This window comes from Anopheles bellator, chromosome 1 (genome assembly GCF_943735745.2).
Source record: "Anopheles bellator chromosome 1, idAnoBellAS_SP24_06.2, whole genome shotgun sequence".
Lineage (NCBI taxonomy): Eukaryota > Metazoa > Arthropoda > Insecta > Diptera > Culicidae > Anopheles > Anopheles bellator.
In genome coordinates, this window is record NC_071285.1 from 25,134,255 (window position 1) to 25,257,887 (window position 123,633).

General features: G+C 48.2%; 6 protein-coding genes across 7 annotated transcripts; 3 read left to right on the forward strand and 3 right to left on the reverse strand.

The window, feature by feature from the left end:
- Positions 1-19,804: 19,804 nt before the first annotated feature.
- On the forward strand, positions 19,805-20,626 carry LOC131207065 (thioredoxin, mitochondrial). Its single transcript, XM_058199677.1, has 3 exons — positions 19,805-20,068; positions 20,131-20,212; positions 20,272-20,626. Exons 1-3 carry the CDS (start codon positions 19,899-19,901, stop codon positions 20,434-20,436), a joined length of 417 nt encoding a protein of 138 aa, XP_058055660.1. The 5' UTR covers positions 19,805-19,898; the 3' UTR covers positions 20,437-20,626.
- A 9-nt stretch (positions 20,627-20,635) lies between these two features.
- LOC131207054 (uncharacterized protein C7orf50 homolog) lies at positions 20,636-21,381 on the reverse strand. Its single transcript, XM_058199666.1, has 2 exons — positions 21,253-21,381; positions 20,636-21,190 (listed from the first exon to the last, which is right to left on the reverse strand). Exons 1-2 carry the CDS (start codon positions 21,329-21,331, stop codon positions 20,673-20,675), a joined length of 597 nt encoding a protein of 198 aa, XP_058055649.1. The 5' UTR covers positions 21,332-21,381; the 3' UTR covers positions 20,636-20,672.
- Positions 21,382-22,265: 884 nt separating this feature from the next.
- Positions 22,266-26,671, forward strand: LOC131206366 (E3 ubiquitin-protein ligase MARCHF6). Of its 2 annotated transcripts, XM_058198896.1 has the most exons (5): positions 22,266-23,248; positions 23,363-23,395; positions 23,558-24,265; positions 24,338-24,532; positions 24,740-26,671. In XM_058198896.1, the coding sequence occupies exons 1-5, from the start codon at positions 22,643-22,645 to the stop codon at positions 26,078-26,080; spliced, it is 2,883 nt and encodes a 960-aa protein (XP_058054879.1). In that variant the 5' UTR covers positions 22,266-22,642; the 3' UTR covers positions 26,081-26,671. The 2 variants fall into 2 exon arrangements, with proteins under 2 accessions (XP_058054879.1, XP_058054878.1); XM_058198895.1 differs by having other exon boundaries at positions 22,266-24,265.
- Positions 26,672-33,960: 7,289 nt separating this feature from the next.
- On the forward strand, positions 33,961-37,528 carry LOC131216170 (calcium/manganese antiporter SLC30A10). Its single transcript, XM_058210588.1, has 5 exons — positions 33,961-34,234; positions 35,724-36,363; positions 36,443-36,568; positions 36,625-36,803; positions 36,877-37,528. The coding sequence occupies exons 1-5, from the start codon at positions 34,046-34,048 to the stop codon at positions 37,378-37,380; spliced, it is 1,638 nt and encodes a 545-aa protein (XP_058066571.1). The 5' UTR covers positions 33,961-34,045; the 3' UTR covers positions 37,381-37,528.
- A 252-nt stretch (positions 37,529-37,780) lies between these two features.
- LOC131206225 (26S proteasome regulatory subunit 6A-B-like) lies at positions 37,781-39,276 on the reverse strand. Its single transcript, XM_058198691.1, has one exon. It carries the CDS (start codon positions 39,179-39,181, stop codon positions 37,892-37,894), a length of 1,290 nt encoding a protein of 429 aa, XP_058054674.1. The 5' UTR covers positions 39,182-39,276; the 3' UTR covers positions 37,781-37,891.
- A 22,135-nt stretch (positions 39,277-61,411) lies between these two features.
- Positions 61,412-77,120, reverse strand: LOC131216279 (somatomedin-B and thrombospondin type-1 domain-containing protein). Its single transcript, XM_058210730.1, has 4 exons — positions 76,684-77,120; positions 66,088-66,282; positions 62,575-62,695; positions 61,412-61,764 (listed from the first exon to the last, which is right to left on the reverse strand). The coding sequence occupies exons 1-4, from the start codon at positions 76,940-76,942 to the stop codon at positions 61,428-61,430; spliced, it is 912 nt and encodes a 303-aa protein (XP_058066713.1). The 5' UTR covers positions 76,943-77,120; the 3' UTR covers positions 61,412-61,427.
- Positions 77,121-123,633: the final 46,513 nt, after the last annotated feature.

The following is a 123,633-nucleotide window of genomic DNA, read 5'->3' on the forward strand; positions in this document are numbered from 1 at the left end:
TTTTGCACTGATGAGCTACATTTTATGATACATTGTTTTATTGCCACTTCCAAAGCAAGCCGATGCGACGAATACCGGCTTACAGGATCTCCTAGGATTTATCACTCTTAGGTCTGCAGGTGCACTTGTTAGCATCGTTGCAGTAGCCAGCCCTTTTACCAGCCAGATTGCAAAGAGCAGAGCAGTGGTTATGGGCCATTCCGTCGGTGGAGGTGCAGTTCAGGCTGCTGATTCCGAACTGCCCCTGAACCACGGCGAACATACCCAGCAGCACTGCCAACAGACACACGACGTCGAATTTCATTTTTGTGGTACAGTTTGGGCACTTTATTGCTTTTCTGTAGACAGGCGCTGGACCTCGATCGAGTGCGAGTTGTCACGATGTCGTTTAGCAACTAACTACACGTGTCGATTTCCAAATCGGTATATTAATACCGCCGGCCTGTAAGTGTCGCGGCAACAGTTGTTTAAACAACCGCTCGCCGCATTCGAGGTTGACACATTGAACCAATATCTGAACCACACCGCTAACGATTTTTACCACAAATTGGGATTTTCACGAGAATTGGGGAATTCTCTACCCAATACAGCCCAATAGAAACAAGTACAAGCAACAAACAAGCTCAGCTATTAATTGCGAATGTTTATCCAAGTGTTACGTTCTCTTGAATGACGTACTATTTCGACGCCATATTCGTCATCGTCATTCGTTTTTAGTTAATTATTGCTTGAATATGCAACAAAATAGGATGCTTGTTGCGAATACATACACTGATTCGATTCGATTCGATACCATGCAATATTTGAGATTTTATGCCACGATTATGATTATGATTTTTATTTTTATTTACATTTTAACAGTTCTCAACGCTCTGTTGGTCCGGGGCGAAGATAATTGTTTGTACATACAATTTGACATTAAAATATCTCTGCTCTATCGCCACAGTTGCGGATGGAGTATAACTCATACATTTCGTGTAAGCGACAGACGTAAAACAAACACAAAACGGCGACTCAGCAGTTTAGGAGTTTGTTACTGTAGATGTTACCCTTGTTCAGTTTTTATCTCTATTATTACATTTATCATGACGGTTGTTAGAAGTTCTGTCCCTTTAGCTTCTTGCTTTCCATTGCCTTTGCAGTGCAACTTTGCCACGGTTTAGCAGTGGGTGAGGATTTCGTAGAAAATCAACCACAAACTAATTCCTGGGAAATAACTAGACAGAATCGTCAAAGCTATATTATGAATTTATTTGATCAGCTTTTTGCTTATAAAGCGATTGGCAAAAAGAAGAAGGTCACCTTTTTGTAAACACTTCCCATACAGAGCACTTTGACCTAGGTTACGAAATGGATCATCGTGGAGGTTGTTGTATATTTTGAGGAAACGGTCTATCATTTCTGTATAATTTGATAAAACCCCTTTAGAGCATTATATCGCTTTAACTGAAATTTTTCTGAGGAAAACAAATAAACTATGCGCGATCCTCGGCTCGGTCTCATTGATATCTGAGACGCTTCGGATATTCACTCGGAAAACGAAACCATCAGCGCACAGGGCAATTCAGTGGAAATGAAAACATAACCCAAAATATATTCATCGAATACCGTGCCTTGAATATCAGTCAGCCTGATCGCAAAACCTTCTCTACACGGGCTACCCGAAATCAATGGACATTTTTTAAGGTCACAAAGCCACGACAAACTGATCCTCGACCAACCCGCGCACTGTCGTCGTCGTCGGATTATGTTCCGGTTAATTTCCGCGATGCCAAACCGAAACCGGAGACCGGTTCGTCAGCGGGCTCCGGAGAGCTCCGGCGCGAGATAAACGCTGTGCCGCGGCTGCGTTGGAGACGTAGGCGAAGTATTTTGTAACTTTTATGTTGCATTTCTCCGCCTCGGGCCATATCATGCATAACCGAGTCGATCGGTGGTAGAGCGAACTGTGTGCGTCTCAGGGGCCTCCAGGATCGTTCGAACGATCTCGCATGCGCGGGCGCGCGCGCGCGTATATGAAGATCGTGTCGAGCCACGAGGAAGTGTCAGTTAAAGGGTCAATCGTGGTCCCGTGGTTCCCAGAGCGGTGTCTTTGCGACGGGACGCAGTAAATTTGATATGTGGGGGCTTTTGTTTCACGAAATCTTTTTGGCCAAAAGAAGGACCAACCGCCGCAGCCATGTTGGGAACCGTGGCTCGTGGGGTGGTTCATCGAAAGAGAGAGTTGAGTTTACAGTTGCTTATTATTCTTATTGCAACCAGCATCCAGGCCGGCGGCTATATTATGCGAATGCTGTGCGTCCTCGACCGTATGGGCGGGGAAGAGTATTTCGATCATTCAGATCGTGTCTGATGGTTGCGAAATCTGTAAGTCAACAACGTTGGGCGTGTGCGACGCATCAATACCACTGGGCCCGTAATTATCGACCCCTGCAAAACGTGCAATTAGGATTGCAATTGTCGTTGTGGTTGCGCAAGAGATTGCGATAAATGTGATTACGACTGGATAAATGCAAAAATTATACAAAAAAAAGGAAAAAATATATAGCGAAGCTCCTTTTTTATTCAATGTTGAAACCTATCAACGCAACGCGTGTTATGATTAAGCAAAGGTAAAGCACAAAGTAAAAATAGTTTCTATTCGATTAAAAAACATGCCGGCTAAGCTGTAAAAATAACATTTACAGGGAAAGTTGAATATTAGAATTCGATAGAGCAATGATTATTGGAACAATAAATGAACGCATCGCATCAAATCAACAATTTCGTGTTGTAGTCTTTCAATGCGTAACTCATTCGTCATTTCGAGCTGCTGCTGTCACACGACCATTGCCGGATCCACTGATTACGTTATCAACCTGGAAGTCATCAACGAAATGCCACGAGAAGAAGGACTATGAAAAGGCATGAAGTTGCGAAGGACCGAGCGGCGGTCGAACGGCCGTACCTTATGCTTCGTTCTTCTACACTTGGCTCGGTAAAGAAAGACGTTAAACCTGTCAACTTTAAGTGCAGAAAAGAAGATGGAAAAAAACCACAAAACACAACAAACAAATACGCAACGCACGCGGAACTGGGCGGCTGCCACTTTTGACGGCTGCGCGCGGTGAGTGAAATCGAAAGTTACGCCCAAGTCCAGCGCGGCGCGCGAGCCGCCAACGGGCTCCGTAAACGGCTGCCCGAAACCGGTAGGAACCCAAGGGTCCATAAATCAATAATCGGTAATATCGAGATCGGCGGCGCCGTATCACACGTGTCTGGGGCGAACCTTTCCGGCCTTTCTCCGCCGCAAAGAATTCCCGCAAAAAGGCGATCCAACAGGGACGACCACACGGACCGGCGGCCCGAGAAAGCATTCGACGGAGCTCCGCCGCCGCACACGGTGATTACAAATTCTTTCTTTGATTTCGTAATCCTCAAATCGAAATCCTTCGTTCCGGCGACGACGGAAATTGATCGGATCGCGAAACGCTCGCGTGGTGTGCCCTCAAACCACAAGCCTGCGGAGCCGACGATGATAGTGAAAGGAACGCCGCATGGTCAAGCTAAGGATCTGGCTGGGCTCCCGGCCCGGCCACCTTGGCAGCCATTAGATACGCGCGAAGAGGCACACCAGCAACGAGGACGACGGTGGTGACGGCGGGCATGCTTTCAATGGCCGTTTGGCGAGCGTCCAAAAACAGAAAGTCGTTATGACAACACTTTCTTCGCGGCCTGACTGTCTGACCACGACCGGGCAGGGCACTCCGGAACTTCGTTTCTTGGTCGCCCCAGACATCCCAGACGGAGGACTTCGTTTTTATGCTGCCTTTTTGGGGGACATTTCTTTTCAAACTCTCCTCCTCGCCTCTCATCGTAATCGGCGGTCGGCAATTCATAAAAATAGTGTTTATTGACATTGTTGCAGGTCAAACAACGCCACGGCAAGCGTCGGAACATAACAAACACAACGCCAGCCCACATCGGCTCGTCATGCCTTCGAACTGGCCAAATGGGTGCGCATGTTAGCATAAACATCGTACGGTCCCAAAGGTTCAGCCCCATGACGAGCGCCAGCTCTTGGCTGCCTTGGAGGAAGCTGTTCGTCAGTCGTCACCACACAACGGCTTATAAGGTCTGCACCGAGGACGGGCAGATAATTTCTTTTTTATGTAAAGCAGATTGCAATGAACGCCCTTCTCTGTGGCCGCTAGCTTCCGGTTTGACGTCAGCGTTCTTGGAGGTCAACTTGGCTTACCGGGCGATTGTGCGATGAAGATTGTCGAAAAGAAGGTAATTTTATTGCCCGCCCTTGCTGAGCCCATGGTGAGAGACGTCTACATCCGGCAAATGGCATGGTTCCGCATCCGAAGGGACGCGGATTCCATTGCTCCATAAAAATTGCAATTAACAGTGCCATTAGCTCAATGGCAAGGGCAGACCTACTCGTGTTGGGAAGGTGTCGCCCGTTCGGATGGGACGACCGATTTGAAGACCTTTCCAGGAGGGCAATAATGTATGAAGTTGGTGAAAATATCCGGGCGTGTAACTTTCCTTTTTCCGCTTAGGTCACCTAGTTCACGTGCTTTGGTTTATCTCTCTCACTTGCTCCGACGCTCGGAAAAATGGCAAACGGATGCATGGGCATAATAATTGCTATCGGACTTGGAGTAGACCTCTCAAATATCTATCTGGTGCCCCTATCGGTAACAGCAATCACGGTCGGAGTCTTGTGGCTTCTTTTACGACTCTGAACTCCGTCCGCTGCTAATGGAGTTGACCCGGGTACCGCTACTTACCTGTAACGAGAGAGAGAGAGCAAAAGGATCATAGATTAGGAACAGGAAGCTTCTGGGGTGCCGGTGCCTACCGTACATGGGTGGGCAGTAAAGTTTTTTTTTCACATGTTCGACCCTTCGTAGGGTTCGATATACGTTCCTCTGGCCTGCATGGAACGCAGACTGCAGACCTGAAGATATGGCTGTGCATTTATCGATAGAGTATGCAGGTGGAACGCGACTGGGCGAAATATGAAAATGTGAAGTCCAGTCCTCTTAGAATCAAATTTTAGCTTACTGAAAAAGGGCTCAAAACACAAACGAAGTACTAAGATAAGGAAAAATATGTTGAAACCCCCCAAATAAATTGAAATACGAAGCAATAGCAATATACAATACTCGACCAAACTGTGAATCGCAAGGCGTCTCGCCTGTTGGATGGCCGAGTATCATTTCGTAGAAAAAATCATTTCTAAGCTAGAAACATCAACTTCTGCCAACCATCAATATCGTGACACGAAAGCGTAATTGAAGAAGATAGAAATATTTAAATGCCCAATAAAGCTTCAGCGTTCCTTGGCGTTTGGAGATAAAAATCGTTCTTCATTAATTTTCGAACCGCGAATTTTAGCTCCCAATCCTGCGGCCAGCGCAACTCCACAACTCTCATCCACAGGATGATTTTGGGTTCACCTTCGATTAAACTTAATTTATGATTGATACTAAATTACTTTTGACATCCAATCCAATTAACGACCGCATTCAGTGCCGGCGCACGAAGGAGAGCGAAATCCGCACACAAATCACTGCGAAGCGCAACCGATCGCAACCAACCGCGCAGCTGCTGGGCAACGTGTTAATCGTTTAGGCTTGGATTCGAAAATCGCCCGTTCCATCCGGCCAGGCCGGGCTGGAAACGGGCTGTATGAGGTGGACGAGAGATGATAAATGTTTGATGAGCATGAAACTGCACCGAAAGAGGAGCCACCCGAAACGTCCAGATCGCATCGCCGGCGGCAAGATGGCGGGTATATGAAAGGGTTGTGATAAAATGCGCAATCGCACGCCCCAGTGGACATAACTTTATTGAATTTCTTTAATTATTCCCAAAATAGAATGTTCACAAAAATTAACATGATTTGAAAAGTAGGGAGACAACGACAAAAGAGTTAACGCACACATTGCCTTCCTGTAGAGGCCAAAATTAATTGATATATGCAAACATTTATGGACTGTGTTGCGTCATGGACCAACTATTAAACAGCTAAGAGCTAGCTCAAATTTATTGTATAATCTATTAAATTAAATCTATAAAGCCGGCGACTTTCTACCTGCAGATTGGTTCTTAATAATTACGTCAGCAAACCCGACCACAGAGACTTGAACGCTGCAAAACATTGTGGTACAGCCATCGAGGAAACCTTCGTTTGAAGATCAGCAAAGGCTCACCTTTAGCCGTTCAGCTTATGGAGGGTCTCGCGGAAGTTAACCAAAGCCAGTGCCTTCCATCCGTCTTCCAAGTCTTCCGTTGGTCCGCTGCCTTTGGGACGAGTGTATTCGTCAGTGATACGACGCTACGCGCTCATTACCCACATGGTGACTGGTTTTAGAGTCTAAAAGTTTCTCCTAATTACGAGGCGAGTTCCATAAAACCTTCACCTTCCGCGCCGACAGTCGAGTTAAAACAACGAGTGACAGTAATTGTGTCCTTCTTCAGCGTCGAGAAAATTGCGTTACGCAACGGACCGGCATCAGGTTAGGGCGTACCAGGTAAGTGCTCCACGGCGGCGAACAGGAGTCCAGTAAGGTGGCCAACGGGTGTGACACGCTCACGGGAGCTGCTATTTTCGCTTGCGTAACGATACGTGCGGTCCATTAATTAAACACTGTCATAATTGCGCTAACGAAATGAAACCGGCAAGCCATTCGGTGCACATGGCCTTGGATCGCCTGGAGCGCGGCAGTATCACGATGTGATAGAGAATCGGGAACCTGTGGCAAACCTGTGTGAGCCGACAGCCAATGGCGAGATCGGCGCCTGCGCTCCAAAGACACGAGACCCGCGCCGGTCGAAGTGTAAATTACATGAAATCTAACCGGCGTTAGCATCGATGCTGGCGAAAGCTCCATGATGTATGGTGGCGCATCTGTTGCTTGCACCGCGAGCCACGCCGTTTATGTTGCGCCCCGCGCAGTGGGTGGGATTATGGTGTCGATGGTGCCGACAGGTATGCGATAATACCGATGCTGCCACTGATTCGATCGCTGTGGCCGCGGCTATCGTAGCAAGTGCATCGGAATGCGATACTCGAAAGTAGCTCCTCGCGCCACGGATCGATTGCCGATTGGGTTGTAGCTTGATCAGTTTATTAGACTTATCGCAGTGCGTTACAGCGAGCTTTACAGGTACGCGAAGGTGTAAATTTTTCATCAATTTCCATACATCACTATACTTGCATCGCTGATTCATTCAGTTCACTTCGTTTCACTTCCAGCCAGTTACAGCAATACAGGTCACAGTCATATTTGTTCATTTTGTCGCGAATGTGGCTCTCTCTTTATTTAGATAACCTCTCGCATTCATGAAATAAAAACGTGTGTCGATCCACTGCTGATCATACTCATGTGAACTATTTTTCAAAATTTACCATCATCCGTCTCGCAGCAATGACCAATCGATTTCGTAGCAAAAGTCGACGTCAGTCGAACCCTGGCAAATGTAGTTAGTTTCACCTTAAATACAAAGTTTTATGTTGGTTCCTATTCTAATAATAATAAATTCATAAACATACCCTTTTTGGAAATAATAACACATTCTGAGAGAGTTGATTTAATCACTCCATTTTGATTGGCTAAGCATTTTAGTTTCAATTTAAGCCAATTAAATTTTTCCAATTTAGTTTCAATTATTTAAGATTTAACATATGACCAATGATATATAAAATTATTATGCAATTATTTCTTATTATAATATTCACCACATTTCAACTGCAAAACGACGATATCGAACGATCAAATAATGACTGACACGCATATGCAATCGTTGCGAGCAAACACGTTTCTCCAGCAAAACATGAAATAAGCTAATGGCCAGGCGATTCCCTCTATCACCCGGAGCCCGTCGGAGTGTGTCGTGGTATCGCGAGAAATCGAACATTAAATGACTCACTTTAGCCACAAGCCTATCAAAATAGTGGCGCACATTTTCACCCACCGCCTCGGTGACGCATACTTTTGCGCCAACGCCTTACAAACCACTCTGCAGCCACCTCCCCCCTACGAGCTTTCGCCCATCGCTGCCCTTCCGCCGGCTGGCGCGGCACCCAACTTCAATTATCGGTAATTGATCATTGTTCGCCGCGGACCTGGATTGGAAACGCATCATTTGTTCAATTAGTCGCCGTTACCGCGAACTGGAAAAGCCTGCGCCTGCGCCTGCGACTGGCGGGCCCTCGCAGCCGTCCTTCCCTCACGCAAGAAGCGGCCGGTTTTTGTCGCGAGCTCACCTGCGCCCTGCGTCCTGCGGAAGAAAGTTGCGCCGTTTGATCCGAACCGATCGGTCCCGGGGGTTGCAACGCAAGCGCAGCTCGACCGGCGGCCGGTCAAAAACACGCGCGCCCCGAGCGTCGTAAAACCGCCATTCCTTTCTCCGTCATATTAGGTTGTTTACTGGTTTCTCCGAAACGTCACTCGAAAAAGACGCCACACACGCCGCCACCTATCGCTCTGCCCGGAAGCCCCCGAAAAGTAATGGGAATCCCCGAGCGAAGGCCACAGCGGTTCCTCGAGTTCCATAGCACCACGAAACACACAGTCACGGAAGGGCATTCGCGGGTTCATTGTGCAACGCTCAACGACGTATAGTAACCCGCGCTGCGGCCCGGGCTGGATGTGCATTTTCGCGCCATTTAGACGCCGACTTTCTCAACCGCCGAGTGTCGCCCACGAGGTTGGCGGAATTAAATTTAAATTTGGATTTCGTTTCGAACCTCGACGTTTGTCGCCCATAAATTGCCCAACACATTCTTGGCATACCGCCGTATGGCGGCTTGCATCATTGTGTGCAAATTGCATTGTGTGCCGTCGCCGTGGCCGCCATCGGGTTTGCCACACGACGACGATGATTATGGTGACGATAGTGATGACGCAGATGAGGCATCACGGTGTAATGTGAAAGAACTGGCGAACGATTTAGAGAGCACACGCGCCGCAAGCATTTTGTGCCACGAAAAGGGAACCAGGAGTTACGTTCTTATTCTATCACGAAAACGCAGCTCGTTAAGCGGAGCAGCTATTTTGCAACCCTATCTAACACTTAACAATTCTTCTAGTTTTGCTCTTGCTTCATGTAAACCAAAATTGAAGCTTCTTCGTCCGTTCTAATCTCACCAAGTTGACTGAGTTACCCGTTCATTGAATTTTATTTTATTATTCTGCCATGTCTTACTTCGGATAATCCCTGTCAGTTTTCCCAGTTCATTGAACAGTTCTCACCGTCCGTAAAAATACATTCTTACGGTACAAGGGCATTTTAGCATTTTGTCTCTGTTGCTGCAGGCCAAGACCGCTCGGCAGTTATAATTCCCGGATAAGATCCGGTTTATCACAGCAGAGGGCCAAAGAATACGAAGTAGGAGTATTAAGGACCCCCCGTAGACCGCCTTCGCTAAACAAAACAGTATTTGGTAAACAACACCAGTCCAGAGAACCAGAACATTTCAAATATTATCTTTGGACGCAACCAACTCCTCCGGGTCCTACTGTTTTTTACTAGACATAAAAGAACGGATCGGACCCATAAATAAATTAACACTCCGACCGAGCACCAACAGCAGCCCTACCAAAAACAACGCAGAGCATACGTGAGGGTGACGTACTATATAGCTGACCGGAAGTTCGATCTCGTCGGTCTGGAAACAGATAGAAGTCGCCAAGGGCAAATTTGTTCACTACCGTGGATGCTCCAACAATTGGAAGTTTAGTTCCACCAGGATCATGGTGATAGATCCAAGTCTCATCCATAATGATGAGTCAACTAAAAAAATTCTATCCTTTCGAAAACGCTCTGAATGTTGCCGACTAAATAACATTCGAATGTGTTTTTTCCATTTTTAACCCATTTTGCACACAGCTTTCGGAAACCCAATACTCCAGTCACAATATTGCTTACACTACCCAATGAGATGCCAAGGGCTTCTACTAAATCTTTTTCAGTCACTCATCGATGTTCCAACACGATATCCTGTATTTCTCCTACGATTTTAGGCATTGCTACTGTTTTTGGACGTCCTTCACCTGGATCGTCTCCAAGGCTTGTACGTTTAAATTCGGCAACCCATGTTTTTATTCTATTGATAAATGGAAGGTGAAGAGTCCTTACACATTTTCAACATTTGTTCATAATTTTTTTTTGCTTCTAAACCTTAAAAGGCTAGTAGCAACGCCCTTTAATGTTAAACCGCAAAACTTATTGAACATCTCATTAGTCTGACGAAGGTAAATTATCTGCGCTCTACCGATTAACCAACTACAGTGCAAAACTAAAAAATTTAAATACTGTCCAGTAAACACGTTTGATGAATGATATTGTTATAGGTATTGTAATGTTTATTCAAATCAAATTGAATGTTGATTGCGCGGTGTTTTACATTCATAACCTTTTCGACAATGGCTGACACGCAACCACGCTTGCCGTTCTACTTTCGATACTTCCGCCCGAAAGCCACTGTGCTCCATTTGTGAGACCCGGTGCCGTTTCCTGCCAGACATGTTTCTCGGTCGTCGCATCTATTTTACTATCCGACCAGCATCCATCAATCAAATACGCTGCTGCTCCACACGCAAAGCCGCAGGTGAAGCCAACTTATTAGACGGTCACTTCTTGCCCCAAGTTTTCGTTTGTTTCCTGCATACCATTCCAATACGCATGGCGCTCTATTTATACTTCGCTCGAAGCGTTGTTTTCTATTTGTGTCCCTGTTTAATAATAACCGTCCCGTGCAACGTCACTGGCCATTAGTAAATCAGCCCCGATCAGTCCGATTACCGCGGCAGCACTGGGTTCGCTTTGGTTTTACACTTTCGATTTACAGATCGTTGCTAGTGCCGGCTTCGAGCAATAACTTTTCCACCGATCTGGCCTGAGCTGCCAGCCGCAAAATGGTTAAGGGCAAGCTGACCGATGGGCACCGCGTATGGCGCGTAAACTATCTTCAGTCGGCCTAGGCGCAAGCCGTGCGTTGATTAACATTTGCCGTATGGCGGAAACATTAATTCCCCAGAATTTCAACCATGTCCGAATGGATGTTCTGGACCATCCAACCTACCGGTAGATCAAATCTGGATATGTGCCAGCGTTTCGTTCGCCCGAATCAATTGTACCGTTGAAGTCGGTGGAGATCTCGCTAATCGCAGCCGCGAAACAGTTATTCGCCGATCTCCCATTAACTACGGTCAACCCGTCCCGGCAACTCGAGTTGCTGGAGGAGTTTTCTGATGGTCTTTCTCAGTGTTTCGGAGCCGGAGGAGCCCTGGGAGGCCGAGCTGCACGACAGATGTGGATGCAAATTATATTTATAGTTCCGGAAACATCGCACATCAGACGCAGCGCAACAAAGGTTTAGTGTGGCATCACCTCCACAGTTTCTAGCGGACCTCCCAGAACGAGGCGACCCGCAGGGGACCTGGCTGTGAGGTTGGCCTTATAAATGGTCGCCAGCCGACTGGACGACGGCCTTCATTAGTACGATAAATTTATTAATTGCTCACATCGTAAATTAATGCACAAAATCAACGGTCAGCAATCGTGAAGAACTAGATGGCCGCATGTCTGGCAACGGGTTGAACGGAAGGTCGAGTGGCAGAGAAGAGTGGTTCAAGTGGTTCGGTTATTCAGCGGTTTTTACGAGCGTAACTATTTTCAGCATTTTAAGCACTAAGCCCAAGACGTGATAGTAACATGAAAACTGGCGCTGTTCTGCAAATAAAGGGTAATACATAAACGTACGAATGTAAATATTATTTTTATTATTTTTCCGTTTCAGTTGATACAATAACCCTTATAAAAATGTAGAACCTTTCCAAAACCTAAAAACGAATGTTTAAAAACCAACAGTTGCCTAAAGTTACCAGTGTGAAGGAAAACTTAGAACATACACTTTCGATGTATTACGATTAACTTAACTTTTAAGCCTTCACATTCAAATGATGCTAAAAGATCAAAAGATTGAGTAAGTCTACATCATTGTGGTTATTTCTCGCTTCTGGGCAAGGAAGATGGGCTGCGAGTAATAAACTGTTCGATTAGAACAAAATAGAGGCACAAAATATATTTATGTAAAGCTTATGCAAGTAGTTTCAAATCTCTTCGAATAGCCTACGAATACCATAAAGCAATAACGTTGAAAGCCTTCTTATGAGTTATTAAATGTCTTTCCGTGAACCTAGTCATAATTTCAGAAAACGCATACACGCCAAGGTTTTATTTTAGGAATAAATTTACCTGTCGAAGTGTTCGATTAGCTTCTGGACACTTGCTCCGCCTGCACCTCGAACTCGCCGACAAAGATCTAGGGCTCGTGCCGGCAGTCAAAGGGGTGCCCCAGGACCACGGAAACCTGTTCCGCCCCAAACAGCACCGGTTGTCGAATCTGAACAAACAATCCAATTATCGAGGGATTACGCGGTGGGCAGCAGCCCGCTCGGGGCAGACCTGCCAGAGCAATTAAGTTTATTATTGTGCCGCCGGGGCCTTCGTTCTGGGGAACCAGAGATTCCGACCTAAGAAGCCCAGGGACCTGTTTTCCAATTTCGATTTCATTCCAAGCCACCGGCCGACTGGAACTGGTCTAGTTCTGGCCGCGTCAGGCGCTTATTATGCTTTCCGTTTTACTTTCGTCCAGCGAACGAAACCGTTCGATCGGCCGGGGCTACCGGCTTATGCTCTGTGGCATCTTTCATCGGGCCGAAATAGTGAGCAGAGTAATTCGTTCTGCTGCCAAAAGGCAAGAAGCTGCGCATTCGTTACATTTTATTCTCTCTTTTCACGCCGACCAAACCCATAATTTGGAGCACGAAATAAAGAAGATTATGTTCCGGGGAGTCGCAACATTCTAACCGAAGACGATCGCCGATAGACACCGGAATGCCGCACGCCGGTTCTTCAGGATTAGAATTGCCGGCAGAAGATGTTCGATTCGAAATCGTGCCCAGAACGTGATTCACATTTAATCACCCGGCCACACGTTTACCCCCTTTTGTACCAGGCATCACAAATGGAGTGAGAAAATTATAGACCGCAGATGACGGGGATGATCGTAAAAATCGCATGTTAGTATTTCGATTGTAAACGTAAAAAGGCGCAAAAAGAAAATATTTGCCTTGTATGGTGCGTTTCCTATTTAACCTGCTGGAATGGAAAACACAACACTGGGCAGATTGTGAAAAATGTTCATTCATATCTTATCAACCGCGAACAGCAGCGTCTCCTCTTGGAGAATTCGGGATGTTTTCGCGAACTATTCTTCTCGAATCAAGCCAACAGCGACCGAAGACCGGCAAATAACATTTTTCCAACAACACAACACAACAAAACTGCCCTAATTTAACTTTTTAATTTCGTCCCCGGCTCGTGTTCTGACCATCTGACCCAGAAAGTACCGTTGGAAACATATTATACGGCCCGTGTAAAGGGTGCGACTTAACGTTATCGATGGACTTTTAATTCGTAAATCTAACACAATCTAGCACGCGTTTTGCTGTATGGCAGAGGCCAGATGGTAAAACGATCAACATGCCGACCAGCAACCCATCATACTACATGGCCTCATGACACAAGGTGCCGATGAACGAAACTTCAATTAATCCAGGAAGAAGTTGCCAGGAGTGTGTGTTTGGCAAAATGTACTTTATTTTGTGTCTTAATTTTTGATTGAAAAAATAAACTACATGTGTTTTCAACAGGCCCTCTCATTTCTAACCCACGTAGTTCTTCGATACGGTAACAAAATACCTACGCCTGTGATTTATGCCTTTCACCGTTTCGGGCTTTTTTGGCGTCATCGTGTTCCGTTTCACTTCCCTCACCCATTCTTCTTTGTGGTCTCGGAATCTTAAAAAAAGGTTCTCCGCTAATTAGTCCTGAAATCGTTATCCAACGCACGCCGAGCCGATATGGAACGGCGTAAAGTGCCACCGAAACGCGTGGAACCCTTACGGGCCATTCGATGGGCTCACAGATCCCAGATGCTTCACAGTCACCGAAAAGAGCTTAGTCACCGACAGATACTAACGTGTGTTTTTGCTGTCTTAGCCAAAAGTACGATTCGATCGGCATCACATCCCGTAAATCACTTCCTCCATCGGATGGAGGCCGAAGACCGTAGCGTAGACAAACCGGGCATCGACGACGGACCCAATGGTAGCCCACGGTGTTTTGTGGGTGACAAAATCTTATGTTCACTCCCGACTCGACTATGCTGCGCAGGCCTAGTTTTACATAACTACCTTGCCATGTCGTGGGTGTGTGGGCGGGTGGGCGTCATTAGCGGAACGAAACGCCTGATAGCGGAGAGCACCATCAGATGGAAGGCATAACTTTCTAACGTTCAGTTTTCCGGTGTGAAACTCTGGAGCACCCCGACCGAAAGCACTCCTCGATCAATGATCGATCCGTGATCGATCGATCAATGTAGGCAACGATCTCGGCAGAAAATGTTGCTAAACTGTGCGTTTTTCACGTGTGTTATGCTCGTTTTGTCAACGGAACTGCATAAAGGATAATCTAAACAATAAACTGTATCATTCACTACTTTCCATAAATGAGAGATTACCAAAATATGTAATGGGCGACGAGTTACTTTGAAAATAATTCAAATGATTTTTTCTTTAGACTAAATTTAAGCCTTAATAAATTATTTTGTAAGTACGTTAAGAACGGCATTCAGTTTTACTTTCTCGTCAACTTATTTTATCTCACTTTTTTGTAGTAAATATAAATATAATAATAATACAACATCAAAGGTTGAAATTCATTTAAAGGAATTTGATCCTATGTTCGTTCTAAATCCCGATCGTCACATATGGGTGAAAACATAATCCAACTTAACGGTGTTTTAGTATGCATTTTTTAATGGGCCATCTTCAACCGCTGATAATTTCCATAAATCAATAACAATATTACCGTTTTTAATATCAGATACTATCTGTTTGTTACAGGTACCATGATTCAAATTTACAATTTAGATTTACACACTAAAGATTACCCCCATTAAATACATCCTTGGACGGATGGAGGAGCAACATTACAACAAACCTACGCGAAATGCAACAAAGAAAGTTCAGCATGACACGACACGATTGCAAATATGATAAGAATGTGAAAATGAAGCATAAAAGTTAATCTATAAAAGTGCTCACATTCCTAGCTTCTATCTCCTATCAGATTATCATAGACCAACATTTCAGGAAGCTGCAACTCAATCGAAAGGTCTTACACTCTCTACAATACATCCGGCCGCGGTCAACATGCTTTCACGTAAATTTTCCAGTAAGCCGCTTACATTGTACCGTCATCACGTTCTGCGGTGGACTTGGATTGAGCATTGAGAACAATAGACACGTAGCGAACATGAATAAATATGAATAACCCGGCACAAATAGCTCATTTTTAGCCGTTGGCCGCTGGGTACCCATATCCCAGTGTTCATTTGTTTCAATACTCCATAAAACACCACAGTGTCGCGTTTCCGTGCGTCTTCAAACGGTTCGTAATCCGAAATCGGTCGCGAGTGTTAGTGAGTTTCTTAACATTCATCCTATCCGTTGGCGCGCTTGGATTCGTTGTTTCCATCTGTTCGCCCTTTTCCCTATTTCTAACAATGGTCACATCTAGTCAATTCCGATGGTCCGATCTCTCGCCCCATGGAACGTGCGCGAATGGCTCGCGCAACTGGAATGCTAATTTGTAAACCGTTTTCTGGTGCCTGGTGTTCTTATCAGCCGCCGTACGGCGGCCATTGTCGACCGAAAAAGGGTCACCAACCGTCACTTGGATGCGGCTCCACAAGGGGATTGACCATGGCGGTAGTACGAAGCCACCACCAGCGGCGGTTGGGTCTTTACCGATGCGAACCACGCGTGAATTTTTCACCATCTTCGGCCGACCAGAATTTGTAATTCGTACCAACAACAAACCCCCGACGTCTCCGTGGTCCCCGGCTCCGCCAACACTTGGCGCGTCACGTTAGCCGTTTATTTATGACAATTAGTGCGCCGGCTAGGTTATGGGGGGGCCAGTTCGTTGAAAGCGGAGCATGGACTCACCGGCCGGATGCTATCGCGCAGCCGTTTGTCACTTTGAGAGATCCTCGGGAGATCTCAACATCCATTGACACCTCTCAATCTGCCGGCCAAAGAGGGGAACCATGGCATGACCCATTACCCGGAAGCATCTTAAGTGATGGTCTAATGGTCAGCAGCCACTCCGTTGTGCATTTAATTTATGAAACCAAACAACGAATCGCTTTGGCGGAGTGATCGGGAATGGATACCATAGTGGCTATGTGAAGATATTTTCTGAAACACTTCAATTATCCTCATCAATCTAAATAAAATGAAAATGTAGACTCAAATATTGAGTGACTAAAGATAGACTTAGAGACAACACATAGCCGCAATCAGTTGATAATGTAAAGGGATCTTATCAGCTTATTGGACATCAAGCAATTCTGCAAACACTCAACACCCGTAGCGTAGTGCGTTCGTAGCGTAGTGATAACATGATTATTCCATTTTCAGTAAGTATTCTATTTTCGCTGTTGTTGAAGGAAGATCTTTGCAGGTTGAAACTCAAGCTTGAGAAAAGCAGAAGAGAAGAATGAACTGCAGCCAGTTGCGCTACTCACATTTCAGGTTAATACCATACGGCCACGACGATAATAAAGATGTTCAACGAGTTCGAAGAACCGATACGAAACACGACCGACGGCTGCAATTTCCTGCACTACTTAATGACGAGGGGTTTTTGTCATCGACGGAGGAAAATACACTGCACCACACCCACTCATTTCATTTTCACTCACGCAAAACTCTTCACAAAACCACTAACAACACATTGAGCCAAACTTGACTATAGACACGACACATTTTCATCATTTCCCTACTCACTTCACAAGGTGCACTTTAGCTTTTGCGCACTATAACGAATGGCACCGTGAAAACATTCCCGATACGGTACAGATTTCGGATTCACTTCACTACAGACGAACACGCAATAAATGACGGTAAAGGCCATGTTCACTTGGGCATTAATAAAAACTGATCCTCTGCGTTGCTGCCACGCGCAGAGTGTCGTGCGAAAGGAATTTAACCTATTTAATAGTTGAGACCGTAAGGAAAACAAAATTCCCCACACAATCGTGGGGATCACTCTTCACCATTTCCAAATGCAATTTCGACGTGCCAGGAAAGAGGTTTTCTTACGGTTCGAAAAAAAAATACCTATCAGATGAAACCACCGTATGCGTGCGAGGTGGAACGGAAGAAAAACTCCGTATGACAACAGAAAGTGCTCAGTGTACGTCGCCAACGGTAAGAAGTTTGTGGTTTTAAAATTAGAATTACCATCGGACGGAAACAACAATACGCTCCGAGCGGGCGTACATTGAACGGTCGATGTGTAAGAAAACGCAAGATTCAACCGCAGGGTCCGTGGTTCGACTGAAAATTTGACACGCCAGATGGCCAGACACGATTAAGGTACCTCCGACCGATTATCACCGACCTCGGGGGTTATGAATTGACCTCAAATAGAGCCCTCCCCGTCCTGATGTGGCGGAGTTTTCTACGATTATCACTCTCACTCGAACTCGTAGTACTCCCGGGCACAAATGACACTCCGCGCACGGGGCGAAACGCGATGGAAAACGCGGAAAATAGACGTGTGCGCGGCCGTTGCGTAGGACACTCGCCGCGCAATCGGTCGATTGGGTTGCTTCTCTGCAACTGTGGCTCTCGCGACAAACGCGCGCCGATGCGGTGAAGACACCTCGAAACGCCGAGATGAAATTTTCCTCACAGAAAAACTAGAACAGCCCACCCTCCGAGGAGCCCCCATACACGTTCCTGTGAGATAGGCGTTGGCTCCCGGAAAATCCGACCCGTTCACCGTTCGTTACCCGAATTCGTTGAGCTGCTTGATCGCTCTCTCCCTTCGTTACGATCGGAAAATCTCCAACGCGGGGAAGATTCACGGGAAAACTTGGCCGAGTCTAGGGGCAGAGAGCGTAAGAATGCGCCGCCGGAGCTGCCACACGGTACACCTTGGTATGGAAACAATCAATTAGAAGGTTGGGATTAGGGTGAAAAACAAACAACTTGGCGCATCGGAAAATTCTTCACTCAAGGGAAAATGGACTCCTTTTCACTCTCGCTCGCTTGCTCTCGCGGGAGCGCGAGAGCGGCTCGGACGAATGTGGGAAAACAGGTACATCATCGATGTCGAAAGATATATTTTTAAAATCCAGACAGCCAGTACCGAAGACACAGTCGTGAAGGCGTCAGTGATCGCCTCGAAGACAAGATCATCCACTTGACTTGCAGAACGCAGTCTTTGATCGCTTTTCGTGGCGAAAATTGGTTGCTTCCCGTGCCATTTCACTGTGCATGGAATGTAATTTATGTTCTGCGACGTTTCTACACCAAGATCTTTTAAATGAGTAGTCATCTTCTCCGCTTGCGGAGTTTTAGCTCGGCTTTTGGGAGTAGATCGCATTTTCTCAGTTCTCGTGGTCCCCATTTTCTTCTGCGCATCAGCAATGATCCGGTGATCATCGAGTCGGTCTCTGACGCACAACCGTCCGGCCGGCCGACCGGCGGATGCGGTGCGGCATACAAAACATGCGAAACAACAACGTCCATTTCGCCAACGCAGTTTAAAATTTACGAAGGTCTGTTGGACTTGAAATAATAGTCAATTCAGGATCAGCTGTTACGGTTGGGCGAGGCGCCAGCAAGCGTTTAATTGATGTTGTTGTTTTGTTGTAAATCACACACGTGCACTTTATGGCTTTCGTAAATGCATTAGGAGTAAGAAGATAGAGCAGAACTTTGCCAAACCCAATTCGGCAAGAATCATCATCCAGCTTACATTCAATTAATGCATGCTATGCGGGCGATTCCGAAATACCTGTTTGGTGTTGTTCTATAACTTTCTGTAATTACTTTTAGTAAACGTACTAAAAGTAATAGTAATACTAGTACGTACCTTTTGGTGGCCAATCAGATCCACAGGACTTCTCCCGAGGAGCCACGAGCTTTCGAAAGGTCGGCTGGTCGACTATGCAGGCACAGAAACGGACGATTGTCGACAAAAGTAGTCCAGACGGACACCGAAACGGACACTCTAAAGATCACCATTCTGACAAAGTTTATTTTATGTTTGTATCTCTGCGAAACATTATACGCAGTAAGCGAGATGAGATGAGATGAGATGAGATGAGATGAGATTATATGAGATGAGAAGAGATGAGATTATATGAGATGAGAAGAGATGAGATGAGATGAGATTAGATGATATGAGATGAGATGAGATAGCAACAAAATCGGAAAAACAGAAAATATATTCAGAAATTAATCTATTCCTCCTTTATTTCTATTTTCTTGGACCAAAAACACGAATGTAAGCACCTTTGACATTTCGTTTTTATATTTTTCACGAAGCGTAAACGATTTGGCATTACAAATAAATGTTACGCTAGTTTTTACGCCTCGTGTGGCTCCAGCTTTAGGATAATAGAATAATATGAACTTTTTACACTCATTATTTTGATGACGGAATGTTAGAAACAAGAATATTGTGGTGTGGTTCCACTGATTCCCCAACAAGCTTGAAAATCATAAGTCGTATTGTTTTAGTGTAGTTTGCCCAACAAAATGCCCAGCATTTGTTTTGTAATTCAAAGCACAGCGAAAAAGTTTTAACCTACCGCCGTGGCAACTACTGTCAGTCATAGCTGTCAACAGAGGGAAACCTTTCAGTTTCATAACAGTTCGGTATCACTTTCGTGCTCTTCCATCGCGCATTTCTTACAACAAATCGTTTCCCCACTGTAAAGTTGTGTTTTCGATCGTCCCAGACACATCATGGCCTTTCTGCAAAAACTTCTAGCCCTTCGAGTGCCGCTATCCGTCAACGTTCGCTCCATAAGTACCGGTGTTCCACGGTTGGAAATCTTCAAAATCCAGTCCCCGCAAGAGTTCGACGAGAAAGTTCGCAACAGCAAGGAACCGGTGATAGTGGATTTTTTCGCAACGTAATATACCACGGTCACAGGTCATCTGAATGGTACTAACGTTTGTTTTTTTCCCCTTGAAGGTGGTGTGCTCCGTGTCGAATGCTCACTCCTCGCATCGAAACCGTTATTGGCGAAAGCGCAGGCAAAGTGAAACTGGCCAAGGTACAGTATTGTTAAGTTCATCCAGAGCGACCGTCTGTTTTGATAAGCAATCTTCATAGGTTGATATCGACGAGCACACAGATCTGGCTTTGGACTATGAGGTCGCTTCGGTGCCCGTGTTGCTAGCGATCCGCAACGGTCAGGTTGAGCAGCGGCTGGTCGGGTTGCAGGACACGGATAAGCTAAGGACGTGGGTCCAAAATGTGGTAGGAAAGCCGAAGTGATCCAGTACGAAAAGTACCATTGTAACTGTTGTGTAGGCATATTTCAACATCGATCAGATGGATTTCGTTAAGTGCGTAAAATGCTTGCGGAGGCCTCCGAAAAGTGGTAAAGCCAGCAAATGTGTCAAGTGTGTTAATTAGAAAGTATAGTTCCATGGAATGGAATAAAAACGTTTCAAACATTCAATTTATCGTGCGGGTTGCGCCGTTTTTAACATTTATTTACATCTTCTGTTTCATCCCAGCGACTGCAAAAGTTCTCTCGCCCGCTTGTACTTGCTGCTGGCGTGCAAGGAATCATCATTATTTTCCTCCGCTGCAGCATCCAGTGTTTGTATCGCTGTTTCGGCGGTCTTTATCAAAATGGTCCGGCTGACCCCTCTGGCCGCACTCACGTATTCCAGTGCAATCGGCCACGTTTCTGCATCTATATGGCTTTCGTCAAGAATATGCCTTTGAATGATGATTTGCTTCAACTTTTGAAACTTCCATTTTTCCCGCTGGGCACTCCAGCAATTCAAATATTCTCGAATGTCAGTTCGCTCCTTCTGCAGGTCCTTCGATTTCTTCAGTGCCTCTTCGCGCTTCCTACGTTTTTTCGCTCGTTTTCCCTCTTGTCTTTTAAGCACGATGCCCGGCACCTGATCGGATGTTGTACCTCCTACTATGCTATCGTCGACGATGTGCTTCTTGACCTTCTTTTTCGGGATTTCATCGCCGTTTTCAGACACTCCTGCCGTTGGTTTACGTTTTCCTGCAAAAGCATAAACCGGTAATGTTCCGCAGGCGTTCCATAAAACTGCATTTTGGGCATACCTGGAAGTTTCGAGAGAACGGCTTCGTCTGGTTCCTTGTCCTTGTTTATTGAATCTTTACTTTTATCCTTCCTTCCCATGTTTTCCCCTTCAACAACGCGTATTTTCTTCACAATAGAGCAGCATGCGATATTTATTTGCGATGCCTTTGTTTATGTTTTCGATGAAAGCCTCTGACAGTTGACAGTTGCGAATCGACGCAAAGCGTAGCAGCAACGCTTCGCGTCGCGGCGAAATAGCTGCTTCTGTGATTAATTTTTAAGAAAATCCAAGGCGTTCGATGCGTGATTTGATTTCAATACCTTTGAAAATTATTATTCCACTACATCACAAACAAATAATGACACACCCTTACAGCACCAGCACCGGGCCAAAAACAACGAACGTCAGTGTATGTAGAGATCCTTAAGAACGAGAAAGTGTGTTGAAATGTCGTCCGAACTATGCGTATTATGCTTTTTGACACTTGTAACCAAATCGTCTCACGAAAAACGATACACAGATCCGCGAGATAGATACCTGGATTACCTAAGCAAACCAAAGTTGTACTCAAGTACCGTTGACTAGAATATAATATTTTAGGTCCTTCTATATTGTTATTTAAATGTGTTTTATATTTTCACGAGATCTAATTAACAACCTTGTTTGTGTCAAGAAGAATCAGGTTTGCCATGAATGAATTGCTATAGCTAGAGCGGAAGCGTAGCAACAAGAAAATTTGTTCGCTCGTTCCATGCGCAGGATCTCTACTCGACGATAGCTGACATTACACTCCATTTTGCAACCAGGTGACAGCGAAAAAAACGCAGAGCGATAATAACTAAGGCTCTGCAATATTTCGGATCGTTGTCCCCGTAAAAAACTCTTTAGACGTGTTCCAAAAAATACGGTTTCTTTTCGATGCACTACGCAATCGAATCGATAATTCGAGCATAGAGAAAGTAGTGGATCGGTAGATCAACAAAGCAATCTTCGACCGCATTCAGTGTCATCGAGGTCGGGGTCGCCGTCTACACGAATCCGTCGGCTGTTAGGAAGTGGCGCGGTTAAAAAAGAGGCGAAACGCAATTCCTTCGTTCCCCCTCTGCAGGCTCGACCGAATACTAGTTTCGCCGTGATTGCCGCGAGTGTGGTGTAAAAGCAAGCCGTTCGAAGGTCAGATCAACCGTTTAGAAAATCAGGTGTTTTAATCAAAGAGCAAAGGTTTCACGGTCCGTAGACTCGAGGACAGGGCCTGTTTCTTTCGTGCCAGAACAATGCTGGTAGTGTTTCGGGTGGGTTCGTGTTGTAGCAAGCGAGCGTCTACCGGACCACAGTGAGTACCTTTGATCAACTGGATCGCGTAATCCCTGGAAAGACGCACTGGAACAGAGTACAAAACAGCTGAAACGATGGAGGGCGACATCTGCCGGGTGTGCCGCTGCGAGGCGCAGTCCGATCGTCCCCTCTTTCACCCGTGCATCTGTACCGGAAGCATCAAGTGGATCCACCAGGACTGCCTGATGCAGTGGATGCGTTACTCACGCAAGGAGTACTGCGAGCTGTGCGGTCACAGGTTCTCGTTCACGCCGATCTACTCGCCCGATATGCCACGCGTACTCCCGCTCAAGTACGTGGCCAAAGGTCTGCTCAGCTCGGTCGGCACGGCCGTGCAGTACTGGATACACTACACTCTCGTTGCTCTGGCATGGCTCGGAGTGGTTCCTCTGACGGCGTACCGTACTTATCGGTTCCTGTTTTCCGGCTCGATCGAAATGGTGCTTACGCTCCCGATCGACATGTTTTCTACCGAAAATATTACCATCGACGTGTTTCGCGGATGTTTCGTGGTAACCTGCACCCTATTCACCTTCATCGGATTGGTGTGGCTCCGAGAGCAGATAATTCACGGCGGCGGGCCCGAGTGGTTGGAACGGGACGATCCCCCGCCCGCGGAAGGCGGCGCTGCTGGAGTTCCCAATGCTGCAGGACAGGGAAACCAGGCTGCAGGAAACGGAGTGGACGGTGAGCATGGCGTGGCTGGTCCAGGAGGTGCCGATGCTGCAGCTGGCGCACCGGGGGCAGCAGTCCCCGGCGCCAACAATAACAACAATGATGATAATAACAATGAGGAAGAGCACAATAACAACAACAATAACAACTTTGTTGATAATAATCTGCTCAACCGCTTGCAAGACAGACCGCCACAGCCACCGCAAGAACAACCAGTCCTAGCGGCGGTCAATGATGAACCCCAACGCCATCGAGGTCGAATCGTCAACTTTCCGGAAGTTCCGCCCGATAACGTGCCAATTGATCCGGCAGAGCCACCACCACCGGCGGCGGATGGTGATCAGCCAGCAGATGCTGGTGGCATCAACGAACCGGAAGCGGCCGCCGACGAAGCCAACTGGAACCCGATGGAGTGGGAACGAGCTGCAGAAGAGCTAACTTGGGAGCGGCTACTCGGCCTCGACGGCTCGATGGTGTTTTTAGAACACGTTTTTTGGGTCGTTTCTCTCAACACCGCATTCATCGTGATCTTCGCCTTCTGCCCGTATTCCATCGGAAACTTTCTCATCTCCTTTCTTGGCATCATAACGCCCGGCAAACCGTTGATGCACTTCCACGGTCTTCTCACGACATTGCTTGGGTACTGCGTGATCGGCATTACATTGGTGAAGCTTCACGCCATCGCCCGCTTTCTGCGTTGGCGTCGTCAACGGCGCATCCTAGGCCTTTGCTACATAGTCGTGAAGGTGTCCTTGCTGTCGGTGGTCGAAATTGGCGTGCTGCCGCTCGTTTGCGGTTGGTGGTTGGATATATGTTCACTGCCGATGTTTGACGCTACGCTCAAGGATCGGAAAGCAAGCTTCCGGGCTGCTCCCGGCACGTCCCTTTTCATTCACTGGATGTTCGGGATGGTTTATGTGTATTACTTCGCGTCCTTCATCGTGCTCCTGCGGGAAGTGCTTCGCCCTGGTGTCCTGTGGTTCCTGCGCAACCTAAACGATCCCGACTTCAGTCCTATTCAGGTAAGATGCGCTATTTATATTTGAGCTAACGTAGTGAGAAATTAAACTACAATGTCCTCCATATCCTCACAGGAAATGATTCACCTTTCCATACTGCGCCACACACGCCGATTGATCTCGTCGGCAATCATCTTCGGATCGGCCGTGCTGCTAATGCTCTGGGCACCAATTCAAATCCTGAAATCGTTTTGGTCCACATTCCTACCGTACACGCTTTCGGGCGATGCTGAAGTGAACGAACTGAGCCTTCAGCTGTTGCTGCTGCAGGTAACATTATTCCTGGCTTGAATTATTCCTTGAAAAATTAAAGGGAAAGATAGCTTGTGGATTTGGGGTACTTTCAAGATTTTGGCTGGCTGTCTTTGTAGTAATAGCTAAACACTAACTAGCAACTAGAAAATTCAAGCATCTTACTACTGCTCTGTCCCTTAAATTTCAATTTTTTACAAATTATATTTTTGCTTTACTCTACAGTTTGTGTTGCCGGGTTTCTTCGAACAATCGCATACACGTATCTGGTTGAAGGGTTTGGTTCGGATCTGGTGCAACGTTGTGGCCCGCTTACTTGGCATAAAGAGTTATCTGCTAGGGGTTGAAGTACGCCTTAACGAAGACGATCCTGCGGCAGCACGCCAGCAACAACCAGAAGTCGGTGCGGGTCTAGCAGCAGCTCACCAAGCCATCATGCAACGTGACGTACCGATCGGGTTTCAGCCTTACGATCGCCCTCCATTTTTCGCAATCCGTCTCGTTGGCCTGCTCGTGCTTATGGGCATCAGCCTCGCAATCGGCTCTCTAGCCGTACTCACGATTCCGGTGTGGATTGGTCGCTATGGTTTGGCCCTCGGATCCGTCGGTTCCTCGAACATTACACCATCCGCCAATGCACCATCCTCAAGTGGAAATGGTGGTTCAGAACCCTCCGCAAGGCCGCACGAGCTCTATACGGCAGCCATCGGTACGTATCTCTGTTGGTTACTATCGCGCGGCATTGCGATCGCCGTAAATCTGTTCCCGCAGGGTCGGGAGGCCGTTCTTGCGCGCATCAAACACTGGATGTCGGTGGCCACCTCGTACGCGATGGCCGCTATCGTGTTCGTGCACATGCTGGGCGTGATACCGCTCATGTTTGGTCTGCTGCTCGAGCTGGTGGTTGTGATACCTTTGCGTGTGCCGCGGGACCAAACCCCAGTCCTGTTCCTCTGGCAAGATTGGGCACTAGGCGTACTCTACACGAAAATCGCTTGCGCCTTGACCCTCATGGGTCCCGATTGGACGCTCAAGCGGGCCATCGAACAGGCATACCGGGACGGGTTGCGTGATATGAATCTGCGCTTCATCATTCGCGAGCTGGGTGTACCGGTGATCACGTGTTTTGGTCTCGCACTTGCCGTGCCGTATGTGATCGGTCACTCGTTCCTACCACTCTTCTTTACCAACCCGATGACGCGCGCACTGTTTGCTCGCGAGATTTATCCGTTCTTCCTGCTAGTCGCGTTCGTCATTGGCATTATCGTGTTACAGGTTCGCCAATTCAAGAACCTATACGTAGCCATAAAAAATGACAAGTATCTGGTAGGCCAGCGATTAGTAAACTACGATCACCAGCGTAAAAAACGGCGTGCATCTGGCTCAACCAGCGGCGGCGAGGAAAATTCTGCCGGTCCCTCCGCACCAGTGGCATCATCGTCGACGGCAGACCAGCAACAGCCGCCCGATGAAGATAGAGATGCCGAAAGAACCACACTGGGAGACGTGGCAGATGCTACCCGCAGCGCGCACTCGAATATAACGCTGCAGCAAGCTGTACAATAGTAGAACAATCATATTTTTGGATGTTATGAGATATTTTTTTAAATTAAACTAGATGATAATAGATTGGCAATGTTTTTCTTTTCTTTTCGACATTTTGTAATATTTTCATTCTGAAAGTTCTTCCATATGCTTTTGAATAGCTTTCTGTTTGTCCTCGCAAAAATAACAGTACAGCGCACCGTGAATCTTACATAACAACACGTCAACGAATCCTCGCCTGTCCCTTTCTTATTAGATTTAGATATTCTTTATCTGCCGTTTTGTGATAAAAGCAATAGAGACAAAGGCCAATCAGGTAAGAAGCGCTGGGGTTGCAAGTTAGCTTTCGTTTGGTAAAACTCGCTGAGGTTATTTGAAGCTCTAGAATTGCCCGAATAACAGTTTGTGTTTCCCTCAGTTGTGCTCATTTCTAAATTGTAAATGGTTTTGTATGGCGAGTAATTTTACCTATTTCTTTTCTTAGTTTGAACACTAACGCAAAGAAATGGAGAACAAGTGAGTGAAGCAAACAAGCGGAATGTGAAAATACTTGCTTGCGAAATGGCATAAAACAATGAATTTAGATAAAATCTGTAATATATCACTGAATAAATTGATACAAAGCCTATCAGAACCTAATGTGTTTCCCGTCATGTCTCAACGAGCGACTATGTCCGTTCTTGTGTCCGACACCTTTGCAAATATATGCTGTCAATATATGCTTTGGTTTATCTCGTGGCTGCTTGGGATGACTTATCAGACAAATATCTGATTGAATCAGGGATAAATAAACATAAATAAAATTGATTATTGTTAAGAAAATTAAGAAAATTGAAAAATTAAGAAAATTGAAAAATTAAGAAAATTAAGAAAATTGAAAAATTAAGAAAATTAAGAAAATTTAGAATCGAACATTTTTCTTATGATGAAATTGAAATGTTTCACCTAAAAGCGAGCGTAGCGGGGACACAGAAAAAGTGTTGAAATAATTCAGGTTTGAATGACCCCGAGCTATGCAATTTCAGAGCATGGTTGAAACGCTTCGCTGAACGCATCAAAAATGATTTTTAAATTCCCGGTTTTCGATTTCGGATTGTTATTTATTGTTCACTGCTACTTTCAACTGCTTAATCAGACACGTTTGGTTCAATTACATTGAAGTGGTGGTATTGAGTGGTGTGGTATTGAGTTGGTCTATTGTTCTTTTCTTTACACTAAACTAGATAAACTGAACCAGGCCAAGGGTTGCTTGTAAATTGATATTTTTGAGCTAAATCAAAGCTTCATTTCGTGTTTCGAAGGGTATATAGAAAAAATACATTTCAGCTGTAAAATGTGACGTGGTTGTGGCTCTGCATCGTTCAGAATCGGAGAACCGGTAATAAAATTAATGCTCAAGCAGGTTGGAAAAGAGTAATGACGTCAAAAAACTTTGCCAGTGCGTCGCGAGGGCAAGTTTCGGCACGTATTTGAAGAAAGTTGAGCTTATGTCGTTTAGGAACCTGGACGGGTCCGTTCAAGGTCGATTAATCACGCTTTAGAAAATCGCCTTTATCAACCCGCACCGCCCGCAAGGACGCACAGCATCCCGGTATCTCGGTCCTGTTATCGGAGCCGTGAGTAATGCACCGCGTGTGCGCGAACAGAGTACCTGTTAACGAGCCGCGATCGTGCTTTCGATCGCCGGTTGAAGCATGAAGTGCATGACAAAGTGAGCAATGCTATCAGTACCGCTGCCGGGTAGTAGATTGCGCCGTCCGCTAATGCTAAGCCTGATAGAGACATTACCGATGCTGGGCCTTGCCAAACCGATCTGGAACCGAATTGATGACGCTACACAAGGTACCTAACCAGCCGTGGTTCAATTGTGTTACGAGGATCTCCGTGTCGCACTAACGCACACCAAGCCACGTGGAAGATCGTGGGAAGGGTGGGAACGAAGGATCCGGACTTAACGCAGGATGTGCAGGATATGCGCAAGTCAGTCGCCAGTGTGCCGTCGTGTGGAACTCGAGGCTCTTTCGTTTGGCTTTTGGTTTAAAAAACTTGTTTCATATTTTGTGTTACTGTCGAACGGTATCGCATAATCCGGAAGCTGAATTTGATTTTTTTTCCCTCAGGTAAGTGAATGTGCTCCATGTTTTGTATGAAGCTAAGCAGAGTGTGATTGGCCATATTTTGTATGAAACCTAAACGTGCGAACCTAAACGCATCGAGCGGTTGTGGCCTTATTGATGCAATTGTGTTGCGGTGGTCATAGTCATCACCAAACATACAACCGAGCCACATCCGGTGGCTTTCGATGCTGGGAGGCGTTCTCATGGACCCCCCGAATTAAAGCATTATGCTGCGCGCATATCGTGTGTTCTGGTGGTGGAAACGCTATCAGCTGTTGATTACAAAATAACAGTCGATGTGTTGGTGTGATTATTTGTGGTCGCGTGGAGATGTGTTCGTCGTTGCGTCCTTCTGTGTACGATTTGAATGCCGGGGCCGCCACGAAAAGCGTAAAAGTCATTCGCTGTGAAGTGTAAAACTATTGTGTGCGCTGAAGAGCCGGAAATGGTAAAATCCCAAAATCCCAAACAGTGGCCTTTTCAAACTGTAAGTTCGGATTCGTCGGATGAAATATTCCAAATTTTCCACAGTGCCAGACAAACAGATTTCGAGTGGCACCAACGAGACGTAATGCCACTCAACCAACCAGTTCGCGCGATTAGATTAGATCGTATCGATCACTGGCCTGGGGGGATAGACATCGAGACCGGCACCCACACCCCCCACCCGGCCGGCCCGGCGGGGTGTTGTATGTGCGGGAGCCGCGACCGAATATCGCGTCTCGCGCAATTTAGCGGTTCGCGTTCGGCAGTTCGCGTTCAACAAGTGGCCGAAGCGGATCGTTCCGCGATCCGACGTTTGGCTTTGGGCTGTGCCGTGATCGTTCTCCATCACCGGTTGTTCCGCGCGTTGTGCGTTCGAAGCCGGAAAGCCACCAATCTGGTGCCGGTTTAACAGCGCCTGGCGTCCCGCAGTTTTCCGCCGTTCGCCGAGGGGGGCCAAATTAGAGCGCGTGGTCATAGAGGAAGAAAAGAAGTGCTGTTTTCGGTGTCGAAATCTATTCTTGGAAGCGTCTCGAGCGGTTTCCCAAGTAATCACCGTTGTCGCCCGCCCTAGTCCGAGGGTGTCCCCGAGGCGACACACTGCCGTCGGAGTGCCTTAGTGTCCAGAAAAACCGATAGGTGATTATTGATTGATAATCATACGAAGAACCACAAGAAATAAGAAGCTTAAAAGTGCAAAAACCTCAGCCTCATAACTGTGGGTTGGCGACTAGAAGTCTTCCACATTCTACACGCGGCCCCATCACCCTCGACTCGATGTGGTGGGAAAAAATAGGCCACAATCTGTTGTGGCCAATGTGCGAGTGTTTGTGCGGTGCGGTTTTCACGGTGTTCCGTTCTATTGTTTATCGCTCGCTAGATTAGGGGGCAAATATCGCGCACCTAAACACTCCGCTATCGGATCGCGATGTTGGGGTCGGAACCGGAACACGTGGCCCCGGCTGGCGACCATTATTTCGCTCTACTAACCACAGCATCACGGCCACCGATGCCTGGACCTTGGGGTCATCGTGACCAGAGAAGTGTCGGGTTCGGGTTCGCGCGGCTTCATGATGGAACCGGCAAAACCGCAATCTAATCGTGCTACTTGAATTGTGTCCTCTATTGCGCTATCCCGGTGGTTCTTATCTCACCACCACCAATCGGAGTCGGTTTATGTCGGCTCTCGCACCTGATCGTCTGCCTATCAACAGGTTGTGTTGGAGTGTGTCAATAAATCATTTGGATGGTAATTGGGCGGCCCGTTGAATCAGATATTCCCCGGCAGGCTCGCTTCCAAACAGCCTAATTAGCAATTATGCTCTGTCCCCCGGGAGCATTTGTGTGCTACCGTTTTGATGTCTAGCCTCAAGAAAAATAGTCCTGCCTGTAGCTCGAGTGTCACATGGGAATCAGGAATCGGCAATGGGAGCAGGAGTCAACCAAACTTCGTCTGCTGCCTGTCTTTCGCCTACCGATTCGAACTGAGACTGAATCAAAACCCTAATAGATGAGGCAAACAGTCGGATAACCCCTGCGCGCGGCCTCATCGAGAACGGGCCAGGGACATCGAAAGAAGCGCAGGACGTGTAAACAAACGCCTTCTACGGACCGGCCGCCGTCTTCACCTTGACCTCGTCCGCGGGTGGCATACAAATTCGTGGGTGTTTGTGGCACACCCACCCGACGATTGGTAGTGGTGAACATGATAGCCGGTCGTATGGTCATTGACACTGGGCCGAACATTTTCGGCAGACAGACGACACCGTTTGAATGCACAAATATGCAGCAACCTTGACGAAATTGGGGCCACCTCGTGGACACCTTCGTTTGCGGCACCTGGTACTATCGAGCATTCGAGGGCACTGGAAGGGTGGATCGATCCACCACCATCCGGTTTGGGCGAGATTTGAGCGATCGAGGTCATGAAGCTGTCGCATCTCCATATACATCGGGGTGTTCGGATCGCAACAAAAGAAGAACTGCTCCGTGCGACTGTGACCATCTTTCTCACAGAATGGCCCCGCCAGAAGTAGAACCACTGAAGGAAGCTGGCAACTCAGTCGGCCGACTCAGTTGGCCCAGTTATCAAACGAAAAAGCCGAATTCCCGCGGTCAGCAAAGCGAAGCAAGCGAAGCAACTGACCGCCGAATTACCATTTCAAACAAACGGCGGACGTCGGCGGATGTCGGCTGTGTGTCCCATTCCAATTAGTGTGTCTTTAAAAGAACTCAACCACAGCCCCCAAAACCGTTCCGTGGATTGTTGGTGCGCATTGTGCGCAAATATTGTTCCAGTTTTCGTGTGCCTGTGGGTTGCCTGCATTGCACGTGTCATCGGGGTACGGATTCCGTGACACCTTCGCGCGCGCAACGAATTACCGAACGGACTGGACTGATGGATGGACTTTTTTGGTGCAATGCAATGGTCGGTTCGGTAGCGAGGAATCGATTGGAGCTGATCGGTTCGATTAGGGTCGGCTGATGTAATGCCCGGGACTGGGACAAGGTTTGCCGCGGTGGCCATCGCTTGCCTCTTGGTTTCGGTCGCGTGCAATGAATTCCACTCCGTACGTGGGCGCTTCATCATGGCCACTACTTTCATTTGAATGAAATGGCTCCCGTTGAGTGGGGGACCAGTGTGGACATTAAAACTTCAAAGATTTCTTCCTATAACGGCCAACTGTGGTGCCTGAGTGTGGTGCCACTTAATTCGTGGCTGAAGCTGCAACTTCCTGTCTAGACCGTGAGAGCTGCTTCAGCGGTCCACCGATTCTTCTGGTTTCCTCGTTAGCATTGAATTGATTGTAGTTAAGCAATTCTCCACATCTGCTTCACGGTGTACCCGGGCCGGGTATAAAGTATGGTAATCACTAACGGAGTGGTTCCGAGTGCCACTAAGGCATTTAAGCTCTGCGGCAAACAGTGCGCACGGTCCCCGGAATTGCGTGCCAATTGTCAGTCGAAGCCACTACCCCGGCGGTAACCCGAGTGATAAGAGCGCCAGAGACGGTTTATGGTTCATCATAAATTTAATCTAGCTTAAGGAACGGAATGGGAACGCTGTTGGGTCCCCGAAGGCCAAAGAGGTTGTCCCTTACCGCTAACATCTTCCAGATAGGAGACTAAAAATAAGGGAACTATTTTGGTACACTCAGCTACCATCATCCCATGGAAACCCTTCCAAAATCCTTGTCACACGTTATTAATTATGGAAATATTATGGAGTCCGTTCGGTACAACCAGCACTTTAAAAAGGGATCGAATGTTGTTGAGAGGTCGCTTCCTTCCCGTGCTCGCCTTCTTGCATTTCACCCGTCCCCCGTAACTTATTGAGACCGCTTCGTCGTCGTGGCTCAGTGAGCATGTCGCACACGATTAGCGAAAGTGGATTGCACTTACGGGCTGGGAAACGACCGGGAACTTCCATCCAGCTTTCGAGTCCACCCGGTCGCCACTCTGGCCCGTGGCTCTTAACTTCTCGGTCCCGCCAGTATTCAAATGGGCACAATGCCACCACACGGCAGAGTGCATTTATCCAATTGTTGAGCATTGTGCGCCTATTGCGACTAATGGCGGACGGATCATACAATTGCGCGGCATGCATTCTGCTGGTCGATAACGCGATAACGAATGCTATCGGCCGCGGCTCACGTGGTCACAAGATTTCGCGGAATAAGGTCTGTTGTAAGATCCGCTATTCTCGATCCTTAATCCTTGCACCGTGTGACGGAACCGGTTTGTCCGGCGACCGATTTCTGTGAAATGCAATTAAAATGTGCGTGTTGTGGCCCCCCGCCTGCGGTTCCATAAGGGTTGAATCATTCTGCCTTTGGACAGATTTATGCGCTCCTGCAGGGCAAGAATTTTTCGCCGAATTTTAAATTCATTTGATTTATGTAAGATTCGCAATGGGCTTTTCGGGACCGCGGCGTCCGTGAAGTCCGAGGGCCCAATAAAAGAGGGAAGTGTGTGTTGCGGGATCAGAATTATTGTTCAAAATGAAATAATGATGCTGCTGCGTGAATAAAAGTTGATTGTGGCGTGTTTGGCTTCCATTTTGGTAACGGTGGTGGCAATGTGAGGGAAAAAGATGTGCACTTAAGCGTTAAATTTTGTGGTGTGGTGGTTTCTGTGGGCTGTTGGAGTTAGTAACGGTGGGTGGTTACCGTGTGGGGTTGACCCAACAGTTCGTAGTAGATAATTGTCAGCTGAGCGCACCAAAAGCACCAAATTCCCTGCCCTGTCACGATATTTTGTAGACAGGTTTTTCGTCGTGCAGAGCTGCCGCTGTTCTGGTGAAGTGCAATAAAAATTTCGGAAAAGCAACAGGGACACCACCATACTAAGGGACGATCAAAATATGATGATCCACTCGTGTGACTTCACAAATCTCACTTGGAGCTGTCGAAAAACCACACACAATGGATATACTTGAATAGTGAAAATAGATTTACAACCTTTAGAGCCAATGGAAGGTTTAAAACTTTAGTATACCAGTCCGTTCAATAAGTTCGTAGCCTCCATAATAAGAAAAAACACATTTTTATGATTTGAAATTCACTTTATTATTCAATATAGCCTGAACCCATGAACATCAACACACTTGTTCCAAGGAAATTCCAATTTATAAATTCCATCCCTGAAGTGAAAAACTGGAAAGGCTTCGAAACACGCTTTTGTTGCTGTTATGACGTCATCATTTGATGAACAACACTTTTCACGCATGATTGTTTTGGGTCTGAAAACAGATGGAATTTGTTAGGGGACAAAACAGTTCGAACTTTAATTCACGAACTTTGGTCATTTTCAAAATGTTCTTGTGACAAGGTGCAAAAAAACGTCATATTATGACGTCATCATTTGATGGAAAACGCTGTTGTTGATATGGATCGTCTTGAAAGCTAGTACGACCACGTTTCAACTCAGAAACCCTCCTTTTTATTTTCTAATTGAAGGCGAAGAGTCCTTATACACTTTCAACATTCGTTAATAAATTTCCTTTGCTTTTAAACCATCCAAAAATAAAATGCAATCACTTTTCCATTGTAAAAAATACTGTAACACGTTGATACTAAATGACTTGTGTAAAAATTAAATTAATTGACCGATTGAAATGAAACTTCCTATACGTTCACATGAAGAGTGTACAAATTAGGCTCGTAGCAGTGTTCTTTGTTATCGAAGCTACGAACTTTTTGAACACACTAGTAATAAGCTCCTTTGAACATGAGTAAAATAATCAAATAGAAACATTGAAAAATTAGCATACGTTTATCTTCCGTTTGCAGGTCCCATGAAGCAGGTGAACCGGTGGGCAACAGGTGAAGCCAACAGTGATTCGTCTTGGTGTCATACAACCCGTCAACAACCCTAGATCCCCAGGATGCCGATGAAGGAATGGATCTACCAACTGCAACCGGTGCAGCTTTACATAGTCCTCGCCCTCTCGACTGTGTACTTCGCGGTGCAGCTTTTCGTGAGCCACATTTCGCACTCGCTGGTGCTGCTCGTTAACTCCTATCACATGATGTGCAACATCATTGCCCTCACCGGCTGCATTCTCACCATAAAGGTATGCAGCGTAAAGCATCGGTTTGATTTGCTTTAATTGTAGCGACTCGTGTTAACGTTCGTTCCCCATCCGTTATCACCACGTTTGAACGGCGCGGGAGACAGAAGTATGATGATTAGCAGCTACGATGATTAGATTTGCTTAGTGGGGCATTATTTATGAGGTTCGCTTCTTCCGACGAAGCCAGCCGGGTGGCATTTAGCTTCGTGGCTTACCTTGCCCCGACCCCCGCCGTATGATCGTGGCATCGCGGCGGAGGTGTACTCGTTTCAAATCAGCTCATAATTCAAGTGCGCGGTAACGCCTCTGAGCGGGACCGCAGCGCCCGTACGATGGCGCTTCAAGATAAAGACCCCCGGCATCGGTGTCGAGCATTTATGGGCCCTGACTTTCGCTTTCATGCCTCGCGCTGTGTTGTAGGTTGGCCACCACCCGCAACACCATCGAAGAGTAATTGCAAGGTACGCGAAGAGGCACCGTTTTGCATCCACAGCTGGAATGGCATTTGAGCGTAGTTTTCCGTAGCGCATCGTTATTTCTAAATTGCCGCGGCCACTGAACGTCGGATATGCAACCTGCCGCCAACGCGGCTGCGTAAGCTAAGTAGAACGTGGCCACACGAGGCTAGCTCTTCATTAGCCCGAATTCAAGCCGCACGTTATCACTCACCCAGAAGGTTCAACGTTCGTGTAGTCTCTTCGGTGGCACCCAATTAATGTGTACCATTGGCTTTCTACCTCGTTATCCGTGGGTAATTAGGGTGGCTTGTAAAGGTTTACACTTTTGTTTGCCCATTGTCCCTATCACCGGTTTGTTGAACAATGCGGTGGGTTAATGAGTAGTAAAGTTGTAAAAGAGTGGAACGAATATTTGTGAAAATTTTTATTGCAGGTGCTACTTTCGTCAAAAAAGTAGAAGAAATTAATAAAAGATGTCATGAGAATTGTGGCTCACAGTTCGATAATCGTACATTACTTTTTTTTAAATGTAAAAAATGTAAAAAAGGTACAAATGTGTTAATATTAAGAATGGTTTGAATTTAAATTTTCAAAACAGTTACTTGCATATTCGTTGGTGTATCCACCGTGTTTTGTGATAATTATCTTTAGTTTGCATAGTTATTATCGTAACACGGCTAGTGCCGACTTTGTGCCCATAATCAACCTGTTACCATACAGCAACATTGAACTTCTATCGCATAATCGCACCGTTTCTCTTATAACTGGCCAGGGAAGTCCGGTGATCGATTATCGTTCACGTTCGTGCTATCGATTCGATTGTGGATAGTTACAGATTGTCCCCGGCAATTCCTTTCCAGGCCAAACAATAAAAAATGGGCGACGCCCCGAATTGAACCGCGATTACAAAATTAATTATCCATTATAACAGCGGTTCCCATATGGAGATAATGGGCGGCACATGCCGATCCAGCGTGATATGGGTTCAGGGCTAATGTTTTGTTTTGCGCTCTTGCTTGTCTCGCTCGCAGAAAAGTGCCAAGCACACGGCCCAAGACTGTGGACAACCCTTGCAACAAGATGCCCGGTCCGTCTCGCAACAGCTAACCGATCCGGAAGTGAGTGGCGGGGCCGGCGGCAAGCTCACGGAGGTTCCACTTGCCCTGGGCACACCGGAGGGCAGCAGCGAAAGTACGGATGTGGCCCTGGACATCAAGCGCAACGTGAAGGCGAAAGCCCGCGCGGTGCGGGAGACCAGCCTGAAGAACACTTTCGGCTGGACCCGTATCGATATCCTGACGATGCTCGTCGTTTGCATCTTCATGGCGTCGTTCTGCTTTTCGGCCGTCGTCGAAGCGCTGCAAACCCTGTTCCACATGTCGCACCACGGCGATGCGATGCACTTTGCGGGCGAAATCCTGGTGCTCGCCTCGCTCGGGCTGATCCTCAACGGTATTTGCTATCTGTTGATCGGCGGGTACACGTATCACCAGGGCAGCTTCCTGTACATCACGTCGAGCGGGAACGTCATCATTGACCACTCCATCAGCGGGGACGGTGTGCGGAAGGGCAATCGGCGTCTGTCCGGCTCGAGACACCACGACGCACCGTTGCATCTGCGGAGCAAGTCGAAACGCGAGAGTGTCCGAGAGCTGATGCGTGACATTTGCAGTAAGTCTGTGGCCGGATATCCTCGCCGTATGCACTACAAGGTGTTCTTCTATTTCTATTGCCCTCCACGCGGCACTAGGTACGGTGATCGTGATCGTCTGCTCGCTGATCGTGTACTACACCACCGAAGAGACGTCGAAGTTTGTGGATCCCGCGCTAGCGATCGTGTCCTGCGTGATTCTGATCACCCTGAGCTACCCGTATAGTGAGTAAAAAGCTTTGTCCAAAATGACCATTTAACACATAGACTACCGTCTACAGTGAAAGAATCGGGGATGATACTGCTTCAGACCATCCCCGACACGATCGATATAGAAATCTTCAAACGATCGCTGTTGGACGGGTTCAAGGATATTGACTCTGTGCACGATCTGCACATCTGGCAGCTGAGCCGGAACCAGTACGTCTCGACGGTGCACATCATATTTGAAAGCCCAAAGGTCAGGCGTTAGAAGACGCTTCCGCTGTAACTAACTCCTCTGTTCTAACGCGCCCTGCCCCTTTCTTTGACAGGTATTCCACACTCTCCAAGACGATGTGATCGCATTCTTCCACGAGCAGGGCATCTACCAGGTGACGATCCAGCCGGAATTTAAAACTATGAGTGAAAGCCGCGCACTGGGCCAGGTTGGCCCGACCGAGAGTTGCCTGATCCAGTGTCGTACCGTAGCGCAGTGTGCTAGTCGCCAGTGTTGCGATACGATCACGGGACAGGAAGATGGAGCAGCGAAAGCACCGCTACTCACGGAAGTGATCACGGAACCCGGCAGCACGCAGGGCGGCTGTGAGAAGATTCCAATGACTCCTATGGAGCCGCCGAGTGGCCAGCAGTGTTTGGAGGAAGTCGCAGTGATTGGCGATGATCAGCAAGGCGGGAGTGACGGGGTTCCAGCGGAGGTACTTTCTAGTTCGCGGTCCGACCCAGTAGTGGGTAACTCGGAGGAGAAAGACTCACCTACAGTACAAACGGGTCCAGCTAAGACTGATTGTGAACAGCCCGAACCAAACGGTTCCTGAGGGAAGGTATTTTCTTGTCGACGAGCAAAATCTGCTGTCCTCGCCAATGTTCCGCAGCTATACAGGGAGACGTGGCCTGTGCTTTGATTTCACCTCCTTAGCCGAAGGTGTTGCCATATTGCTTATATCGTATACAACGCGAGAGAAAGAAAACAGTTCGTGTGCTGGACGTGAACTAGCATTTTATTGTGTTAAGAATAAAACCCAACAGTTTACTAGCGATACGCCGTGCTTTATTTTATATTTTTTTATTTATTACAATCATTCAAACAAAGGACAGACCACGAGAAGAAAGATATGAAGCGCTGAAAACCTACCCTCTGTTTCTCATTATCAAGTACGGATCGAAAAGAGTACTATCAGCAAGGGTTGATCGACGAATGAGCAGAGCCAGCAGACGTGTACCGATGGTTATTTATTGATCATAAATTAACGAAAAGCAAAAAAAACTAGTTTCACAGCAGTTCAAACTAAACTTCTCTTTCGACCATGTGTGTCGGGTCTGCGTGTCCTACGCGAAATAGTTCAAATTGGCCTTCTTTTTCGACTGCACCTCCATGATGGCGTCCATAAAGTCCTCGTGGGTGAGGGCCGTGGCCCCTCGTCGCAGGGCGATCATGCCGGCCTCGACACACACCGCCTTACACTGGGCCCCGTTAAAATCGTCCGTCGAGCGTGCCAGCTCCTCGAAGTTAACGTCGGGACTAACGTTCATTTTGCGCGAATGAATCTGCATCACCCGGGCTCGGGCCTCCTCGTTCGGGTGTGGGAATTCAATTTTCCTATCCAAGCGCCCGGACCGCAGCAGGGCCGGATCCAGGATGTCAACCCGGTTGGTCGCCGCAATAACTTTGATGTCGGCCGACGAGCTGAACCCATCGAGCTGGTTCAGCAGCTCCAGCATCGTTCGCTGCACCTCGCGGTCGCCCGCCTTTTCCGAATCGAAGCGCTTCGTACCGATAGCGTCCAGCTCGTCGATGAAGATAATTGCAGGTGCTTTTTCTTTCGCCAACGCGAACGCATCCCGCACCAGCTTCGCACCGTCACCGATGAACATCTGCACCAGCTGCGGTCCGGCCAGTTTGAGAAACGTGGACTTGGTCTGTGCGGCACAGGCGCGGGCGAGCAGCGTTTTGCCCGTCCCGGGCGGGCCATACAGCAGCACTCCCTTCGGCGGGTGGATGCCCAGGTTTTTGAACTTCTCCTTGTGCGTCATCGGCAGGACGACCGCTTCAATCAGCTCCTGTATCTGCTTGTCGAGACCGCCAATGTCGGAGTACTGTTCGGTGGGCCGCTCGTCTACCTCCATCGCCTTGACGCGCGCATCGTACTCGGCGGGCAGGGTGTCCAGGATGAGGTACGAGTCTTTGTTTACGCCCACCAGATCGCCCGGTTTCAGCTTTTCCGCCTCGACGAGCCCGATTTCGGTGAGGAAAATCGTCTGCCGCGTCGACGTTTTGATGACCGCGCTCTTGCCCTTCCGTGTGCTGTCGGCCATTTTCACCGCACCGTCCTCCTCTTCCTCCTCCTGCCCGTCCATGTCCAGCAGCTCGATCACCGACGACACCAGGTACGGGAGCGTTTTGTTTACCTTAATCTTCGCTTTGTTGTCCTTGATTTTCTCGTTGTGCGTCTTCACTTCGTGCTTCATCCTCGCGACCTCGTTGATCATGATTTTGATTTCGTTGTCCATCAGCAGCGCCCGCGTCTTCAGCTCGTCCGTGGACATTTTCAGCACCTCGTCGCTCAGCTCTATGCCGCACTCCTCCCACAGCGCCTTGTCTTCCAACGTGGCGGCCATTATACCGACGGGTGTACCGCTTAATCGTCGGGTGCTACAACTGAGGCAAACTAAAATAAACGATTACAAAGCACAGCGATCGCGACTGAACTGTAAAAAACACTCGGCCAGAATGACTATGGAAAATACAAACTCTGATTACAAAGCAAAACGTCAAATTGCCGCCGCTCAGGACTGTCAAACGCACTCCGACAGACTTTGCAGTCCGACACATGCAATTACAGGGCTGTTGAAAACAGTGGTAGCAACTGATGGTCTATTTCCTTAATACGTTTCATACTTTCAAACACACTGGAAATGAATATTCAATCACGTACGAATTGAGATAATAAAAGAGTAGTTTTCAGTTAAATGCATCACATCATGTTTAATCTATATACATCTTGGGCTGTTTCCAACGCCAATCAGCAAAGTCCGACATTTCAAAGGGGAAGTCCGGCTGTCAAATTTCAACAGTTTCCAGCCGTTTTGTGTTCAAGTTGGTGTATTCCAGGCGGTTTCAATTATATTCCAAAATAACTACTAAACTGATCTATCATGAAAAACGTTGAACGAAGGTGTAATGAAAGCATGATAGTGAGTGATCAAAACGCCAGGTAACTTATTCTGTCGCACTTAAAGCTTTAATTTGAAAATTTAAAATTCAGGATGAAACAGAACTTTATATCTTATTTTCTGAACGATGTCTTTTAGATAAAAAGAATCCTCCGAGGAACACTAGCCAACATGTTTCCGAACCACGAGAAGGTAAGCTGTTTTCGTTTTACGATTTTTTGTTCAGTAATTCTTGCAAAACAGGTAGGGTCCGGTATGTAATTTTAAGGGTTTATAAGAAACATACTAACATGCAAAACTGTATTTAGCTCGTCAACCTTAATGGCGACGCTAACTTGGATGAGGGGTATCTAAACGAATAAATAAGATGGTAGCGAACGGAAGTTTCAATTCAACGTTATAGGGGTAAATTTGAAGCGTGTTCATATTCCGTTTGCACTCGTCGAAGCGTTTTTTATGTGGTCTCTGAAAATTCATTCATCAATAACGTTACGGTTATTCGTTTGCAACGCGCTTTTCTCCCGGCTGACTGACTGACTGGTTGTAAAGTTTTAACTTTATCTACCACGTTCGGCGGGGAGTGTTGCGCATAATGAGGCGGAGACGAATTTTGCTGCATCGTACACCGCAATCCGCGTGGCCAAATTGACGGCTGGTCGGACCAGATGCTTCGGATCGGCGCGGTCTAATGGCTCAATTATGGAGCACGAAGGTTCACGAGGTAATTGAAAGCTGGCCGAAGCGTTATGGCTACGTTCCGGGCGATGCTCTGAACGTTGTATAAATTTCATCGTACACCGTTGGCACGGGTCGCAGTTGCCGGAGCGCAGAGCCATGAAGCCAAACGGTAACGTTTATGGTTTCGCTTGTACCAGTGGAAGTGAAAAACCAAGTGTGGAATGTTTTCCTTTCGCGCTCGTGGCGCGTGGCGCGCGTTCAGCGTCATATTTGCGCCAGACACGTGACCTGCGTGTCTAGTGGGGAGGTTGAGGATGCTTTTCGGCGCCAGGTTCGGGGATGCAGTCGTTCGGCCGGGATGCAATTCAGCCACGAAATGCAGGGCAGCGGTGCCGGCTAGTAGTACCGATTTTGTCGAATTAGGACCGGCGTTGATCACCGCCTGGGACTGGGTTAACGTTTATGGCTTGTTGTGAGTCTCCTCCGTTTCGCGTACGGAAGCTGTGAAAATTCATTTTAAAGTGGTGAGAGGATTACGGTACCTTAGTATAAAAAAATAGTGTGATATAGAAAATTTCAGCAATAAATAATATACTTAAGCGTACTTAGGAACTTTAGAGATCAACCGGTAGATTCATCCTGCTCTCAGGCACATTATAGCATCAGGAAGGCAATGGGCAACATCAGGAAGCTAATACGCGATTAATTTTACGAGTGCTCCCGTAATTTTCGATTAACCTTCCTCTACATACCCATTAAACCAAACGTCCAGATCGGTTTTCCCGATTCACAGCCTAAATTATTCAAAGGCAGCTTCAAAGGGCACCAATAAACCGTGCAGCGGGTGGCCTAAAAGGGAGCAACAAAACGAGAGTCCCAAAACATAGCACTAGCAACGGCAACACACACCCTACTCCGGAGTCTGTCCGTCTGTCTGTCCATCGAATGGCCGGGAGTTGTTGAAAAGTTTAATCGAGCACTAAATCGACACCTGTTATTGATCGTTTCGCGCGCCAAATGGTGGAGAAAGTTACTCGGTTTTTATTTCATTTGCCCATCGGACACCGTCGAAAGGATGTTGCGGTCGGTTTGCTCGGGATTGCCCCCGAAAACAACGGTTGATGGCGGCCCGGCGTTGATAGCGGAATGTGTCCGCAGCAGCCAAATCCTCCGGCCACCGGGTACAGTGCACGGTTGCGTATTAATTATTCACGTCAATTTAGGGAGAGCCCCAAATCAGGTGCCCCGTAAACGGTTTTTCCTGTTGCGGATATCGATTTTCGGTTGAGATTTAATCAATTTCGTCTAGGATTTCGGGGTGCGAAAGGTTGCCGAAATGTTTGCTGATGGAAGATCAATTAAACTCCCCGGGGTCCGGGTTGCACGGCGGCGGTGAACCCAAAACCCGCATCCCTCGGCGTGGCTCGTCAAACGGTTCGCCCCGGACGACGCTGCGGTGTGGAAAAAGGTTTTTAGTAAATTGATTATTCGCCAAAACCTTGTTTGTCGCTATCCGTGCGCTATCTCTATTAATCGACCAGAAGGGCCTCGAGAACGCGGTTCAGCAGAACTTCAAACAACATCAAACGCGAAGCTCCCGGCCTCCCGGTCGGCTGCGTGTCCTGCGTGGGTCCTGAGAAAACTCCTGCCAGTGTTCCGTTGTGCGGGAATGATTGAAAGCGTTTAAATCAATTTGAAATGTGGAACCATTTAAGTAGCATTCAAAAATTAATCGGCAAGAAGGTACATAAAACCATCGTGCGGGGCTCAGCGGATCCCACGGGCAGACGAATGTGTCAGAAGATGAGTTATGAACGTCTATACCAGTTGCGTTCCTTGACACAACGAATAGATCTTGTGGGAAACGTAAAGTCCCCCCACGACAAGACGGACGGATTCCAACGAACTGGTAACTCAAGTTTGTCGCAGGACACGATCACGCGCAACTTTTATTGGCACACACCATCATCATCGTCCTCCCATTCGGGGCAGTGCGCAACTTTATATCCAATCAGGGAATTACGGCAATCAGCACTAACTGCTGCTAACGACGAGTCCCTTCTATTACCGTGCAATGTAGAACTCCTGTAACTTTGTTTCACAAACTCCCTGTTTGATGTGTTACCCGAGAGAGGAGATATCACTTCTGAGCTGACATATGACTTCATTTTTTTCTCTCTCTCTCTCTCTGCCGACAACACTTCAAAGGGACACCGAAACTCTACCGACTTTTGCAATTCCATGTTGGTGCTTGGGAGTCGATTGGAAATCCAAGCTGAGGCGCGGATGACAATACAATTACGGAAACACTTCCGCGAGCGACGGCATCGGATGTCCTGGGACAGTGCTGCCGAGCGGTGCCTTCTATTTCCAACCATTTGCCACGGGAGTGTTCTGTGTGGAGAAATTTGGACCGGTGCGTGTCGAGTCGCATTACGTATTCACGAAAAGGCAAAAATGTGCTTACGAGCGCACGACTGTTGACATTCGTCACTTCGAGTTCCGACTAGACCCGGAAGGAGTCCAACATCGGTACCCGGGGCCGAAATCTAGTTACGACTCCCGGTGTCGGGGTCAGCTTCATCAATCGTTTCCGAGACCGTGACCGGCGTCATTAGGAGCGCCGGGAGCCTAGTTCCCCCTTAGGCGGGAAGGTGGCTGCTTTTCGTTAATTAAAAGGGTGGGGAACCTGTCCCCAAGAATATCGCCCACACTCCCAGCCCTAATGAGCCTAAGCCGGTCTCGGGTATTGAATTTAATGGGCTGAAATCGTTACGTAAATAGACCGTCCGACCCAACAACACCTGGAAAGACGGCCCGACACATTTAAAACGAAATTAGTTTTCTTTTGCCCTGCCCCGCATCCGTTCTCTAATGAGGAGGTCCTTGCCGCCCGGGTTTCGGTGGGGAGCGCTTTACGGACGAAATAATGAGGTTTAGTTAGGGAGAAGAAAAAATCGGATTCGAGCCCAAACCCAATCGAGCCAAACGATGAAGTCGTGAAGGCGGACTGTTGCGGCATCATAAATCGCGCGCGCAAGAGTTTCATGGTGGAGTGTGCTATCAGGTTTTCCCCGGGCGGCGTCCTGAGTCCCATCAATAATGATAATGAACAGAGCAGATTAACGCAATATTCTCTGGTAGCCCGAAGGAGTCCCCAAAATAAGTCGGGCGCGGGCGCGGGGATAAGAGAGAACAAATTAATCACCAGGAACGCGGAGCCCGAATGGCGCACGTACGACGACTTTCTTCTCGCGGAACACTTTTGAGGGCCGCCATCGGGAAAAAAGTGGGCAATAATTGGAAGATAATTTGGTGCTTCGGAGAGATTACTTCGGCCTGTCGGGCCGGGCCGACGGAGGCCGTGCGATTGGGCGATAAATCCCGGATACTGCTGATTACTAAAATGTTCGCCCTTTGGAAGTGGCTCCCCACCGTTGTCTGTGTATGTGTTCGAATGGAACGGTTTCACAGGTTCCATACGAGTGCGAACTTTAATATTAAAGCTCACGAAGAAGGGTTCCAAGCTGCGTCGAACGGGGAATGAAAAACAGTTCTGATTGAAGTGCTGATGGCACGGGTAGTTCAGAAACTAATATTGCAATGAACGGGAGGTTTCGAGCTTAGTAGTGCCAGTGCCTGTATCTGTAAGATATTAAAAATTAAAACATTTTTTTTTCAATGGATTACGCTAATAAGATTATATTTGACAACACCACAACGCCACCAAGTAGAACGGTCTGGGTCTGGGTTTTGGTCTGGGTAAAAATTGGTTTATTTAATTTTGAACGTTTTCTAAATTTAAAAAAATCAGGATTCTCCGCAACTGCATAAAATAATTTTTCCCCAACCTAACCATTCTTGGGATTAAATATATCAAGTTATATTTTCAACTATGCCAAATTGAGTGTACTTCTAAGATGTGTATAGAAGCCAAATAAAGGAAGGAAAGTAAATTTATTCTACCAATTCTATAACGAAGTTTAACAACGTTCCAAAATGACAATTTCCGAATGGTTTGGCAATGGTTCCTAGGAGAAGCTCTTTGCCGAGCCGGGGGGCCTAATCTTGTTTCTCCATAGTTCTTTCTCGAGAATTTTTCGGTCAGAACCGAATCGTTTTTTGATCGCACGCTTGAACCTCCAGAAAACACCGAATCGTTGACCACGTTTTTGCACCCTGGCGATTTGAATTTGAATGGCAAAAAAGCTTCACAAAACACCTTCCGGTGCTCCGTGCTCCGAACGCGCTGGTTGCTGGTTTTATTTTGGAGACTTTTCCCAGACGAAAGTTTCCCGCCGGCCGATAGCCCAAGGTGCCAAGGATATTGGATACTGGGGTGCCGGAGGCCAAAGAGCTCATACGAGAGTGCGAAAGAGAGTGCACTAATCGTTATTTTTGCGTCGGTGTAGAGAGGTACACACAATGTGGCGAATCTAGTCCTGGCACCTGGCGTCGAGTCCGTTCGCCAGGGGCCACGTGATCATGGTTTATACATTATAACATGCAATTTACGTTACTTCCCACGTGACGTTATCCTTGGACCTTGGGTTTCTCCGAAGCAGGAGGATTTGTGGGGTGTCGAAAAGAAAAACGAATGCTCGTTGAGCCGCATTCATGCCTGCGCCTCTCTGGTGCTTTCCCGAAGGCTGTGTGTTGTTTGGATTTTCCCTTCAATCGGTCTTGTCGGGAGTGTATCAGAACTTCCGGTTGAGTGCTGATTCTCGGCTTACAGTTCGACGTTCGACCAACCGTTTCGTTTGCCCAAAGGCGGCGGTGACGCCAGGTCCAGGTGGAAGAGACTGTCTCACAATGGAGCTTTGCCGCTTTAGTCTGCAAAATGCATCAATCGGTTTTTCTGTTCGGCTACAGAACGTACGATGAATGCAAAGTAGCAGCAACAACAACATTTTGTTGAGTTTTAATGGGCCCACAACACGGGGATGTCGTGTTCGGTTTAAGAGCGATGCTGGCACAATGATTTCAATAACTCGTTGCCGAACACTCCGGGAGCGCTGCTTCCGGGACCGGAGCCGTTTCCACACTTTTCCACAAAACTTTTTAATAAATTTCTTCCGTTCGTTCGATTGAAATCGACCTCCAGGCGCACCACCCGCACCGATCGGAGGTTCGCCGTAGTTGTTGGAAGTTTGCGACAAGTTGACGTGCGCAAGACTCGATGATAGTGCTGGAAAAGTTATTTCCACTTCACCGGTACTGCCGGAAAACCCCGGCATATCACCACGGCACAAACTCGGGTCACTCGGGCAGGAGGAAGCTGATCTTGCATTCGCCTTTCTTCTCCCTGTCGATCGTGAGGAATTTCGATTAAAATAAGAAAAGAAGTTAAAAGGCTCAACCAACTCGACATTATTGTTTTCACAATTCCTTCCCCCCCACACACAAATACACATACTAGCGAGATGCATGTTTCGAGTGCTGGTAACGTTTAGGGCACAAATAACTGAGCGAACTGGAATTAGGTCCCTTGGCGGCTGATTGCAAAATGCATTCGGTGAAGTGAGTGAATTAAATCGCTTTATATTAAATTGATGCAAAATTAATTATCACCATCGTCGTAGGTTCGTCGGTCTACAACGAAAGGGTGGTGCGGTGGGTTCGTTTTTATGCCAAACTGCCGGTGCATCTCCCATCGAGGAGTGCGGTTTGTGCAATTCGGGGCCTTTGTAAATTGTGCATCGGTTGCGGTTCGGTTCTGCCCAACACACCGGCGTTTATTTGTCGACCGGTTGTTGTTGGGGTCCCTGAATTCGGTTACGTGATTGAATTTTTCGATTGGTTTGCTGCGTCGGTTGCGACCGTTGTCCGATGTCGCTGGTTGCGTTAAAAAGGATTGCAGTTTGTTTTATTTATTTTTTATGTTTGTTACGACCCTGCCACAGCCGTGTTTATTGGAGCACCGTGTTTGTGGTGTTTGTTTTAATTCATGCGCTACATGGAGAGTAACGTGTTCCGCTTTTTTTTATTGACACGCGGGCAAACAGTAAACCCAATCATGATAAACATCCCGCGAGGCTAAGGTCGCCGCACACATTAGCATACAATTCAATTTAGGTTCATTGTAATTTTCGCTTCATCACAACCGTTGACCTGCCCTGCCCTGCAATGATTGAAATGTCCACTAATAATATGATTGAATTAATATTAACTCAAAATAAAATAGAGACCCTATACAGCTAGTGTGCTAGACACTGACCTATAGCCAAATACGCCGCAAACCACACCGGCAATATTGACACAAGCTCGTTGATTATCGGCAATCAGAGGCAATCGGTCACACAGCCTCTCCGCCTTCCCGAGTGGCCAAGAACTTTAACCCCACATCCACTGTCAGTCTACATGGGGCACTAATTTTACGCCAAACAAACGGGCTGGAAAGGGTGGTTAAGCTGCTTCCGGCGTAACGTGGTGCTTCCGTGCTGTTTGCCTTCCAACCCGATGCACTCCGGTCACCCTCCGAGCGGGATTTGTGGTCCGTGGCTTGGCGAAAGCCAAACGGTAATCCATTTCGTAACAAATTATGCTAATCAGTAAAGATTAAGAAAAGCGGAAAGCGCATCCTAATTACTCCTGCGGGAGCTTTAATAATAAGCGCAACAACAGCAACAACAACGACGATGATGATGATGATGATGAAGCTGCTAGAAAGGCAGCCAAGGTACGGTGAAAAGCCTGGTCTGGTTGCGGCCACCGGGCTCTGGAGGGGTTCAATTCAATTTTGGATTCTATCGGAACAGCGGCACCGAGAGTAGGGGCCGGGTTCGGGCGTTGATGAAAATGAAAATTGTGTTGTTTGTTTTTTTACATTTCCCTACCCCCGACAAACTGCACCCCGGTGGGCAATTGGTGTGCTCGTTGGCCATGGTTGGCTTCCTGGAAAATACCACTCCAAGCTGGGTGAAAGTCAGCAACAGCGCGTTTTTTGTAATTTATTTCATTTTGCGCGATGCGCCCCACCGAAGCCACACCGAAAGTTGGTTCGCCATTAGTACGCGGAAAACCGAGGGGAAATGCGGTCCGGGATCGGGGTAAGTTTGACCCGTAAAATACTGACCACCACCGGTAACGAGCGGAAAAAGGATATGTCCAGCAGATACGCACGGCGTGTCCGGCTAATAGAAAACCGTGACGAGCGGAAAAGCTCACATTTAAATGCAGTCGCCAATCGGCGGCCGAGAGCTTTCCACCAGTGCGGCGGGAAAAAATAAAACATAAACATCGACCCAGAGCATTAAACATTCATAAGTGTGCCCGAGTGGGACGACTTTGCGATGGGTTCTATTTTTCTACTGCGGCTTTTTAATCTACCGATGCGGCCGGCCACGGCCATGACCAGGCGCTTTGCACAACTTGTTGCTCGTGCAAAGTTGCTGGAGCTTCAAAAATGCGGTTAGGCAACGGGGCCAACGGGTTGGCTTCAAATGGTTGAAAATAATAAATGTTAATGGTTGCTTAATGGCCCGGCGCGCCACTTTTTCGTGCTTAAATGCCAATAAACACTTTGGAGGTTATTGGAACAAAAAACAAAAACGGATGAAAATATGAAGAATAACGTGGTGCAGAACCCTCGGTTCCGTTTGAGCGATAATTGAAAATCTTCAATTCCGGCTGCTCCGAGCGGTTTTTGATGGTAACCGGGTTAGCTGTGAAAAGTGATGTGGCTTGTCCGCTGATTTATGTGTCCGATTAAAAGAGTCGTGGTTTATTCCAACTTTTACATTTTTCCAGCTTGAGAGTTTATTTTTGAAGTCACAAATTAAATTGTTGAAAGTTATAGGGCTATTTTTTTTACTGGTCTCGAAAAACGAACTTTAAAAATATGCATTCAAACATGTTAGTAGTATGCGTAGAAATTTATCGTTTTTTTACCAAATTGAATCGTTTATTGTTCAAAACTCTTAACAAACTAGTCAATCGAAGTAGTGTCCGTCGCTAGCCACTACTTTTTGCAATCTTTCTGGCAATTGTCGGATTCCATCGCGGAAGAATGCCTTATCTTTTAAGGCGATCCACTGATCAATCCAATTTTTACAATCTTCATACGAAGTGAAGCGTTCCTCAGCTAATGCATGTGCCATTGACCTGAAAAGATGGTAATCCGAAGGAGCCAGATCCGGGGAATACGGCGGGTGGGTTAGGACCTCCCATTTCAGCGTTTCAAGGTATGTCTTTACTGGTTGCGCGACATGCGGCCGAGCATTGTCGTGCTGCAGAATGATCGTGTTATGCCTTTGGCCATATTCTGGCCGTTTCTCCTTCAATGCTCGGTTCAAACGCATTAGTTGGAGTCGGTAGCGGTCTCCGGTAATTGTTTCATTTGGCTTCAGCAGCTCATAATAAATTACGCCACGCTGGTCCCACCAAATGCAGAGCAGAAGCTTGGATCCATGGAAGTTCCGCTTGGCCGTCGATGTTGTCGCATGACCCGGGTATCCATACGATTTTTTGCGCTTGGGATTATCATAATGAACCCACTTTTCATCGCCAGTAACTACTCGATGCAAAAAACCTTTGCGGGTGTGTCGTTGGAGCAGTTGTTCACTCATGCACAAACGGCGTTCCACATCCCTTGGCTTCAACTCGTAAGGCAGCCAGTTTCCCAGCTTTTGGACCATTCCCAACGCTTTCAAACGTCTGGAAATTGTTGTTTGGTCCACTCCACATGCATCTGCAAGTTGTTGTTGTGTTTGGCACGGGTCATCTTCCAGCAATGCTTCCAACTCTTCATCTGCGAACGTCTTCGCTGGTCCCGGGTGCTCCTTGTCCTCAGTGCAAAAATCACCACTTTTGAAGCGCCGAAACCAATTACGACAAGTGGCTTCGCATATAACAGCATCGCCATAAGCCACCTGAAGCAACCGGCATGCTTCGGCTGCAGTTTTCTTCAGATGGAAGTGATACAACAACACTTCCCGCAAATGACGCTTTGTTGGCTCGAATTCGCACATGGTTTCGTGTTAATAACAATCTCACAATGGAAAAATTGACAAATGTGATGATGCAGATTTGTTGACAGATGCCTAAGCTTGACATTTGACAGTTATTTGATGACATTTGTGCCTTCTATCCAACAGTAGCGCCCCCCATATGTAAACGATAAATTTCAACGCATACACCTAATAAGTTTTAAATAATGTTTTTATTTAATTTTTTTATGTTTTAAAATTGAAATTTTAGCATCTCGTTTTTGTTTAGAACATTGAACAATATACTGTCTATCAACAGGAATCCAAGTTGGCAACGCTCCAAGAGGCACTGAGGTAAAATGAGTTTATTTACTAATGCCAATTTATTAGTTACCTTAAGCGTGGTTTGGATTTTTCGGTTATACAGTTTAGCTGAAGAAATAATTTGCAATATAATATATTTACTTGCAATGGAATACCGTGAGTGAAATCGTTTGAAACAACACATAAATGATCGTTCACTAGTTCAATAGTTGGCTTTCTCACCCAAAACACACCAAAACCGGCTCCAACATTTCAACATTTAGTACAAAATCATAAAACAAAATCTAGATAAACAAATTATTTTGATTTGTTTTTTGAAATTTCCCAACAATTGGTTGTTTGATAAAACGGCTCTTTTATTATCTTTTTAATTAATTAAGTTCTCAATTTTTATATCTTGTTAGTTCCATTTCTTAAAGGATAATAAATAGCTCCGCCAGGAACTCACTAGTCACTTATGCCAATTAATTAGGCAGCATCTTTACTATTCCACTATTTCGCTAATCAGTGTGCCAACCTTGGATCTCCACGCCGATCAACCATTCCGCAGAGAGTTTGTCGAAAATCTATGTGAACATCCTCCGAATGCACCGAATGGTTGTGTTTTCGCAATTAATCATATTCACTGATTTCGGCTCTGGTCTTTGGTGCATGTTGACGACGAGCACCGTCATATGGAGACTGTTACCGGCTTTGAAGTACCCTACGAGACATGTGACAAGCTGGAAGACAAACAACAAAACTCTCAAGAGAAGCCTGGTCCCTCCGTTCCCTTCTCAACCAGCACTCTCCTCTTGGGGCTCCTCTTGGGGACCGTGAACGAAGTACGAATCATGCCAAAGCGTGAACTGTTCGTGCGTGACAAATTAACTGAAACCAAACACACAACAACGTCAGTGCGACGAGCGTCTGAATGCTTCCTACTTGGCACGTGTCTGTCTGTGTGCGTGTTTGGTGCCCTGTCAATGGACTATTAATAGTCATAATTGGTGGCAACCTGTCCGCGGGGACCGGGGTCATTCAGGGAACCACATCCTCTCGCTTCCCGGAAGTCGCTTCCATGCGGGCGCTCCGGGAGGATCGTCTACACGATCGGAGAACCTCGGGAGTTGAATGGAGAAACGCACCCCGGGCTGCCCGGTGATATCAATCACATTCCGTGCACGATGCTTGGCTTCCCCCGGCCTGGAACGTGCCTGGAAGTAATAATACTGCTCCGGCTCCGGCCAAGGTCTGGAGGAACCCGATAGGAACCGAATTGCCAAATCAACCGGAACGCACACAGACGATATCGGTTTAAAAATAATTTCCACCCGACTTATGCGGTACGTCCTTTGCGGCCAACGACGGGCCAGACTACGGACCCGAGGTGTGCCTCGACAGGAAATTGGAAATTCTTTCCCGTCGCCCGTCGGGGAGTCCGGTTCTACTGGCACGGTGTGGTTCCGGTTCGTCTTTTGGGGAAATCGACGAGTTCCATTTGCGTCGCCTTCGCTCATAATTCGTCTGTGGCCGACCATATTTTTGGTCCGAGCCGTTTCTGACACCGGCACGTGTGACACATCTGCCGAATGTCGACGGTGCCGGATGACGTACGTTGTTGCACTCCGTTCTGGGGACCCCCCCCGCTTATGTGACACATTGATTCATGCTCCACACCAGCACACCCGATGAATCTTCTGGCCCCACGGGTCGTCGTCCAAAGTCGTGTCGAGGCCGCGGGTCGTTTGCTAGCCCAGAATACGGAGGCACATGGTTGCAATTATTTTTATGTCCTTCTGCCCGCCGGCGCGGTGCTTTGCTTAATTTTCCGCCATACGCTTAAATCCGGGGCCGTGCAGGATACACGTCGGTTGGCCAAACGGTCCGGCCCGGTGCCGGTGCTGATGGATTTCGGGTAATAAAGCACTGACGAAAAGGAAAGAGGCACATAAATGGTGTGGGACATCTCCGGCAGATGTTGCACTGCCACTCAGTATGCAACGATCGTTGTTGGCAAACAATGAATGTGAGCACAGCGATTCGTTAAATAACACGTACACAGTTTAATGGGTGATGTATGAAAAGAATAAGCAAAATCATAAGTTCTCGCTGAAGAGAGCGTTGACTTGATAAGAAAAGTGGAAAAATGGAAACACCGAAACTAGAAAAGAAAAACCAATAAAATGAAAGTGAATAAGTCAATGAATGTGACACTGCATAAAACACAAACGGTAATCGTAAAAATGTGCCTTTCTTCGTATCACAAAACCGACGCAACGGGGCAAAGTCTACAATCAGTTCAATGCTGAAACCCGCCGGCTCCAATTCCAATCGCCGGCCGCCGGCAAGTTCCGTGGAAAATTACAAATTCAAACGATCGGAAAGAGAAAGAGCATGGCCCACAGTCGGTCGTGGAAAACCGGCGAAACGACAAACAAATCAAACGTTGAGTGAAGCAGCGAATAGGGTTCCGCTCAATCTGAAAAGCACCAAATTGCCGGAAAAACGGTTCTTGGCCCAACGGCGCCAGTAATCGTTCGTTGCTTTTGCCTTCTGCGTATGTTATCGGTTCATTTTCTTCTCAGTTCCTGTAACATGCAATTAATAACGGATTTTCTTTTCTCTCGGCCCTTTCGGGCGGGCGGTGCGATCCGTTTTCCCTCTCCTGTTCACACAGAAAGACGCAAATTTTATGTCCCTTTCTATGTCACCGTGTTTCATTATAATACTCTGTTCCTGCAGCTCGCGCGCGCCTCCATCGTCGATCACTGTCAGCGTCACAGTGGCCGGTTGGGAAAAAGTGGAAAATATTGGCGCGATGGTTACTCGAATTTTCCCCGAACGCCCTGAAGCCTTTGCCAAGGAGCGAGGGCTTCTCTAATGCCGTGCCGTCGGTTGACTGGCTGTGGCAACCGACAGCAAACATAGCGTCATTGTGATGATATAATTAATTAGGTGAAAATTAGATATGGTTTCTAACTCGGCTGGCGGCCATCTGGACGAGGGGGCTAAACCGTGCGTGTCACACTGTCGCGCCATGGTCCTGTCAGGAACGGTCCGTCACGCGCGCGGCTTTCCTTGGAGTAGCCGCAAGAAACACGTAATTTATTAAGCCACTACCCTCCGGGCAGTTCAGCAGGCGGAAGTTCCGGTCCGTTGCGGGTCGAGTTTTTCGTGTAATTTATCATTTTTTGCCTCCGTTTTTCGGAAGCACTTCTTACACGGTGCTGAAAGTTTTTGGCACTGGCGAGGACGTTTACCGCCTTTTCGAGTTTCCGTGGATCGTTTGCAGATGCATGTCGGGGCCATGGCTGGCATTGTCACGGTGGCGTAAAGCGATGATGATGCCGATAGTTTTTCAGACCACCGCCTGTCGTGTCGTATTATTTTGGGGCCGCTACTCCTAAGCAGACCTTTCCTTCGAAAACCGCATCGAGCATGTATTTGACTGATATTATATTGCTTTTAATGTAAATGCGGCCTGTAAATGAGTATCATTTTGATTGTGGTTCCGAACGGGAGCGGTTAATGTTCTTTCTGTTTTATACGAGACAAGGAAAAATCCCATATTCCAGAGGCTTCCCCGCTTTATTAGGCCCTTTTTATGACCCAACAAACAAACATAACCATTGCATAGATTTTGTGACATGGATGTTTACACGAAACAACCGCAGACATCCTGCGCCGAAGGAGCCCCTCCGTTGGAAGGTAAAAGTAGCTTCCGATGTAAAACACCGGATCAACCGGGACAGCGAGAGCCCGAGGTTCGCCGGAGGATATTCCGTCCCGCAGCCACCGGAACGTCGATGGAAATGATGGAAATGATTCAAAATTAATCACGACCCCTGCCACGGCCTGGGGGCATTCTGGAAAACACGGGCAGCTTCGAGTGGAAAGCTTCGGCTCATCCCAAGGCACGATCTTCCTCGAAGATGGAGCACCATCAGGACCCCGGTCTCTCGTCCCGGGGTGGGGGGGGAAATGCTCTCATGAATAATGTTCAATCACTGCACCCGCGCCGACCCGGTGGAATCAATAATGAGAGGATTTTTATTTTCCATTTTAGAAACCATTCGAATTATCGTCGTGCGGGAGCGTCCTCGGCACTCGGCAGCGTGCGCGCTGTGTTCCGGTTGTTTTCCGTTCTCCGGTCCGAATCGGATCCGAGCCAGGCACTTGGGGTCAACAGTAGCAACCCATCAGCAGCAGCAGCAGCAGCAACAGTGGCAGCATCACCCTCGGTCGATGATGAATAATTTACAATGTAAATCCGAAGCTTCCGTGCTGAATCCGTTCCGCCGGCAGTTTCGTAACACAAATTTTGCTCCGCAAAGTAGCAAACCCAATTGGGTGGGATTTGCCGTCCCGTCCATGGTTCCGTTTTAGGCGAATGATTATTTACAATGGGATTATCGGCCGGAACAGCGTCGTTAACATATGCCGTTGGGTGCGTGCTTTCAAACGGAAGCGCTCGGCACGATTCCGACCCGATCCGGGAAGGAATATTACCGGCAAGATAATCGAATTATTCGAAAGAGCTTATTCTTCGCTATGCTGTACAGTGAAGCGCTTCTTGTGACGGGCTTGAGAAAGTTTTGCACAGTTCGGTGGCCACTTCATTCTAATTATGCAAATGTCTGACCCCGTTCCATTATGAATTGCACTCCTGATTGCAGTCTCGGCTGTGCGTTGGCCTTTACAGCGTTTTAATTCGATTCGACATGCATAATGCACGCACAGTGCCGGCCATGTTATTAGCACCCCGGCCGATTGGATTGCAAATGAAAACGCATTGGAAATGTAGAACTGAAGGACAGACCGGGGCATCCGGTGCAGGCTTCGATGCGCTAACATTCCCAGACCGTTCGTGGTTGGTCGATAAATGGAACCCGTAAATCCGTTCGCTTATTTATGGATCGAACCGTTTCGCTGCTGCAAGGCCATCTGTTGCACCGATCGCGAGCCGCCGACTGCAAGCTGTTGCTGCCAGTACGAAGAAGATCACCCCAGCATCGGTCACTCCGATTAGACGGTCGATAGGTCGGAATCGGAATGAAATACGACGTCGAAGATACCTGCGATTCTGGGCCGGTTTCCACGAAAAGCGTAGAACCGAAATCGCTTACGGGTTCGGGCCATGTGCATTCCTGGTCCGTTCCCGGCTCTCCGCTGTTTGCTTAAGCTGCTGCCGTTTTTTGGTTTTCTCTCTTCGCGTTCCTTTGACTGCTTTGACCTTCCGCCTGCAGAGAAGGGCGAGCGTCTTCGGTGCCAGGGGCCGCCGCTCGAGGACAACGCCAAAGGTTGTTAATTGCAATACACGAAACCCCTCCTCGGAGCAAGCGAACGAATGGAGGACTGCAAACGAGTGCCCCTGCCAGCTTCTGCCAGCTTTTCTTAATAATAATTTATCTCTGCCGTTGCGGTGCATCTTTGCGTTGCGATTGAGAAACTGTTGTCGGCGGCACTGCGCGGATCATCATCCTTGAGTCACTGTGGCATTGTTTTGCTTTTTGGGCCTGCTTTTCTGTGGGACTGTCTTCAGTCTGCGGGGTCCTGCAGACGGTTCCCAGACGGCCTCGTTCTCTTGGCTGGCCTCTCTTGACGAGGGTGAATCGGGAATTATAACGTCGCTCACACCCACTGCACGCCGAAGCCTATAATTAAAGCAGCAGCAAGGATCACGACGGACGCAACGGTCGGGAGTCCACGAGTTTCGGTTTCAATCTGTTGCGTGCTTTACGCTGTGGTAATTCCGAGCGAGAGTTATGTCTGCGATAAGAGCTGTCGATGCGACATGTTTCGCCATTTTATTCATCTTATAATTACGTCAATAAATTCAACGGGATTAATCAACTGCACCCACTGGTTGAAGGTGGGTTGTGCTAAGCGTGACATAATCGATTGATTGATTAACGTGGCGAAAGGTTTCGAAAGCTTAATGGTGTCTGCTTCTGGGATTGGGATTTTATTGATCTTCATTCTTGGCACAAATTTTCCAAGAAACATTTCGAGGATTTAGCTGAAGCGCCTAAAGTTATGCATTTTGAATGATTAAACGTTAACTGGGCATGCGATGTTCGCTCGTTGCTTTCGCTAAATTGACAAGCACAGCGGTCTATGGTTTGACTGAAATCTTAGAAGGACTAAATTGGCAACCAGACTCCAGCACCGGTGTAATATGTTCCGCATCGGCAATTCAACGTTTCAATTATGCTCCCCAAAGGGCCGTGAAGCCACCACAAAAGCTCCTACAGCCTGGAACGCTAATTGAGCGACATGACGGGCGCGATTAATTTGAATATTTTGTTGATCGAATTTCAAATGAATGTCCAACACGGTGAACGTGCTGAGCATAAAAAAGTTATTGTCTCTCTCTCTCTCTCTCTCTCTCCGTCAATGGAGCCTTCCACCAAATCAATCACCCGACAGCCGCCGACGAGTACATTTCGCATAGCCAGCGGGCCAATTGCTTCACCGTCTGTGGCCGCCTGCTGAAGTATGACAGCTCCATGACAGGCGCTTCGATTTTCCGCAGATTTCGTGTTTTTTCCCCCGCCAAACTGCGCGCTGGGAGGCGGGCAGACGAGAAGAAGCTCACAGGAACCGCGATTCCACAATTTTGTGTTTTTTTCATTGTTTCTCTACCTTAGCTCACGACACATGCAGACGACCGTGCCTCAAGTGCCATTAGTCTTGGGTTTTGGTTTGGAGGATTTTACCTTCGTCGTCGCTCGACGCGACCGTTTTTATTTGAATGAAACATTGACGTGGCAGGCAAAAAAAAAACCGCCGATGGGGCGAAAATAAAAATACAGCCCTTCGAAAAACACGGACCACGACCAACCAACGAGAGCAGGACGACGACGCCTTGCACGGGGAGGAATTAAATTGATTTTAGATTTATTGACTTTTCGGTGGGTGAGTGGTGGGCTCATGCTGGCTGGCCCGGGTAAGCTTAAAGAGTCTGCCACGGGCGCACCGGTGCGGATCTGCGGCTCAGTCGGTAAGTTAGGCGCACAAAAGCGTTCGCCAACTTTTATAACAAACTTTTACTCCCTCCAGCCGTGTGGGAGGACGTTTTTAGTGGCGTCTGGTTTCGATACCACTTAGAAGCCTGCGTGAAGAGCGCAGCGCATAATAAAACCAGCGCGCCCTTAGTGGCCCTCGGCGTGCCGCACGGAATTTGGCAATTTGTGGTCTGTGGCACGGGCAACGGGAAAATTCCTGCTTCTTACCCATTTTTTCGTTCCTTCACTTCGTTCAGGCTGAAAGCCGCCGGTTTGGTTCTCAAAACTCAACTGGAATCCGATAGCGGGAAAGTGCCGATCGATGGCACATAAACCCGGCTCGCCCCGGTGCGGAAGGTGTGCGAAAGCTGAGATAATTTTCGCACCCAGCCAAATGCGAAAAAGAAAAACACTGCCGAAAAGGGAGAACTTTTTCCGTGCGACTGTTTTACGAACTGTGCACGCCGGGCCCGGGGTCGTCATGTGGCACGTGTGCCGGGCCGAGAAGAATTAGGGACCGAAAGAATTATTTCCATCATGTAGGGGCGTTGCATGATTGTTCCCAAAGTTGGTGGGTCCATTGACGGGCACGAGATCGAAGGGCAACCCATTCTTATAATCTGTTTCGTTATCTAATTTAAACACACAGCGATACAGAATGCTGGAAACATTTGGTCCTTCACTTCACAAATAGTGTGAAATATTTGTATTTATTTAACGCTTTGTTCACTAACCGAGTTTTCGGAGTCTATTGATGTGGCACTCAAACATCGGGCTTCTTCGTGAATCCAGTTTTGTGCAAATGACTTAAAACTAGTTGATGCTTAATCTTTAGCTCCTGGCCGATGCTTTGATTACTCACATGCTGATCAACTTTGGTTATTTCTGTGATTTTATCGACCTTTTCGATGACAGGTCTGCCTGGGCGAGGCGCATTTTTAACATTAAAAATAACTGAAACGGGTCAACGAAACCAAAATTGCCCCAAAGATCCTCTATGGTGACTTCCATTGTTAACGCCTTGTAACTTACAAACGAATGGAACAAACAAAAACAACGAGGAAATTTTTTAAGCCTAAAGTATCAGCTTTAAAACGAGCCTAAACATGAAACTGTACGATCGATACTTCACAAGATATCAATCACTAAAGGCATCTATCGTGAAAAATGTCCAGGACTTTTTCCCCATCCTTATACTATTTGGCACAACTTCAAAACAAGTTGGGAATATTTGTGTTTATTTAGCGCTTTGTTCAGTAACCGAGTTTTACATAATACATCACCAGCAACCGTTTAGAGCCAAGCATCAATTCGATCACTAAATTATCGCCTTTGCCGGTCCGTCCGGCAATATGGTCCCTTGTGGTTTCTAAAAATTGCCCACCGAGTAACCAAAGTGAGGTGTTTGGTAACACCCACTTTCGTTATTTCAAAGAAAATATTAAACAACTTTCAACAACATCGCCCCACCGGTGCTCTCCGTAATGCTTGGGCTGGGTAGAATGGATGCTCCAAGGACTGAGAAGTGGAGCGGGTTGGAGTTGTTCGGTTTCTGCCGTGTGCCAATATCACTTGCCGGTGCTGTGCTCATTACGCTATGATTTGTTTTTTTTTTTCGTTTCGTAATTTAACACAACCCACACGAAAGCAGAAACAACCTATCCGAGAGATCCGAGGACAAAAAAAAAGTAGAACCATGCTCGCGTTCCATGCGGCACGCTTGATGAATTCACCAAAAAGCTACCCACCTTTCGCCGCCTGCTCCGGGAACTCATCACTCGGGTGATATGGGCTCACCAGGGCTCGTTAGACGCGTAATTTTCGTTGTTTTCCACGCTCTATTTTCCTAGCCCTGCCCCGGTTCTATTTCGATCCACTTGTCAGTTGTCGGTTGTCTGTTTCGCTTCTTTTTCACGCGCAGAGAAATGAACGTCGCGTATGGAAAGTAATCATATTCGCTCCTTGAACCGTACGTAGCAGTGGCAGCGCATTGCGGCATCGGCGTCAGCATCCGTGATCCGACCACCCGAGATCCGACCACTTGTCGCACCGGCGCAACATGAGAAGCTCCGGGTTCCGAGCCCTCAAAGGCGGACGATATTTGCTTTTGGTGAAAACGTAAATAAAAGATGCCCCGGTGGAAGGCGCAGCTCGGCAACGTCGGCAAATAGCGGAACAAAAGTGGGGTGTAGGTTGCCCTTTGTGCGGGGCAGCCCTTCCTATTTAGCCGGGGGCTGGGTAGCTGTTCATATTTTAATTTCATCCCCACGACCTGGCACACGGGGAGAACAATCGGGAAGCGTCGGGGCGATGTAGGCCAACGGGTTGGACCCACCGCCGTGGACCTATCCCTCCAGAGTGGCACCAGTTCCGGCACCTTCCCCAGCGGGTGTGACAAGTTTTCTCATTTCTCCACCGTCGTGTGTGGAAACCCCGGATCGGTTCCTACAGGGTGTCCGCAGTCCGCAATGTGTTGATTCGGTGTTTGAGAAGCACAGCAGCAGAAAGTCGAACGCAGCCCATTGACCAAGGTGATCAAGTACAAAGTTTGCCCAAACTTGCCAGCACAGGGGACACTTTGCTGCCTTCGGAACTGCAGGGTGCATAGGTTCCATAAACTTTATCCAGCCACAGAGAAACGGACCCTTCCAGGGGGATTTAACTAGAAGCTGGAATGGAACAAATGTTTGCCTGCAGTGTTTGAGACCGACGGGAAGTCGAGCAACACGTTGGCACTCGGCTGGCACGACGGAAGTTTCTTGTGAACTGTTTAGCCTAAAGACTGTACTGTTTATCTGCCGAGGCGTACCATGGTACGTGCAGCACAGAGAGGCTAGTAAATGGTCTTTATTGGTAGATAAATCAACCCATTCTGGTGAATGATAACGGTGGCCGGACCAATTAATTTTGCAGTCGTGCTTTTCCAGAATTTATACCGAAACTAGTAATGGGGGCCTTTGGGCCGTATCCTGCAGCTCAATGGGTGGCCCAATGTGGCTCATCAATTTAAAAGAGTAAATAAAGAATGTGACAAGCATCGAACAGTGTTCAATGGCCGACTTCAGTCGTTACGGGGAGTCTGTACTAAACATGAAGCTTTTGGTACTAAAACCGTAGTTTTAATCTAAACCATATTCCCGGGGCACCGTCATCAGTATTTATGAGGCTAGAAGCCAGCCCTAAGGTGGAACCCAACCGGTGTAGAATTTATAATGCCCGCATCTCGCAAGGCTCGTAATCAAGCGAAGCCACAAGCGGCCCACGGTTGATCGAAGGCACATCCTTATCTCCTCCGAACCAGATACTCCCGGTAAAAAACAAACTAGTTATCCCGAATCAACCCAACCTATCGATCGGTGCCGTTCGCCACTAATCGACATCGTTCCGGCTGATGGCCCCGATCTACCCGGGACACCGACACCAAGTGTTGCATTATCGATTATGCTTGACACTCCATCGTGAAGCCGACCCCATCCGGTTCGAAGGAGGCTTCGTGCATTAATTAACCCATCGCCGAGCCATGGCTTCGTTCCGCTTGCGGACTTTGCCAAACACATAATTAGCATAATCAAATCGTCTGAATGCATAACGGTGACAGACGGTGGCTGTGGGTCGGGCTCAGCGAAAGAAGACACTTCCCTCAGGCGCAGGTGTTTTGCCTTCGCCCAAAATCACCCATTTTCCATCATTTCCGGTAAGGCCCCGGCGCTTTTTTGTAACGTCTAATTGAATTGAGCGTGCCCAATGGGTTTGGCCCACTTTTCCAGCCCAACCTGAGGCGAAACAATAGACTCAAAGAGGACGGCCCAGAACAACCGATGATACCGAGCGTGGCGATGCTGGAAAGCGAGGCTGAATAATTCGCCCATAAACTGTCCCGTTTTTGGCCGTTCATCGCCCCCAGAATGGGCAGACCTTCCTTTGTCGGTTCCAACCCGCGATGGTTACTTTCGGATTTCAACGGCTATCGTATAGGAATTAGTAAGTCCATTGGTTTGTCTATTTTAATAAATACTTCAGTTTCTTATTTAACCGGCTTAATGGCATATAAAAATAGTCTAATAAAATACTATTTACATGTAAGAGTGTAGATGCTGCCATGTACGTGTACGTGTGTGCGTGTACGGGGGAATCCTGTTCTTCGATCCGATTCTTCGAACTGCGGGTTTGATAGGTTTCCCTCCGACAGATGCCTGACCTGACTGGTGGCGGTCGAGTCGGAGGGCCGCGAAAGGAAAGAACACAACCCTTGTGCTCATCGCAGGATGAGATAGGGAGCCTTTTCCCTAACCTGCCGGTTTGCGGCGAGGATCCTTAGCGGTTGTAACGTGTATCGCACTAGTCCACTCCGTCCACTGTTAATGCTTTTCGAAGAGTGTTTTTGTGGTATATATGTTGTAGCGGGTTTTTTTCTGCTTCCTGTCTTGCGCTGGTAGAGAGATGTTACAATTTACTTAAACGTGTGTTAGTAATATTATTTATCTATACACCTATAATACGCCTTGCGCCCGTTCGGGGGAGCACAGAGAAGAAAAAAATTCAAAATTAAATTTGAGCGCAGTGCTCCAAGTGAAAAAGGCCAACCAGGCTCTGCACTGACCAAACGTAAACGAGCAATAGACCGCGTCGGCCGGTCCCAGTGGCTCCAGTTACTCTAGTGTCCAGTGTGACTGTGTATGTGTTGGTCAACATGATATGGCGCGATCGGAAGGATCAGAGAATGGGGATTGGCTGGGCGGGGGGGGGGGAGTAGCGAACACAACCGGACCGCACTTAGATGAAGATAAACTGGGCATCACTCGAGGGACACTTTTTGGGCTGGCCCACCGTCAGGCGCATCCACTTGCCCCGGCAGGCCGGCATGGCCAGTGTCGTGAAGCGGGTGTTCCGCCCGGTCAGCCCATCGCCCCGGCAGCGGTACTTTGGCGTGTCCTCCGGTTCGTCCTCATCCTGGACCGAGTTGCTGGCGAGCGTGTCGACGCTTTTGTCCTCATGCAGGGCCTCCAGATCGCAGCGCACGATGACGCGCTCGCCCTCGGCCAGCCCACGGTAGGTGGTGTCCTTGTGGCACGCCTTCGTCGCTTTGATGACCTCGAACTCGACGCAGTACCTGGGGCGGGATGAAACAGAGCGAAAGGTGAAACGGGGCACGGGCTCTAATCAGCTCCCCAAACTGAGATGAAATTTCAATATCGCAACGCCCGAGGTGAGCGCGAACTCCTGATTCTGGACCTGCGACCTGGTCGGGGATCACGGTGTGACCACGGGTCGGTAAACACTGCAGTATCGTCGACTGCAGAAACTGAACCTCGTCGGAGTTCCAGTCGGGAAAAGGAGTACCCGAAACCACGCGTGCCAGCCACGAACTCTTGGATAGAGTGCGGATAGTAGACCCCACCAGCGGGTGTTGGATGGCCGCTTCAGAGTGGTGATTTGTGAGCCTGCAGACCCCAGACCACATGAAACGGTTCTCTTGTTGTGAAATTAATTTTCTAAATTCTTTATCAAGTTGGGATTCCGGTTAGGACTTTATCTGGATCTCGGAGAACTATCAAATTCCAGTTCTAGCGCGGGTTGGTCTTTAAACGGAACTGGGTTCTAGGGGCATGCCAGTTACTGTTGCCCCCGGGAAGGGGAGTGATTCCAATCGGCGCTGAAGTTAATTAAAGCTCACAGGCTGGCCTGTGGCCCTTGGAATAACATCCATCCAGAGGTCTGTTGTGACTCGTCTAGCACAGCCCTCGCTGAGTTTATTGCAAAATGGATCGGCTGTGGGATCCGCCATACGCAATATCTTCAGCAGCCAGCAGCTGGCGTGCTGGTGGTCCATCGGTCCTCCATCGGTCGTCCGTCGGTCGAAGGCTTGGCCAGCGAATCGACCAAATTGATTGAACCGCCACCGCCAACACTGGACACTTACTCATTGCCCCGGTTGTGCTTGAAGGCGTTCTTGTAGCGCAGTCGTAGATTCCGCCGGATGTCGCTGGTGTCGTTCTCGTGACGGCTCTTGGACAGGGCCGCCGGCAGCAGGAGGGCCGTTTCTGCGAAAAGGGTGAGAGAGAAAGGAACAGTGAGCCAAGTCTGTCAAACTGGAGGATGTGTCGGAGGTATTCTCGGCCGGCCAGAGTTGGGACCGGAGTCGCGAAGCGTGCAAAGTTTTGATTATTTCAGCAGCCCGGACGCCGGTTCCAGTACCGGTTCCAGAACGTCAGACGAGAGCGGAGCAAAGCTGGCGTCGAAGCGAAGGCCTGGCCTGACCAGCCTTCGGTGGCCGTCCCGATAAGGCTCGTGAATCAGGTTGCGGAAAACGTTGCGTTCTCGCTTATGATGTCCATTTTTGGCGAACGTCATGCACAGCACCGACCGACCGCACGGGAAGTTATGGGGGTTGCAGGGCTCGGGCGGATCACGACCGAACACAGAGCGCTTACTGCACCAAACTGGGCCCGTGGCATTGGCTCAAGCGTTTGTGAGTCGCCTGTGGGCTTTGCTGGGCCCCGGACCCCGGGTGCTTCTGTTTTGGGGCCGATAAATTCTCGATAAAGGGTTCGCCGAGCGACAGGCGTTCTTTCGGAGGACCGCTTTTTCACAGGTCGTAAAACGTGAATGGCTTTCCAATCTGCACCGCGGTGAGCCGTACAATATTGCGCATCATTTGTTGCCACCGTTCCGTTGTCGCTTTTTGTATTATTAGTAAATTATCGCCTTTCTATAAATTGCGTACGAGGATAGGCCGTTGGGGTTTTTGGGAAACCAATTTCATAAATCACTGGAGCCGGAGCCTATGCCATGTCCCTTGCAAGGGGATCATAAACAGTGGTTACGCGAATGGGAGAGGTCGGATTCGAGAGGTCGGTTTAACCCTAATACGCATAGCAAACAACATGATCACTTCCTTGGGATGTTTATTTCAATATCTACAAAAGTGGTTATCTTGTTAACGTTAATCGAAGCAAATGTTAACTGATTTTTAAACTATCCATTTTGTATTTAAAATTACATTGATTGAATAATTTATCTGCTAGAAATGTGAAACTCTTTGTGAAGCAAGGATAAAGGATCGAGTAAATATTTATTCGATGTCTCATCGAGTTTGGTTTGTAAAAAACTGAACCTTCAGAATTCGGCCGATACGGAACAGCTTAACGACTATCATTAACGTCATTTGGCATTCCGAACGCATATTGCGGGCATGATTTCTTCCTTCAATTAGTGATTCTTTCTGTTGAATTAGGTTCCATACTGCCGAAAATATCATATTTGCGGTTCAAATATTTGAGTCCTCGTCTGTTTTCGGAATGCTTAATCACGTACATGGTGTTGCCTTATTTATGGGTTATGCTCGTTCGATTATCATCGACGGGCACAATAATTTTTTTTAATAGTTGACTATGTTTCTTATCTTTCAGGAATAAGATTTTGAATCTTGCCAACCCATTTTCATTGAGCTTTTTACTAGATCCTTTATCTAGACATCGACAAAGAAGTATCGGCATTTAGAAAGCTTCCTTGATTAAGTTGTTGATGATATTCATAATTAGTCAATTATGAAGAGAAGCAAATGAATATGTACCCATCAAATTAGCATTAGCGCATTGAACAGTAGTCGAATTGAGGCAGACAGATCTTTTCGGTCCACCCAGTAGGTTGTGGCCAAACAGGGGTTCTGGATTCTCGAGCCTCGCTATTTTTCCCTCGTATGGATAGACAAATAGGTAGATCGTTAAAGCCTTCCTCCAAAAAAAAACCACGCACGATGGGAATCTACGATGGGGATCTTTTCAAAATTTACTTTTCAATTACTCGTCCAAAAAAGCGTGTAAACTCGGCGGCGATAAGGAGCGAAAAATCTGGCATCGCCCACCGTCGAGGAAACAGCTTCAAACAGCTTTATTATCACCCGGCCAAACATACGGTCGCGCTCGCCGAGGTCTATTAAAATGTAAATCCTGCAGTCGTGCTCCGAAGGCAGCTCCACGGAAGCGGAAAGGCATTTAATCGGACCTTCCAACGGACCTTCGCCCGGGACGCGGCACTCGGGAGGTGGCGGTATGTTTACTGTGCACTCCCGACGAAAATCCCACTTTCAAAGAGTTGTCTGTGGTCGTAAATTCAATCATAAAAAAGAGGAATCAACCACATGAGCCACATGAGGAAAAAAAACAAAAACAAGGCGGAAACATTAAATATGTTTGTCAGCCACCCGCCCGCTGGCAGAAAGGGGCTTCGGCCCTGTGGGGACCCTAATTGCGCGGCCGATCCGACAAACCGTTTACTACCACGAATAAATTCCTGCGCCGGTGAATCCTTTTTTGCGACCTCACGAGAGTGGAGCCACCACATTCGCGGGCTCCGCCAGGAGGCCAGAGTCGCCTGGGGGCCGAAAGTCGGGGCGGCGGCGACCATCAATCATCCAGAGTGCGGCCGAAAATGGTCGACTTTGGCAATCGAGGCGGAACAGTGAAAAGAACCCTGGCCGGCGCGCGTTGCTTCGAAAGGTTCGATTTGAAATGTGTACCGGCAGAGCCCGGGCCGGAAACGAGCACTCTCGCTCTCTTGCTCCCTGACAGTTATCGATTGTGGCGAGCGATAAAAGGTGTTTGGTTGGCCGGAGCCAAGCCTGAACTCGGTCCGGGCCGGGTTTGGGGCCACCGAAAATGTAGAAAATAAAAATACACCACTTTCAGTCGCGGAAAAACGAACTCGTTTAGCAATCGAACATGGACATGACGAACCAGAACCATCGGGCTGGTGGTGGCAGCAGCATCACCCGTCAAAATGCTGTCAAAGAGATTGAAAGATTCGGCGGCGGTTTCGGCCACGCTACGGTAACGTACCACAATAAAAGGCGGCCATTGTAACGGCAACGGAAACGGAAAACATAAACTGACACATCGAAAACAATATCTGTAGAACACGTCCCGTGTCCGGGACATTTCCAGTGCCCGGCTATCGATTGATGACGGACCAAACAGAAATGCCGGGGTCTGGAATGTGGGAAAAACAGGAACAATGTACACGCCCCTCATGCCAACTGCCAACTGCTGGCAGGAACTACTGGTCCCGGTGGTTTGGGTTATCCTGCCACTTTTTTCCGGGATATCCACAGAGCACTGCGGGATGGAACACTGAGCAAAACCAATTTCAATACGACTACTGCCACTTGGAGCTTTAAGAGCTTTTTGGAAGAGCAGGCCAGTCAATGTCCGGTTGGCCAATTAAAATCCATATCTGGATTTCGGGAACTTATTTCGCTGACCTGACGCTCCGGGACGCCCTTATCCGCTTCACGTTTGGCGTTCCACCTTTCTGACGTTTCATTCTGTCCGTTTTCAAATAAAAACGCAAACCGAGCCGGCCGTGGAACCGCGAGTTACAACAGTCCGAACATGGCGGAAAAGGTAAACCGACCGCCGAGACCAGCAGGACTTACCGCGCAGCGCCTTCCGGTCGTGATGGTTGTGGCACTTCAGGCCCTGGCAGCCCCGTTTCTGCACCAGCGACGGACAGTGTTTGCCACCGTTCTGCGGTTTCTGCTCGATGACGCGAGTCCGGGACATCATACCGTTGCCGCAGGCCGTGTCACACTCGCTCCACTGGCCCCATTCGCTCACGATGCAGTCGATTACTGTGAAAAGGAAACGAACCCAGAACAAAAAAAAAAGAATGAGCACATACTGCGAAGGACATCGTTGCGTTGTTGCAGTACTTTTAAATTACGCTTCTAAACGCGCACGGCACGAACCGCCGAACCATGGTGGCCGAGGTTTTTGCTGCACCCGTTCTTCTGGTGCGCCGCTTTGGTCCGGTCATGGTTTCCGCTAATGACCGGAGATTGTTGGGGTCTCGCGCAATTTTGTGCTTTTCTTGGCACGAGAAAAAAAACGCTGGACCTGAACCTGGACGCTGGACGCTAGACTGCAATTGCACTGGGCAGTAGCTACGCAGATTTTTTATTCCTCCGATGTTTTTTTGATCATGCAGCGTGCAGTACGTTAGACGCGTTGATGATTGCAGCCTTTTCAAACAACGTGATGAACTTCACGGCCAATTACAGTGTGACGGATCGCTGAAGGATGATTCAATTATTGACAACAACTAACGACCCGAAAATCGCATGCCAATCAGCAATCTGAGTTTGCAAATCAATATCGGATGCAATCATCATCTTTTCTCTAGTTTTTCAGTTTTTTTTTGGCAAATGCTAAACCAATTGCTTTAATTTTATATGACCCTAGGGTACTGGATTACTGCACTGTTGAAATGGTTTGCCATTTATGGCCAATAGACAACCCAAAAATTGATGCAGATCGTTAGTAGCTGGCTTGGCTGGCTGCAAAATGAACTGTTGATCCACGGCCTTCAAGCATTTTACTAGGCAAAGGAGCTACTCTGAAAAAATGTTTTGAGAATTTTCAGCTAACGCTGGTAAAATTGTAGTCAAAATTGCAACTTAGTCAAACTGTTTACTACAGCTTCATTTGTAGTGTCTCCTATCAAGTAAATATTATACCTTCGCTTTAATTTCAATGTTTATTTCAATTTTTGAAACCAATGAAACCGAAGGAAAGGTCTTTAAACATACATTTGCACGGAGAACTTCTACGTGCAAATCCCAAAGTAGACGATAATACGAGTGCCTCAGAGACGAAATAAATGTTAATGGCTATTTTAGACATGTTTGCCCGGCAGTGAATTGAGCCAAAAACGGAGTCCAGCCCTTCAATCTGCTTGAAGTGTGTTGAAGTGTGCTTTTTACAGCATTGTGTTACACGCTTTCGCTACTAATCTCGTAATCGATCGTGTCGTTAGATTCAAATCTAATCGATCAATCGAATCGGATCTAATCGTCTAAAACGACTCCCCTGTACCGCCCTGATGGCATTTTATATCTTCATCCATTTCGCCCCGCGAATCCATTACCGAGTGCAATTGCTTTCGAACGACTCCGACGCCGGTGAAAACAATGAAAACACGGAAGCCCTGCCACTTCGGCAGGACCTGTCGGGTTCCTGCCGGGATCACTGCCAGTGCACAATGCTAATACAGTTCAATTTATATTCCATTTTCCTAATCGACTCAGGTGGTTCGGAGAATGGCAGCAAACGGAACAACAACCAGAACAACAACGGGCCCGGGATTGGTAATAACTTTTGATTTGATTTGATTTTCTACGCCCTCGGTGCCAGATGGCAGACCCGCCCGGTACCCGGTCCTCACCCGCCATCTCGGGTGTTCTTCAATTCGTTCGGATCAATAAAGCGGCCAGCGTCGCCGGTCCCGATCCGAGGGCGATTTCGCAATGAAAACCCAACCCAACTTTTATGTAACGGCAGCCCGATCCTACTATGGTGCCAGGGCGTAGTGTGTGAGATGAGGTCTCCGAAAACCGGTACGGTCCACCGTGGACTGCCGGGTCCATCCGATGCCGGGCATGACGGGGTGCATTTTTGCCCCGTCGAGTCGAGTTGTGACTGGCGCTGGAACGGAACATTGTTGTGCCACGTTTTTATATTATTCATGTCTGGTGAGTGAGCTGCCATATGATAAATTGGGCTTCTGGCAGACCCGACCCGACCCGACTGCCAGAGAACCAACGCCAATCCACTCGCATTGTCCGTTTTGCAAATAATCTACGAAAGGAGCAGCCGGAGTTCCCCGGACCAAGCCATCTCGGTCTTGTTTTTGTTGTGCTCTATAAAAACCACTTACACGCTCCGAACACATCCTACCGGGACCTGGACAGCCGGTGCTGGAGTGGCCAAGTGTTTGCTCGCCATTGTTTGTCTAGTTAATTTAGTACATAAACAAGGCGGGATCGCCTTCGCCTTCCGAAGGACACCGGTCCTCCGGCGAGCGCTCTAATGTCTACTGAAACACAAACACGGACCACGGACGGCAGTTCGCTGCTCGATTACATCCTTATCACATGCACATACACTGCACACAGAGTGCCCTAACAGTTGCCAATCATCGAGCGTCAGGATAAGGGCTCAATAAGGGTTCGCAGGTGTTCACTAGGGTCCATCGGTGTCCCACGATGAATCCTGGGTCAACTAGTCTAGCTGATGGTGATGGACAATAATCGACACTTGCCGCACCGCCATCTTACCGGGCCACTTATCCGGAGTCGCAGCCAGGGACCTAACCTAATCGGTCCACCACAATGGCCAGCCTTCGGGAGCCTTCAGCATGCAGAGCAGCAGCAGCAGCAGCAGCAGCAATGACAGATATAAACTTTTATGATACAGGCCAACGTGCCCGGTGTCGGGGTGACTGCTGCAATCCGCCACTGCGGGAGCAACCACTCCTGACAAGGCGGTGAGGGCGAGGCCGCAGTTCCGAAGCCCACCGCAAACAGCGCCGAGCTTCGTCCGTTTGCGGACGAAGCTTTTACATTTTACGAGGCATGAAATATTATTACCTTTATGGGCCCGTAAACATCCGCGGGCCTTGGGCGGCGATGGGCGAGTCACTTTATTATGATTAGCGTGTGCCGCGCTCGAGGATCCTCCGGGCGCGGCCTTATGCTTGCATGTGAACGGGTGATTGACCCCGGAGAGGGCGTCGCGATGACGATTCCTGCACTCGGCGGGGTTACCAGCGTGCCCAGAGGGCTTGTGATGGAGTGTTTGTGGGATCGTTACGGCCGTGTTGCGGCGTGACGGGCAGCACGCACGCCAGGCTCGGGCTCGTTTAATACATTGTGAACTCGGCGCATTGGTGGCCCGGCAACACTTATCATGATTAGCGTTACGATACTGTCACGCACGTTACGCGAACGAGATGGGAATTTAATTCTTGGTAAAAAGAGTCACTCCCCGTGGGGCCGTGATTAAATGCCTGGTTACCAGCTACACGTGTAATTGGTGTGCGATGCTCGCCACAAAGCTACTTCCTCAACGAGACGGCCCGCGAATGTGGCTTCCGAAGAAATTCCGTCCAGTCATGCAATCCATGTGAAGGAATTCGCGGTGACCTTTGCGGAAGGTTGCAGCGGGGAGGTAGGTTCCTGTTTCACTGCTTGCGTCATGCCTGTACCATAACATGTCAATCACAGTGTTTCTATGCCACCTCGCGAGGGCGATTATCCGGGATGTCCGTGCCAACATGACAAGGGAATGGCAAGTTGTATTTGGCTTAGCATGTTGCTGGATGTAACGAAGTATTTGTTCAAATTCGAATGAGCATGTTACGCTACGTGGGCGCTTCACTCAAGGCTCCACACATGGGTCACTAAGTACCGGGGCTAACATGTATATCAAAACATTTTGTTATTAGTTGTGAAGTGATTCAATTAATTTAACTTCGTGACACGGTTTGTGGTGTGAGTCTATTCCGTTTATACATAGCAATAGATAGAAAATTGTTGTGGACCTCTACCATGGCCCCAAACAAATTATAATCGATGCTTAAGGCGTCTGAATAGGAGAGGTTTTGCCATAAAATATTGAATAGAATCACTATTTTTTTAACATGGCCCATGAATTAAGGGATTCAAGTTGTTCAAACCTCTACGGTGCTGAGCTTCGGAAATCGTTGACCAACGTGTCGTCAGCCACAAACCAACAGACCGTGCCACGTGCCAGGTGCGGGGATAAAGGTGATGTAAACATATTTTATAATCCCTTCTTTTAAAGTTTATACTTGTGAAAAACGATAAGCTGTTAGTCGATCAAAATTGTCCCTAAAAAATGTTGCTATGGAAATAAAACCAGAATACTACTCTTTTGAGAAAGACTCGAAAGAATATCGCAAACTCACCGGTACACAAGATACCACTCGTTGATTGGCACCCAAAAAAACCTCCAAAAATCTTATCACTGGGCGTGCAACATCCGATCGATGTTTACCATCGGCCAAGAACATTTCATTGAAAAACCTCTACCGAAGAAAGGGGCCAGAAAAAGGCGATACTTTTGGCCCAAGGAAGGTACGCCGATCGGATCACCGAGAAAGCAACCGAAATCTCGACGATCACCACTTTGTGTTCTGAGTGTTTGCCAAACCGAAAGCAAAAGTAAAGAACAGCACAACGGATCCAGGGTTGACACAACAGGGACACAATGTCCTTTTCTTCGCCGGCTCTATAATCGAAGCAGAGCTACTTGAAGGTCACCCACAAAAAAGGCGGGCCAGTAACCGAGCGAGCTCCCTTTGATCTTTTTCACGAGCAGACGAGATTCAAAACAGGCTCGAGAGCCCGGACAGCGAGGACCGCAATACCATCGATAGCACGGCGAACCGCTTTAATCCGCTTTAAAGGGTCCGACAAAAGGTTGAGGTTTTCCCGGGCGACATCGGGCGCTGCTGCTCTTCTATGTGAACAATTTTCCGATTTCCGTGATCCGTATTGCAAGCGTAAGAAATGCGAAACCCGAAACAACTTATCGCTCAAAATCCGCTGGTTGCGTTGCCCGGTCGAGGGGCTTAAGAAAAACAAGGTAGTGGCTGCCGTGGCCAAGCATAAAAAGTTCACCGTTGCATGCGAAATCACACGAAGTGCGGGCGGTGGGAAACAACATGTTCGGACATGTGATGGTTTTTAATGACAGGGCCACCGGGCCCCGGAGCACGGAGCACTAACTTAATCCTCCGACATCGCAGTGCCGCAAACGGTGGAAAATGAATGCTGCATAAGCAGCACATTTTCTATGAATAAGTAACAAGTTTATAGAAAAAGCGGGAGAGAGAGAGAGAGAGAGATTCAGAAAATTCCACTGAAGCGCTGGTCCCGTTTGTGGCTCAACCAGGCACAACTTTCCTGCGCCGGAACGTTGCCGGACCGAGTGTCCGCGTTGGTTTGTTTCGTATTTTAGTTGAAGCGATTTAAAAAGGACACTCTTTTGCACTTCATTTCGGGGTGCTTACGGCACAGTTGCAGGCTGTTCTGGGTGGTGCAGACCGCAAATTATTAGGTGTATCGCGATGTTTCAATACGGGGATTTTGAAATTTTAGTTTTATAAATTATGTAAATACGTTGGGCTGATGAAAGACACAATTCTTCCACCGCTCAGGCAACGTTTGAATCGCTAAATGGAAGATTTATCCTTCCATTTAGGCATCCCATTTCCTGTCGGTAAATCAATTGGTGCTTGGATAGGCGAGCGATCGCCGTCCGCTGCTGCTCCCGTAGCTTCTAATGGATAACCCTCAGCGAATCCAACCAAACCGAGCGGTCCTCCCATACGAAAGAAGCGAAGCAGCGCTACCTATCAAAACAGCTTTCCTGTACACCTAATACGTAAGGGCACAAAACAACCGGCTTCCAGTGAAGTGGATCAGACAGAAGGGAAAAAACATTGCTCCGTGTAATCTGACACCACAGGGAATGGCCACACCGCATTATTAGACTGCGAACTGTCACCAGAAATAATTTGAACGTTGCATTTCATTAACTTACAAAACTCGCCACTGGCACTGAAAAGAGTCCTCGAGCCTCGAGAACCGAGAACCGGCAACGGCAAATACGGGTGCCGGTGCTCCGGTGTGCTGGATTGTTTCGTGGAGCAGTCTTTCGCCGCGTGTTCGCATTTTCATGCATAATTCAGCCGATGCTCGAGACTCACGGAGCGCATCGGATCGCCGTTGGGGCCATCGGGTGTGCTGCAGCTAATATTCGCGCATACTAAACATGCGCCCCAACTTACGGGAATTGTAAGCGAGAGTCCCGCCCCGTCGCTGTCTTGCTATTCTAATGAAGGCGGTCGCCCTGGCCGTCCGTGGGAGTCGCCGGTGTTGACGGTACAGCATCCGCGGGCACACTCCGTGGGCGACCCCTGCAAATCAGTGAAGCGTAACTTTTCAACGGCCGTCGAAGCACATTTTTGCGCAAAGCTTCTTCGTCACGGGTGGCCGAGCCTTCGTTCAACCATTTCCGGTGGCCAGGGCCTATCCGGAGCCTTCGCCGGGCTTCGGGAGTTGTGTTTCGTAATTTTCTACGAAAACGACCCCGCAGGAGACGCCGTTTCGGGCGATCCGCCCAAGCGCCAGAACAAAGTGTAATTTAGATGTTAAATGTTTTGCACAGACGCCCACCTATTTCAATATGCCTGTGGGAGGGAAACTTGCCACAAAGAAGAAAACAGAAAAGAAATCCAACAAAACTTCACCTTCACTTGGCGCTCGGAGAAATGCGACCCAACGAGCCCCGACAAGGAATCCCAGGTCCGGACAATCTTCATTATCTCCGAGTTAAACTGTTTGCCCAACAAATTGGCTGCCGGCCAGGAAGTCGATGCCGGAAGCGATGGACTGTCTCGGCCAATAATCGGTTTCGGGGGGTTTGTGTGTGCTCGTTGGAGTAATACAATATTGAGTTATTAACTATTCTTGTCAAACAACAGAAGGAGAAAATCGAGATAAGAGCTGGCGTCGCCCAAGACTCGCCCGAGTGGATGCCGACCTCCGAGGCGAGGGTACTCTACTGATGGGATGCACTGAGGCGAAACCGACCTCCGTAAAGGGGTTAACCCTGCCGTCTGCCTCACAGCCACCGGCTGTGTTAGGCGACAGAGTGTTGACAGCGGCCAGAGCTTGTTGAGCATTTCAAGCACGTCCGACCGTCCCACGGCAGCATCTAAAATGCATCGAAAGAGACAGAGAGAGAGAGCGGGACAGTGATGGCCCCTTGGTGGCGCAACACGAGGTCCTCCCTTCCCTCCCGGTCTGATGGACTGCTTCTTATGAATTATTGAAAATTTGCATTTCCTTCGAGAGAGTGTTTGCATCGGCGCGCATAGCTTAGTGTGACCCAACAACGGTCCGGACCTGGCTGGCTGCATTGGATCCGAAGTTGGATTCCGTCGAGCGCCAGGATCCGTTCCGAGTACGAGTGCGGGATTTTAATGAGATTGATCTCTCGGCAGCAGTCACTCGGAAGCTCTCGGGTGGATGGAGTTTATGCATTCCATAATCAGTTAAAACATTCGCCCTCTCGGAGCGCCTTTTGAAGTGTGATTAACACAAATTCAATGAATAAATCAGATGGCTCTTTGGCCAACTTTGAGGTATTCCCGGTTCCGGTTGATCATTCAAATAGAATAACGTCAAGCTGTATGGCTAGCGTCATGTGAATGGCCTTTGCGGTGCGTTTTGAGTTAACGCAAAGTGATTTCTTATGGGTGATTTGATAGTTCCATCGGGACTCATGACTTCTTATCGATGACGAGAAAACGAAGGATTTGTAGGTCCGCCCCCGTTTGAAAGATCGCAGCCATAGAGTGAAAGTACCACCGATTCCATTCCTTTTGGACCCTAATTGGGGTGGATTGACTTTAATTCAGGAACCAACCCAATGTGGATCACTTTGGTCTGTGATCAGCAATCTTAAAAGGGACTCTAAATTGGAACTTACTGACAGTTGGTTTGGAAGTCGCTCTAGCTCGGTACCGATCGGAAAAGGGTGGACCAAATTCAAAAACTTGCTCGTACCACCCATGGGTCAGCCTGGACCACAAACTTTGTATAAAATGTCTGTTAGTTTGAACCGTGCTTTAACTCTTCGTAGTCGATAAACATCTTAATAGCTTAGTAAATAAAAAAAGAGTTAAGTAAAGTTTAAAAAAAATCAAACTAAATATCATGGAACAAAAAAAGAAAGATAAAAAAAGTTAAAGATGTAAGGAAGGAAGATGAAGAAAGCAATGCACGAAAAATAATCGAAAACGACCCGAACCAAACAGAAGCCACAAATTGGGTGATTGCGGGACGCTTTTATGCGGCATCGCCGCGTGCGGTGACATTTCGGAGTGATTGCGAACCGCTTGATGAACTTCAAAAGTTGCCCAACTCCCAACGCCTTGCCTTGGGTGGGTTTCATATTTTTTAATAAACCCCCGCCCGGCTTTTGTGCCAGAAACACAAACAGAAAATTGCGTTTCTCCTCCGAAGCTCCGCCCGATTCCGGTGCTCGTTCCGTTCGTTCACGCTGCCCGACATTCAATCTAAGTCTCCTGGCCCTGGCCCAAGTTTCGCACTTTGGAAACTTTGCAGCCCACCGACCTGCCCCCCCGTCGGGTTTTCGGCGCTCCTTTCCATCCCCAGCCCAGCCCTGCCCGTTGTTTTCGTTGTTTCGTTTCCCGAGTTTCCCGAGTGGTCACCGAGCGCGTGGATGGGTTAGGTCTTCGGTTTGTTTGTTTTATTTGGGCTCCGGTGCTTCGGATACTATTAGTTTCCTTCTATTTTCTCTCTCACACAAGCTTCCTCTCTCTCTCTGTCGCGTGGCATACATTACCATTTTCATTTGGAATTCCAATTTTTCGTCATTTCGGGGCTTTAGCTGCTGCGCGATGCGACTTGTGGTGATGTAAAAAGTTTACTACAGAAAGCGGTGTGTTTCATGAATTTCATTGCGACTTTTTGCGTCCGAGAGAGCGGAAGAGGACGAACGAGGACGCTAACGATGCGCCGGAACTTGCGCTGCTCGTTGACTCGCTCGCTCGAAAGGAAGCTAGTTAGGGGCTCCGCCGGAACCCGGGGGGCCAGTTTTGACGTGATGGCTGTGGTTTTCGTTTGCATTTTTATTCTACATTAGCTGGGTGCTGTGGGAAAGCTGCCGGGCCATGGATGTGCTTGGCATCAACTTATTCATAAACTATGACAATCTCCGGCTGTCTGAACTGATGTCTGCGCACCCTCGCGCCTGTCGAATCCGGCGCCGTCCACCCGATGAAAGGGAGAGGCCTTTTTTGCCATCCCCTGTTTCCGCTCTGCCGTGCCGCAACTGTAAGCCCAGCCCCGGGAAATACCCTCAGTCGCTTGGGGCGCGGAAAAACTACCATTTTAGATGCAAATAAATCCCCTCCCGTCGATGGTGGCGCGTTGATGAAAATTTCAATAAATAACGGGCTTAATGCATGACAACTAGCCCCGATTGGTCCCGATCCCACACAGGGGCCAATGCAGCCCAGCGATTTTTGGTTTGCTTCCGAGCACCCGCGGGGGAACTAATACATCAAGCACCGGGAAGCGGCTGAGTGTCGCAATGCAATGCGCATCACCGCTCGACGTCGGCTCCCGGAGGGCCCTAAATCAGCTGGGCTGTTGAAATAATTCCCCATCGAACCCGGTGAACCACCACCCGGTGGCCTCCTAAAAATAATATCACCTCCCGAGCGCGCATCCCGAGTAGTGCGCCAACAGCAGCTCGGTGCGAGTGCTTGATTTATGATCGCGCGCGTAGCGCCACGCTTGGATTCATGGAGTGCAGCATAACGATTAATTACGCAATCATTGCACCACCCTTAAACCCATCGCTGTCAAGCCAGGGCGAGCGAGCGAGCGAAGAAAGCGGAACCAAAATCCCGCCAGCAACTTGCCTAATCCGCCGCTCCGGACACGGATAGACGAAGAATTTATGGTGCGCCGCATATCCTAATCCTGCTCGGGATTTCCCCGAGAATCCTTTCTCCGATCAGGTCCGGTCCATCCCAATTACTTACTCCACTCTGGGACACAGCCCCGAAAAAGGGTACCCCGAAAATCGGAGCGCGGATTAATGGATCCGGCAGGATTCAGATCGGCCGGCCACTGGTGCTGGGGTCCTCGGTTAACTTTCGGGCTGACTGGTGTATTTATCATAGTGTCTGTGTGTGTTGTGCGGCGAAATCTCAGTGACTAATGGCGATCCCCGAGCACAGCGTGGAGCGCTGGATTAAGCGTGTACTGACAGTTCCCTGAAGGACCTCTTTTTCCGTTTTCGGGATGCAATTCGCTGATTAATTACCATCGATCGGTGATGAATGGTCGGGTGAAGCAAACGAGGGGATCGATCGATCAATTGGCGATTGGGGATTGAGGGGCGACCCCGATAAGTATCCTCGATGGAGGAATAATCGGCCCGCGGGAGGACACTCGTTTTAAATTGTCAACCCCCCCTTCTCTGGTGATTCGTAATTTAAATACGTAACAAGGGACCATCGAGCCGCATGATTGCATACCATCAGGCGTTTTTTTGTTTTTGTAATGTTCAGAAGCTCAATTTTTAAGCAAAAAAACTGCCATCCCTATATTAACGTAGGTACTTACCGCCGCAGTGCGATTTGAAGTCATCGCAGCAGTCGCCGAGCTTGAGGCAGGCGTGATCACAGTAGCACGGCTTATCGTTCAGATCCTCGATGATGGCGTTCAGTGGGGCCTTCTGCACGACGCACGACGAGTCACGCCCGTTGCAGCAGAGCGTGGCCTCCCGGCAGGAACCGGCCGCAACCCCGTCGGTTAGCAGCGCCACCAGCACCGCGGCGACCGCGAGCACGTACCATACACCGCACACTACCTTGGCTCCCATGTTACCGCCCGGCCGCCGTTACGCTGTTGCCAAGTGCAAGTCTACTACTGTCCGCTGGAGAGAACACTGCGCTTACTGCACTGGCTTGCGGTGCAAATTGAACCAACAACGGCGCGACGCTCAGCAACCCGGTGTGTCTGGCACGCCACCGTGCGTGGTCCTGCAGGATGCTCGTCCTGCTGTGGCAGCTCTCTGTAACGGGCAAACGGAAAAGAAAAAGTGACGTTAACAGTGCGAAGTGAAAATGATAACAAATTGCTTTCGCTTTTTTTAGGGCGATTTGCAATCAAAAAGGGAAGCATAATTGCACGGTCCCGGTCCGGAAAGTCCAGTGGACGACGACGACGGGCCGGGTGGTTCGCTGTAAGAAAGTAGCCAGAACGGAACGGAGTAGCCCGACTTTCAGTTCCTCGCATCGATGATCTGACACGCGGGCAACTCTGCTCTCCTTTCGGTTTCGGTTTCTTGTTTGTGGAACTCCCAGGAACTCCGGCCCGAGAGAGGACTCGAAGAAGGATTGAATTACGGGCGAACTTTCGCCCGATTGATCATACCGCTCGGCACGGTCCCGAAATTCGCCCGACTCACCCCGGCTACGGTGAAAAGAAATCGGAAAGAATTTATTGCATTTCACTCGATCACTTCACAAAAAAAAAAGAGGGAGCCCAGCAAAGGGAGCGAAGGCCGAGAATCGTGGGAAGGAGTCGCGCAGGAATTGAAAAATCGAATGCCAATGCCAATTCATTACGCTACGGGTTGAATTATTGCTGACAACGCCGATGCGTTATCGTCGGAAACCCAGGCCCAAGATTACTTTTCGCGTCCCGGATTGGAATTGGCCATTTTTCGTACAGCTGATTTCCGGTCCACGTGTTTTCAAGTTCGTCGACATGAACCGATGATAAATGGGGTCCCAACCAGCAGCCCATGGGGACCCAACCCATCGTTAACGGCTTCTCGAAGTAGAACGTCTTAATCTGTGGCGTAACGCGAACCGCGGAATTATGGCGCCCCGTGTCAGCGCCAGGAGCTGTCAGCGAAAGGAGACTTTACCGGGCGGCTCGTCGTCGTCTTCGCTTTGAATCCTGAAAAACACCCGCCGAGAAGAGGGATTACGGACGACACGAACCCCTTAAATCTTCGACGCCCCGAGCCGAGGGACTGCTAACAAGACACAGTAACCCATTAGCCGCCCCGAACAAACACGTTAATGTGGCCGGGCCCGAAAAAATCTGCACAAACGAATTACCCGCGGCTCACGATACTCTATCTTCGCGCTACCATCCGTGGACCTAAATTATACCCCGGCAAACTCCGGCAAACTCCCCACGGCACACCTTACAAGGCGCCTCTAGGAGATAGCCTCTTCGGGTAGGAGTAGCGATCGGACGAAGGAGACCTAAGTAATGGCGGTAGAAAGTCGCTTCCGCTCGATAGCCAACTTTAATTCTCGACCATTCATCTCCCCCGGCGTTGTGTGTGGGTTGCGCCGCCCGTGATTTGTCCATGTCCGACCGAAAAAGCTGGCGATCGGGGGTCTCTTATCGGGTGACAGTTCCCCCGATAGTCGGCATCCGATAGGCGGCCAACCGCTGGTGAGCTAATGGCCGGACCAGAGCTGCCGACCAGATGTCAGATCAGGCTAATCGGTATTCCATTCATTTCTCGGACCCGGCCGGCTACCACACCCCGCCCACCGGGAGCGCCGGGTCCGTTCCCTAATAAGGTATTTATCGACGAAACGCCTTGCGGTTCGGTTTTCTCAGGTTGCTGCCGGCCGGTGCCGGGTGTTGCCCTTTCTGGGAGCCAACTCCGTTGTTTTGGGGCCAATCGTCCACGACGACCTCACCGTCGACGGCTGTCCGGTTGGGGTCGTGTGTAGAGAAACCAAGAAAACATGGAAAGTTAATCTGTCCCCGCCAACCGCCAACCCAGGGTCCGCGGGAGATTTATGTCCCCGGGCAGCCCCGGGTATGTCAGCAGATCGACAGCCCAGTGTGAGAGTTTGTTCATTTTCGGCCGTAGCATTGGCAACCTGTATCATCCTCCGCAAAGCGAGCGTCAGAAAGATGTGTCCGATAACCCATCACACCGTCCGATGCCGGCGTGGATCATCATGCGTCGGCATGGCATCAAGATCGGTGTGCAGATCTGCAGGTCCTGTGGCGGGGAGCAGATTTACAATTCAAATTGCTCGGGTAAAACGGACCCCCAGAAGGGTGTAACTTCACGCCCACGGCCGCTGATGACCGATGAAGGGGCGAGATAGGGGCCGGGAAGAAAGTCGGGACCATTATAGGGCCACGGATAATCCTTTCGGCCAACGCCGGATCAGCGGACGGGCTCGCCGGGGCTGGGAAGCGATCGGCATTAGTCGACCAAATGAGCCATGGGATGAGTTTTGAATTTCTTCGCGTTCGCCTTCACGTTCGGCACCGATGGACCGTGTTATTTGAAACGGAGCAGAATAAGCGAACAGCTCCGATGCTGATAATCCGATGCCGATAATGTTTCGGTGCTCGGAGACAGGTATTGAAATGTGCCTCCCAGCGTGGTACAAGGGTCAAGGCAAGCTGAATGGTTGGTTTTGGCGATAGGAATTTAGTGCGAGGCCCGAGAATATAGGAACCAGAGACCCGTAGCAGTAAGACCCGCACATGAATGATTTTGCATTAGCAGACAACCGTTAATCGTGAGCCACGCAGAACAGATCCTGACAGGAGATAGTTTCGGGCGAAAGCAAGTTCTAGGGTCAATCAGAAAGTGATGCGGGTTTCACGATGAAAGCTTCGGCTGTCGACATTGCTGTGATGGGCGTCGATTAGATCTTATTACTAGTTTATGGATAGTTATTTTGGGATGTGGGCTTATGGTCCTTAATGTACCATGCATCCAAAGAAACTTCCTTACACAAGACGGGACAATTTGACTCGAGTGGTGTCGTGAACAGCGAATACTGTCTTTGAAGAGTTTGAATAAATACAAAGCTTTCAAACATAGTTCTCACCATAAGAGTAGAATTGGCGCTACATTAAATGAATGGTAATTTTCATTTACTTTTTTATGCTTAAGAGTGTCTTTCATTTACTAAAGCGGCAACCCCCGAGAGCATATTAATTCCTCTTACTCATCAGGGTAGTACATATTTTGATTGATGGGCTGTTTATTACTATTCTAGAATGCCAGATAAGTTCTGCTACACGAGAGGCTCCTAAATGAAATTGCTCCCAACGACCGAGGAGCGGAGAATTTAAATGAAAAACTAACCGAACCGTAGCTAGGCAGCTTCGTGGCAGAATGGATCGCTTCATAACCGATAACGCTACACTAACTTGCAACTATTTTCTGCCCCGTTCTGTTCGTTGCCCCGACGAGCCGGAAAATGGCCCGGCCGGAAAATGGCCCGGCCGGAAACAGGTCGCTTGCCTTTCGCTTTCCGTTGCATCCGCGCGTTGGCAAGGACCGCCTACCGATACTCAGGTGTCCGGAAGCCGCGCGACGTTGTCTAGCTCTTCGCTAAGGTTGTTTGAATGTTTTATTTCCCGCGTCCCGCGCAGCCAACCTCCATCCATGGACACCTCCTCCAGCTAGTCCTGTGCCATTGTGCCATCCGCTTCTTGCAGGTCAACGGAGGGTAACATCCTGCTGCCACCGGAGCGAGAATGACAATAATGCACCGGGATAGGGGGGGTGGGGACAGACAAAAAGGCAGCAGAAAGGAAGCAGAAAAAAACGGCGAGGGTCGGAAAATGAATGGAAAGCTCATGCATTTTCAATTCTCGAAGGAAATTGACGTAGGAAAAGGAAACACTGAAGGCGCACCCCACCGACAGCTGGGGGAGCGGAGTTTAAACATTTTCCGCTCCGGCAAACACGCTGCACCGGTGGATCCAATCCGGAAAAGTGTTTCACCGGCCTGCCGGAGCGCTTCTATTGGTTGTTCTATTGGGCTCCATTGTCCCGGATGCGAGGGGTCCGTGAGGGCTTTCGTGGCCCGTGGCCCGGGCTGTCTTTTACAGGCACAGACCATGTCTTCGGAATCGATGATCGCGCGCCTCGCCATGTCACACTCCGGAGCGAAGCATTTTATGACGGATCGACAGGCGGCTTGGGCCCGATCGGAGAACCGGTTCGGAATCGGGGCATAAACGTTATTATATCACGGACTGCCGCCGTCGCCGCACATCAGCCCCACGGCAGCCTCCGATGTTTGACTTATTGATGCATTTGATTGACACATTCGTTAGCGCGAGCATTGAAGTGACTGTGTTGTCTGAAGCCCCGCGATCGCGATCCCGAGCCCGGCCCATAATTGGTCAACCGATTGTGAAACCGTTCCCGCGGCGCCGAACGGAGCCTTTAAACGTGCCACGCGCGTTGCAGGGTTGCTCTACAGAAATGCGAATAGGGCTTCTGGGGTCGGGTTACCTGCTCCCCGAACACCAGCCGGCAGAAGTGTTTAATGGGGCTGTGGAGCGTGCAATTTTCAACACCCCACAACCATTCGACACCTACACGTGGATCGTGGTTTCCCGGCACTCGAGGGCGAGGTCAGAGGCTAATGTCTGCGCGAAGCGATTTGGTAATGCCAGCTGAGGCACCCATCAGACGAGTACATCCTCGGGTGCTACCGCTCGGGCGGGCTCATCAAACGATCATTATTCAAATTTGTCTTTCGAAGGTGTCAATTGATAGCCAGCCACCGCCGACACTAATGATCGGGTGGCCCGAGAGTGGCGTTGAGCGGTTCCTTTCATGGAACTGGGGCCTGCGTGTATGCAAGGATCGATTATACAATGGGCTGGGGGATCATCAACCCATTGCGCAACGCTGACACGCCAGGTTTGCTCCGAAATGTTTCGCAAAGTATCATTTGAATAAACAAACAAGAGAGCGTAGGGCTTTGGCGCCTGAAAGTATACCATAAAATAGCCAACACGACTGTCGACTACGCTACTGTGCAAAACTTATTCATGGGACCAATAAACGGAACCGTTCGAACCGGAACGTGGTGCTGAATATTTCAACCAATCAAACAATAGCGCTTTATCACACTTCCACCCCGTAGAAATTTTACAATAAATGTACGAATCCTGGCGGTAGATGAATAATGCTGCAATGTGACGCATTTTTGGCACCCTGCATCCTGGCTCCATAATTTATAGCTTATTTTTATAGCCCAATGGCTGTCATTCACCTTCACGGCCATTCACCCACCTCCGATGTGTGACTCATACCAGCCGATGCCGATGATGTCTCAATCAGGATTGCTACATAACTGGCCAACGCGGACCCCATAAAACGTTCACCTTGGGTCATATATTCTCTCTCTCTCTCTCTGCACGATCATCATCGTTGTCGGTGATGATTTACTGCGACTGACCACTGTGTGGAAAATGAAATCGAACGCTCCACACTCCGCTCCGCGGTGAAACGGAAACGTAAATTCACCCATTAACGAGCGCATATTTTATGCTCCGTGCCGGCGTGCACTTTTGGGCGCAAACGCCACTATCGAGGGGGGACCGTGGATTGTGCGTGGCCACCGGACACCCTGTCCTATCCGTCGGCCGTCGCGGGCGCGGGCTGCGAATTTGATTGATAATTTATGCAAAGCACGTTTTATTTCTCATTTCCTGGTCCTCGGGCCGCCGCCGCCACCGGGAATCAATTAATTAATCGAATCGTCCGGGTCCGCGAGTATGTCCATAAATTTCGCAACCGGTGGCGTCGCGGATTACCGAGAAGCGCTTTTAATTAAATCCCCGACCGGGTTGGCACTCGCTTCGTCCGCTCGGGGGCCGTGGTATGTTTGCTGAATCAATATTCTAGGCAGGGTTTTCTGGTGGGGTTCCTACACTCACAACTTGTGAGGGACACCGCGTGCGAAATGGACACCAAAATTAATTGATAAACCCGGTCGCCGGTTTGCGCCGGACTAAGAATTTAATTTACACTTTTTCTGTGGGACTTTCCGTGGAAGCTTTCTCTCAGCCTGTTTTGGGATCGGGTGGCGCGCCTAGCGTGGGCCACCTGATCCACTTCTGAGTCCGACCACAGAAAGACGGCTCGCCGGTTACAGCGCTGGTTACATTAATAAATTTCCGGCCCAGACGCTGGCAGCCACGCAGGGTGCGCCCGATTATGAATGAGGCGCACGCTGGGCGATCCGATATCCGATGCGCCACCCCTGGGAGGCTTCACCAGAAGGCTCTGGCCGCGGTGGCTCCTAGAGTTACCGGGGCTCCAGGGCCACGAGCAGGGTTTCTGGTCTGGCTAAAGTTGGGGCCGGGACGGGCCGCGCCAGAACCGGCACCACCCGTCGTGAAGGTTTTAATCACCCAAGTTCCCTCGCTTGCTGGCTGGTGGGCCCTTCCAGCGGGTTCGTGTTTCAGGGCTTCCCGGAGCCCGGAGCTCTCGCGGACTCCTGCGGTCGTGGGTCGGCTTCCCACGCTTCCACGAGCCCGGCCCGAAGACGGTGACGAAAACAAACCCCCGTCTCGGGGGTTTTCCGTTTCGCTTCGGCTTCGTCTTAATTCTATCACATGGCCGACCGCTGCCAGAGGTTCTCCGCTCGCCCGTCGCCCCGTGCTGGGGCCGAGGGAACAAGTTTTTAATTTGATAACAAACCTCGGGAACCGAGACTGCAACGAAAATGAATTAAAAATCACACCAACCGACCGACCGACGACACTCGGAATGGAAGTGAAAAAAAAAACGTGGGGACCCGCCGACGGGATTCGGGATCCTTCAAACTTTTCCCAAACAGGCGACATTGACTTTGGTGAAGTGGCGTGACTTAATTTTGTGTGCGTTTTTGAACATTTTTCTTCAGTTGCGTGAGGACTGAGCACGTGGATTGGTAAGTCCAACAGATCGTTTGGAAAACCGCTGTAATTTTTCATAGTTTGATATTATCAGTTTTCAGAGAATTCCTATCTTTGTAACTTTTACCCTGGTCCTTTCCTTTCAAGGGTTGAAGATAGCCAGCAGTCACAGTCAGCAGAATAAAGAAAGATATCTCAGCGAATTTCTGATATTTTTGGGACATAGCCATATCGTTGGTGCTTATCGATCCACGTAGTAGCCACAAGGATACGGCAAACCTGTTGGAACCCTTTCTTCAATTCTAATTTATTTTTAAGTACAAACTTCACGGATGGTTCACCGCTTTTTCTCATTTTAACGATGATGATCGTGATTTAGAGGGTAGTTCCGTTGGGTCCCCATTTGTTACGGTTCTAAAATAAACCCACCGGTACACCTTGGTGAGTTGGTCACCGGCGTCTCGGCCGCGGCAGAACAAGGACACGCGAACTCTGCAAAATCAAATGTCCTGTGAAAGTAAGGCAACCCCGTGTTGGACCCAATCCTTCTCCGAACGCAAAGTCTACCCATCGCGTGTCCTTGTTCTGGGGCCCTGAAAAATGAACTCGGTGCAGTGACCGTTTGGTGCTTAAATGAAGTGAAAACTTCTTTCGGAAAATACTTTCCAACTATTCAGAGCTGTGTTGAGAAGCTGCAGAGAGTGAGCTGCACCGGGGAGAGGTTGCCCGGTTGCCTTTGCCGATTACAGCGAAAGTTTTCGACTTGAGAATAGTTCAGCCATGTGCTTGATTCGAATTTTGAAGTTCCGAGCCTGGGATGAAATCAACCGACAATTTGGCAAATTAAGTTCGTTAACAATCAAGCAGACGGCCCAATAACCTGTCCGAACGACAATGGACGCCGTGTTTGTGTTCTTTTCAACCATAAAATAAGAAAATTGATCACCGCTTCGCAGGACTTTCGATTAGCCCAAACGCAAGTACGGCCGGCCTAATCCTTGCCTCTTGTCGGTGTCAGCACCTCTCGCCAGACGGCTTCAACGGGCCCCCCAAAGGTGAAGCACAAATTATATTCTCTAATGAATGCGACGGTCTCCTTTAGACGGGGTTTTATTAAATCCAATCTAAACTCCGACTCCCCGTCGTGTCACTAAGACCGGAGCTCTAATCTTGGATCTGGCCGGCCGGCCGGCACCGAAAAGGCACCCAAAAGGGAGGTCTGGGTACCCGTGTCCTGATGCCAATCTTTCGGGTTTCCGGCGTCCACGCTCCGGGATTAGCAGTAAAGCGAACGAAATAGAGAGAGAGAGTCAGAAACATGCTGGGAAACGACCGGATATCAAATCTCACAAATGAGCCGTATAAAAGAAATTATTTTTTCCCATTCCTATCGCTTTCGGTGGCTTTTGCGTACCGCGCCGTTGTTGTGTTGTTTCCTTCCTCGGACATGTTTTTTTTTGTTCGCTGTTTTCGCTCGTAATTCTCACCGATCCCACGCCGAGATTCTTCGGGCTAACCGGGTTACCGGCCAACATAAAAATGCGGAGGCAAAAAAAAACCAACCGAGAACATCCCTCCTTGAGGTTGCCGTTTCATGCGTTTAAGTGTTTCCGCGATGAGGGGCCAAAGGAAGGCACGGTGGCTGGCCGCTTTAGGCCCGCGAAGCGAGAACGAAAGTGAGGCTCATCGTTCGGGCACGGCCACTTGAGAGCGTCGAGGTCAAGCACAAGAATCTGCCGTTCGCCGGCAGAGGAACAGCGGCGCGAGAGGTCATCATCGCGCCACTCCGGAACGCTCCCCGCGGGCTGCGCGTCCGTCGTAATCCACATTCATCAACAAGTTGCCCAGCCAACGGGCAGGCCCTATGGCAGCCGAAATGAAGAGCAGCATAAGAAGGCAGCTCTACAGAAAGGTGAAAAAAGGACTCGGAGCGCGCCGGTTCCGAGTGGCATTCCGCAGTCCGTACCGGGCAGCGACGCGTGCATCAAGGGTTTGCCGAATTAATTATAGGCTTTCGGTCTCGGGCCGTGGGGAAACGGACCGAAGGAGGGCGCGAGCGAGAACGAAGCCGAAAAGACGGGGCAGAACGACAGGAACGAGAAAAATAAGGGTAAAACACGCGGCGCAAGTTAGTTGAGAAGCAATTAAAAAAGGGTAACTAAAGTCAGATCATCTCGCAGGAAACGGGCCTTTTGAATAATCATCGCTAATGGAGGTGGAATAAATTATGGGAGGATCATAAAAAAAAGTCTGGACCCGGGGTGGCCACTCCAAAGTACGAGCCCACAGGCGAGCGTTCCAATGCAGCCCAGCCGAGCGCGGTTCTGTGGCTCGTCTCTACTGGGCAAGAATGCAGCTCGCATGAAATTAAATGCTCATTGAGTCGTTAGCTAAACAAACAACCGAGCCCCAATGGGCCAATTAATTACATTAATCCGATGCAAACACGGGGTCCTTGGAGGTTGTGTCTTCACCAAGAAAGAACTGTCAATTCAGCCCCACGTTCTTTCCGTACATAAGTTATGAAGTTGTGATTTTTATGTTTAGTGGATGACAAGTCCAAGAAATTTCATAGATATCGATCACCGATAACATTTGGTGTAATGTGAGCTAAAACATAACTACTCGAAACTGCTCGAAACTGCTCGAATTTGGTTTTGAATAGGTAATCATGGTCCAATATCACCGTTAAACATTTCAGCAGCCACCATTCGGACCATTTATTCTCTGAGCCTCACTGGAGCTCCACTGTTTGGTTCGGTTGGGCTCTGCAAGACGGAGACAGGCTTTAAAGGCGTACAGCTTTGGTTGGCCGTTCGTCTTCGCCCACCATCGGCGGTGCGGTCCGGTGTGGGTTCCGAAGTACAACCCATTATCTGGCTCATCATCAACGGCCATACACTAGCGCCCACAACCTACGGCGCTGGATGCTGCATTGCGAGGGCTCAGCGCAGCGCAGAAGGTGTTTATCAACATTGACGGTGGTTCTGGCACTTTTTATTCTCCACTCACACCGTACGGTGAAATGAAAACAATTTCTAGGTAGCACCCCGTTGGCCCCTGGAACCCCCGGGATGGGTAAACATTGGCCCGAGTTCGCATCACTGCCTCACCTTCAGTCGAAAGTGTTAAGCGAGCGAGGACTTCCAAACATAAATCCACCCGATTCTCGCCCCGAGGCTCCCACCGCGCGAAGTGTTTACCTCTAAACGGTGCGATTCGTGGCGGGGCCAGAAGGGCCAAAGGGCGCTGGAAGGGCTGAAGTTGATGAAGTCAGAGCAAAGAAGAAAAAAAAACGTTAAGGGAAACATTCCGAAACGTCCACTCGACGGCAACGGTGCAATCAACAGTCGTCCTCGTCGTCGCCGTCGTCGGCATGTAATCCTCTGGAATGCGTCCTGATTTTCGTGGTCTCCTCTTCTCGCTCCGGAGACCAGCGGATTTATTTATTTAAAGGATTTCGACCGTTAACGAACGTTAACGTCCTCTGCCGCCGACCGTGCCGACTCACTTTAAAGCAAAACAATTCACCGGTACCGGTGCCGCTCGGTGCAGTTGGCTGGTCGCTTCCTTCCGGGGATGGTTCAGGGAATCGTGCACAGGGAATTGTGGCACACAAAAACTTAAGCACACTCTCGAAAACACTGTTGGATAGGTGCCGTTTCCACCGGCACCGGAAACAATTGTGTCGGAAACTGTTGTAGACAATCAATACACAGTCGGAGCGGACACACGCGAGCACGCACCACGCGCGCGAAAGGATATACGCGATTGGCGCACGTTCGGCGAACGAAGCGCGAACATAAATCACTGCCAATACCGTACGCAATTCTTCTCCTCGAGCGGGGACACGCGCGGGTGTGGGTCTGGGCGCCGGGGTGTTTTATGAATATTTCACCACCGATTTCGCGTGGCACAAACACTTCACAGTGGCGGCGGCTTCGGAGCGCCTTCAACGAATGATCTGCGATTCTCTGGCAGAGCGCACAGCACACCGACGATCGCGACCGCACCGGACGACGTACGAAACACCAATGAATGTTGAGTCCGTTTATGCTGCCAAGCATAAGCACATAAGCGCAGCTGTCGAGTGCGAGTTCATCCGAGACTCTCACGGCGAGGAGCCGTGCGTGAGCTCTCCACGTTGCATGAACCTTTTGGAGCCAGCGAGATTCGCACAGCGAATTGTCCACCGAATTGGTAACCAGCTGGAGTGTTGGGAAAAAATCGGCTAACCCCCCAAACATATTTTTAAGAAACTTTTTCTTCTAAATCTTTGGACATTCAGCAACACATCGGTGTATGGTTCTTCAAATGTTGAATGTCCATATGAAGCGTCTCGCTTGGAGCCATTTAGAAATAAGTAAACTATCTTATAACCCGTGAAAAAACATGGGAGCTGCAAAGAAAGTCTTCTTTCAGAAGCACCACATCCGATGGCCAATGGATGAGTTTTAAAACTAAAAACAAATGCGTAAGGTTTTTTCAGGGGAATTGGGATTTTGAGAGAAAGTTCACAGTTGCTGTTAATGGAATGTTATGGAAGAAATAGCATTTTTAAACTAACTTTGGAGATCAAAACGACAGAAGAAGTGAATGCAATAAGTACTGCTCGAACTGCTCGAATCTGTTCGGGAAGCGTAGTTTTAATTGATATCCCCTTGAAAAGGTTAAAAACAGTGGTTTTCATTTAATTTTCCCGACCCCAGCTAATCGCCTTACCGCCGCAAGGGATAAGACACTGCACAGTTAATGAACTGCCGCACTATGGACCCGGTGAAACTTTGGCCCCAAAGAGTATTGAAAGTTTCATTTTTTAACGCTTAAACCCTTACGCGTCCGGCTCGCCCTAATGGTGTAATGATACTTCCGAACGGTGGACCCTTTTTCTAGACCTGTGTCTGTCCCCCTTTTGCCCCTCTTTCCCGACCCCTAATGGCAGTTTAAACGTCCTGCGCCACGGGCTTTATCACACCGAAGCGCACCCGAAACCCTCCCGGGGGGGATATGGCCGAAGGGTCCTGCGCCCCGATTGAATATGCATCCGTTTGTAATCCCGGGTTGCGCCATGTTTTTCACTCCACCTTGTGCACCTTTCGGTGAACTTATTTTTTGGCGAACCAAAGGGGACGAGGGACCAACATATCCCGATCGAACAGAAAAAATAGTACCACCACCACCACCACCGGGAAGATAGTGGAAACAAGGAAATGGTGCCACAAACGATAACACAGAAATAACGAGCCACAAAATGAAATTCCACTTAACTTACCGAAGGGCCGCCCGGTCGGTGTCGGTCCCGGTGCCATTAATCATTAGCTTTTACTCGGGTGCACTCGACGGGACGTGGCGCGGATGAAGGCGATTCAAATCCTACCTTTCGCCACGGGTTCCACGCGGGGAGAGGATTACGGAGGGAAGTTACATGTCCGGTCCGGTGCGGACCGACAAAAGCGAAAGGATGCGACCGAGCGACGAGATGGCCGCTCGGGGTTTTTGAAGTGTGCCGAAGGCTAAAGACATTGGAGGACGTGTTACAACACCGCCACCACCACCGGGGAAGCTCGGATCTCGGGAGATCCAACGGTAAGCGACACTACCGCCCGGCTTAATTTAGTGAACCGTTCCTTCTGGGGTTCTGTCGGTTGCCCCAAGCTGACTGTGGCATCGATATGGCACCGGGGCCCTGGAGGTGAGCCGGTCTACTACAGCTTCACTCGCAATTTCGACCATCGAATTGAGTCACAGCGGTGGCCGACCCGTGTAGTAATTGGTACTGTCGGCTGGACGATGAAGTGTTGGAGTGATGTCTTTACCTTGCGAAACTGGAATAAATTATTGTCCGCGAATTGTTCCACGTCGGCGCCGTGGGCTACCCTAATCAGCCCTGGGCGGCCTAATGGACTACAAAAGTACTGCGCGGCACCAATTAGACTCTGGATTTTCCACAATGTTGGCGACGATGGCCTACGATATGTGGCCTGCTCTAGAGAAATATTTTCCCAAAATAATACATGCTGAAAGTTGAAGATCCTTTCGCTCAAAGTAAGGTCCAATAATGAGGGCCCAAGAAATAGTTGAAGTATGAAGTACTTTATAAAACAGTGAAACAGAATCCACGACTCCAGGTCCGCTTCAGCTTCTCAGCACAGCTCTTACCTTACTGTTAAGTGCTGTTGGAAGGCGTAAGGAAAAAGGCGTACCTTCGTTTTATCGCCTCTGCATTCGTTCTCCATTTTCGGCGCTCGCAAGAACAAGTTCTCGTGACCGATGCAGCCGGCAGACAGAACCCGGAGAGACCTACCGAGCAAGCCGAGAGCAACGAGTAATGCTCCTCCCGCCAATCCCTTCCCAACCCATCAACCCAACAGCCCCTTGGCACCGGGCTTTGGGGCCCGCAGTAACCAAGAACCCCGGGCATCGTCGCCTCTGCGCATCACTTCACGGCGTCTGCAGCATGTCTGCGGCCACTGCCAAAAATGGTACATTGTTTCGGTGCTCGATTCCCGAGCGGTGCCGAGATCTTCTGCTGGTGCGTCTTCTGGTCTCGGCCCAAAACCGGGGCGCTACCGGTTGCTATCTGCCACTCCGTCCGACGGACGGACCGTTTGGATATCGATTTTTAATCCTCTCGCCGGTCTCACTGGACGACGGGCGGCTCCGAAGGGTTCCCGCCTCGCTCCCGGGAAGTGTCACGGGGATGGGACAGAGATTTATGTTAAACGCATTTGCTCCTCACGCCGCGGGGCGCTGTGCGCTCTGGGAGCCGATCGGCGATCTGATCGAACACGATAATTGGAAGCCTGTGGCCCTTGCCTTGCCGGGCCACTGTTGGGGTGCTGCAGTGGCAGTGACTAATTTAAGAAGCGCATCGCTGCTGCCGACCGGCGGCGACGGCTCGGGAGAAGAGAATGTTAAATTTGGTCGGAACATGACAAGTAGCGTCTGCTGGGTTCTCCATCCCACGGGATGAATCCGGTTGCGGGAGCATATGGAAGCCATATTCTAATTTGGTGCCGTCCGGAGTGTGCGCGTGTAGAGCGTCGATCGGTCGAGAATCCGATGCCGACGAAGCAGCAGAACTGGGTAATTAGGTGTCTAAACGATGGGCGGATCGAATTCGTGTATCGAGTTTGTTTCGTTTCGTATGGAATAATTTCGGAATGGGGCCCATTTGGAACCCTTTTGGGACAGTGAATGGAACAGCAGGAGATCAAACTAAGCAAACGATGGGCTCCCTGTGGGAGAATTTGTGATAAGAACGATCAAACTGACAAAGAGATGGTTGAAAACGCCGTAAAGTATGCAATCGAAGTAGCTTTCGGAATTTCCTTTACGGTGTGCTGTTATTATTGCCGGACTCACTCCAAACCGGGCTGGGAGACACAACGATCCAAAAACCGACACCAATTGGAAGCTATTCATCATTTTACTAAGCTTTCGACTCTGCTTGACTCCATGCTTTGAAAAATACATTGATCACACGGCTGTAAGTGGCGATGACAGGAGCGCCCATTGAAATCGGCTGCCCTAAACTGTTCGCATCCCAAAACACAGGAGCGAGAAGTTGTCACCCAGAGGCTGGCATATGAGGACTATTCGGTCGCACTGATGAATATTAATTACTCCTAGACTGCATAGCGTTTTAGCACCGAAAAAGAACGAGCACATATGCTTCGGGCGGCCGGGAGAACCACTGCGTTCCCATGCCAATGGACGACGAATCTAAGTCCTCGATTGTACCCAGCCCGCGGTATGTGCGTTCCGCCCAATTAGTCGGGCAATTAAAACACTTTAACGCATCCGCGACGCTTCCGGCTCCAACCGCGGCGGGATGGATTTGCGTCCTCTCGTCCGACTGACAAATTGATTAATTACAATTTTCATAATTGCCCCGATGAGGTTTCGACGCACGCTTCTTCGGACGGTTTGGCCTCCGCAATGATCTCGGTTCCCGCGAGAGGTTCGTTCGGTTCGTTGAACCACACGGGCCATGGCCAGGGCGCTTCCCTGCCCAGCGTTTTATTGCCCAAGTCCCCAGTCCAGACTGCAGTCCAGTGCGGTTGCAGTTGTACCAACACTCATTAATCGATCCGATCCGGCGACTTCTGGCGACGATCGTTCGTTTAACGACCAAAGAGCCCGTCACAACTTTGTCATTAAGAGTCGACCCGCCACGTACAGCGTGTGGGTTGTTTGCAAGATTGCACTGCGTCGGCCATCAATCATGGCGGCTCCAAAAGGCTAACAAGAGGTACGGCCTCGAGGCCCGAGCCCTTGCCCCGGGGGTCTTGCCCGGACAAATGGCAAAATAATGTTTCCTAAAGCCCTTCGGCGGACGGAGTGCATCCTTCTGCAATCAAACCGGGAAGTGCACCAACAATTGGGTAGCCTTCAATGCAGAAGCCGTCACCATTGGCACCACCACCGTTGATGATGATGATGATGATGGTGATAATGGTTCCTTCTTGTTGACCTTGCAATGTCCATTTCTTTCGCAGTCCCCACCGGAATCGGAATGGAAGCGCGCACGCGGGCTAATTGAGGGCTCTTGGATAATCCTCGCGTCGTCCGCGTGACGGGTGAGATCTTCATCGGATGGTGCGCCCACGTCTGGCCGTCCGGCTGATTGCCGGGTTTGGAGTGGGCAGGACACACACCTCCTTCCACCATCTTGAAGGATTTCCATATTTCTTTCCATTAGCAGACCGAGGCAGAGGCTGCGGGCTGTGTCTCTGGATCCATCACCGTCCGGATGTGGTTCGCCGCCGGGCCGGTAAGTAGCACACTCCAGGGACCCCTTGACTGCATGATAAACGATCCTCCGCCTAATCGGTGAGCCTCGGTGGACCGAGGAGCGCAACCCAACGGCGTGGTTTATGGTCCTAATTCGAACCACGGACCCGTCTGCTCGTTTCTGGCCTCGTCGGTGACAGATTTAACTCTTGGCGAACTGTTAAACCGGACTGCCGGAATGAAAGGCCTACGGAAGAGTAAATTACGCCATTTAATCAAGAGACAGAGAGGGGCACCGCTAGGAACTGCAATCTGATGTCAGGATCGTGTGCAGCGTGTCTTCCGGTGACACTTTGGTCGTCTACAGATCAAAGGCACACGGTCCCAACGGTGGAAGACCACTCGAAAAGGGACGGTTCGAGTATCCCGAAAGTGTGTGCCCTATCAGCTCGAGTCAATTAAAATCTTTCTCTCATTCTCTTGATTGGAAGGGAACGCTTGGGGCAGACGTGCGAAAGGGACGGTCAAGGGCAACTACTTCAGCAAGGTGGCCACCGATTTTCCGTCTTGTAACCGATCCATATGCTCTCCCTCTGTGACTCTAGTTTTCTGTGCTTTCAAAATGCATTTATACCAGACCAATCCTCAATTCTCCCGGTTCGCTACTGAAACGCAGGTTGGCAGGAAGGGGCAGGAAGCAAAAAGTTCTGCCCCTACGTTGCTGCACAGTTTACTGCCTCCCAAACGGTTCGCACAATCAGCAATGATAACACTCATCAGGGTGCATTCATCAATCGATTGATGCACTTTGGTAGCCGTCCGTCTAAAGTTGCTGCGAAACCAGAAATTGCAGAACTGCAAACGACTAAAGTGTTGGGCAAGATTCGAGCCGAACCACGGTCGAGATTTCTACGCCGGCGCCTCCCGCTCTCTAACCCCAATGCTTCGCTTACGTTACGTTAATCTATTGCGGGTTGCCCTCCGGAATGTCGATGCTTGATGCCGAGAACAGTTACGATGCAGCGTGGCGAATGTGGCCACCACTGTGGGAGGCGCAGCTGGCCAAAAGTGGGATTGGGAAGCAAACTTGGGAACTTGGGTAGTGCTTTGGAACATACCTAATCTATTTGGCCCTTACATTTCTCTTAGAAATAATTCAGATAATCTACTTCTGATAAGAATGTTTCTTTAAACTAAATCAGAGAAATCGTAAACAACAACGCATGGGGCAATACTCCGATAAATTGCACAAAGTCGTACCTTAAAATGCATATAATGAGCAGAAAGTGGATCTTCAAGAAATAAGCAGAAGTGTCCTTTTCAAATGTTGATCTCAACATAATCGTTGAAATAATTACTTTAACGGATCTTCGAAATGCCTTAGCACCAACACTAACTGCTACCAAGCGATCCCAGAAATATGTCCAGGTGAACAGGAGCTCAAAATGAGCCTGAAATCGTTCTACATAATTAACAAAATGAAAAGGTCTTTACCCATAGATCCACTTGACTTATGCTATGCTCTTCCACACAATTTAACGTATGTTCACTGAATTCGTACTTGTGACACGTTCCAGCTCGATTAAGGTGGATCAACGATTGTTACGCTCTGCCAACGCAACGAGTGTCCACTGTTCCGGCCGGCCTCACGGACGTGCCGTTATGCTCGCCGCGCGGATTGCGCATCGAATCGTACCGGGACCGTCGGTGGAATCCTCCGGTCGGTGCGGTGCGGTCGAACCGCGGACCCCGGGAATGCGAAACCTGCACCTGATTACATCTTCGCGAAGGGAACGACCCCACGACCTCGACCGCGAGACCGTTCGATCGTTCGGAACGGTGCTGGAAAACCTTTTAAAATTATGAAACAGCATCCCGAACGGAACATGTCGATTGTTGTTGTTGGTGGTTGGTGGTGGTGGAGGGGCTGCGGGATGTTATGAAATTCCCGTTCGAAGCGGGTGCTCCACTTCCACCGGTGCATCGGAAATAGACGCGCATTGCTAGGCAAACGGCTCGGCTCGCCGTGGATCTTGGGTCCGGAGATTGTAAAGCGCCAGTGCGGTTCGGATCTGATTGAGTTGCTACATCAAAGCGCCAGCCAGCCTGGCAAGACAAAAGCATCCATAGGGGCGTAACGCGGAGATAACGACGATAACGTGTGCTGGGGAAAACGTCAGAACTTGAGGGCGTCCGTGGATCCTCGGTGAGCTCCCGCGGGAGCATGTGCTTTATCGCTACATCGCGCCTCTGCACATTGATCAATTTTAATCGGGTAAATGCGCGCACGCGAGTCTCCGCCAGGTTCCGCCAGGTTCTGCGTTGAAGCTCGGCCCGGCTAACGAGCTGCAACAGCGAAACGTCCATTTGCTGCGTCCAGAACGGAGACCACGGAGGAGATGCCAGTGGCAGCTCTCCCAGTAGGTAATTTATTTCGGCTGCCCCGGTGCAGGCGTTGCAACGGCGGCGGCGTTTCGGCCAAGACGTTCTAACAATAGGTCGTTAATCTTGCACTGCGTTTGCAACATCTCGACGATGGAATATATATATTTTACCTGCCCCAGCGTGACGGTGCACAAGAAGCGCCGACTTCTTGAGAACAAACTTGCCCCATTTGGGTTGGGCCCCAGGTTCGTTCGGGCACCATTTTAAGAACTATTTTGTCGGTTTTAACCTAACTCGATCACATCCGGTGAATCGGTTGGTGAGATGGGTAACCCACCAGAACTGCATACGGTTGGAACTTCACAACAGTATTATTATTTTTCAAACTTATCATAATCATGAGACTTGTTACTCGCACCTTCAAACAGAATATTGCTCGACTGTCCGCTAGGATCTCTGTGTGATCCTTGATCTTATATCGTTTATTCCGATCTTACTTACCAAAACAAAACCATATTAATTTGACATATTAAATTTAACAACTTGCATCTAAAACTTTTATCACCACCATAGCAATGGCCACACTCTCTCCCATTCGCTGTTACGGCAGCCGAAGAACTTATGACCGCACCGAATGCCACAAAAGCATAATCCTATGCGAAACCGAAACCGATTCCCGAACTGCTGCTCGTTACTATGCATTTCGGGATTTTCGCTTCACGGCTTTGCTGCATCCCAACCACCGCCCGTTTCGAGTGCAACACGTGCCGTGTGCCGTGTGCTGTGCCCGTGCACTACATTGCAACTGTGTCTCGATTCCAAATCCGCTGCAAATCCTTTCGGTTTAAATTTAAAGGATATAAACTCACTGGAAGAACCTGCCCGGGCCGTATTGCTACGGGCGTCGGTGCGCAAGTTTCGAAGCGCTTTTACGAAGTTTAAACCAAGAAGTAAACAATCGGTGCCGCTCCGGCGCGTTCTGAGCTAATCCTTCACACGTCGGTAAACTTCCGGTTCCCATTTTGAGGGTTCCGAGTGCCGTGGTGACGGTTTTTACACTTCCCGGGAGTCCCGGGACCCACTTGACCCGACCGTCTGTTCGGGAAAGCTGTCGGGACGGCTGTAAAAGTGGCTACCGAAAAGGGGGCGCGCGAACATGAAAGCGAACCGTGCCACCTCATGTGCCGGCGCTTTTGCTTTTAAGCCACTTTCTTTAATGTTCGTCGCCTGCCGATTGCTTTTGTGGGCGCCGTTGGCCGCTTGTGATGTATTCACCGAGCACCGAGTTATGCTATCAAAAGCCGGCAGCCACACTGCCCTTTGACTGCCATTAAACAATTTGTGGTACAAAGTGTAGGCGTGGGTTGTTCGCGTTCATCGTGGCCGAACCATTTTCCCGGCATTGCGAAACGCATAGGCCAGTGCGCGAAGGCTTATCCGCAGGCATTCGTTGGTTTCGGAACCAAACCAATCTCAATTAGCTAACCTTATCACAAACCAATGAGCCGCACTAATGAGCATAACGTGTATTCAGCACCGATCGGCCCCGAGCTCGGTACACAAATAATTTCAAAAGCCATGTTTTGATGGCTTCAGCGTTCTGTTGCGTCGCATAATTAGAGTTATTATGCCAATCGGGGCACATTTTGTGCAACTCCATTTTGTAGCTCCCGTTCACTTTTTACCGAATACTATGCAAATACCTGCCCGCCAATAAGCCATTAGAGAAAGAGCGTGAGAGCGAGAGCGATGATTTTTAATGTGTCGATATTTGCGCTTGAAATATGCAACATTGCACAAATTGCATAACCGTGTACGGCAACGGAGCTTGCATTGTTTTTATTTGCATTTTTGGATCGTTTATGATTTTAACCTTCATTTCCATTCGCTCTCGTTCACACTCTCTCTGTATCTCTCTCTTTGTTTTCATAGCATAAAAGCATAGAACCCTGTTTTTGGCACGGCGGGGCTTTATTTGAACGCTTGCCATAATTTGACACCGACGTAAACGAGGCCACCAAATAATTGAAACATAATTCAATCTGCCACCGATGCGGCCGACCCTTGGCTAGGTGCCACCTTTCTTAATGGCATCGCGCCTTCGATTGACAGGCTTTCCGGGCTTTAGGGGAGACCGAAGACGATCTTAGCACTATGATTTCGGAAGATGGACCACAAATCGAGTTGCAATCGATTTGGCCGCTTAGCTCCTTGATTTACGCCCCTGACGTGACGGATGGTGAATTTATAATTTTAATGTTGCCATTAGTTGGTGCAAGCGTCCTTGCGGTCCTGCTGCTTCCGGAAGCAAGGCCGGTGACCGGCAACCACCGGCAACTTTATGATTTCCATCATGTCACGACACGTCACGTGAGAGCCCCGGCAGACGACGGTCGACGGTTTTCCGAGAGAGGTGCTACATAAATCATTGTAAGGAAAACGGGACCGTGCCGTGCCGTGCCAGGAAACTGTCACTCTCTTGGCGAACCATTGTGGCATTCCGAGAGATTTCCCTTTTTCGGCCACCGGCACGACAGGGCGGCATGAATAAACATCATTGTTAATTCACACCGTACGGGCGAGCATACCGTTTTGGCTGCGTATCAACAACAAACAATGAAACAATATGTAAACGAGGGAGCATAGCCAGAAAAAAGAAGAAAGGAAACACTGCGGCCACACAGTGACAATAATCAACATTTGCTTCCGTTGATGGTACGATCATCTGACGACGGGGGCCGTGCGCTACATTTCACTCGGGAACCGTGGCCCAGAGAGAGAGAGAGAGGTGAACGGTGTCATCGTTTTCAATTCGACACCACACGAAATGGGGCGCGAAGTGGCGAAAACGCCCAGGAGGAGTCCTCACGCACCGGGCTCCTGGCTCCTTAGCATCGGCGCGCGGGTTCGCGTTCCCTCCTCAGGGGACCGATCGCTCATGTTGGTCTTGTTGATTTGGCAAACAGCTTGCTGCCGTGCTGGCAGTTCGCACCTTTTCCTAGCCTGGCCGCAATACCTTCACTGGCGGCGCACAGGAAGTGAATAGGAAAACGAGGTTGGTAGACAAAACCAACATCGGACGCACCACACGAGCCCCGCACCAGGAGGCCGCCTTCAGAGGTGTAACCGGGCACCGGTGTAACAAAGTGAGAGTGTCACCTTTGACGCCCGTTCGACGCATACTTATGACCCAATTCGTAGTCGCATCCTGTGTGAGGTACAATTGATTTTGAAATTTTACCGTTTCTTCGTTGATTGTTCAAATCATAGATTACATGGTTTCCATTTCTATGTGATCTCCTTCTGTTTTTATTTTCTAGCAGTAGACCCGGTCAACTTTGTTCCAGAGTTTGTATTTTATCTACTTAAATTTTTATTAGAATTGGGATAAATTTTAAAAAATCTAGCATTTTAACGATTCTTTCATAGGTTTTTCAACGTTTTTAAATTTTCTTTTTTTCTTCCGTTAAACACCTTGTGATACACTACATTTTTTGTTTTATTTATCAGGCGCAAGAACAAAGAACAAGTTTTGGAAACTAAATATTGTGTGCAATATTGCATACAAGTCATCGGTGCTACCTGCCAGTTGCTCCTTTCCCTGTTGTAAAGATTTTTCGGGTTTCGATTTTTCTCAAAAATTGTTTGTCACAAATGTCCAAAAATATCTGAAAAATCGCTTAATAAAACACTTTCTTATGTACAATAAATCAATTTTATTCGCAGATCTCATAGAAGGTCACTTATCGAACCAATCAGCGATCATTAATCTCGACGGGGAAGCAAAGAGGACAGCCAGATCTCTTTCTAATCAGGGGATATTGGGCTACCTCCGCGGTACAAGATGGAGCCCTGTCGCAAATCTCGCTAAAACTGGTCATATACAAACGTAAAAATTCAGTATAATATAGTTTTGGGAAGAAGAAATGTTCTGGTGAATGTTTGAAACTGCTCCCCCTTTAAATAATTTAGCTGGTGCTAATTTTGTCTTGTATCCAACAGGAATAAAAAGTTAGTTATAATTTACAGTTTAAGTTTTATTCTTCAGTTTTAGAAGATCTCTAACATTCTCATCGTATTCTAATTACAAAATATTCCAATTCTATCAATGATGATTATTTTTAAGTGCTATGTTGCTGTAAGTACTGTTTAGTAACTTTATATTGATTATGCCTATTTTTTAAACTTAGAGTCAATTTCACTCGTACTAAATTTTGATCTATCGATTTCGTTCAAGGTTTCAAATTTTATTTCTGACAATTTCACATTTTTCATTATTGCCTTTTCTGCTCCTTTTCAGAGCTTTATGCCAAATTCGGTAATAAAAGAAATAGAACTTAGTTGAATAATCCACCGCGATGCTCGACTGCGTATGCAAAACGGTTAGTCTATTTGTATGACGGATTTAAACTCCGAAAGGAGATTTGAGCTGAGAATAATGCAGCCAATGCACCCTTCTTCGACGAGTGCCACGGGGCTCGGGATTGTCACACGATCGAAATGTAAAGCAGATTCCGCTCGGGCGTTCGGAAAGTTTCGATTGCCCCGACCACTCCGCTCCGGCTTCAATATTTACACATTCAATCAAACGTTCCCGAGCACCGCTGATCGAGTTACAATCATCATTTGCTCGACTGCCACCGCCGATGCGGAAGACGATGGGTTGTGCTGTGAATATGTAAATCGCAGCGACGGCCCTTCTTTGGCACTGCCGCCGTGCACCGGAAGTGCCAATATGCCACACGTTACACACGGTGCCGGACGATAAAATTGCATTTTGTGATAGAAAATTCGGCGATCGCACACCGGTGCCGTGGCAGAAGCATAACTGCCACGGACGAGTTCGCCTGGCTGGCCTGGTCCGGTCAGTGTCGGGCGATGTCGGGCAGGCAGCGCAGAAAGTTGAACATAATTTACGAGAGTTCCGAAATCGCCCGGTTCCGCATCCACTGTGTCCGGGGAGCTCTGGAATGTGCACTTCGATTCGGTGATTGCTAGCGCTAGAGGTAGGTTTTTCGCCAGATGCTTGCCACGAACGAATCGTGCAGCCGAGCAGAAGTGGCTCATTACTCCGTGTTCGTCAGGTAGGCAGCACGATTACGATGCGCATACATAATCAAGAAACTGTATGATGAACCGCCCCGGCTCCAGCAGGCAGAATGGGATACGTGTGATCCGGCACATGATTCTGCTCTTTACCTCGAGTGGAAGCACCGGAGCCTTTGAATCCGTATGAAAATTAACAATTATGCACTTACGCTCCGTACTGCTTCTTCGTAGGATTAGTCGCGTGAACTATGTGGTTTTACTTCCTTCCTTACATAGCGAGTAAGCGAACTTTGCGACGAATGCGAAGATTAGTATTTATGCACTGAATATATACATCCAATAGAGAATCTGCCGGAAAAGTTACATTATTTACGATTCTTGCTCGCCGTTTCTGGTTATATTGGCGTGAAATTTTAAAGCGCAGTTTGCCTACATTTAGGCGCCAAAGTGCGCCCAAAGTTATGCAGTACTAATGAAAACGGCTCCTTTCGCGCATCCTTAACCGATTCAATGCACAATTTATTCACTGTTAACGTTCCACATCGAAAAGACAAATGTTTCATTGGAGAAAACAAGATAATACAGATAAAAGATGCATAAATAATGCCCGGGGGTGATTCACCATGATTTGAATTTGAAACAGTTTGCCGGCCATTCTGTCCGGCTCCAGACTATTTGCATTCGAATGACGCTGCAAATAATAGCTCCCCCTTCAGCCCCCCCACCAGCAGGCAGAGAGGAAGCTTCTGTCCCGCGTCGGACTCGTTCGAAGAACCGGCCTCGAAGGAGAAGAACCGAGTGGACGGCGTGCAAAACGCAACGGATTCATTACCATCCGGAACGTTGGTACCGCGAACCGCCGGGGTACTCGTGGTCGTTGCCACCTCGCATCGGCCACAGCAGACCACCCAGGGAAAACTTTAACCTACGCCTCCACCCAACGCACTGCGGTTGACACCGGAGACAGCTGATCGATGACACCACCGCCACGCTCGCTCCGGCCGCCCATTTTGCGGCTTGATTGCGGCGGCCGACACTAAAAAACTTTGCGGCCACATTTTTATGATGGCCACTTTGATTAATGCGCCATCCGCCACAGGGTCCCCGTGTGAACCGGGGGATGTTTGGGGATCGTAATCACGCCGGCGATGCTCAGGTAACGATCCTGGTTCGGCCCGGCTCGGCCGACTGCCCAGTGAATCATTGTGTCCCGGTGCCAGATCGGCGTTGGATAATTTATGACGATGTCCGTTCCGCTACATGCGACCAGAGTGAATGGCCAGACCTCCAGAGAACCTCTGCGGCTGCTGCTGCTGTCGCACGGTCGTGTTGTCGTCGCACCTCAACACCGTGAAGAGAGACTTGTGCCCCGTCCGGGACCATCCAGAATTGTGGATGGGAACGCGCGTATGTGTAGACTGCACATATGTTTCAGCATTGCATTTCTCTTGCTAAAGCTTGGCCCTCGCAATACACAAGATGGTGTCACCTGCCCCGCCTGCGCGTGTGTCCTCCATAGCGTTGCCCGGTCCAATGCCTGGCTCGTAAATGATGCTGTTTCACGTCCGAAATCAAACTGATTCATCGACTTCCCGGCAGGGCCCTCGCTGGTCGGCTGTGAAGCGGACCACTAGGACCGACCGCCAGCATCGTGTCCGCAACGTTGGTTCGCTACTTGGGATGTGGTTTTTTGCCGGCCTCGCTCGGTGGCGGTTGCTACGGTTCCTGCTGCTCCTGTCGGGCGCTTCGATGCCCGGGCCGGGCCGGGATGGGTTAGAATTTCAGATCAGACGTTTCGGCATTCTTGCGGGCTGCTGGAGCGCCCGGTCCGGTAGTAGCACACGTCGGTGAAGCACAAAACTAGCCACTACTTAGACCGATTCGGGCACCGGCAAATGGTCAACCGTTCAACGGGCACCGGAGGCAGATCACCATGGCAGAAAGGAACCGGAGGAACACCAACCACACACAAAAAAGAAAGAACGAAATGCGGGAACATCGTCGAAAACCGAACGCGGCAACGGTTTCACCAGCGCTTCCCCGTTGATCTCTCATACCATATCCTGTCTGCGGTGTGGAGCCTTTCGGACGCCGTTCACATCTTTTCGAAAAGCGGTTCGATTTGGTTGCCGTCCGAATGCAGTCCGTTACAAGACCGAGGACCGTTGTTGGGGTCGTGGTTTTTTCTTTCGTGTGTTCGCTATGTTTGATTTGTTTCCACTTTTATTGGATGTTTCATCGTTCTAGGACTTTTCTGCGCCGGGCCCAGCATGCACCCGTTGGATCGGCAACGCTCACCACAACGCTGATTGGGATTATTCGGTTCGATTCGGTGTTGCGAACTGAGCCACAGCACGGACTTCGAACGGACGATGGTCTGTAAGTATGGTCTTTTGGTCGACTTTAACGCTTATCTGTTTGTCCGGTAAGACTGACAGTGTGAAGTTGGTTCTCCTTTTATCAGTATACCTTTGGTTTTTATCATCCGGGCGGTATCAATCATGTTTTGAAGCTTTTCAAAATCGTTTCCCATTTACAAACTAATTTTCTAGCTTAGCTGTTGTTTCGACTGATTTTTACTCGATCGTGGCTCAACCGTTGTTTATTTTAGAACCCAGCCCATTGTCCTCGGTAATGATTCAACCATAAAGCGTTTGCCCATTCGGAACACTTCGATCGGCTGTCGAACGATCGAAGGCCCGGTTTTACTACTTTACGGATGGCTTTTAAAACAACACACCTTTTAAGACACGACGGCGGTAACGCAATTACCGTCATAAAGTTTCAGCCCAACTCAAGGATGCGAGATTAATGGTCGACCGGGCGAAAAGTTACGGAAACGTTGAAGTAAATCTACTTCGACGACAACGGCTTAGTGGTGGCGGAAGCACTTTTCTTCCGAGGCCGAGGGCGCCAAAGATGCCGAAAACCAGGGTGTCGTGCCCGATGTACCGTAGAAAGGTGTTGAGTAATTGAATAATAATGACGAACAGACTTAAAAGCATTGCCGGTGACAACCGGTGTCGGTCAGCGTTTTTGAGAGGCGTCGGAACACTGTGATGATGCCGCGCTAGGCAAGCGTTCAAAATTCAAGGCTCATTAAACATTTAGCGTCTAATAAGTACGAAAGTGGTAGAAAATGTGTGATGTTAAAAATATTGAACTTGATCGAAAAAATGGATAAAAATGAGTTTTTCAGAGACGTAAAATAGATTAAACCGAAATTAAATAAGAAATACTTAATTAATTTCATTAAGGCAACATAGTAGATTCCCCCCTTAGGGAGACAACGCAATAAATGCAGTTGTTAAATGTCCGCAGTGGAAAGTGATAAGCTACACGAAAATAGCTCTTTACTACAGTCCGACTGACAGACTAAAACACGAAAGACACATAAATTTCTTGTAAAAACATAATTAATCCCACCCCAACAGAGAGAGACAGAGAGAGAGAGCAACATAAAGCAGCTCATAAACAAGAAACAAATCCAAACTTTTCAAGTTCTCTCACTCGCTTCCGCGGACATTTGCTTATCCGGATCACGCGTGAATAAATTCGTTAATTTTTCGTGTCCAACCATCGGATCTGCGTTGTTCTGGTCTTGGCGTGGTCGTGTCACCGAAATGAGTCACGCGCGCGATGTGGTGGTGCAATATAGTAATTTCATGTGAACCCGAAATAATGAATTGCTCGTCTTTATTGAACCCTCAAAAGAAAACTCTGCGCTTGGGTTATAAACCCCAAGAACAAATGTCCCCTTTCGCCCGCACACGATCGCGGCTCGCGAGCATAAGAACACACCAGGCGAACGACACGATCCCATACGAAACATACAAAATTATTTATAGCTCGCGCGGCTCGAAACGGCTTGCGAACGCGAACGGTGACACAGCTTTCGACCATGTTGTTCTTCGGCGGGAATTTAATTTTCTGCCTGCATTCGTTTCCGGTTTCACGGGAGACACATCATCAACACTCCGCAAACGGGCCCGAAACGTGGTGGGCGAAGGCGACTCTTCAGTCTCCGCCAGGAACTCGACCCGATCTTCACACTTTACACTCATTAATATGACGTAAAAATGAGTAACATTTCACCGTCACCCATGACACGGTGCCGCCGTCATGTTAGCACCAGCGCAGAGTGCCCCTCCTGGCAGGACGGAAAAGATGAAAATTGTTCGAAATTTATGGCCCCTGTTGGTAAAAGTGGCCCCCGGTCCGTGTACGGCCGACCGAGAAACGTGCGTTCGGCTCGAGACAACCATTTTCGGTCCCAGGCCCCTCCAGTCAACCAACATCTCTAACTCAGCGACGCTTTTATTGCATTCCCGGGAAGTCCTGGGCCCGGTTCGCTAAAGCGGGAACTGCAATCGAGTTGATTTGCAGTAAGATTTATGACAGAATTCCTTTCGGCAAAATACGCCGCGCTGCGATGAAGTGCAGCGACTGGGGCCTTCGGATGCAGTACAGCAATCCTGATGCGACTTCGTACACGCCTGTTGTGGGCATAAAACCGAGCGCCATTGTGGGGAAAGTTGCAAAGAATTCGAAATTAAACTCACCCTGGCATGGGTCCGATGAGCTTAACATTGTAGATATGTAGCCTGGGAATGCAAATTAAATCATTTTGCGTTCCGGAACACACTGATGGCATTGCGTAGCGCCGTAGAGGCGAAAAGAGTTTTTTGTGCCATAAACATTGCTAACATGGAAACAATCGATCATACTCTTTTTAAAAATAAAACACAATTTTAATGCAGTTTCTATTTAACATAGTTGATTGAAACCTTTCGATTATACGAAAGTAGATTAAAGAGTTTTTACCAGACATAAAATTAGAATGCTAACAGATAAAATTGTAATAAGATCAACAAATAAACACTTCAAACAAACACCTCAAAACATTTATTATAATTAAAAACTCACGGTTCAAAACTTATGCTATAAGCAACATCTAATGTTTTCGAATCACTTCCACATGTTGGGAGCCCGATTTTAATTAAAATCTTTCAACTGGCACTAACATTTACCAATGAAATAATTAGCCTAGACTGGACCTAACTTCTGTGCAAAAACCTGTGTATGAAAATTTATTCAAAGTATTTTAACGTATTGCAATTTTCTTTAAAAACAGTCACAAGCCGTCCGCATCCAAAGCCGAACCACAATCAGAACAGCATTATTTGTGGTTATCCTCAATGAACTGGATGGAAAGAAACAAATAGGACGATAGAGAGACTAACTACTGACATCGGGGTCCCTCAATTTCACACTTGTCCTGCTGTTACTTCTATTTTCGAGCACGTGCCACGTGTGCCCCACGGCGCGATGATAGTTCATCAAACGGCACCGTCGACCGTCTCTTCCTTTCGGGACCCACATTTTTCCGGAACACACTCTGGCCCCACTCTGTGTGCTGCTTTCCTTTCTCCGACACCACAAACACAACACCCCACGCGCTAGAGGTAATCTGTTCTTGCTTCTTGCTCGGCTAAAGGCGGTCTTCCTGGGGGCACGTTTCGCGCGTTCCTTGGCCGAATCCTGTTTGCCGACCCATGATGATCGATGTCGGCGATGTGATCTTTGCTACCGAGCGAATCATCCGTTCGGTTTCCGGTGGTGGTTGGCGAAGAAAAATCGCCTCGAACTGCACGGAACATAAACTGTGGCCCCCCCTCGGGAAGGATGGGAAAACTCACGCAAGACGCAAGACCGCAGGAGCGCGGCCCAAACAACTATCGGCACGCCGCACACATGGCCGCCGCAGAGATGTAATTAATTTTCTGCTAAACTCGCTGTCAGTGGGCCAAGATTGGAGTTCTGCGAACGGAGTGTCACTACTTCGCCCTCCGTCTCTCTCTTTCTCTCTCTGTCTCTCGTTTTCTTCTCGGTCGTCAATGGTTTGGGACTAAGTGTCGCCACAGCACCGCACAGTGTTGCTGCGATGACAAATTCCAGTCACCACTACATGACTCAATAAGCGCTGAGGATAGTTTATTAGCAGGGTTTTGGTGAAGAATGCACACCATTGGAGAAGAAGAAGGGAAGATGCAAGCAGAAGAGAAGATGAACTCATAGCAAGGGCTGTGAAAGAAAGTATCTCGAAATAGTAGTACAGTTTATAGCACTAAACTGAAATTTGAAGTTCTAGTAGCTAGCGCTAGAGCTCACTAACCGACCTGCTACATCCTGCAAAGCCGGCAAGACACTGAGCCAACACCGGTGACTCAGCACGGCAAGAATGCCACCGCCTTGGGGTCCCATCGTCCCGATGCATTGGGTTATGTTGCCTCCGGTGCGCTGCAGCTGCACCACATTCCCAGTCCGGTGGTGCCGGCCAAGAAAAGATTAAAGTAGAAAAAAAACACGCCGCACGTCGGGTGTAAGAAATTTTAGACGACGAAAAATTCCAACGATTTGTTCCGTTTCGGATTCGCCAGACACGCAGCAGCGCGCACGATTTATGGACAGCGGCAGCTTCGCTGGCCCAGGTTGCCAGGAACCTTCGAGGCAAAACGGAGAAACGAAAACAAGAAACGGAACGGCGAACGTTCTAACACGGACACGACGGTAAGCCCGCGGTCGGTTGACGTGATCCACGAAATATTCATGCATATATTCCATCAAACTGCGAGCTCCACCCAACTCTGTCCAGCGGATGCAAAATCCATCAAAAATCTGCATCCGCGTATTTGCATTTTTAATACCATTCGTGCGCTTTATTTCCGGATCCGTTCCGGAGCTGGTTGTTTGTTCCGTTCCGGGCTTTCGATCGCCGTTCGCCAGCAGACGCCACGAAACTAACCGGGCGTCGGTGAACGGATAAAGATTGAGAGCTTTCTTGAGACTGCCACCGGGACGGACACCGAGAAGGAAAGTGAATGGTGCCCAGGAGGTACATCTCGGTGGGAGCAGGACTCGGTGGTAAGTAAACGGTACCCTTGTGAATTATGAAGTTCGCCAGCAAGAAATTGGAGAGATCGAGAGACGGATGAAGGAGTAAGAATTAATTTCGCACTGACTGGAGTCGGCGGTCCTAGCGGCCGAAACGTAATATGGAACGATCCAGGCGACCGAACGCACGGTTGACTTTGGGATCCTCGGGGGACCAATTCAGTTCTACCGAGCCGTAAGCGGGATGGTGACAATTGGTTTTAATATTAAATATATTGTAAGAATACCACTACAATTGGAAAAATCCTATGCTGACCAGAAATTCACTTTTGGACCTTTACTTTAAGGTAACCGCTTTTGGCAACAACTCCAAAGTATTACGGCAAAATGCCTCACTTTTACGAAACCAACAGAAACCGAAGCTTCATTGTAATAATTTGTTCCTCGATCATGAACGAGTGTTGCAAACTCAGATTTGATTCTTCTTCAATCGTGTAGATAAGCATTTCTAATTTATTAAAGTATTTTCTTCCATGTCGTTTTCAAGATTATTTACCCAATCACAATTCGGTTGTTTGTTAAGAGGTATCGTCATAGAGAAACCGCTTAACAAATGAGATGCGCCCCCAAAGCTCCCCCATACTGAGCAAAAGGTAAATTCCATACTCACGCTGCTTTGTGTTGTGAAGTTTTCGCAAAATGCTCAAATTGAAAAGCCCTTCAAGGCAGGGCAAGGACCCTATTGAACCCAATTTGCGAGGACACTGATTGAAAGGTAGATCGTTTAGCGTCGGCGGGCATAAACGGCAAGAAACGCAAACCAAATAAATTGATACGGCATTCGCTTTATGCCAACACACACAAGGACATAAAATGCGGATCGCAAATCATTACGGTCAATCAAACCCGACCCATGCTGCGTCCGGACTGCGGCGACCGGAGACATCTTCTCGATCACGACTCGATCCGGTCCGGGCGACGAATCCTCTTATTCCGCCAAATCAACTTTTCCCAAAACCCCCCGGAGGTGAAAATGAACCTTCGGGCGGACGGACGGTCACCGGCCAGACGTTGGGGCCAGGCAAGCGAGAAAAAGGCCATGCACATCCTCCCGAAATGGTTTCCTGCTGTTTGGTAATGAACTGTGTTTCGTCAAGAAAGACATAATAACATTACTCCCCGTCTGCAGTGGCTCCGTGCAGTGGCCCCGGCGAATGAGGGATACGGAGAGCCCCTTCGCATCAACACCCTCCCTGCCCGATCCTTCCCGTGGCGTGGGACACGCAAGAAAAAAAGTAGCAATTGTCATGGCGTGTTCCAATCCTTATTGATTAATATACTTTCCATGGAAACACGACCACACGCCGAGCATGGAAAAAGACGCACCTCAGCAAGTTGGACGACGAAAGGAGCACAGGAATCGGCCGGAAATAAAAAAGCGGAAAAAGGACAGGAAAACGCAGCTGATAACGAAGGAACATAATCCCAACACTGGGCATGGAAAGCTTCAACACCGGCGAAAACTGTTAGAGGACCCTCCTGGAGTTGATTTGGGTTGCGATTGGGCAGCCTGTTTTGGCCTCCCTTCGAGTCCTATGCGAACCAGCGCGGATCCTTTCCCGGCGCTTGAGGACATAAAGTGCGGTGTGTTTTTTGTATGAACATGTTGCCTTTTTGGGTTGAGTTAGACGATCAAGCCCTGTGTTCGTAACTTTTGTAGATTTACTACTAAGGCCAAGCTCTAACGGGGCATTTTTTTGAAAGTTAAAAAATCTTCATTTATTTCCCTCAAAGTAATAAATTTATGCCAACGTTTTTTTTACAGTTTTTAAAACATGGCGAAAAGTCTTCTTCCGGTGTAGCCGTTCTTCGTTTCGGCTTCTATCTCTTCTACAGATTCAAAACGGTGTGCAGTGTTAGCAAATATTCAGAAATCACTTAGTACTTAGTCAGTAGATAATGTAAGTCTAGCCGTGCTTCGTCTTTCCCGACCTTTTTTGAAAGTTTCATCCTACTTATAAACTCTAGTATTCTAGTTGCTCACGGGAGAGCTTCTACAACATTTTCAACCTTTTTGGCAACAGAATTTAATGGAACTGCGTTGTGAAATAGTTTCAAACATTACGAAAAACGAAGATTTCACTTTTAATTGTTTCCAAAAGGACCCCTATCGCACCAGTTAGTATTGTCTCTATCGGAATCATAAGCAAGCTCCACATCCAAATTCTCCTTACTTTTTTACCACAGTGTTAAAGCTCAAAAAAACAGGTGAAAAATTAAGCAAAAAGACTATCCTACAAACAGCTCAGACGTTGAGATATTAAGATACATTAAAGGGTAGTGTTGATAAATAATTAATAACTACGGACTGGACCCATTCCTTGGTATTGAGACATGAAAAGATAAAATAATAAATAATCGTTGAGACGAAAAGTGCTCGAAGCTGCTCGAATTAATTAATTGCTCTACTTTCGCGTAAGCATTCTTTCGGCGTACTTTAACCGGCCTAGACTGATAGGGCCGAAATCTCTGCAGCAACATAAACCGCGTGCAATTCGCGCTATCGGTCGGCCCTTCGCCGTGAGTGCCCAGCGAATTTACGAGCCGCCAGTTGCGTGCCTAGCATCGCCCGAAGGTCTGCGATGGGCACCGCTGGCACTAATTTAAATTCTCGGGCAAATTAGCTAATTTACTGTACCGGGCCGGCCGACCGAACGAACGGATAAGCCCCGGTGTTGATGCGCCCCCTTGCCGCCGGCGACCCCAACCCTGCCGCCGGGGATCGTCGGCGTCGGCCGAGCTGGCTCTCGTCAAACATCAAACTGCTGACAGGTGTTGCTGCCGGTGGCAATCGCGGTGACAAATGAGAAGGGGATATCATCATCTTCCTAGCACGTTGATGATAGCGCGTGACGGACGGATTCCGCTGACCCGCCGACGGGCGGACATCAACAAACATCCTTCGTTGCCTTCCTCCCAGCCCCGGGCGGGGCGCGATAAATTTTCCAATAAAACTACCTAACCTTGCGCCCGCCAAGGTGATTTCGGTGGAATATCAAAGCGCCCGGCTGGCCTCAAGCACCGCCATCGATTGCTGCTGCTAGGACTAGAAATAGTGCCGTAGGGAGGCAGCATGAAGGCAGCACGTAAATCTATCGCCATTCTTCGCCACAACCCGGGGCTCGTAACGCGGAAGATGATGATGATGATGATGATGCGTGGTGTCGCTGGTTATGCTTGGTCGAAGACACCGCGGCTTGGTATTTTTAGCAATTTATTGTTGGTCGTGCTCCGCTCGGTGGTTTGGTGGGCCCTTTACTGTGCCAGCATGGTAAAGCCCTCTGCGAGTTTGAATTGTTTATTGGCCCACTTTTGTATCGACTTGCAGTCTGTTGTTCCACTTTCGTTTGTTAAGTATTTTCTCATTTCTGTGTTACTGTCAAGCCGAAAATTTGCGGGCAATGAATGAATTTAGTTTTATTTAAGTTGAGAAGACTATTCTAATTTCCTTCGCAATCAATGCAAAAAAATGTAATAAATTAAAACACTACCGAGTGTGGGTCCAGGAAAGGTTCTACTATCATTGTTACAATGTTGCAGTGTTATAAATAATGCAAAATAAACAAATGAACTTGTTTTTATTTAATCCTCCAAAAATAAGGATCTTGAACTAAAATAATTGAACAAATGTAGCTGGAATGAATTTGAAAACGCGCCGATGACTCCGACAATTAAAGTAGAACGAATGTAGCCAAGTCGGTGAATAATTTGCAAGACGCTTCTGTTGTGTGCCAATTTTGCACAAGCACATTTTTCACCCACATCCCACGTGAGCGGTGCATCCGGTGCGCATCCCCCGAGCATTGTGTGCAGCATCTCGGGCCAACGAACCGACCGCGGCACACCAAAAGAGAAACAGACACCAGCACCTTATCCGACCGACCGGAGCTTCTCCGGGCTGCCCACGGGGGCCCCATGCGGGTTGTCGCTGTTTAATGTGTGCTCCCCTTCCTCCTCTCCCCTTCCAACACCTTGCGACGCCCGGCCGCACATAACAATGGCCACCCACGCTAATGATGCCGCGGCGCGCGCGGCAAGGAACAAGCGCGCGCTACTCTACATACTTGCCGTGGGAAGGATGGCAGTCAGAACGTGTGTGTGTGGCTGTGTGCCAGCACACCAGAAACCAAGTGTCTGCGTTCGCCTGCGTCTCTGGGGTCCGCGGTCCACGCGCCACCCCAGACGCCAAGACATTGTCCTTTTGTGGGGCGAGGACGGCACTGCAAGATGCAAATCGTTGTCTTGAGCTTGGGCGGGCGCACTATGGCGGAAAAGGGTTCTCATAAAACGACTTACAAAAGTGAGGATAATAGTTATATTTTCCTAAAGTAGATAAGTTAGCAATCAGTTCTGATGAGTAGAGTTTAAATAATGATTTCCAACAACGATAAATCATTATCGTCCATTATTAAAATGGATTATTTATTATTTATTATTTATTTGTGTGTTACACATAAAATGTAGAAATTAGTCGACTAAACTAAACTAAACATGAAAAGTAACAAAAAGGTTTAAAAAAGTAAGTAGATTCTTCCTAAAACCACCTATGTCCTTCTGTTCGATACAAATTCCCATAGTGCGGTTCATTGGCCGTTCGTTCGGGCAGTGAGTGTCGCTCGGAGAGTGGCAAATGAACACATTCGAGCACTGGCCAAGCGACAATTCGTTTTACACTAAATTTTAAAACTAATTCATATAATTTATTCAGTAATTATGAAATTTTAATAAAACACCAAAAGCAACGGCTGAAGCAGAGTGTTTCGTGCCGAAATGTTAAGCATATGTCATAATGCTCCGTTCAGGTTTCTATCGTGTCCGTTACAATTTTGTGCACATAATTCGAACAAAATGTAATAGACAAACAGTACTCAATTTGCTCATGGTTCCGCGTGGCATTATGAGTATCGTTGGCCGAAACGTGCCCATAAATTCTGCCACCCCTTTCGAAGCGAAACCATTTTAGTTGTGTCCGGCTTTCGGGCAGCACCTGAAGTATCCGCAATTCTGTTGGCCAACCAAGACCACACAGTGCTATTCGACGATGTATACGGTCCTATTTATGTACCACCCGAATCGTATCGAACCGAGCGTAACCAACAGCCTATTACCCAAATTACGTCCCAAGTACTCACGCGTCTGGCTGGCCGTTCGCAAGGGCTCTACCATCGATGGCGGGGCGTGGGCACATCAACGTCCTAAGCAATTTAGTCAATTAACACAAAACGCTCACCTGTTCGCACACAGTCGAGAACTGAACTCAGCTTCCATTAGCACTGCGAGATGTGGAGCATAAATAATAAACGAATGATCCACCGCAGGACCCCTGATAAAGACGGCACAAAACTTCCACGGCGTGGATGACGGCATCGCCCGGAACCCGGCACTAGTAATTAACCGCTCGATTAGCTTCCAAGCAGACTGTAAATTGTTTCTCGCTCCGTGACAAATTGATTAATCAAAGTGATCGGCCGAAGCTGGCCAAGTTCTGGGCCGAGGAGTGGTGTGCATTACAGGCAGCTTCTTATGCTGCAACCGCACCATTTGCGCGCAGTGTGGCGGAAAAAAGCCAATCGCTTCCCATGTGCAGTGGCACCATCAAGACAGGAACCACCGTACCGTGGTGTTCATAATGAGCTTTCTTGTCAGAACATTGGCCACCGGTGCGATGCTTTCCAGCTCGGTGGGGTTAAGAAAATATTGCAGCAGCAAACGAGGAACAGGGAAGGACCCTCCTGCAGTCTGCGCTGTGTGGTCGGCTATTTTATGCACTAAGCACCCAGCCGGTCGGGCTCGGTTAAAGAGCGTTTGTTTTGAGAAATAATTCCTACGACGGTGGAGAATATTTTCTTTCAGTTTACCACCGCCTCGGATAAGACATTGTGGCTTTATGCGGAGGATAAATTTCTTAACGTGGGAAACGCAAACACACCCGAGCGAGGATCGGTTTCGCCGCACACGGGCTTGGTTTTCATTCAATATTCACGTAATAATAATGGCTGCGCTCACATTGTAAATTTGTTTTAATACTAAGTAACGAGTCAGACGGAAATTATCCCAAGAATCGGAAACGCAAGCGGAAATCGAAAGAAGCGTGGTACAACGGAAAAGATTTTGAAAAGTGTAAGGTGTATGGTGCATTGCCTACCTTAAGGCGCTTTAAAACTTCGTTCCACTTTCTAACCCAAACTTTTACAGTTTGCTTATGATTTCGTATTTCAAAATAAATTTACGCTCACGGGCCGCTCCCGTTTAGTGAAACTTCCCGGAGTAGGAAATACTACAAAACGGTACCCCACAGTGGAAGCGTACCGGTGCCGGTTCACCGGCTTTGATCACCAGCCATAATCCGGGCAATGGACGGATCACACTGGGAGGAGCTAATTGATCAAACAAGATGAAACAAAATTAAATTAGGTGCGCTGTGACGACATGGCGCACGGTACGGTGCCCCACCTGGTGCCGTTCGCTCGATTCGAACGGTGGCGGTTGTAGTAAGAATTTATAAAAATGGAAAACTTTCTCCGCCAAGCATTTCTCGCTTGAGAACATCAAACGGCGGAACATGCTGCGAGCATGATTTACCTCGGAAAAGCTTCCAGCTGTGTGCATGAATGTATCGAATGCCTAGCTTCCGTCACAGTCTCGTTGAATGCTTGGTGGCATAATCGATAGCATTCGGAGCGGGGTTATTAAATAGCTCGAATAATTATACGTTTCATTACCGAGTTGCGATGAAGAGATTCCTCATTGTTAATAAATATCCGTTCGCCCCCATGTGTTGGCAAAGTCAAATTGCTTTCTGTAAAATGTGCTTCTACACAAAATAGTTATTCTAAAGTGAATATTATGGTGGAATCCAAAACCGAGCAGGGAGGCAGTAGCAACGGAAACTAGTCTACAGCTAACCTGCCAAGGAAAACGGGCAAACGCTTGCCGCAAAGTTGTTCTACTCGAAAGCGGCGCACGCTTCAACACCAGCGTTCGAAGCGAAGTTGCACAAAAGAGCTGTAAGAAAACAGTGCACCCGTTCCGCCTTGACGGTGAAAAATTGTTTTCCGCCATCATCGCCATCGCCGTGTAAACTTTGCCTATCAGCGTAATGCACCCGCTGAAAGCGGCATTCGTGGCATTCGCACTGCATTACGCTCCCAAAGCCAGCGGCAGTGGCCTTTCTTGTGCCTCCTGTAAGCGCCATGCTGTTCGATGCTGCGAACGGAAGGCAGTGCGAAAGTTATTGATACCCATCTGTCGTCTGCGAACCGGTGGCACGAGTAAGTCACGTCGGCTATCGCAGGTCTGGTTCGTTGCGTCGGTTCGATCGGATCAGGAGCAACTTTCATATGTTGGCCTAGGCCCAGCAGCCATTCTCGGGTGCAATTAATTAAAATTCATTGCTCGCGAAGAGCACGGGCCCTTCGAGGCGATCAAAATGGATTATTGTTGCGAATTGTTTGTCTTAGCACAAAAAGGCGCAAGCTGGTAAAAGCCGCCAACCCACGACCACGTTCTCAGTGTTCCATCTACATGCGAGGGACGAAGTTAGCTGACGCTTCCTGCTTGATAAGATTTGCATTACCAATAATTAAAGGCTGTCAATTTGTACCACAGTGTTTCAAGCAGGGTGTTCTACGAACTTACGAAGCCCACGAGGCTGACATTTAAATCAACGCTTCCAAGCTACGCCTGAAAGCGGACCGTAGAAAAGTGCAGAAAGGCGCCAAACTTTAATAATTACATTAACTTTCTGCCAGTGCCCGGGCCCGGCGGCGAACGGGAAACTTTGTCGCAGCCACTCGGAGAGTGAAGCGGAACAAACGGAACACACCCGACCGGAAGCCGGGCATGTTTTCTAATGGTTCCGGGACGAGCTAGCGTGGGTTCCACCTCCATCACTACAGCACCTACCCACGCTCGACGCTCATTTGCAAGTGTTGGGGTTTCTGTCGCATCAAATGCACCATTTGATGGGTGGTCTGGTGCCTTAAAGAAATGGCCACCCAGCGGTGGCCTATGGCCGTACCAACATTAATCATAATTTCCCAAACTTTTGCAACATCGTTTGATCGATCGCGGTCGGTCACACGGTGCGCCGTGTCACCGCGTTAACAAAACCGCTCGATGGTGGTCATTAAAATTGGTCGCCGCCATCGGGGCTTTTTCACTTTTTCCCTCGACACGGCAACATTTTCATGGAGGGTACTTCTCATTTGCGGTTTCTTACTCGGTTCATGCGCGGCATTTTTAAATAATTGACCGCCAACACAAATTATGCTAATTATGTGATGGTGATGGGGCACCGAAGAGTTACTAATTCGAAGCAATAACGAGGATGTATGGGACTTTTTATAGCTGTAAGACAAATAATGAAAAATGAGTTCTCTGGTGTCCCTTGCTATGGTATTCATCTGTCTTGCGGCGTAAAAATGGAACGAAGCTTGGCAATGTTTTTTGGAATTTTGTTAAACGTTGTTGGCGATGAATCCGTCACGGGCAAAGCCGGCATTCACCGGCACGCCGGTTAACCGGAGCGGAATGCCCCAAACCCAATTGTTGAAAAGTTGAACAAATTATTGCAAACATTCGCAAACGTTGACGTTGGCGTGCTTTCTGACACATGTTCGGGCACCAAATGACGACCGAAACCTAGCAAATTAAATACAAGCTTTAATTATTTATTTTTACATACTAACAAACGGACTGAGCATATATTTATTTATTGATTTCTTCAAATGGATTAACAAGTCAAACCATTGTGAAATATGGCAGTTGTAGAGACATTTCCTCTTCTGGAGGGACTTAATACAAGCTACCGTATTGAAGTAGAAATAGCTAAATTCTAGATCATTTTTACACTCATTATCTAACAAAACAATTACACCCAAGCTATGCCCTTCCTGGGTATTTAATTTATTAGTTTGATTTTAATGAAAATGTGTACCAAAGCCAGTACCAGCAACCGGTTGGGCGATAGCGGACACAGTAAAATATAAGAGCATCATCAAACGCCATAACAATAATTGTGCTATCCGCCTGGAAATTGGATTGCAGCCCTATACCGTACTGCCACCGCCACCAGTGTGGGTCGGTTAATTTAGTAAATTTGTTCAAGTTAACTCCTCGCTACGGGGTGTGTGCGAACGTTTCGTACCGCGCATAAAATGGAACATAACCTGAGAACATTACCGAAGACTGAAGGAGCCTCGGTTGTGTCCTTCCGTTGCATTCTTTTCTCTCATTCTTTTCCTCTCTCTCGGTCTCGCTCTCTCTGTCTCTCTTCCGAAACGTTCTATGGTCCTTGATTTTGTCCTCACAAGGACATTCGCACAACACAAAAATTGCATTGCCCCGAACGTCGCAGCCCGGGAGCAGCCACATAAAGCGGTGCCAACGCCGGAGTACATGATTGGAATCGGAGATTAAATATCGATCGAAGCCGATTTCGTTCCTTCGATCCTGGGGCGCCGAAGTGAAACGGCATCCGGCACCCGGCCCAAAGCTTATGCTCCGAAACTGGAGCCCCTGGAGCAGGTAAATGTTTGTGGCGAAATAATCGATACCTTAAACGGGTGAATCGGCGCACGGTAAATGAGCTTAATGAGGAAACGAAACATAAACTGCCGATGACGATGGCCTTTGAAATGGCCCGTCCGCTTACAGGCCGGCCGGGCCGACTCTTTCAGTTGATTAGAAAGATAATCGAAAGGGTTCCCCTTGCCAACCGATTCGGTTCCGTGGCTCTCGTATTGGTTGCCCTTTCCTTTGATGTTGCTGCATATCTTCCCGCTCTCTCTCTCTCGCATTCTGTCTCTCTCGTTATATCCCTGTCATCGGTAACCTAGTTTGTGCCCTACCGGTTCAGAGTTCGCAAGGAACTAGAGTGGAAACACTTAAAAGTCCCATCGAAAGAGTTGATTTCGAGAATGGACCACAAAACGAGTACACATGACCGATTGGCTTGAAATTTGAATCACACCATCATTCGATTGTTGACCCAAAAATTAAGGAAATTATCCGGTGTCGTTTGATGCCTGGACCGGACAACAGGCTCATGAATGAATGATGAAGGTGGCACTGTAAGTGTTACTGGAAGCAGTAGCTTCGCCAGGACGAACAAGATTGAATTTAAAAAAGCCAACATGTTCTTTTTTCTCGCTGCTAATAAACGGAGCAAACGTTGTGGCCCTTCCGATCGGAACCTAGCGCAACCGCACGGTAATTTATTCTGTTGGTTTTCCTTCCCGGTCTCGGACCCGCCAAATACTCTGGTTGATTCACGCGTGACCAAACGGACCGAGCCGGCCCTACAGGGCAGCGATGCTGAAAACATGAGCCCATGATCCTCTCTTCGGGTTTAACCGAACGACGACAGGACCCCAATACCGCCTGCTCCGGGCAGCGGAATCGGTAATTTGGCGGAGAAATTTTCCAAGCCCCACCTAGACGCTATTTATTTATATTTACTCTTTCCGTGTTCGTTTCAGAGGTCTGCACAAAAAATCGTTTTAAAATGCAAAGCGGTATGCAAATGAACGGTTGGCCTGTCTGGTTTCTGCGCTGCGATGCATTAGAATGCAGCTCGGTGAAGCGAACCGGTGTTTGTGGTGTGCACACCGTAATCGATTCCCGGTCCCCGGCACCTGGCTGTGATCCTACAGAGAGAGAGAGAGAGAGAGAGAGAGAGAGAGAGAGAGAGAGAGAGAGAGAGAGAGAGAGAGAGAGAGAGAAGGAGAAACCATCACGGTGATCCTTGGTTTCGCATTGGCCATCTCGCGAAACGGAGTGGCGAAATAATGGAAAAATAATGTTTACGCGATGAGTTTCGTAACGAAGTTTAGTTTGGCAGAAAGGCGTAAAACAAATTGAAACAGAACCGACAGAAAGATCACTTAAAACGAGACCTTACAATATGGTTAAAGTTTTTATACTAAAAATATGGCGTTTACTTAAGCAGTCCCACATTTTTCTCGAAATATACCCAAGCCGGTCGAGCCGAAGGACTCGCTTTCCTCATTTCTCGTTCAGTTGGCTCAGTAGAAAGTAACAGTGAAGAGGCACTCGGTGGACGCTCTTGAGCGAAACCCATTAGCAGAAACAATGGCTAGCCCTACGGGGGACGCAACAATTGTTCGGGACGATGGTAAAAGCCCCAGTACATTGGAGCTTGCTGGCGCGAATACAGCTTTTTCTGACGTTGATTGAGAAGAAATCGAAACGAGAACCCGGTCGGGGGCACACGTTTGACCGGGGTTTCACAAACCAACATCCGTTAACCAGCATATTGAAACTGTCAGATCGCATATGACCGTTTCACTGACAACGTAACTGCAGAAAGCTTACCTGGCAAACGGCACCACTCGGTGCATTATGCTGTGAATGGTGCATTTTGCTGGCATCAGTGACTCATCCCCGATAAAATTTGACACGAAAAATATGTTTAACAGTCCGATAGTTACAGGTAGGATCGTTGCCGGTGTAATGAAACACCGCGATGCGCACCGATGTTGATGCTGACAAGGCTTTATAACGTTATCAGCAGAAATCTAATGCCGAGGTTGAAAAGGGGGTTTATCGATATTCCTCGCATCGCAACTCATTTCAACTCACCGTAAAACAATAGAAAGTTCGATACAGCCTTTGGATGGCAAAATGTGTCACATTTTATGCAATTAGCTTATGCTGCGAACTTATATCTCGTTTGCACCGCCATGCACCGGTTTGATGTATCGTACAATTCCTGATAAATTCCAGACCCAATTGTATTGAGCATTAAATGAAAAACTAATACAGCTAAGTAATACTTATTTATTGTTTACAGCATTCAACTCGAACGATGATAATGGAACTAGCCATCACTATAATGATTATTATAGTAATTTAGTATTACAATTAACAATAAACGAAGAGCTCGAATATGTCTACTTTTGATTGCTGTTCTGGAAACACTGTTGTATGGTGTAGCTTCAATATTACAGCAAGCACCCAGCACGCAGGGCCACTGACGGACGGCCTTCGCCGTTTTTGGGAGCGACCCAATGACAAAGGTAATTTGATTCGTTCCCACTTTACGAAACATTTCTTCAAACTTCCGACAGATAATGGTCCCACGAGCCGGAGGCTAGCATGTTACCCTCCAAAAGCCTCGCTGGCAACATACAATTAAATATAATTATGAACCTCTTCTTTCGACCTCACACGCATTTCGCGGTCTCCTGGTGATCCGGTTATTCCTGTTTTTTGATGCCACAAAATCGTGTGCGAAATGTTCGTTACTGGCCACGTGGAGCACGTGTCGGGGGATAATCAGAATCGATTCGTGTTTTTTTCCGCCTCTCATGAACTCACTGAATGGATTAGCGCAGCTTTACAGTGCCAGGACATGGTTCATGGGAGAAATTTAATTTGCATTTTTGTGTGGTACTCAAAGTGCTCCACTGTTTATTATCTTCCGCTCGGCTCGAGCAAGATCATGTCACCAGGCTCCACGGTTAAATCCGATTACGTGAACGACCGTTGGAGTATTGAATACTTTTTCGCTTAAGCCCTCGGTTTGTACGAACAATTTAAGCAGAAATTCGTACACTCAGGTACTACGAAGAACGATGTTTATGTCTTTTGTTGATTTCCAGAGAATGTCACAATGCAAACAAATTCACAGCTTGTTGATTCTCTTCGCATTTGTGTAGGCCAGGTACTATAGGCTGTTTTTGATCAAAATGTTGTGCTCATTTCAAGCATATTACCGTCGAAAGCCTCATGTTTGTGGGTGTATTTTTTCTTCGAAATATTTTAAGTAATTCCCTACGATATCCGGACATTAGGACCCTAAATTCCTGAACCGGAAGCTATTCTTCGAATGATGTTTTCTCCGAAATAAGAAGCAAACAGAGTGGCGGAACATTCAACAGAACATTTGCTCCGGATACTTCCCGTGCATTCCCGCCGGTAAAACGCAAACTCTCGGCCCAGTCCGAGGCCGTGGGAAATGGTGCACGTGCCAAATGATCCCGTTGCGTTGTGTACGGGCCAAGGCATATCTTACGACTGAAATGCTTTCCATTTTTTGAAGCTGTTCTCATCATAGCAAAATCTTTAACGGATTTCGGTTTTCAGCTTTGTATCTCATGATGTTGGCCAAAATGTTGCACCAGCGTTTACAAAGAAGCGATCAAAGCTGCTTGCAACAGCTTCACATCTACGCGTTGATATCATCTGGATCCTTTGAAGGCACAGCATTTTAACATGAGACACAACAATTAGAGGAGAAAAATGCACTCACGGGGGAAACGGAATACTTCCAGGTGCTTTGACGTTGCCGTGTAAGGTGATTCCTTGAAGTATTCTCTTCCGGTTCCGATTTCTTCCGGCATTTTGCAGATGCTTTTAGCATTCCGGTAACGATAGAAATACGCAACCGGAACGCGCGTAATAGCATCAGCTATGACATGCAGCCTCCAATGCAGAACCACGATAAACGAATGCTGCCACCAGCCATGTGGTCCGCGTGGAGACGCCTGGTACTTTGATACTTTTCACCGTCACAGCTACAACCGGGTGCGCGTGCACTGGCGTGGAAGTAGGTTTACATCTTGTTTGGTCGGGAACGGATTTCACTGATATCCTGAGAAGCACCGTGCACTACAGTTTTACCTGGTACTTCATTTGAGTTGAAAGAGAGAAGGTAAGTCAATGCATTTGCATGCAGGAAGAAATTTAATATAAAGCAGTAACCGAGAGAGAGAGAAGAAATTCACTATTTGCCCATTTTTTCCAATGAACACGCGTGTAGAAGTTAGAATGAAGAAGTAAAATGAAATGAGAAAAGTGAAGTGAAGTAAATTTAATCAATCGTATCATAGGTAAATTCCGCTTTCTCGTTTCGTTTTCATCTCGTCGGTTTCATCGGCTAGGTTTAATCCGAAGAAAAATCTCTACATCCTCGCAACTGCTCTCGAGAAACTCGGCGGTGTGGCCTACAGAAGTCCTGCAGCTCAGACAACGGGTCACAACATTCACAGAAAATGTAATTCATTTTCCACCGCACAGGAAAACAAATCAAAATGGGTGAATGAAAAACCCCTCAAGATTTACCGGAACCATTGTCTGCGTCCCACCGATGCACGACACGAACCATTTCGCCGGTTCCCACTTTACAAGCACGGGAAATGGAATTATCGTAATGGAAATGTGCCACTTCTTCGAACGAAGATTATTAATGCTTCGGAGAACTCTTCGCTGGAAGGGACGATACTCATTCTACAGGGCCAAACATCAAAGCGCCTTGGAAGGGTGGCATTAGAAGAGTATATTAGCGTGGGGGCTTTTCCAAAAACAGCCAAATCATACAATCGACAGTTAATGATTCACCGACGGCATGCGTTATTCGCAACAAACGTCAATCTGTACCCGTTCCAGCTATCGGAAAACGTTCAACATGTGATTTATGTTTAGTTGCCAACATTTTGCCTAACGTTCTGTTCGATTTGGAGTGGAACGTTCCTTTTTAAAGGATGATTTTGAATAATCGCACCCATTTTGCTAATAATCCTATTCGCACCCATTTTAATTAGATATTTCGGCGCATCTGGAGGCGTACGAATGGCGTACAAAGTGATACCGAGTGTTGGCGTCAGCTAGAAGCAGATAGGAAAACCGTCGCCAACAACAGTTGTCAAACCAATTATCGGGCTTAGTCTTTACACAGACCGACAAAGAAAAGCCAGGGAACGGGTTTTGAAATTTCAATAATTCATCCACGTCCCACGTCACGAAACGTGGCACCGAACATTCTGGTTGCGGGCGATAAAAGACATTCCGCCGTGAGCATTTGAGCTGCCCTTTTAGGGTTGAACCACTTGTAGGCCGCTACGGACACGGACAGGACTCAACCGAAAAAAACGGAACACCACGAAAGTTAGAACAAGTTAGAAAAGGCAAACAGGTTTGGCAAAAACAATCACAAAACCATGAGAAAGTGCCGACGACGAGACCGCCAAAGGAGCGTTGCGGAACTGGACAAATTAAATTTTAATTTCAAACCGCTTACCGGCTGGGCGCTGGGCCAATGTTGACTGACTCTATTGTTGGCGTTGTTCCTCCATCGGGAGGCAGTCCTAAACTAACGCGCCCAGGAGTTCCGACGTGCCAGATAAATGGACCTCGGCAGAACCGTGATGGAGGGGCGAATCACAGTCGAGCCGGAAACGGAACTGCTGAGTGCGGAGTGGGCACCGGGCGAACTGAGGGGATGATAAACTTTTCCGAGCACACACTCTTTGTTTCGGCCAAAAGATGGACAATAAATTTCGTTGCAATGGATGTAGCGAAAGTTTACACCACCGCCCGGGCAAACCAAACAAATCGCCGACTTCCGGCGGAAGTTGAACGCTTTTAATCACTCGCCACACCACTCGTTTGCCACGGGACACGCGGAAAATTGTTGATTTTCGGGGGAACGTTGGGGAAGTCTACCATACGTACATCTTATCATTCGAGTCCACTTGTTCGGAAGTTAGATTAAATAAACGATAATTAACCAAATGATTCATTTATGGGCGCCCTGTCGTAGCCACGTGTTGTGGAGGTGCTCCGAAAGAAAAAGAAAATTTATCTCCAACCGGACACACATTTCAACGACATCGGTGAAGCAATAAGAAATGAGTTTTTCAACAAATTGATTCGGAAAGCTCTAAGCACCTCGTTGCGGTGGACAGTTAATTAAACAAGAAACCTCCCTGATGGGTCTGTCGGTAATTGCTTGTGCACGGAATCGTCCAAAAAGAAATTTATTTGACGATTCAACAAGTCCCAGCCCGTGCTTGTCCTATTTTTTGCCGTCCTCTCAAAAGTCTTCTTCCGGCAGGGTGGTCAGATACTGGGACCCAGCGCTTGAGTGTCGGCTCATTATATCAACGGCCGTACTGCTACGAATTTTGCATAAACGATTCTTTGATGGAAAAAAGGATCCGAAATCTCAAGGATCTCATTATTTGGTCGCGCTTTTCTTCAGCGCCTTTCACTGTTTTCCTTCGTTTTGTGGGATTCTCAATCCGGGCACTGAAGTTTCCGAAGGACCAAATTAACATTTATCAAAAAGCACCCCACCAGGTGCCGGAGAGAAACAGTCCACGATGGTACGATCGTATCATGGTTGCAAATTGTGTTCAGGTTGACTGAGAGCGATAAGTTTGTCCGGTAAACATGGTGGACAGGATTGCTAACGGACAAAGGACGTAACTTCTGTGGAAAAGCGAAATATGACAAGCGGTCCGTGACAAATCAGAGACGCGCGCTGTTTGGTGCGATGCTGCTTCCGAGAACGTTCCACTTGGTTCTCATCTCACGACCGCTGCTTCGCAGATGCGTAGAACAGTATTTTTAGAAAATGACCATATTACCTAACAAATCAAGTCAAGTGAATCGCAATTACGTAAAACAATTTTTTTCTTTTTAATCTAGAATATTAAACACCACAAAAACGGACAACGTAGCTTAATGTTAAGATTTTCTCTTCAAAGCCACAAGCTCGATTTGCTCGTAGCATGGATGTTACAACACGCTTTTAAAGGCCAATCCCGCCATTACTGACGCTCCCCGATGCCCTTTACAGCGCAAAAGACCACGATCGATATCGATTCGCTGGAATGCTGGAGGGACCTTCAACTGGACGGAGAACTAGAACGGAGCCGAGAAAAAAAACAATTGCCTCTATTTTCCATCGCCAAATGATGAAAATTCGGGAAG

Coding starts and splice junctions, on each gene's coding strand:
- LOC131216170 (XM_058210588.1), top strand. CDS start 34,046: ATGCCGATGAAGGAATGGATCTACCAACTGCAACCGGTGCAGCTTTAC. Junction 36,364..36,442: donor GCTGATGCGTGACATTTGCA/GTAAGTCTGTGG, acceptor ACGCGGCACTAG/GTACGGTGATCGTGATCGTC. Junction 36,569..36,624: donor CACCCTGAGCTACCCGTATA/GTGAGTAAAAAG, acceptor TACCGTCTACAG/TGAAAGAATCGGGGATGATA.
- LOC131207054 (XM_058199666.1), bottom strand. CDS start 21,331: ATGGGAAGGAAGGATAAAAGTAAAGATTCAATAAACAAGGACAAGGAA. Junction 21,191..21,252: donor CGTTCTCTCGAAACTTCCAG/GTATGCCCAAAA, acceptor ATGCTTTTGCAG/GAAAACGTAAACCAACGGCA.
- LOC131206225 (XM_058198691.1), bottom strand. CDS start 39,181: ATGGCCGCCACGTTGGAAGACAAGGCGCTGTGGGAGGAGTGCGGCATA.
- LOC131206366 (XM_058198895.1), top strand. CDS start 22,643: ATGGAGGGCGACATCTGCCGGGTGTGCCGCTGCGAGGCGCAGTCCGAT. Junction 24,266..24,337: donor CCGACTTCAGTCCTATTCAG/GTAAGATGCGCT, acceptor ATATCCTCACAG/GAAATGATTCACCTTTCCAT. Junction 24,533..24,739: donor TTCAGCTGTTGCTGCTGCAG/GTAACATTATTC, acceptor TTTACTCTACAG/TTTGTGTTGCCGGGTTTCTT.
- LOC131216279 (XM_058210730.1), bottom strand. CDS start 76,942: ATGGGAGCCAAGGTAGTGTGCGGTGTATGGTACGTGCTCGCGGTCGCC. Junction 66,283..76,683: donor CTTCAAATCGCACTGCGGCG/GTAAGTACCTAC, acceptor TCCTTTTCACAG/TAATCGACTGCATCGTGAGC. Junction 62,696..66,087: donor CGACCGGAAGGCGCTGCGCG/GTAAGTCCTGCT, acceptor CCCTTTTCGCAG/AAACGGCCCTCCTGCTGCCG.
- LOC131207065 (XM_058199677.1), top strand. CDS start 19,899: ATGGCCTTTCTGCAAAAACTTCTAGCCCTTCGAGTGCCGCTATCCGTC. Junction 20,069..20,130: donor ATAGTGGATTTTTTCGCAAC/GTAATATACCAC, acceptor TTCCCCTTGAAG/GTGGTGTGCTCCGTGTCGAA. Junction 20,213..20,271: donor GCAAAGTGAAACTGGCCAAG/GTACAGTATTGT, acceptor CAATCTTCATAG/GTTGATATCGACGAGCACAC.